General features: G+C 38.5%; 1 protein-coding gene, 3 long non-coding RNA genes and 1 pseudogene across 4 annotated transcripts in view; 3 read left to right on the top strand and 2 right to left on the bottom strand.

Annotated features, from left to right (window-relative positions):
* Positions 1-14112: 14112 nt before the first annotated feature.
* Positions 14113-14283, top strand: LOC120223103 (annotated as a pseudogene).
* A 5905-nt stretch (positions 14284-20188) lies between these two features.
* Positions 20189-26137, bottom strand: LOC120223099. Its single transcript, XR_005526194.1, has 3 exons — positions 26039-26137; positions 20942-21069; positions 20189-20435 (listed from the first exon to the last, which is right to left on the bottom strand). It is a non-coding gene; the product is annotated as an uncharacterized LOC120223099 (long non-coding RNA).
* A 27798-nt stretch (positions 26138-53935) lies between these two features.
* LOC120223097 lies at positions 53936-107571 on the top strand. The gene is made up of 3 exons (XR_005526192.1): positions 53936-54083; positions 104831-104958; positions 107486-107571. It is a non-coding gene; the product is annotated as an uncharacterized LOC120223097 (long non-coding RNA).
* A 5818-nt stretch (positions 107572-113389) lies between these two features.
* RAP2B (RAP2B, member of RAS oncogene family) lies at positions 113390-114727 on the bottom strand. The gene has a single exon (XM_039221145.1). It carries the CDS (start codon positions 114307-114309, stop codon positions 113758-113760), a length of 552 nt encoding a protein of 183 aa, XP_039077076.1. The 5' UTR covers positions 114310-114727; the 3' UTR covers positions 113390-113757.
* An 11685-nt stretch (positions 114728-126412) lies between these two features.
* The window catches only part of LOC120223098, a 48987-nt gene continuing 31220 nt past the window's right edge, over positions 126413-144179 (top strand). The window contains exon 1 of the long non-coding RNA XR_005526193.1: positions 126413-126473. This is a non-coding gene — a long non-coding RNA (uncharacterized LOC120223098). The remainder of the gene's footprint in view (positions 126474-144179) is intronic.

Below are 144179 nucleotides of genomic sequence, written 5' to 3'. Positions count from 1 at the left end.
TGTGAAACCCAGTGAAGAAATGGGCAGAGGATATGAACAGACACTTCTCCAAAGAGGACATCCAGATGGCCAACAGACACATGAAACAATGCTCAGCATCCCTCCTCATCGGGGAAATACAAATCAAAACCACACTGAGATACCACCTCACGCCACTCAGAGTGGCTAAAATGAGCAAATCAGAGGACTCTAGATGCTGGCGAGGATGTGGAGAAACGGGCACCCTCCTACACTGTTGGTGGGAATGTAAACTGGTACAGCCCCTCTGGAAAACAGTGTGGAGGTTCCTCAAAAAATTAACAATAGAACTCCCCTATGACCCAGCAATAGCACTGCTAGGAATTTACCCAAGGGATACAGAAATGCTGAGGCATAGGAGCACATGGACCCCAATGTTCATAGCAGCACTCTCCACAATAGCTAAAACATGGAAAGAGCCTAAGTGTCCATCAACAGATGAATGGATCAAGAAGATGTGGTTTATCTATACCATGGAATACTACATGGCAATGAGAAACAATGAAATCTGGCCATGTGTAGCAACATGGATGGACCTTGAGGGTGTTATGCTGAGCGAAATAAGTCAGGCAGAGAAGGACAAATATCATATGTTTGCACATATAGGAGGATTAGGAGGAACTTAACTGAGGACCATGGGGGAGAAGAAGGGGGGAAATGGTGGGGGAAAGGGAGAGAGGCAAACCATGAGAGACTCTTGAATGCTGACATAAACTGAGGACTGATGGATGTCGGGGGTATGGGGGATGGGCATGGAGGAGGGCACTTGTGGGGATGAGCACTGGGTGTTATGTGGAAACTAATTTGACAATAAACTATTTGTAAAAAAAAAAAAAAGAATTTAAGTTGTGATAATAACAATGACAATAAATGCAAGTAATAATAGGTTTAGTCCTTGGGAATAATTAGGAAGAGAAAATACTCCCTGTAGTGGTTGCTCTAGTACTTCTGGGTCCCTTAATTATAATTTTCACCCCCTAATAAGTTGATAACCTAACCTGAAGTATTTTCTTTTCACCAATGCATTCTGGCTTGCTACTATAAATCAGTACCCCCTCCCCAAGTGTGTTCTACATAACGCTAATCTTAGAATGTTAAAAGGTACTTTGCAGAGCGCCTGGGTGGCTCAGTTGGTTAAGCATCCAGCATCAGCTCAGGTCATGTTCTTGTGGTTTGTGGGCTTTAATCTCCTGTCAGGCTTTGTGCTGACAGCTCAGGGCCTGAACCTGCTTCAAATTCTGTGTCTCCCTCTCTCTGTCCCTCCCCTGTTCATGCTCACTCTCTCTCTGTCTCTCTCTCTCTCTTTTCTCTCAAAAATAAACATTAAAAATGTTTAAAAACAAGGTACTTTGCAAATGCTGCTGCTGATGGTAATAATGAGATTCTTTGGTCATGTTTGGGAAAGATTGAGCTAATCAAAAAATGTAGTGTCTTTGTGTCTGGACTTCTCAGATCCTTGAATATGCTAAAATGAATTTTATTTATTTTTAATGTCTTTATTTTATTTTGAGAGACAGAGACAAGCAGGGGAAGGTCAGAGAGACAAGGAGACACAGAATCTGAAGCAGGCTCCAGGCTCTGAGCCTTCAGCACAGAGCCCGATGCGGGGCTCAAACCCACGGACTGTGAGATCGTGATCTGAGCCGAAGTGAGACGCTTAACTGACTGAGCCACCCAGGCATCCCGCTAAAATGAATTTTAATTTCTAAAAGAAATTACGTATCAGTTTTCTAAATCATCTGACCACCGAACTGTTATTTTAAGGAATATCTTTTGGGTATATATTCTGGAAAATTCTGTAATTCATTATCAACAAACATCTGACACATTGTTATGACCTTTCTCTCATGGTAAGACTTGTAGAACTTTACTTTTGTTTTAAGTTGTATTGAGTTTTTATTCATTATTCATTTAACAAATTCTTAAGGAATCCATTCTCAGTGCTAAGGGTTTTCTCTATGTATGATAGGAGAATAATGAATTCAGGGTGCCTGGGTGGCTCAGACATTTAGACATCTAACTCTTGATTTCAGATCAGGTCTTTATCTCATAGTTCATGGGATTGAGCCCTGCACTGGGCTCTACTCTGACAGTACAGAACCTGCTTGGCATTCTCTCTCCCCTTCTCTCTGCCCCTCCCCAGCTTATGCTCTCTCTCTCTCTCTCTCTAAGTAAATAAATGAACATTTAAAAAATTAATAATGTAATAGAAAGAGAAATACAGACAATGGGAGACCCAGTTTACACAATTAGGGTGAAACATAGGTTTGAAATAAGAGATTTTGAATAATTACATCATTTTATAAATTTAATTTTTAAAATTTTTCTTTCAAGTTTTTATTAAAATTATAGTTAGTTTAACATTGGTATATGATTTCAAAAGTAGAATTTAGTAATTCATCACTTACATATAACACCCAATGCTCATCACAATTGTAGAGCTTTCCCATTGACGTAGTGGCCAGTAGAACTGTGGTGGGCATACATGGTCTCTTCTCCCTTTTGCTTGATCCCTGAAATTCCAATGCTTAATGTTTATTATTAACTACTAAAAAATTGTTCATTATTAAGTAATAACTCAGCTCTGTAGTCTTACCACCTTTTTAGTGAGAGATGCAATGGACCGTTCTTACTCCTTATCTCATGCAATGATGTTACTGATCACTATTGATACTTAAAATTCGAGTCTAGGTCTTTTTCTGTATGATCCCATTTTCTCTGTTTACTCTTACGTTGTGCCCAATTTTTTGGCCAGATTTCTTCTCTCTCTTTACATATTCTTCTTGTTGTATCCCATCCATGTTTATTGCTTCAAATGCCGGTATAGGCCTATGGCTCACAAAGCTGTATCTCAAAGATCTTCTTTCTAATCGGTTGATAGTGGAATGCTGTAGGAAAAACACTTAGCATGGAGATAGGTTTCTGGACTTTAGGTTGCATGGTTGCCTATGAACTTATATAACTCTGAGTAGGTCAGTTCACAATTCTGGACTTCAGATCCCTCATGTATAAAATAGTAGATAATCCTATACTTCTTTGTTGCCTTCTTTTACTGACCATATTATTTCCCTTCATTCTTGGAAGATTTTAGGTCCTAGCTCAACAGCACTGTATCCAACACTATCCCTTAGTGCTTTACTTTGTTTGTATTACCTTTCCAGCATCGTTAACACTTAGTTCTCAGAATTCCTCTGCTCCAGTGATCGTGTCCTCTACAATACCTCAGCCACTTGTTCCCATTGTTGAATTATAGACCTTGTCACTACAAATAAAGCAACCCCTCAAAAATCCTAATTCCAAGCACCCATTCAAGCATCTTACTCCCTCAGTCCTTCAACTGTACTGGAATCTACAATGCATTGATCCAAATATTTTTCCCCTGGCATTCTTCCCTCTTAAAATTATTTACTTTTGCCTGAAAAGATTCAATTATATGGGCAAGCCCTATGGTACTACCTGGCATACACCCTGAATTCTCCTACCTTCGGTCTTCTTTGTATTCATGTGGTAAAACTCCTATTCTGGTTACATTCAGTTACATTCTCTGCCTGACTCGTAACTCCTTTGATGCAGTTAACAATGGCTAGAAGAAAACATACAATTATCTAATATGTTAATCATTGATCTTCTCTTATTGGAATGGAAGCTCCATGTGCAGAGGATTTTTTTTTCTGTTTGGTTCACTAATATATTCTGAGGATATAGGGAAGTGCTTTGCATACAGTAATTACTTAATAAATATTTGTTGAATGTATAAATAAAATGTGCTCACAATTCATGCAATATTCCATTGACTCAACTTGTGAATATGTAATTCATTTTTTCCACTGTAAAGAGCCCATATTTTTTGGGAAAGGCACGTTTAGCTTTCTGAAGGATAGATTAGTAAATTCTTTGTGTTTATCTTCAAGGCAGCCATAAGCATATTTGCAAATTATTGAATCCAAAGTTAATATTTTACGTTTGACTGTAGATCTTTTATATCAAATATGTGATGATTGGCAGAAACTGTACCATTTTCCTACCTCAAAGCTTTTAACATAATTTTATCTTTAACTAATTTATTATTGTACCAGGAGAGGTTCAGACTTGAATCTTATAATATTGGTGGTTTAATGATGAGAGAAAGCCAGCAAGACTTTGGTATCCATAGCAACATGAAATTCTTTCCATCTTTCAAGTGACCAAAGGTGTTATTGTTTCTTTACATTGTCATATCAGAGTTTGTCACAGAGGTAAAGAGCATACACTAACATTCAAGTAAGGTGAGGTATTAAGGGCAGAAGTAGATACAGCTACCATTGTACCCCCCTCCCCCAGGATTCTTGCCCTCCCCCAAATGAAAGACTTTATAGCTCTATTAGGAGAAAAGGAGTTATAAACAAGACTTAAAATATTACTTGTCAATTAAAACTTGCAACCGGTTTGGAAGAAAAATAACTATGATATGCAATCTTAACCATTAAAATGATGTCATTAAACCTTAGGGAAGTGGAAGGGAGTATCAGTGAGATCCATACAAGTCCTAGGAAGTTCAGCCCATTGATATAAAACCAAAGTTCTTTAGGCAGCAGAATTCATAGGAGACAGAAAGAGAGAGACAATGATAGAGATAGAGACATAAAGACAGTATGGCAAAAGTTAATATGAGAATGAAATATTTTAAAAAGAGGGAAAGTATATTATTTTCACTATTTTATGGACATTTGATATATTTCATAATTAAAATAACTTTAGTGTTTAAAAGAGAAATCATGAGATGGATTTAAGGAAACAATAAATTATAGGATTAAAAGGCCTGAAAGCTAAGTGCCTCTTGAATCTGTCTATATGACTTGTTGGTTATGTTAATTGATGATTGGGGAAAAATTTATCACATAATCTATAAAACTATTTTCATCTATTTTTAAAGAATTGGCCAAACCAGGATACCAAATTCAAGAGAGTTAAGTATCTGACTTCAGCTCAGGTCATGATCTGATGTCTCATGGGTTCAAGTACTGCATTGGGCTCTGTGCTGACATTTCAGAGCCTGGAGCCATCTTTGATTCTGTGTCTCCCTCTCTTTCCGCTTCTCCCCTGCTTGTATTCTATCTCTCTTTCTCAAAAATAAATAAACATTAATTTTTTAATAAGTTAAAAGAAAGAATTGATTAAACCAATTTTTCCATGTGATCAGATGCCAAATACTTATGGACACCTGTCTCTTATTTTTCTAGGAACCAGTAGGAGATTAATTTTTTATGTCCATGATAAGACTCATCAAACTCACAGTTTCCATTTCCCCTTTTATTCTGCCAAAATGATGATTATAAGAGCAACAACATTAATAATAAGAGTAGCAATATCAGCACATATGCCACACACTGTCCTAAACAGCGTATTTAACTTATTTAGTCCTCACATCAACCTTTTGGAGTAGATACTGTTTAGTATCCTATTTTTACAGATCAGGAAACCTACTTACAGAGAGATAAGAAACTGCCCAGGATCATAGCAATGTTCTTAAACATTAGTCCATTCTGCCTCTTGAACCATGGCCCTAGAAAGTTAAGGAGTTTTTCTTAATCATACACTATAATTTATTCATGCTATAAATGGTTATTCTAGTTCACTCTCCTAGATCTTAGGGATTTTAGTGAACAAGGAAGATTCCATCCCTAATTCCAGGAAGAGAGAATTAAATAAACAGTAACATGAGATACAAATGATGGTGCTAGAAGTTATCAGGAGCTGTCAGTAATAGCCAGAACAGCTGAACCTGTGGAAGGAAAATGTGACTTCTTGCCAAAGAATTCATACAAATTAGAAAAGGCAACCAGAGCACCATTCCATGCGGGTGGCAGTGAGCTCTGAATGAGTGAAGCAAGTGTTCAAAGGGTGATTATGCACCAAGGTATATCCAAAGATAAATCACTAAGTTTACAAGGTCAGCTAAGACTGTGCCACTTTCCCAGGGTCCTTGCTAGACGATGGGGCAGGTTCAGCTTTCTTACTGCAGTAGACACACCGATGCACCACCCAGAATTACCTCCCTGGAAGGAGTTGCTGCTCAACTGTGTGAAGTCAGTAACAGACTCAGATGTTAACTCCAGGGTTTCCCCCACTGCAAAGAGTGACCTCCCCTAACCACCCCCCCCGCCCCCCGCCTTCCTAGGGTAGCCTACCAGTTAACGTCATGATAAAGGCATTCAGATATTTATTTCAAGATAAAAAGAAAATATGTGTGATGTTTATTTTATATTAAAAACATGCCTACTTATATAAGTTCCTTCACCTTCTAGGTTTTGATTTAGGCAAATTATTTGGATAAGATTACATTATGTTAGTGTCCATCCAAAAGTATTCAAATAGCAAGTGTATGTGAAACACATCAAGATCTGATGACCAATGATTATTTTGACATTTTTGTTTTTTAAAAAAATCTCGATATTGAGATTTTGTTTCTGTGCTTGCAAAATTGGAATTGGTTTGTGAACATCCACATACAATTTACCTGAGCACAAATGCCCAAGGCTCCCACTGAAAACAATTCAGATTTGTGTGTCACGCTTATCTTTTCTTCTAATCTGTTTAGAAGATCAAGGCCCCCTGCTTCCTTTGTGCCTCATTTTCAATAGCTTTCCCCAACCCATCTTATCCTCATTCTAAATTGTTCCCCTTGAATTCACTTTTATGAGCCAGCATTATATATATCTAAACTTGCCACAGAATGGGAAAAAAAAGAAAGAAGACGGAAAATAAATTAATAGAAAACCAGGAAATTGCTCCCCAAAGAACAGGTAAAATGGACTAGTAAAGAGTGAAAAGCACATAGATGTTAAATATGGCTAGTTGTTTTTGGAGCAGATCAAGAATAAGTCAAAACTCAGGAAAAATCTTCAGGATCTATTACAATTTACAATAATTATTTTCTGAATGCAAACATAAAGCAATCACTTATGTTTATGGCCAGACTTCTGGTTTCAATACATTTGGATTTTCCCCATTTCCCTCTCAGAAATCACCTAAAACCCACAAGAAGAACAAGAAACAAAAGCAAACGCCATGCTTGATGATTCTAGAAAATAAATAAACTATGAATCAGAACACAAGCAAAAGGCCTCCCAAAATCAGTGAAGATCCAGTAGGCAAAATGTGAGAAGAATGTTCCTGCAGCTATGCATTCTGAGAAAATGATGACAGTGTACTCTTCCAAAAAGGAAAGAAGGAAGAAAAAGAAGAGAGAGCACAGGGGAGGAGAAGGGGGTAGAGGGAAGGAGAGGGGAGGAGAAGACAGGAAGAAAAAAGATTTTGAAACAAACAGCCTCTCAATCATGACCCCGGGAAAAAGGGGAGAACTCGGTGGTGGGAGCTTGTCTACCCTCAGTCTACCCTCCGCTCTAAGGAGTGGAAAAAGCATGACTAAGGGATATGTCACATAGCACCAGGTGTGCAGGAAGGATCCCATCAGTGAGGCAAAGGTAACAGAGGTCCTCTGCCTTATTAGCAGCCCTGTAGTGCTAATCCTGGTTGGTCTTTGGGGAAAAAATGTTAAAATAATTCACATGTGCCAATCTTTTTTTAAAATAGTTTATTGTTAAGTTGGTTTCCATATAACACCCAGTGCTCATCCCCACAAATGCATCACCCCCTTCCTCCCCCCCCCACCCCATTAGCCCTAGTTTGTTCTCGGCATTCAAGAGCCTCTCATGGTTTGCCTCTCTCCCTCTCCCCCACTATTTTTCCCCTTCTTCTCCCCCATGGCCCTCCGTTAAGTTCCTCCTAATTCTCCTATACATGCAAACATATGGCATCTATCCTTCTCTGCCTGACTTATTTCGCTCAGCACAACACCCTCAAGTTCCATCCATGTTGCTACACATGGCCAGATTTCATTGTTTCTCATTGCCATGTAGTATTCCATGGTATAGATAAACCACATCTTCTTGATCTATTTGTCCTTTGATGGACACTTAGGCTCTTTCCATGTTTTTGCTATTGTTGAGAGTGCTGCTATGAACATTGGGGTACATGTGCTCCTATGCTTCAGCATTTCTGTATCCCTTGGGTAAATTCCTAGCAGTGCTATTGCTGGGTCATAGGGGAGTTCTACTGTTAGTTTCCTGAGGAACCTCCACCCTGTTTTCCAGAGGGGCTGCACCAGTTTACATTCCCAACAGTGTAGGAGTGTGCCCATTTCTCCACATCCTTGCCAGCATCTAGAGTCCTCTGATTTGCTCATTTTAGCCACTCTGGCTGGTGTGAGGTGGTATCTCAGTGTGGTTTTGATTTGTATTTCCCTGATGAGGAGGGATGCTGAGCATCGTTTCACATGTGCCAATCTTAAGACAACAGAAAATTTCTGCTTCCATAAAATAGTGGCCTGGCCCCTCTGTTTACATGAACTTCTAGCAATAATTCATCTAGAGAGAATGTACCTAATTTAAAGATGAATAAAAATTAAAAAGGAACCAACACAGACATTACATAGGATAAAGTTTAAAAACTGGCGCGGTGGGAGGAGGATAGGAATAGGAAATATAGAGAGTAGAGAAACTAGAAAGATAGTTGCCAGGAATCAGATTAAAATGCAATCAAATTCATTGGTGCAGTTTTTTTTTCAATTAAAAAGAGTAATAAAGTGATATATCAGAGATCAGGATGGTGAGACAACAAAATGAGATGAAACATAATAAGCTGGCAGGACTCAAGGAAATATAAAATGTTATAGAAATGAAGGCCAAGAAAAAATAGAAGGCAAGTAAAATACAGTAAGTCATATAAAGAACAGAACCAAGATCCCTCGCTGTCCCTACCCACAGGCTAATGCCCACACCCCTGTGGTGTGGCATGCCCTGCTGGGCATGGGGATAAGGACTGGCCTGGGGCCCGGCATGGAGAGCCCCTCATCCCCAGAAATGGGGCGTGGTTGGGTTCATGGGGAACCTGGTGCTAAACCATCACAGACGACCTACTTCTGGGTCGCAGTTTCATAGGTAGCGGAGCAGCTCTCTGGATGCGATTTATTGAAAGACCCAAGGGTTTGAGCAGGAAAAAGAAAGAATAGAACCAAGAAAAGAAAAGCAAATGACATGAAACGTGAATGAATAAAATGTTTTACAGGATTTTTAGAAGGAAAATAATCTGCAGGATGGGCAAAAGATGGGCAATATGTACATAATTGGTGTTCACAATAGAGAGGACTAAAATAATGAAGACAACAAATACTTGAGAGTTAACCTCAAAAAAATGTTCTGGAAAGAGAAGAAGAATTGAATCTATTGATTAAAAGAACATAGTGCATCCCAAACCAAAAATAACCCAAAACACAGAACGGTAAACTGAGATATATCCTAGTAAAATTTTGGGGGTTCTAATGTGAAGAGTCCTCTGAATCTACAGACATAGTAATCATATCTATAATGAGAACATAAGCAGGCTGGCCTCAGATATCTACAAAGAAATAGTCAACTCTAAATAACATTGGAGCAGTACCCTCAAAGGCTACAAAGAAAGTGTGACCCAAACACTGTATTCTTAGCCAAACCATTGTGCAAGTGTAAAGGTCACTGGAAACATTTCTGAATATGTGGGAATCCATCTCTTCTTCAAAACTGTTAGATCTCAGTACATGTGTATTAAATCATCACATCGTACACCTTAAACATACATAAAGTTACATATCTGTTATATTTCAATAAAGCTAAAAACAATTTTAAAAAAGACTGATAGAGGACAGACTTCTGTCAATGAAGAGATGACAGGAAACACCATGGCGAACTGGCTGGAAATGAGTATGAATTCCTTTTATCAGTAGATGGCAAAATAAAAAAAAAAAAAAAGTGGGGATTACAGAATATAATATAGAATTAAATAGAGAAATGATTTTAAAAAATAGAAATAGCCAAAAGTAAAACAGAAAAGCATAGAGTAAAAGTATGCTGATTTCATCTATAAGTATCATTGAAGGGTTTTAGTCTTTCATATACACAGATCATATACATTTATCACCAGTTCAAATGTAAATATCAAATATTCAGCTTAAAAATAATTTTATAGCTCCTGCAGTAAAATGGCCAAGTGGAATGCAGAGCAATGATTGTATTCAATTTATATTTGTCTAGTATTTACCAGGGTGCCATAATGATAGAGATTTTCACCTATAATATTCACCAAATTTCCTTGCAATAAGCTTTATTATGCCTCTTGTTTAGATTGGGAACTTGATATTCTAAATAAGTAAATAAATCAGGGTCAAGCAGGTAGTAAGTCATATATAAGCTGGTATATGAAGACAAGTGCTCTGATTACCAAACCCTGTTTGCTTGCTGGGTTGGATATTTTTTAGCACAGCACACACAGTACATAGCATGAGGGTAAAGCTCTGGTGGGGATCCCAGCTCTATCATTTACTTGCTGTGTGATCTTGGAAGTTACTTAACCTCTCTGGGGCTACCTTCATCATCTATTCATCTCTAAAATGAGTATACAAAAAGTAGCAATGTCATGGATCTGTTGTTATTGCTGTAGCTTCTTTTTTATAACAATTGAGGAAACATTTGAAAGTAGAATTCTGTGTTCATAGCTACATAAATATGGAACTAAGGACTTAAAAGTCATTGAGCTAATAAGGTATTTTCCATGGATTTTTATTATAAAAGGAATGCAGACATTGTATAGTTTAGAGAAATTATATAATTGCACTTTATGTAATTATCTAAATTATATAGTTTTCAAAGTATATCCCCCCAAAACGACTTCAAGGTAGCTATATTTAACAATTTGTATTTTTCTTTCTAAAACCTTTCTATGCTTTAATTTTTCATAGTCGCAATCAACTATGAAAACTATGACATTTTACATTATGTAAATTTTTCCACACTATTCCATATCTTAAATGTGATTTTAATGGCTATATAAAAGGGCATTTAAAAAATTTTAATGTTTATTTATTTTTGAGAGAGACACACACACCAAGTGCGAGCAAGGGACGGGTAGAGAGAGATGGAGACACAGAATCCGAAACAGACTCCAGGCTCTTGAGCTATTAGCACAGAGCCTGATATGGGGCTCAAACCCATGAACTACGAAATCATGACTTGAGCCAAAGTCAGATGCTTCCAGACTAAGCCACCTAGGCACCCCAAAGCTCATTCTTTAAATATGCTCTCATGTCTAACTATTCCTCTTTTGAGGGTAATATCATTTTACAATAAATGTTTTTCTTTATTTGTAATTATTAGAGCCTCAGAAATGTAATTACTTAGTTAAAAATTATTAATATTTTTAAGCCTTTTGGTATATATCTGCAAATAGCTATGTGATAAATGATTTAAAGTATTTAAAATAGTGCTGGAGGCATAGAAGAATGTAGTAAAGATATTTTTATCTGTTTATTTGTTTTAAACATTTCCCTGTTGGTGGTTTGTTTTTTAAATATACATGTGGTCTCTTTTTAAATGTAAACTTTTACATTTTAATTACATTCATTGATCCTTTTGTTTAAATTTCTTTTAATGCTTTTCATCTAATGAAATTCTCCCCAAGATAGATATTAATATTTTCTTCAATTTCCTCATTTAATAGCCTAAATCAAAGACCTAAGTTTATTTATAATCCCACTTGATTTAACTACATTTTCTTTAACATTCTACTTATGCTAATGAGTCTTATGATCTGAATGAAAATCAAAGTTATTAAAATTAGTTTAGACTTAATCAAAATTTGCTCTGTGTCCTGCTCAAAACAAAACATATTTTAGATGTAACTTAGAAAGCTGTATTTCAAGGTTACTCTGGCTTTGTTTTTATTTTCTTTTATTTTTTCTAATCAGCTAAAGTCCTCCAAAATTACAAGAGATGTGAAATCCTTGGGGGCACCTCAGTGGCTCAGTCAGTTAAGTGTCTGACTAGCTCAGATCATGATCTCTCTGTTTCCAAGTTCAAGCCAAACATCAGGCTCTGTGCTGACAGCTCAGAGCCTGGAGCCTGTTTCAGATTCAGTGTCTTCTTCTCTCTCTGCCTTCCCCAACTCATGCTCTGTCTCTGTCTCTGTCTCTGTCTCTCTCTCTCTCTAAAAAAAATTATTTTTCTTAAAAGAGAGATATGAAATCCTAGAAAAATAGTAAGAAGTTAAGTTGTTTTTAAATTATTAGTCTTTTAACTCTTGCATTTAAGAGGTAAGAAGTAGGGGCTTACTGTTTTGTAAAAAAATAAAAAATCTGACAGGTGTTAAGGTTCTTTAATTCCATTGGTTGGAGGAACATCTTGACAGAAATCATTGAAATTAAAATGGCTCTTCAGAGTTATCAACTCCAGCCACCAACTGTAATCATGTTGTGATACAGTTACACATTGGAATTCAGGGCCTGAACATGCCAAGAAACTTTATACAAAGAAAAATTTTCCTTATATCCTATCTAAGCAACCGGGTCAGACATTTCATAAACTAGCAATCAAATGAAATTGAGTAAACATCACTGTTGCCATAGAGTGAATCCACATAACAACAACCATAAAAATTAGTCAGACAATAATGATTAGAATATTGTCCCTGGGAAGAAACTTGGTCTGATTCCAAGTTTGCTATATTAATGAGTCCCCTCAAGAAAGAAGAGAAGGATAGTAAGTTAGCTTGTCAGTTCTACCATGACTCACACTCCTACCATTTTTGTGGTATATATTTGAAATATGGTTAGTTTATCAATAAAATTCCTGTTTTATTTCCCAAAAATATTACCTTAAAGTGAGAAGTTTATAAACCAAGAATATTAAATAATTTTCCAGAGCCCTTCAACAGCAATTGCCCTTAAGCAGCAATACTTTTAGGATTTATATTATATCACATTTCCAGCAACTGTATCATAATATCTAGCACTTCAGAAACAAGAGCTCAACATGTATGTATTCTAAAAGAATTATATTTATAAATAACATTTTAAATTAACAATAACCAAAAGAACCCCAAGTTGAGTATGGTTTTAAATTACTTGGTAACCCAATGCTGAAAACATTTTTATCTAAGTTCTTTTACAAAGAATGACTTATTAAACAAATATTTATTGAGCACTCACTCTATGTCAGACCATTGGAATACATCAATGAATTAAAGAAACAAAAATTCCTACCTGATTCTTGTGAGGGACCTATTCACTATCTTGATTGTGGTGATGCTCACACATCTACACACATAAAACAATTGTATGGAACTAAATACACAAGTGGATTCACATAGAATCATGAAACCTGAATAAGGTGCATGAAGTGTATCAGCGTCAATTTTCTGGTTGTGATATTGTACAATTTTCTGGTAAGACACTACCATTGAAGGAAACTGGGTGACTGGTATATAAGACCTCTTTGTACTGCATCTACCATTTCTCTGTGAATCCACAATCATCTGAAAATGAAAATTAAAAAAAAAATCTTGCCTTCAGAGCTTAAATTCTAGTGGCTGAAGACAGACAAAAAATAGCAAATGTAGTAAATAAATTGTTTAGTAGGTTAGCAAGTTATTAAATGGTATAGAAAAAATAGGGCATGAGGAGATGTATCGTGGAGTATCCTAGATGTATTATGAAGATGATTTTTGAGCAAAGACGTAGGAGGATGGAGTTTGCCTGTGGGAAAAGCTTTCTGTGGAAGGAATAGCCCCTGTAAAGCCTCTAGGATAGGAATGAACTTGAGCAATGCTTAAGGAGCTACAGGCGGCCAGCTGGCTAGAGCAGAAGAACAACAGATGATGAAGTCAGAGAATGAGGAAGCACCGAAGTATAGAGGACTTTGGAGGCCATAATAGGGACTTGGGCTTTTTCTTGGAGTCAAGGAATCCTACGAAGGAGTCTTTGAATAGAACGATTTATTTGTAAAGGATCACTCTGGCTCCCATATCTAAAACAGGCTCTAGAGCAGTAACATGAAGGCACAGAGACCTGTCAGGAGGCTAATGCAGGCATCCCGAAAAGAGAAAATAGTGGTGGCTGGGAAGCTTAATGAGAACGAGGACAAAATCTAGCAAGTTAGTAATTCTACACACTAACTCACACATCCGTGCCTACTATGGCGGCTACGGTTTCCACAAACCCACCACGTATTTCCAAAGAGAAGGGTATATATCGTTTTTCGGCCTCTTGGCCAAGATCAAGTGTAGTATCTGTTCTTATCAGTTTTACAACCGATACATCCTCTATCCAAGAAGAATGGCGTATGAGTAGATTATGTAAGGCCTAATTTGCATACATTACAGATTTTGCTTTTTATTTATGAGAAATCATAAATATCCTATTTGTAAATGGTGAGTCTTTTCTTTACAAAATAGAGATTTAATAAAAGTCTTGCCATATGTGATTCAGAAGACTTCGGCTATCCTCACTGCCCCTATACCACTTGTTGGGAACACAAAGGAAACTTTGGCTACAGTTGTCTTGCCTGATTGAAGCATGTTACATCAGGACCACTGGCTAGGCAACTTTGGCTCCCTCTGCTGACTGGAAAAGAGGGCCAACAAGAGACTAGATTCATCAGCCCCACATAAGAAAGCAAAATCAAAACAAGTTTTTTCTGTATGTTATCCAAGTACAGTGTCATCCAAGAGAAACATGTTTAAAGCTTTTGAAGAACACAGATGTCTGTGTTGCCTATTGTTTAGAAACTGAACACACCTATCAGCCGAGTACCATAGATACTGAGCCCCTTCTGTACCATGCAGCCTACTGTTTCTCTCTGTCATTGTACTCTGAGTATATTACAGGTGCTTTATTAACTGTTTCCATGGCCCATAAACAATATCTCTTTAAAATCATGAAAATATACACGCTTGCTAAATAACAGATGACATTTTGAAACATTTCAATCACTTCCGTATTCAGAAACAGATGTTCTTTTGAAAATGTGGTTTATCCTGAAGTTCTGCCAGCCAGGTGGAAAAGTTTTAATACAAATAAATGTGCCTAAGCTTGAAGAAAAAAAATGTACTCTGTGGTAGAATAAAATAAAGGTACATGCTACTTAAAGAACCCTTGAAAGTAACAAAAAAGGTGCATATTCATATATTGAAGATTGCCTTTTTTTTTTTTTTTTTTAAGCATCATGATATTGACAACGAAAGTTTTTACTTGTCCTGGACATAAAAAGGAGATAATATCAGCACCACTAATTCTATGAAAACCTCCACATTTTAACATCTGTCAACCATCGGCTCTGTTTTCCTGTTCCTATACATCACAGCAGGGGGAGTAGCCTCCTACATGAAGGTTTCCTGCAGCTAAAAGGTGTTTCATAGACTAGAATGTTTCTTTATGCTTTTCTAGATATCATAATCTTTAAGAGGTGAAGCTAAGTGAGGATTTTTGAATTCCTGTAACTTCCTATCCTGCTCACAAATTAATCTATATAAGTAGATCACAAATCTGACTTAAAAATATACGGAGGAGGAGAAAATGTTTATAACTCAAAAGTACAGATCCCACAAGCTCCATTTTTTATGTAGTGACAGATAAGCTAGGTTTTCATCATTTGTTCATTTGGACACAAACTTTGTAAATTATTTATTTATTTAAAACACGTCAGACACTTAACCGCCTAAGCCACCCAGGCGCTCCAATTATTTATTCATTTAAAACACCATCATACTACCACACATTAAGAGTGATATAGGCTGAGACTTTAAATTTGCATCAATAAAATATTGCGCCCTTTGGATACATTCATTATATTTGTCAATATTGACAATAGGTGTGCAAAACCTTTTAAACTTTCTGGAAATAATGCTTTATTTAAAAATGTTATAACGAGTTCTTTCCTTGGCTTATTCAGCACCTGATATTTATAGCATCATTAAGTCTTCAATTTTCAAATAATGAAAAAAAAAAGAAAGTCTCCTGTGCTTTTTCTATTTCTTCTCAGAGTAGGAAACATGCCTTATTTTATTATGTCTATATCTGAATAAAGCTTTTACAATTAAGTACCCCCAAACTCTGCCATTTAACTCCATTTCTGAAGAAATAATGCTTTGGTCTCTACAATTTAAAAATGTTATTTCCTCTCCGTCTTTGCTGACCTCCAAGGGAATGAGCACATCACAGCAACCTGATGCTAACTCCGCTCCCGTAACCACTGTATTCAGACTAAATGAATTCGCTGCACTTCCTGCTGCCAGTCACCCTTCTCTCGTGCAGTCAGCATCACATGACATCTTTCAGTAGTCTCTGAAATGACTCCGTTTTCCAGATCCACATTAGAAGTCTTCACCCACACGCTCTTCTCTCAGCCTCTTGTATCTGTCGGTGTGCCACCCCGCCCCCTGCTTCCTGCAGTCTTGCTGCAAACATTATCCTCACCAGCTGCAAATGAAACCTTGTTTCCCTTCAATTTCCCAGTAAACCAAATCCATATGCTGTACTTGAGAGCCCCTGTTCTTCCCATCCACCAATCTACCCTCTCACGCTGCTTCTCTAATAGATGTTCTGCTACTTCACATCTCTCAAACATGGAGGCGGGAGGTCAGGAACCCACGGGGCTCCAGTGGGGGACGGATACAGGACTGTGTGCAGAGCTGACCGAGGGCTTTAGTACTATCTAATCAGCAATATTTCCTCTCCCCCACAGTTCTCCCACATATTCTCAAATCACACTGGGAACCAAAGCAAAACATGAAGTATCAATAGCTGATGCGGTAAATTCCCATGACTGCCATACAAAGTAGTGACTCTGCACTACTGATGCGGGTAACAACTAGGGAAGCCACATGCGAATAGCAGTTGCATTACCCTTCTCAGAAATCAGCGGGGGTGAAGCAACAGTAAAGTTCAAGGGAGCACTGCCTCAAGAGTTGGTAGATATGAAAGTATGCTCAGTCAGATTCTCTCGTCCAATTTTAAACGAAGACATAATTGGAGAGGCCTCTTCTATGCCACAGGCTTGAGCAATGGAAACTTGAGCAAGGCGGAAGGGCCCAGAAGGACTAGGAGCTTAATGCAAACAAGCTCATTAAGTGACCCACCTCACAGTGGCCTTAGGCCCTAACTAGCCAAGGGGCTTACTTCACAACCAAGCATTGTTCTCAAAAACAGGGAAAATTCCATACGTTTCCATCCTTCCTCACTCCACCCTGTAACTATATAGCCCCTCACCACAGCCTCTTGGCAGACAGTCTCTCCTTTGCTGCCCTGCCCACGGCTCCCGTGCAGTATGTTCAGTAAATTTCTATCTCCTTTGTCCTGCCTTGGGTGAATTCTTTTGCCTCCTGCTCAACTAGCCCCCACCCGATCTGGATGCACCGCAATAATTTCTCAAGGAAAACTAAACTTAGGAATACTTTCATTTTTGTGTTAAGGCTCCTCGAAGAAGAGGAAGGAAAACTGTAGCCCCTCAGTTTATTCATACTCCCTTGACTCTTTTCAGCATTTATCCTGCCCTGAGAATTGGTAGCACTAACTCTTTAATCTCAGACTGCTTCTTAGTGTCACTTACTTTCTGGAGACACAATACTGACAATGAAAATGCCTATTCATTTGTTTGTCTTTGTCACTTAGAGTGTATTAGAGGTGTCTTAATGCTGTATTAAATATACTCATGCTGTTATAATAGAGATCATGTTCCATGTGTCAATACCATGCTAGGAAAGAGCTGTTGTTGACTTAACATCTTGCGAATCCCTCAACACAGTGTTCTGAACGTAATGAAACTTATGCTGAATGATAGTGTGCTGTGCACCTGCCCGTCATGTGATTTTGGTCCTCGAATCCATCAATTCATGTCTTCAAAGCAATACACACGCGCTTATACATGCGCACACATACACACTTTTTTTTTTTTTTTTGGTAATTTTTCTTAGGTTCAAGGTTCTCCACAGTCAGTTCTTTGTGGATTTCTCAGATCTCATCTCTGTAGATCTCTACACAAATAAGCAATCCCAGTAGCAGGTGCAAGGAGTAGGTCTTTTCACCTTTGCCCAGTCCAGAGTTTTAAAATTCTAGGACTTCTTTAAATATCAAAGCCAGAGGAGACTAGATAGGACAATATGGATAAAATTCTCCAATTTTCTATACCCAACAATGACACCAGCTAAAGTCAGCAACAGAAACAACAGGTCGACAGTGCCTGGGAATTCTCTCCTCTTGGCTCCAGGTTTTACTTGCTTTATTTGCTTTTAATGCCACTGCCACAAGGCAGAGATCCTTTTAATGGGGCAAAACGGAGAATGTGCAGAGCAGTGCTGGCAAAGACTTAACTAGACCTTGTCAAGAGCCCACTGTCTCTAGGCTATACTCGCTCTTAGAGTTCAAGGGATGCAAACTGGAATAGACTTCTGCACATTTACTCCATTGTTTTGTCTCTCCTTTCCCATAAAGTCTGGCTGGCCTGTGGGTAGTTTTTTGTTTGTTTGTTTCTGTTTTTTCCTAAATCTATTAGCTTAACTTCTACTGGCTAAACTGGACATCTTTCATCTCACCTTGTGCAATAGATTCATATTATGATAAAAATATTCTATTAACATATGTATTAGCCTGGGTTCTCCATAAAAACAGAATCAATAGGAAATATATATATAATTTATATATTTGTACTTATACATAACATATGTAATATGTACAATGTATAATAGAATTTTTATTTATGCATATAGTTATGTATAGAGAGACATTTATTATACTATACACAATTGGTTCACAAGCCAGCTATAAATGCTGCAGTAAGCAAGATGGAGACCTAGGAGAGGTGAAAGCCCTGAGACATCAGGAGAACCAGTGGTGTAAGTTCCAGCCCAAATCCAAGTCCAAAGGCCGAGACAGATGTCTCAGATTAAAGACAGGCAGAGAGTAATTTCTGCCTCACTCTGCCATTTTGTTCTATTCAGGCCTTCTGTAACTGAGGCCCAGCCACACTGGGGAGGGTTATCTACTTAGTCTATGAATGTATATGCTAATCTCATCAAGAATCACCCTCACCTACACACCCAGAATAATGTGTAACTAAATATCTGGGCATCCCGTGGCCCCATCAAGCTGACACATAAAATTAACCATCACAATACATGACATGTTTTCATCTCTGCACCTTTACTCAAATTCATATACACATGGAATGGTGTTTTCCATTATTTCTATTTCAGAGTCCTGCTTTCTTTGAGGTGAACCCTATGACTGTATTTCATGAAAGTCTTCTCAACCACACTCAACCCCTGGTCCTTCCTTTTTCTATTGAATTCTTACATCATTGATGTATAGAGGCATAGTATATACATATAAAATTTAAAAATTTGTATCATATAAGATGGCATGTGCTAAATCCCAATAGAACGTATATACTAAATAACTACCGTATGCTTAGTCTTCAGATTGAACTATTCTGAGGGCAATCAGGTTAGGGTCAGATCAAATGTACGTTGAACTCATAGCTCCTACAAAATACACTTGCATATTATTTCCTGGAATCAGACTTTCTTTCAAAGCTATAAACTTTCAATGCTACATAGCTAAATCAGTATTTCTATCCTCTGACTCACTATACCAGGGATTCTGAATGTGAGCATTACAGGCTCCAAACTCAATTGGCGTTAAGGTATCTGTAAGCTCCATGTAACTGTATACAAAATATTGTGTTTGTAATATATTTGTGAGAGTTCAGGCCTCTGCTCATATTCTCAAGAGTCCCTGACCCCAAGAGATTAAGAACCAGTATCAGTGGTTATTTCCTATGGTATCTGTTATGGACATCAAACTTTTTTATCCCAGTATTTTTAATGAATCTTTTTCCTTCTTGGTAGACTGTATGCACTTGTATTGAATTTTTTTTTTCTATTATAATGAAATCAGTTTGAATTAAAACCTATTGAGGGGCGCCTGGGTGGCTTAGTCGCTTAAGCATCCGACTTTTGCTCAGGTCATGATCTCGCGGTTTGTGGGTTCGAGCCCCGCGTCGGGCTCTGTGCTGACTGCCAGCTCAGTGCCTGGAGCCTGTTTCAGAGTCTGTGACTCCCTCTCTCTCTGACCCTCCCCTGCTCACACTGTCTCTCTCTCTCTCTCTCTCTCTCTCCTAGAAATAAATAAAAACATTTAAAAAAATAAATAAATAAAACCTATTGAAACATGGCTATTTATTACTATATCACGGTCATTGCTATATAATAACCACAAAATCTCAAAGGCTCAGAGTAACAGAGAGAATTTATTTTACTCAAGAGCCTGTGAGTCCCCTGGGGCAGCCCTGCTCAGCATGTCTCATATCCTCCTGGGACCAGCAGGAATGGGTTCTTCTTGGGGCAAGGGCAGAGTACAAGAGAGCAAACCTTACCATGTGAGCCCTCTTCAAGTTTCTGCTTGTGGGGAGTCTATTAGCAAACAATGGCCAAAATAAGTCATGTGGCCAAGTTCACAGTCAGAGGAGGTCGTGGGTGGTGCTGGAATATATCCACCTTTAGAGGGAGAAACTGCAGAGCTGTAGACAAAGGAGGTGAATACAGGAAACAATTCAGAATTGAGCCCAAGAACTTAACCACATTTTCTAACTCTAACTGTAAAGTAGAGCTACAATTAAACAAAGTATGCCACAGATAGTAATAAGAGCAGATACAATTTAGAGACTCAGAGTAATGCATTTTACATACAGCGTCTTATTTAACTCACACAGCCACCCATAAATAAATCATTGTGAATAAATCTTATCCTTATGACAGATGACAAACTGAAGTCTAGAGCATTTAAATAACTTAGCTAAGGACACACAGCTAGTAAGTGATGGAACAGGCATTCTAATCTATATCTACTTCTGTGTTAGAAATAAAGTATTGTGTAACTAAAGACATGATTGTTTAATTTGCAAATAACAAAAACTTAAACTGGCTCACACAAAAATGTGAGAGGGAAGCGATTACTGGCTACATGTTCAAAATGTGGGAAAGGAAGTGGGGAGAGTTGCCCGGTCAACGGCACGGGAGCTCTTACCCTGTTGGGCATTTCCCTCTTTAGGTTTCTTTTCCACCTCTCTCAGCAAGTGGACTGCATTTGTTCAGACAGGCTTTTCTGACGAGTAGATCTGGCTTCCAGAAGCTTCTGGTTTATACTTTACCTAGCTGTGTCCAAAGAAGAAACACACATTTATCCACAGGCCCAGCTACAGCCACTTCCTGGAAGGATTTTCCTAGCTAGACTAAGTCACAGGTCCATGCCTAGACCAATCAATGTGCTGGGGATGCGGGGTGCCATGATTAGACCAGCCTGATTTCCCACCAATCACCGTAGTCAAGGATGTCATTAGCGGGGTGCCTGGGTGGCTCAGTCATTGGGTGGCTGACTTCAGCTCAGGTCATGATCTCACAGTTCGTGGGTTCGAGCCCCACGTCGGGCTCTGTGCTCGCTCAGAGCCTGGAGCCTGTTTCAGATTCTGTGTCTCCCTCTCTCTCTGACCCTTCCCTTCTCATGCTGTCTCTCTCTCTCTCAGAAATAAATAAAACGTTAAAAAAATTAAAAAAAAAAAGCATGTCATTAGAATGAGGCTCTCATCACAATCACAGGGGCTTTGGGCAATGGTGAGAAGGTGGTAGGAATGCTATTCCCAAGAGAAGAAACAGACAAAACAAGTAATGATAATGATCAGTAAATTGCAAAAATTATTTAACATCTTAATTTCAAACTGTTCTCAAATGGTCAATTGTCCCTTCTCCAGTGTTAAAAAATTATGTTTTCTCCTTCATATAATAGCCATTTTCCAAGTGCTAATTTGATTAAGAGCAATCCTACTTTTGAGAAATATCATAATCTCAATTTGCACTGTTTCTGAGTGTTCCACTAATCAATTCTGAATTCATAATGTGAATCAAGCCTTCTGATGTTCATCAATAGTAATATAGTACAAAGCTGTCATTGAAACAGAAATAGTGAAATTAATTCTTTTAGGAATAAACTTTATCAATATAGTGGGAAGAGAAAAATAAGCAGGAAAGACTCCAAATTTTTAAAACTCAAATTGTATATCCTGTAGATACTTAAGAACATAATTTTACTCAGAGCTGAAAGAAGAGGATATCATATTGAACAAGAAATTCCTCTTAGGGGATCATTTTTCTGCAGGGGAAAAAAAGGTGTTTATTTGATTCAACCTTCTGACCCTGGTAATATTACTAGCCTAGCACTGTAAGCTGTGTCATAAAGCATGTGTGTGGATGATGAAAAACAAACAAAAATGTTTTGAGCATCAGCAGTCTCGTCAGATTAAAAATGTGGGGCACATTCTCATTTTTACCTTTCCTCTTTACCTAGGGGTCTGAAAGTTTGATCATACAGAATATGGATATCTTTGTAGATGAGAAATAATGGAAGGATTCATAGAAAACCAGTGTGATTAGATGAAATAGACCCAGAGTTTTTGGCAATTAATTCAGACATTATAGTTTCTTTTACCTCTCTGACCTATGACTCCTCTTCTTTAAAATGGAGATAAATCAGGGCACCTGGGTGGCTCAGGTGGTTAAGCGTCTGACTCCAGTTAGGTCATGGTCTCGTGGTCCATGGGTTCAAGCGCTCTTTGGGCTCTGTGCTGACAGCTCTAAGACTGCAGCCTGCTTCCGATTCTGTGTCTCCTTCTCTCTCTGACCCTTCCCTGCTTGCTCTCTCTCTCTCTCTCTCTCTCTCACTCTCTCTCTCAAAAATAAATAAACTTCAAAAAAATGGAGATAAATCTAATAATAACCGATTTGTAGAATTGTAAAGAACTAAAAGATCATTTTAAGAGTATTTTAGGTTGCAAAATACAAAATACCCCCAAGTTACAGAATGAAAGAATATTATCAGATGGCACTGCTAATATGAATTCTTTCCCCAACAAACTTGAGAAATACAGGGTGTCCTTTTTGCCCACTAGTAAGAAGAAAGGGTGTCTGGAGCAAATTAATACCATTCATGAGACCCTAGAAGGTTTCTTTAATCTTCTTAAAGGAATAGACTTTTATCATTTGTTTTTCTTGAATGATAAATTACCAATTTCAAATGATCCATCCCCTTATGAAAACAAGTCAAGATCTGCTATTCTAAATGAAAAATTAACTTCAGTAGTAAATTCTAGTTACTGAATAAAACTACAGGTCATAAAAGTAAATTTCACAAAAATAACGATAGGATTATTGTGGTCATATTTTTAAAAAGTCTTTATCTTAGACATAAAGAAACATTGAAGTCTAGGTTTTCCATAAAAATCTGAGGAGTAAGTGCGTGAGGATACAAGTAATGGAAGAATACCCATGAGTTGACAATCATTGAGGTACAAGGGTTCATTCTCTGCACATTTATATATGTTCGCAAATTTAAAAAATGTAATAAACTTCATAAAGCGATCACATTTTCTTAAATTTGAAATGGCTAATCAGTTTTTTATGTGTGTGTATTATTTTATACATATGAATGATTTAAGTTTTGATAGGCACTTTCCCAAGTAATTGACATCATAGATAATTTTATATAGGAAAGAGAGAAGAAGGGAGAAAAAGAGAGAAGGTGGAAAAATAGGAAGAAGGGAGGGAGAGAAAGGTAAGGGATGGGAGAGAACATTAAACAGGTAGCCTTCATGACACTCAGGCTTTAGGCCTTAGGTTTCCTAACATTTTGTAGCTCTATGGAACACATCTGTTTTGATCTCTAGAAAGATTTGTATTAGCTGTACCTCCACTGGGGTAGCTAACTCCTCCCTTCAAGCTGGTCTTGCAAACAGTAAACATTGTATATAGGGAAGAAAGTAGGCAGATGTCTTCAGACAGTCCAGCAGAATTGCCATCTGTCCACTCTGCCCCCAACCAGGGACATTTCTTCTTTCCATATTTTTATTCTCTCCTTCCACAGTCTACCCCAGCATACAAAAAGCTTCCTCACTGCAGATCTGCCATGTGTGATGCTCCTACTTTTAAGACAACTCCATACAGCAGACGTGTTGAACGCCCACAGCATGTCAGGCACTAAGCCATTTGCGTGGGATACGATGAAACACAAGATGGACGGATGCCATCCCTACCCTCAGAGAGTGCATTCTCTCGGGAAATGAGTCATTTTTGAGTATGCTGAGTTTTAAGAAGGTGAAGTACAGGAAACTATGGGGAGTACAAAGCAAAAGTTAAGCTCTGCCATGCATTAGACTACAGGTATTTGTTTGGGCCCACGGAATCCCATGACAAACCTCCTTGGTTTTAGATACTTAGTAAACATTAGTAAATCCGTGAGTCATAAAACTTCAAGTTGTGCGATTTCTGATGACATAAACTTTTCAAATCATTCACTAATTAAAATTTTAATTTTACTTAATGATCAAGTTAATGCAGTTGTTGAGTGCATAACAACATGAACTGGTATTTGGCGGGGGGGTGTTGGTACTTCTAGACATTACACACTGAGAGTCTCAGATTCTACCTAAAGAATGCAACTCCTTTCAGAAAAGCTTGGCTGACTCCATCCAGCCTAGCCTTCTCCTTCCAGGTTAGGCCTCTGAATCTGTGATTTCATAGTGCCCATAGGTGTTCTCTCCTGTCTGAGCTCCCAGAGGTTCAAGGAAGCAAGAGTAAGAATGCCTGGATATAAGTGATCAAATCACATCATAATGATTTAGTCTCTTTCCATGTGTTACTTACAGTTCCGTCTATTGTTCTCATCCTGAGGCTAGCCCTCTCTCTCAGGGAGGGTGCTGGTTGTCCCAGATTTGCAATCTAGGAAGAGAGCTAGCCTGATATTTATATATTATATTTTATAAAAGGTCCCTGACTGAAATTGGTCAGCTTACGCTTTTACCATTGGACCAGTCTACGAGTTTCATGAAATAAACGTGGAGTGATGGCAAACTTGTTTCTCAAAGGCACATTTACTGGCTCTGACAAAAATGTCATTTCATGTACTTTATGACTATTTGATTATGTGTCTGTCTCCCCTAATGGACTACATGCTAGAATAACGACTGTCTTATTAATCTTTATATACTCAGTAACTAGTACAGAACTTCAGCCATAAAAGGCATTCAATAAATGTGACTTGAATAAATATACTATAAAAGAATGTAAATAAGCATCTAAGAAGAGAAGAGAGAAAAGATAGACTGTGCTGAAATAAGTCCTTAAGCACATCAGAGTGTGTGAGTGCAGGGATTTCCAGTGCCAGGCAATGTGTAGAGGATCAGAACTATTAAGAATAAGTAGCTCTTAACCTTTAAATCACTTTGAAAATGTTTCTGAGAAGATGTACTTCCTTATTACTCAGCTGACATCAGTCACAGAGAGGCTTCATTTAAATCTTGTCTCTCTTTTTAATAACAGCAAGAACGCTCAGGGGATGATTAAAATTGTACCATGTCCCTATAGCTTTGTGCCAACTCTGCCACTGTATCATTGAATGTTCTAGTCTGTGATGCACTAGGGATTGGGGGCCCAAAGTACCATCTGCAAAGCCAGAAACCTTGCTGATTTCAACTGAACTTTTGGGAACTATGAAGTGAAAGCATTCAAAAGCAGAAAATCCTACATCATTTTTATTATACCCTGATATTTGTGTTCACACAACTAAATTATTAATTTTTCTAACTGATGAGCTAGAGTCTAGATGAATATGTCATCTTACATTGGAGGCAGTGGTGATGATTCAAAGTGGTCCAGCAATCATAAATAGGACCACAACATAACAGCCAAACAAAACAAAACAAAACAGAATTTCAGGAAATTCTAGTGTCTTTAGGAACTAGAAAGAGAAAAAAAAACAACTGAGCCAAAAGTTAGCAGAAGAAAGGAAATAATAAAAATTAGAGCATAAATAAATGAAATAGAGAACAGAAAAACCATAGAAAAGATTAAAGGAGTTGGTTCTTTTAAAGAATAAACAAAATTGGCAAACTCTTAGGTAGACTAACCAAGGAAAAAAGAGGTCCTAAATCAACAAAATTATAAATAAGAAGGGAGACATTACTACTGATACCACAGAAATTCAAAGGATCATAAGAGTATCCTATAAACAGTGATATACCAATAAACTGGAAAACCTACAAGAAATGGAATTAAATCTTAGAAATGTATGACTTACCAAGACTGAGACAGGAAGAAATAAAAGGGCTGAATAGACCAATAACTAGTTAGGAGGATTAATCAGTAATCAAAAATCTTCCAATGAAGAAAAGTCCAAGACCAGATGGCTTCACTGGTGAATTTTACCAAACATTTAGAGAAAAAATTGATACCAATCCTTCTCAAACTCTTCCAAAAAATTGAAGAGGAAATTGTACTCCCAAACTCATTTTACAAAGCCAGTAATGAGGTGCCTGGGTGGCTCCGTTGGTTAAGCATCTAACTTGATTTTTGACTAATGTCATGATCTCATGATGACAATGGGCTCTGTTGGACATGAAAGATGCTTAAGATTCTCTCTCTCTCTCTCTCTCTCTTGCACCTCCCCCATTCATACTGTCTCTTTCTTTCCAAAGAAGAAAAAATAAAGGCCAGCGTTATCTTGATACCAAAACCAGAAAAAAACATAACTAGAAAACTATAAACCAATATCCCTAATGAATATAGATGCAAAAATTTTTAGTAAAATACTAGCAAACTGAATTTGGCAGTCCTTTAAAAAGATCATTCACCACAATCAAATGGGATTGATTTCTGGAATGCAAAGATGGCTTAAAACACTCAAATCAGTCAATGTGATATATCACTTTAATAGAATTAAAGAAAAGAATCACATTTTCATCTCAATAGTTGCAGAAAAAGCACTTGATAAAATTCAACATTCATTGATAATAAAAACTCTTAACAAATTCGGCAGAGAAGGAACATATCTCAGCATAATAAAGGCCATATATGTATGACAAACCCATAGCTTACATTGTTCTCAATGGTGACAGGTTGAAAGTTTTTCCTTTAAGAACAGAAATAAGACAAGGGTGACACCCTTATCACTCCTATTGAACATATTAATGGAAGTTCTCAGTAGAGGAATCAGACAAGGAAAATAAATAAAATATCAGAATTGAAAAGAAATGAATAAAATTATCTCTATTTACAGCTGACATGTTCTTATATATAGAAAACCCTAAACACTTCACCAAAATAACTGTTAGATCTGATCCATGAATTCAGTAAAGTTGCAAGATACAAAATTAACATACAAAAATCAGCATTTCTATACACTAACAACAAAATTTCTGGAAAATAATCTCACAATAGCATCCAAAACCATCTAATACTTAGGAAGTAAAAGATCTCCACACTGAAAACTACAAGACACCGATGAGAGAAATTGAAGAATACACAAATAAATGGAAAAATATCACATGTTCATGGCTTAGAAGAATTAATATTGCTAAAATGTCAATAATACCAAAAGCTATCTATAGATTCAAAGCAATCCCTATCAAGTTCCAACAATATTTTTTATAGAAGTAGAAAAATTGCTTCTAAGCTTTTTAAAAAATATTTATTTATTTTGAGACAGAGCATGCACATGGGGGAGGGACAGGGAGAGAGAAGGAGAGAGAGAATCTCAACAGTCTCTGCATTCAGCACAGAGCCTGATGTGGGTTTGATCTCACAATGCCAATATCAAGAGTTGGACGTTTAATTGACTGAGCCACCCAGATGCCCACATGGAAAAAATACTCTTAAAATTTATATGAAACCACAAAAGACAACTGAGTAGCCAAAGAAGAACAAAGCAGGAGGAACCACACCCCCTGATTTCAGACAATAGTCATCGAAACAGTATGGCAGTGGCATAAAAACAGACAAATAGACCAATAGAATAGAACCAAGAACCCAGAAATAAACCCACACATATATGGTCAACTAATATTAGACATGGAAGCTAAGAAGCCTCAATGGAGAAAAGACAGTCTCTTGAATAAGGGATACTGGGATAACTGGATACTCACAGCTTAAAAAGAAAAGAAATATGACTCATTTTTATGCCACTTACAATAAATAACTCAAGGTGGATTAGAGTCTTGAATGCAAAACCAGAAACCATGGCACTCCTAGAAAAAAAAAACCACAAGAATAAAGCTCATTGATGTGGATCTTGATAAGGATTATTTGGATATGACACCTAAAGCACAAGCAACAACAACAAAAAAATAAACAAGTAGGACTACATCAAACAAAAAGCTTCTGTGCAGTAAGAGAAACCATCAACAAAGTGACAAGGCAATCTATAGAATGGGAAAAGTATTTGTAAACCACGTATCTGATAAAATGTTAATATCCAAAATACATGAAGAACCCATACCAATCAACAGCAGTAAAATAAATGATCCAATTAAGAATGGGCTTAAATACACATTTCTTTTAAAAAGACATATACATATAATTACATGGAAAGATGCTTAACATCACTAGTAATTAAGGAAATGCAAATTAAAGCCACAATGAGATATCACCTCACACCTGTTAGAATAGCCATCATCCAAAAAAATAAAACCACAAAAGAACAAAAAAACAAAAGATAGCAAATGCTGTTGAGGATGTGGAGAAAAGGGAACAGTTGTATACTCCTGAGCTTGTAAATTGGTATAGCCACTGTGGAAAATGGTATGGAGAATCCTCAAAAATTTAAAACTAGTACTACCATGTGATCCAGCAATTCTAGTTCTGGGGAATATATCCAAAGAAAGGTAAAACAGTAACTTGAAAAGATACCTGCATCCCCCATCATAGCACCATTATTTACAATGGCCAAGACATAGAACAACCTAAGTGTCCATTGATGGATACACGGACAAAGAATTTGTGATATACACATACACACACACACACACACACACATACACACACAGACATACAACACACACACATGCATATATAAAATGGAATATTCATCCATTAAAACTGAGAAAATTCTACCATTTGTGATGTGGATTGACTTTAAAGGCTTTGTGTTAAATAATCTCAGAAAAGAGAAATACTACATAATGTTACCTAATTATATGTGGACTCTAAAACAAAAGCAGAAACAAAAAACCTTATAGAAAAAGAGATCAAACTTGTGCTTATAAGAGTTGGAGGGTGGAAGGTAGGGGGATTAGAGGAAGGTGGTCAAAAGGTACAAACTTGCATGGTGCCTGGCTGGCTCAGTTAGTAAAGCATGCAACTCTTGATCTTGGGGTTGTAAGTTGAAGCCCATGTTGGGTGTAGAGATTACTTAAAAATAAAACCTTTTTTTAAAAAAGATAAAAATTTCAACATGGTGACTATAGCTAACACTGGTGGAGGATATACAGGAAAGTTGTTAAGAGAGTATATTGATCCTAAGAGTTCTTATCACAAGGAGGTTTTTTTTCTTTTTTCTTCTTTCTTTTTATTGTATGTATATGAGATGGTGGTAGTTAGCTGATGTACTCCTTTCACAATATATGTAAAACAGACCATCATGCTGTATGCCTTAAGCTTACACAGTGATGAGTGTCAATTATTTCTCAGTAAAACTTGGAGTGGGGGGGACTCACATTACAAAGTAAAAATTCAATAATAAACATAGTTTCTTCTAATTACGGCATAATGAAGTGAAAACGGTAATATAAACATAAAACGCACATATATGGAAAAATGAAACCTATTAAAACATTAGGAAAATTAAATAAGCAGATTCTTCAAAAGAATAATTCAGAATATTTAGTCATTGCCTTCAGAAATAAAAATACAATATAAAATGATATTAGTACAAAAGCCACTCATAGACATCTGTATTTGTTATTGTGCTGTGGGGAATAAAATATTTTTTTAAATATTTATTTTTGGAAGAGTGCAAGCGGGGCAGGGGCAGAAAGAGGGGGACAGAGGATCTGAAATGGGCTTTGCACTGACAGGCTGACAGTAGCAAGTGGGGGTCCAACTCATGAACCAGAAATCATGACCTGAGCTGAAGTTAGATGCTCAACTGACTGAGCTGCCCAGGTGCCCTGGGAATAACACATTTAAAAGAACTTAGTGACTTTGTTTAGGAGAGTGAATCCTATGCATGTACAGACACAGACACAGACACACACACAGACACACACACACACACACACACACGTAGAAAGGCAGAAGGAGAAAACTTCTATTAATGTTTTATAAGGGAACAGCCTGTCTATACCTATAACATGTAGAAGGATGGGGGAGAGGAAGAAATCCATCATTCACTCTGGGAGGGTGCATCAGATCTTTGCAATTAGTTGAGTTTTTCTATAAATTAATGTATTCAGGGTACTCATGCAAAGGTCCTTTTCAGTCCAAAGGTTAAATCACTGAAACAAAAAATGAAGGCAGTAATTTGTCTTTAACCCTTATGCTGAAATTTCTCTCAGAACCAACAAAATAGAAAGCAATCCGTAGAACAAATAATGCATAACTACTTATGGCAGTTCTTTCTATTTTTATTTCTGTGTTGGAAAAGGTTTTGGTTATATAACATAATAAAAATAAATCAGACAGACATGATAATATTAAAGTGAGAGCATGAGATAATCAGTCAAAAATGCACTCTAGTTATTTTCAAACTGGCTCCACACCTGGAAGCCAACTTAGTCATCACCCCCATCTTGTCATCGCTATGAGAATTTTTGAGTGACTGCCTAAGACAGAAGCCATAGGATTTCAAAAGACCAAGATTCAGCCTGATAAACTGCTAAACCCTACTATTTGATAAAGGGCTTGGCATTTTTTAGAATCATTTAACTTGGAGAAATGACTTAAGAGTAACTGTGACTGAATTTTACCCATTTCAAAAAGTTGCTGAGTCCATTAAACAAATAAATTCTTGGAATTAATATTATCGTGTTCCACGTGTAATTACTGCCACGTATTAAGTTCCTCCTGCCTCACCAGCCTAGAGATAAAGTGAGGTCACATAACAAAAATTCCCTCCTAACAGAGGTCTGTCTCTAGTATTCTGGGTAGTCCTCAGGACAACTCTCCATGTGCCTCCCCCCCTCCAAAAATCCACTCAAGTTCTTCCTCTGCAGCCTCTTGGTGACACTTGTCATTCAAGAAGCCATTTGGGGGACCCTGAGAGCCACTGCCTAGGCCTGCCATGAGGCACCCAAATGTCTCCTCAGCCTTCTGACCTCAGAAGTGCACGGTGCCCTCCTTGTTCACCAAGGAACGTTCACCAAGGAACGAATCTCTCCTACCCCACTTTACGTTGAGAGTGAATATGTCATTTCCCTTAACACGAGCCACTCCTTTAAGAGTGAAATGGGGCTCTAATGAATAGTGACCCCAAGACAGGAGACGAAGCTGGGCGTGTCCCAGGCAAAGCAGGACCAACAATCAACATCCATATGGCTCCTTTTTCATCCAGAGCTCACAGTTCCATGAGCCTGCTTCCTAGTTCCTCACCAGGTCTCGGGTTAAGACAGCACCTTTGGCTTCCTCTTTTTCTTCACAGGCCTCTGACTGAGTCCCCAGGATTCGATAGAGAGGAACACTATCCTGTCCTCTCCAATGTCCACCAGCCCCGCTCCAGCTGACCGCACGTCAGCCTCTGTTTCACAGGCTTCCCCTCCCCCAAGACACACCTCAGCTGAGATACCCAAAATACGTTTAAAAAGACACACAGGGTGTCAAGTCCAGTCTCAGCTCAGGGTTATCAACTTATTACCCTAATGGAAAAAACAAAACAGAAGGAAACAGAGAGGATAATTTTTTTTCTCTGCCAAGGCTAATTAATAAGTTTGCCTATAATGAATATATAGAAAGAAATCTTGATCATTACTCTTCACTTTGTCATTAAATATTGATAATTGCATCTGCTCTGTATCTGGAAAATTTTGCAGCAAAGCAATATTAGTAAAATAATGTCTATACAGCATTATTGAGCCCTGGGAAAAGGGAATTAGATTAATAGTAATAATCATGTTTCCAAAAAAGAAGTTGAGATGGTGAATAACATATTCCTACCAGAAAACTATCCATGAAATGTCTTTAGTATTGACTATTTAAAAAGAATATATCAGCCACATTTATTAACAATTAACTGACTGTGGGCAATCTGTAAAAAATCTAATGATCACAGTCTAATAGTCAAGTGTGTATGTTCAATAAAAGACTCATATCTTTGAAGAGTTTTTAATAATGGACTACACAACAATCTTCTGAAGCAGAAAGCTTTTAGGGACAGATCATGACACAATCATTCACACAACTAAAAAAGAAAATAGTTCTAGTGGAAAGCTTAACAAAGATCATACTTCGCTTTCTACATGCATTCAAAGTAATGCCACGATATTTGGTCAAACATTAAAGAATCAGACTATCAAGTTTAAGCTTGTTCCATTAATCTGGATTGCCCCTAAAGGAAAGAGAAAGTAATGACATTAACCAAACATTAGGCATGGGACTTTGCACATTTCGGTTGCTCAAAGGATATCTGTTGATTTGATAACCTTGAAGTATCCACAACCAGACAGGCAATGTCACATCTCTTGAGATAAGAGCCTGAATTTAGGCTAAAAACTCAGGATATCATTTCTGTGAATGGAGGAGTCCTGCAATTTCTGAGACTGCTTTTCTAGGCTCAACAAGAAGTTTCACAGGGAAGGAGCTCGGCTCTGAAGCAGGGCACAGGAGGAGCAAGTAATAACATGAAGTCCGTGGATAATAGAACAATTCAGCTTGAATCCAAATCAGAGCAGCATGCTGCAGATTGGAGCTCTTAATGTGGGCTTCCATGAGGTCAGTGAAAGGGTCAGTGTTATCAGGCAGGGCGGGCGCATCAGACTCTGGCCAAAACAGTCTCTCCTCCTCTTCCTAACTCTCCTGACTTTCTCAATTCCTGAAATTCCACCATCAGAGTGTCACCTGCGTAGGTCATAAGGCCTTTTTGGTCTTCTAGAATTTCACATCAAAATGAAAAGCACTCCTGGGAAGATTAGATATTTAATCCCACATTTCCAAAAATATATATTTTTCTAGTACCTCAAGATGCTTCATGATTAAAAACAAAAAAAAAGCTCTGCGACCAAAGAAATTTAATAAATGATTCATATTTTGGTAACTCTTTAAGATTCATAATGCCAGGGAGCATATTAAATAAAGGCTCTGAAATATATTGCAGAGAAAAAAAAATCATAGTGGTTTAAATTAGTATTTACCAAAATATTCTGTTGAGAAAATAATTTGGATTATTATTTAGCTTCCAGAATACCATGATATCAACTCACAGTGAATCACTAGGTTCTGAAAACATGGACAATGTGATCAGCAGTCTGGGAGCCAAGGATAGTTTCTGGTGACTGGACTCATTGTCATTGAAGGTATTTGTTGTTATTATTGAATAATCATCAGCATCAGCATGTTTTCTAAAATTTTTGGCTCCATAGAGTAGTACATATCATGGTCCATACATTTAAAAATTTATCATATCCAGGGGCACCTGGGTGGCTCAGTTGGTTAAAGTGTCTGACTTTGGCTCATGTTATGATCTCAGGGTTCGTGGGTTTGAGCCCCACATCGAGATCAGTGCTAACAACTCAGTCTGGAGCCTGCTTTGTATTCTGTCTCCTTCTTTCTTTCTCTCTCTCTCTCTCTCTCTCTCTCTCTCTCTCTCTGCCCCTCCCCCACTAGTGTGTTGTCTCTCTTTGTCCTTCAAAAATAAATAAAAGTTAAAAATATTGAAAAAACTTGGGGCGCCTGAGTGGCTCAGTTGGTTAAGCGTCTGACTTCGGCTCAGGTCATGATCTCATCATTTGTGGGTTCGAGCCCAGCGTCCGGCTCTGTGCTGACAGTTAGCTCAGAGCCTGGAGCCTGTCTTCGGATTCTGTATCTCCCTCTCTCTCTCTGACCCTCCCCTGTTCGCCGTGTCTCTCTCTGACTCTCAAAAATAAATTAAAAAACATTAAAAAATCATTTTTAATAAAAAATATTGAAAAAACTTACCATATCCCTTATTAGAAAAATAAGACTGGCCCCACATGAGAAATGAATGAACATCTACATATACATATACACAGAATTTTACATATAGTTTCAGAACTCCTGAGGAGTTAAGATACACCCTTTAAACTTAAACTCAGTTCAAATTTCTGTGAAGACTTTATGCTGAATTAAGCTGAGTGAATCACCCACTTGATATTTTGATAGCACTTAATTTATATCTCATCTTGGTTACTGTAATGATTACATTTCTCTCTTCTTTGTTAGGAAGCGACCTTTCTCTCTTTTTCTTTCCCTTGCATAACAAGCACAGAGCACAAAACTGAACCAATGTACTTTGTATTTAGGAATTGATTAAATAATTGAATGAATTAGACTGGACTAGAAAATTCCATGAGAATAAGGGTCATTTCTGTTTTTACTAGTTACTTTATGTCCAGCACTTAACACAATGCCTGCCCTGTAAGGATTTTGTAAATATCTGTCGCATAAACATTGGATGACTTGGTGCTGTTTATTGGAAGTACCTGATGTTTAGATCTCTCATGAAACTTCATGAACAGGTATGGTGTATTTTATGTCAACTTAATCTTGGATACAAAAATGTCAATAGATGCTCCTACCTATTCTAACCTTTTGTCACTGACCTGGCTGAATATTTCAGGAAGCTGTGCTAAAGCCCGAGACTCTTCCTATCCAACCCTTTCCTTTTCTTTCTCCGTCACAGGAGTCAGACCAGCATTGTGATCTGTGGGTCTTTGTTGCCTTCTCCAGATCTTTCTCTTTATCCTTCCCTTTATCTTTCTCAGACATTTCTCCTGATTGATTTTCTGCACATCTAATCCTGACTTGGTGTCTTCTCAGAGGACCCCAACTAACACAGATAGCTAACTGTGACACAATCCATTCTGACGTTCCATTCTTTTGAGTTTTTAGGTGAAGTCTTTCTCTTTCACAAGCTTCCAAACCCTCCACAATCACACAGAGATCGCTCTCTTGATATTGAATTTCAGGGTTAAATCTTCCCTTGCCCCTGAAGGAGATTGGATTTGTAATGGATCTTGCTTGATAAATGCAAAGGAAAGGAAATTAACTCTGGAAAATTGACTACTCAATAGAAGGGAAGAGGATTTACATGTAGAATAGAAGAACTTGTCCAAAATCATTTCTTGAAAAGCCTAATAAAAGGTACCACTGATTTTTCAGTCAGCAAATAGTTACTATTTTTCAGTATTTAGTGTATTTTCCATGCTTCATGTATATGAGGGTTGTGTGACAAAGCATCACGAATGAGCAGCACTGAATGACAACAAAGCATTCTGTCACAGTTCTGGAGGCTAGAAGTCTGGAATCAAGGTGTTGGCAGGGCCATGCCCTCTCTGAAGGCTCTAGGGCTGCATCTGCTTCATGCCTTCCTCTTAGCTTTTGGTGTTGCAGACAACCCTTGGTGTTTCTTAGCTTAACAATGCATTAATTCAATCCCTGCATTCGTAGTCACATGGTTTTCTCCTTACATGTGTCTGGGTCTCTTCTCATAGGGACACCAGTCATAAGAAGGGCACACCCTAATGACCTCACTCTTACTTGATTACATCTGCAAAGACCCTATTTCCAAATAAGGTCACTGGTACCTAGGATTAGGACTTCCATATGCCTTTTTGAGAGAGATAATTTAAGCCAAACACTTGGATAAGGGTGGATATCTTTGAATAGAAAACTGGAAAACTGCATAATTAAACAAAATTTCTTAGAGATGTGGTAAATAAGGAAACAGAGAGTTTTAGTTAGTGAATTATGCTACTTCTTGTTCTGTGTCCTTAATGTACATCTGATGTGTCCATGCCCTTTACCTCTTTAGACATGCCTAGCCCTTTGCATCATTGCTGAATATTGCTGGATGGGAAATGAAACCAACTAGAGTCTTCTAAATGTCAGCCTGTGAATGATATGAATTGATAGGCATATTTATTACCATTGGTAAAGCACTGCTGGTTTAAGTAGTGACCTTTCTAGCTGAAATTAATTGGGTCTTCTCAATGACACTACTTGTACATGAATATATTTTCCTGATTTAGAGAAAACAGAATAAAGACATCAGCAAATCAACTAGAAAGGATTTCATGAAGTACTTTCTAGATAATAAATCAAAGCACACTAAAACTTCACATATATATGAGAAAACTGTTTTAGCAGCTTCCAAATTCTTGCCCATCCCGTCTGCCACAAAAAAGTGGCTGAACTAGGATAGGAAATTTAGCCAATATAGTGAATGGGCTATTCAAAAACCATTCAAAATAACTCTTCTCCCTGACATTATTATAGAGACTGAAAGCTAAGTTAAGCCACCTTTTTTCACTAGAGGCAGCCATGTGCCACACTTGTGGCCAATAATATGTAGGTACAGTCCAGTTACTGAGGATGGCATTTCTTCTAAAAAAAGATAAAGATAACCTTTTTTTTTTTTTTTTTTTTTTTTTGAGGGAGAGAGAAAGTGCTTGCTAGGAGGGGGCAGGGCAGAGGGAGAGGAAGAGAGAGAATCTGAAGCAGGCTACATGCCCAACACGAAACCCCACGTGGGGCTTGGTCTCAGATCCCTGAGATCATGACCTAGGCCAAAATCAAGAGTCAGTGGCTTAACCGACTGAGCCACCCAGGCACCCCAAAGATAACCTCTTTAAAAGGAGTGTTCTTTCATGTTATTATTTGCTAGTTTCCCATAATCCTGCCAGGAATGTATATGTGATACCTGGGATGCAGCAACCATCTTACCACCATGAATTGAAAAGTCCTTATTGAAATGGTGGAGTAAGAGGCACCTGGGTAGCTCATAGGTTAAGCATACAAGTCTTTCTTTTTCTTAATGTTTATTTAGTTTTGAGAGAGAAAGAGACAGTGTGAGCAGAGGAGGGGCAGAGAAAGAGGGAGACAGAATCTGAAGCAGGCTCTGTGCTGACAGCTCAGAGCCTGAAGCGGGGCCTGAACTCACAAACCAAGAGACCATGACCTGAGCTGAAGTTGGATGCCTAACCGACTGAGCCACCCAGGTGTCCCAGCATCCAACTCTTGATATTGGCTCAGATGTGATCTCAGGTCATGAGATTGAGCCCCACATAGGGCTCTGCTGCATTGAGCACACAGCTTACTTGGGGGTTCTCTTTCTCCCTTTCTCTGTGCCCTTCCCCTGCTCTCTTACACTCTCTCTCTCTCTCTTTCTCTTACCCCCAAATAAATAAATAAACATTAAAAAAAAAAAAAGAAATGGTGGAGTAAGATAATTGAAGGTGGAATAAAAAGCACTGAACTTGAATTTTAATATTGGATTGTCCAATTATTGAACTTGAACTTAGCTTCTATTGCAGTGATTATCAAGAAGGACAGATTTTTCCTGCCAGGTGACATTTGGCAATGTCTGGAAACATTTTCGGTTGCCACAACTGTATGAGAGGGAAGCTACTAGTGTCTAGCTAGGTAGAAACCAAGGTTACTGCTAAATATTCTACAATGTACAAAAACAGCTCCCAACAACAGAGTATTACCCAGCCCAAAGACTCAATGGTGCTGAGATTCAGAAACTCCAGTTTATCAGTCTGAATAAGGAATTTTTTAAAAGATGACATCTATGGGCATCTTAAAAAAGAAAGTAGTCTGCATACTTCTGACAAGAGAATGCTTGTTATAGTTTACCCACTTGATAGTGATTTAAACTATCTTTTAAAGTAATACTTATAAAGACTAAAAATAAGGATGACAAATGTTGCACACTAAGTGAAAAAAATCAATATGTAAAAGTATAGGTGTTAAATGATTACTTCCTTTAAAAAGAAAGTGTAAGTGATTATGTCAAAGTGATGATAGCCATTGTATTGAGGATTTTGAGTTTGTTCTTTTCTGTTTTGCCAAAGTTATTCAATGTGATTATGCTGTTTTTATGATCTGAAAAATATTTTTAAGTGATGAATGGGAGGAAAAATTAAAATCCTTGAGTGGTGTTGATTTCTCTGACGTTCATGAAAGTTCCTTCTAGCCTTACAAAAACACTATGTAGGCAAATGAAATACTTTATGCAATTGAATACCATTTACATTGATTCTTCATGTCAGCAGCCTTCTTTTTAGTTCTTTATATCTCCCAAAAATGTGGAATTTAACTCATAGGACTATTCCCCTCCAGGGTTTTATGAAAGTTTCAGAAGCACCTTCAACGTTAAAATAATTGTGTGCAAAATTGTCACTGCAAAGGCTTGTATTTGTTTTAGATTTCAACGGCTGCTGAAACAAACTACCACATGTGGGGGACTTAAAACAACAGAAATGTATTTTCTTACAGTTCTGGAGGCCAGAAGTCCAAAGCAAACATCACTGAGCTGAAACTAAGGAGTCATCAGGACTATACCCTCTGGAGGCTGTGGGAGAAATCCTTGCCTCTTCTAACTTCAGGTGCCTGCAGGCATTCTTTGGCTTGTGGCCCCTTCACTCCAATCTCTGCCTCTGTCTTCATATATTTTTCTCCTTTGTGTTTCTCAAGCTTCCTCTGCATTTTTTCTATAAAGGTACATGTGGTGGCATTTAAATCCCATACAGACAATACAGGATAATCTCTTCATCTCAAAATTGTTAATATAATGACATGTTAAAGGTCTGTTTTCTAAATAAAAGTTCCAGAGATTAGGGCACAATATTTTTGGAATCCATTATCCAAGCAACTAGCATATTATATAAAGAAAAGATAAAGCTCATTGCTAATCTCATCTGAAAATCTGAATTTCTATTTATACCTAGCTAGGATTTAAAATCTGGCACAATCATCCAGGATCTTAATCCTAGGAAAGTAGAGTGGGCGTAAAGAAGCTGTTATTCCCTATTAAATGAAAGAAGCGTGAGATGATAAAGTTTATAGAAACTAATTTTTTAAACACATCAACATAAAATTTTTAATGTAAATTAACCAATAAAATTTGTTTCAGCCACATCAATATTTGAATACATAATGGTCTCTTATTCTAAAAATAGAATGCTTAACGTTATTTCACTGTATTTCAACAACCGTGCAGTGTTCTGAAAACTAATTTGAGGATTTAACCTTAACATCACAGTTCAGTAAATCTAAGACTGTGAAATTACTAAAAAGGCAGGACTGTACCTATTTAGCTTGAGTTGCCTAAGAAGCTGAAAATAGGTTTAACTCTCCAATTAAAAGATACTTTAGCAAAATTATGAGAGTACACAAATAATTAAAGCCTTAGAGCTTTCATTTCTTTTCCCCGTTTGGTCATTTTATTTCTTTAGATTTAAAGAATAATTCTGTCAAAGGTTTGAATTTGGAGATAATTACATGTGATCACTGTTTTTACATGTCCTGTTTTTGGCCAAGAATATTCCTAAATCTAAACATTAATTTCCATATTACTTGGAATCTTTTTGATCTTGGAGTTTAAGAGCCCGTCACTATACTCACTTAGGTGCAATTTATCAGTAAAACCTCCTTCAGTTATTTCCAAAGTCAATATTAAGGAAGCTACATCCTGAACTTTAAAGAAACCAATAGAATTATCCCGTAAGTTAGGCAAATCATGATCCAACTTTATTACAGTTTAGACTGTGAGTATGCCACCTTACAGGAAAATAATAGTCCCTTGGCACAAGAGGATCTTAGTGTAAAGCTAGGTTTATGTCTTTTATCTCTTTCAAGTAAAGACAAATGGTTTAAATGATGTATTTTTTAAAGATGTATTTAATATTTGCTCTCCATGAAATAAAGATTCAAGCACTGGAAATTTCAAAAACAATCTTTCATATCCCCTATGTGTCAAGAGGCTATAAAGGCTGTTATAGGTGTATACCCAAACTCCTCTGTGTTTCTAGACCCCTTCCTCAGAGGACTGCATCCTATATTCTGTCCCCTATATTTGCTGAGTGATAGATTTCAGTCACTGCTTTCTTTTCCATGTCTCCTATTTGTTCTTTAAACCCTCTGTAATCAACCTTACAGGAGATAATAGCTCCATAACACTGTTTTTTAAATCTTAGTTTAGTATGATTTTTTTACTCTGGTAAAATGTATATAACATGAAAGTTTATGATTTTAACCATTTTTAAGTGTACAGTTTTGTGGCATTCAGTACATTCATATTGCTGTGTGACCATCACTATCATCCATCCCAGAACTTTTTCATCTCCTTGAACTGAAACTGTATCCATTAAACAATAATTCCCCATCCCCTCTATTCCCCGCTCTCCCTCCACACACCCATCCAGCCCCTGGAAACCACTAATCTACTGCCTCTATGAATTTAACTCATCCTGGTACTTTCCATAAGGGAAATCATACAATATTTGTCTGATTGTGCCTGGCTTATTTTTCATTTAGCATAATGTTTTCAAAGTTTATCCATGTTGTAATATCTGTCAGAATCTCCTTGCATTTTAAGGCTGAATGATGTACCATTGTATGTGTGTACCACAGTTTATTTATCCAACTGTTGATGGACACTTGTGTTGCTTCTCCTCTTTGGCTATTGTAAACAATGCTACTTTGAACATGGGTGTACAAATATCTGTTCAAGTCTTTGTTTTCACTTCTTTTGGGTACATACCCAGAAGCAGAATTGCCAGATCATATGGTATTCCTATTTTTCACTTTTCTTTTTTCATTTCTTTTAATTTTAATGTTTATTTATTTTATTTATTTTTTAATTTTTTTTTTTTTGAGAGAGAGGGAGTACAGGTGAGGTAGGGGCAGAGAGAGGGGGAGACACAGAATATAAAGCAGGCTCTAAGCTCTGAGCTGTCAGCACAGAGCCTGAGGTGGGGCTTGAACCCACAAACAGAGATCATGACCTGAACCAAAGTTGGAAGCTCAAATGACTGAGCCACCCAGGCACACCTGTGTTTATTTTTCAGTGAGAGAGAGACAGAATGTGAGCAGGGGGCAGGCAGAAAAAGAGGGAGACACCAAATCTGAAGCAGGCTCCAGGCTCTGATGGGTCGGCACAGAACCTGACACAGGGCTCGAACTCAAGAACCAGGAGATCATAACATGAGCCAAAGTTGGACATTCAACCAACTGAGCCACCCAGGTGCCCCCATTTTGCACTTTTTTTTTTTTTTTTGAATAATTGCCATACTGTTTTCACCAGCAGCTGCTCATTTTACATTCCCACCACCAATATGCAAGGATTCCAATTTCTCCACATCTTCACTAAAACTTGTTATTAGTTTAGATCCTCTGCCCATTTTTAATCAACTGTTTGTTTTTTCTATTGAGTTGTAGGAGTTCTTTATATATTTTGGATATTAAACCACATATTTGGANGAATAATTGCCATACTGTTTTCACCAGCAGCTGCTCATTTTACATTCCCACCACCAATATGCAAGGATTCCAATTTCTCCACATCTTCCCTAACACTTGTTATTAGTGTTTTATAATAGCCACCCTAATGAGCATGAAGTGGTATTTTATTATGTTTTCGGTTTAGTGATATTTAGCATCTTTTTATGTGCTTATTGGAAATTCATTTGTCTTCTTTGAGGAAATGTCTATTCAAGCCCTTTGTCCATCTTTTAATAGAGTTGTTTAATCAAGTCATTCAGTCAAGTTGATGTTGACTCATAGAAGTTCTTTTTCTATTCTGTGTTCTTTATGTGTGTTCTCACCAGATATATGATTTGTCAATATTTTCTCCCATTCCATGTGTTGTCTTTCAGTCTGTTGATAGTGTTTTTGATATATAAAAATAACATGGCACTATTTTATGCACAGTGTATTTAATATTCATACCCCTATGCAGTAGGTACTGTTATTATTATCCTCATTTTACTTATAAGGATATTGAAACATAGAGAGGTTAAGTATTGTACCAACATCCCATGATAATGACTAAATTTAGGCTTGAGTCTGTGATGGACTGAATATTGTTGTCCCCACTAAATTCCTATGTTTCAAAGTCCATCCCTCCATATAATGGTTTTAGGAGGGGGACCTGTGGGGAGTAACGAGAATTAGATAAGACATTGAGAGTGGTCCCTCGTGAGTGGGATTAATGCCCTTATAAGACTTAGGAGAGAGAGCTTGCAACCCCTCTCTGTTCTCCACAAGAAGAGGCTATAATGTGAATTTAGCCACCTATAAAATGGAAGCAGCCTCTCAGCAGAACCCTATCATGCTGACACACTGATCTCGAACCTCCAGCTTCCAGACCTGGAGAAATAAACTCCTGTTGTTTACAAGCGGGTCCAGGGCACTTTGTTCTAGCAGCTCACACTGACTAAAATAGATTCCATGGGGGTTGTCTCAGAAACACTAGGTCATAGATGCGTCTTAAAATGGACATCAGTGGCCTTCTGATTACCAGATCCAGTTGTCTTTTCTCAGTCCTCATTCTATGTTTCCTCTTTCTCTAACACTTAAATTCATTATTCTTCCTCTGAGGAGCTCTCCTTCCCTTGGCTACTGCACTTGTCTTGTTTCTCCTCCTATTTCCAAGAGATGGTTGCATCTCCTTCTTCTGTGCCTTTCCTCATGCTCACAACCGCAAAAGTCTTACTCCAGCTTCTGTCTTGGCTTGTTCTACAGACTTTAAAAGCCATATTTCTTATCTCTTTGGGCTGAATTGTGTCCCGCAAAAAAAGATGTTGAAGTCTTAACCCCCAGTATCTGTGAATGTAATCTTATGTGAAAATAGAGTCTTTGCAAATAATCAAGTTAAGGTGAGGTCATTTGGGCAGGTTTCTAATTCAATATAACTATGTCCTTATAAAAGGGAGAAATTTGCACACAGACACAGACATGAATAGAGGGGAAACTATGATGATATACAAAGAGAATGAAATCTACAAGCCAAAGAACACCTGAGGTTACCAGAAGCTAGGAAAGAGGAATGTAATAGATTCTCCCTTAAAGCTCTCAGAAAGGAACCTACTGTGCTGATACCTTGATTTCAGACTTCTAGGCTCCACAACTTGGAGACAATACATTTCTGTTGTCTAAGCTACCCTGTTTTTGGTACTTTGTTGCAGCAGCCCCAAAATGAAAGACTTTCCAAGGACTTAGAGGCAAGGATTCTGTGAACGCTTTCTCAAACTCATACCTCTGGTCCTAATCTTCCTTCTGGGTTCTAGGCCTCCAATATCAATTGCATCTCATGACTACCCAACCATGATCTTGCCTTTTCAGAATATCTTCCATGCCCCTTCTTTCTTACCTTTGGCCCCAATCCTGCAACCTTTGCAAATGAGATATCTGGGGCCCCAGCCACTCTGGCTGGAAACCACAAAGTCACCTTTGAGTCCTCATTTTCCACCCCCGCGAAGCTGTCTCCATTTTTGTAATCCAAGAATCACGTGTGGTCCATTAGTTTCAGAGACTAATATCAGGTTCCCAGGTTTGGCCGCCCATATGTCATATGTTCAGGGCCTATCTGGAGACTAAACTGTACCTCGTTAGTCAACAAAAGATTTAAAGTTCTGTAGCCCAAATATGGGGAATTCTTGCTGTTCCCCCAGATAATATTATGACCCGGTATCTGGGCACTGGCCTTGTTTCTCCTTGTTTAAATAACAAAGGTTTTGCCTAGCCTCTTAACATTTAAAACTGGGGTTTTCTGCCTGAACCCAACCCAATGGCTAGAGTTCTGGAAACTGCTCACAGATGTTGTCCAGATCTAAGATCCCACCTCTTGCTTGGATCTGGATTACACATCACGAATTTTGGCTGCTGACTAGGACACCACACAGGGATTCCGGGATCCATTCACATCAGGGATTCAGACAGATTGTTTGCCTAATTTAGTGTCCACCATCCATCTTTTTTTTTTAAATTAGCTCACATATATTTAATAATTTATAGTTTACAGAGTCTATTTACATCTATTCTCTTATTTAATCCTAGGAGCCTCAAATAAATCCAGAAATCTGAGAAGTTAAATAACTCACATGAGCTCATAGAGTTAGCGTTTGTAGCAGCAGTGCTTAGACCCTGGCCTCCTGTCTCTGAGTCCCATGCTCTTTTCACTTCACAGCACTGCATGCTCCTGGGTTAGACAAAACTTTGTTCCAGCCCGTATCAGCTCCATGGGACCCTCTAGCTCCAGATCCTTCTCTTGCTTCGTCTGCCTTCCTCTGCTCTAGATATCTGATCCATATTCTGTCATACCCCAAGATTTGACAGATGGCTGCTTTTGAAGTGAACTTAAGACTAATGATCCCCCTTCTTAAAAGGCTGGAAGTAGTTTAGGGATTGCAAAACTACATAGTACTATAAACATGTATGTTAGCTTCCAAGTAGAAGATAACTATAATATCCCTAACATCAAGAAGGCATATTTTCTTTCCTTTTTTTTTTTTTTTTTTTTATGTTTTGTTTATTCTTGAGAGAGAGAGAGACAGCTGGAGCAGGGGAGGGTCAGAGAGAGGGAGACGCAGAATCTGAAACAGGCTCCAGGCTCTCAGCGGTCAGCACAGAGCCCAACGCAGGGCTCGAACCCACGAACCATCAGATCATGACCTGAGCCGAAGTCGGACGCTTAACCGACAGAGGCACCCAGGCACCCCTCTTTTTTTTTTTTTTTTTTTTTTAAGAAGGCATATTTTCTAAGAAGTGTTTTAAGATGAGATAATGAGGTTCCATACAGTGCTAGCATAAGCTTTGTAACTACAAGAGGAAAGAGCACAAATAATGACTCTTGAAGAAATAAGTGACCACACAGGACTAATTTTTTTCCCCCAGTTTTCGTCCACTTTTCCATTTCAAGAAAGATGATGACTCTTCCATTAATCCTCTCTCCTACTTCATATGAAAAACAGCATGTTGCATTGTGTATTATCACTTCCTGCCTTGGCCTCGAAGGTGCCTGACATGTAGGAAAAAGCACAGTGGTGGAGACCACGGGCTCTGGAGCAGGACTGCCCCAATGGGAATCCTGGCCTCACCATTATCAGCAGTAACCTTGACCAAGTTATTTAACCTCTCTACACCTCATTTTCCTGACTATAAAATGGAGCTATTAATAGTACACTTGCCTCAGTGTTGTTGGAAAGATTAAATTATTAATATAAGTAAAGTGCCTAGAACAGCACTTTGCCCTGGAACTTGGTATTTAACTGTTTGTTATTCTGCATGTACAGGAATGAGAAAGTAGTATGCCCAAATCCCGGGAGGAATCTTTACTGCTGGATTGTCAGAGGAGATTTAAAAATGTAACTTCAGAAAACTCTATTAGTTGCTAAGGAATGTCTCTGTACTTCTTCCTCTCGTACAACAAATGTAAATAATTAGTTTTTTTATATGAGACAATCCTTTCAACCTAATAAATATGTATGACCCTCAGAGTAGTAGTTAGAAGATGCCAGCCACCTGACTTGATAAAGAGTGAGCAAACACTATTGCAGAATAGTTTTTGGTCATTAGGAAAAAACGTTGGCAAAGGGTATAGGGTCAGAGCAACTTACCAAATACAGTTTCTCCAAAAAGGGGAGGTGAGGGTCCATCATAATTTGTCTCCAGTGTCTACTTACAATTGTTAACAAATTAAAGATCTGCGATGAGTTATATCTTCCTGTGTGTTCTTTGTATACTCTTAAAATTTACAACCTGAGTTAATTAGTGCACAAGTAAAGAAAACTAATCAAACCACAATAGCATAATTGCACCATATCTTGTGCTTCTCGGTTACTTCTTTGCAAAGAAAAAATATTTTCTATGACTGTGCCAGGCTGTACAGACTCCTTAATAATATACACAGAATTATCCTTATTGCTATATCTACTCATTTCTGCAATCAGAAACATCTTAACAAACTATATTATATTATCTCTCTGGATTACGATACACCTTTAAAAAATTAAAATATGTGGGTGCCTGGGTGGCTCAGTCACTTAAGCTTCCAACTTCAGCTCAGGTCATGATCTTTCAGTTCCTAGGTTCGAGCCCTGTGTTGAGCTCTGTACTGACAGTTTAGAGCCTAGAGCCTACTTCAGATTTGGTTTTTCCCTCTCTATCTCTCCCTCTCTCATGCTCTGTCTCTCTCTCTCTCTCTCTCAAAAATAAATAAACATTAAAACAAATTTTAACTTAAAATATGAACACTTTAGATATATAGATATATGAAGTAATCTTCTATAATAAATAAGAATAAAACTGACATAGCAATTATAATGGAAAAATTCTATAAGAAATTGTTAAGGAAAAGAAAGAGCAAAGGAAATAGATTAAATCATCTATATTTCTAGGCATAGAGGATCTATAGTTTTTTATAATACTCTTTATGTATTTACTTCTTAAAAAAATTATGACTGAAAATGGGTGTGCCACTTCTTCAAACTCTGTGTAGAATTATATTACAAGAGAAGCAATCACTGTAATATAAAGACCAGAAATAAGAATTTATTTAAAGAGAGAAACAGGAGATATTGCTTGTATGAAATGTCCTTGTCTTAATGAATCAGTTTCAAAGTTTTCCTTTTGATCTTGACCTACAGACTATTGCAGGACATCATTACCACATGAAGTGCCCTATACAGACCTGGTAGTAATCCCGGGAAAGACCAATTAAACTGGTTCTTTTGGATTTTTAAAAGCTAGGTTGACTATCCAATAGTAAGACTCCCATCCTGATAAATGCTTCTTTATCTAAATACTTGCCTTTCTCCTAATCTCCATGGACTCCACCAGCCCTGAAGATAGCAACCATGCCATCTGATAGAAGATAAACCCTTGTGCTTGTTTTTCACTCTCATTGAAGAAACTTTGAATTTTGTAACTTGGGCTGAAGATACTTATCACACAATCTTCAGTTGCCAGGAATTCAAAAGTGGGCCATGGCGCTAATGCTGGAATCTGGCCTCTCTGCTTCTATTTGTTTAAAAAAAAAAGGCTCAGCACAGAATACTTAACTGAATTTTAGTGCACTTAACCAGAAAGATCTTGCAATACCTTCTGAAGGAGTTTATTTAAACTCTGGCAGGTCTGCTGAAGGAAAGCTATTCAAATGTTACTGATAATGCCCTAGATCCTATTACAGTTCTGATTTCATTCAGGCTCTGGATTCTTTTTAAAATACTAGGTGTTAACACAGTTTCTAACCCAACATGACACAAAGTAGATTTGGCTTTTGAGAAGTCAACTCAGAGGAGAACCAAGACAGAAGCTAAACTGACATTCTAAAGTTAAACTAATTAAAATCAGGTTAGGATTTCACCTCTCTCCCCCAGTTTTTAAAAAGCAGAATAAGTCAATCAGAGAAAGACAAATACCATATGATTTCACTTATATGTGGAATGTAAGCAACAAAACAGAGGAACATACAGGAAGGGAGAGAAACAAACCACAAGAACCTCAAAGATAGAGAACAAACTGAAGGCTGATGCAGGGAGGTGGGTGGGGGATGGGCTAGATGGGGGATGGGCATTAAGGACGACACTGGCAAATGAGCACTGGGTGTCCTGTGTATGTGATGAATCATTGAATTCTACTCCTGAAACCAGTATTTCACTGTCTGTTAACTAAAATTTAAATAATCAAAAAGTCCAACTCATAAAAAAAGTAAATAAAATGTGTTGCATATCACAAGAAGTATTTTCAAAGATTTTCTTAGCTTAGTAGCATTTATTTCTATTGAAAAAAGTTAGTAAAAAAAAAAGAAAGGTTTTGTTTCCATGTCCCAAAGACCCAAAAATGCTGGAATTTGAGTGTGTGTATCTTCTGGCAAATTCATCCAGTGCAGAATTATTTTCAGCAACTTTTCTTCTCCATAGTTTGCTCTTACCTGCTACTTATTCCCCCTACGTTTCTGTCTGCTCTCTCTTCCTTCGTCGTATCTAGGCTCCCTTGGCTTGGGACACCAACCTAACCTAATAAATAAATCCATGCTGATATGTGAAGGGGGACCTCAAGAAATAAGAATGGGCCTAACTTTTTCTAAACATAATACTTCTCCCCTGTACTATCGAATCCAACTCTTTCCCCAAACAAGAACTACCCATACTGGCATTAGACAGGAACTAACATGTTCATTGGCTTTTTTTTTAGTTCACTGGTGACCACCTACATTTATGATTTACTTTTCTACCCAGCGTTTTAAAATGCTTGTTTTTCTTTATTTAATATTCAACCAATGTTTATTGAAAACCAAACTTAATACAAAGTGTTGAGAGCTGAATAATAGAGAAATGATATCCAAATAGATCAACAGTATAAATAATGCAGAGAAATAAATGGGAACCACATCTGGTCGTCTTTTTGGCTTCTTCATCATGGAAGGATGGTTCTCATCATACAATCCCCTGTTTTAGACCCATTTAAAAATGAATTTATAGTACCTGCAATGAGAAGATGAAATGAGTCCACAATGTTCTGTTTAGTAAATTAAAATAAAACCAGATTTGGAAAGTTGTTATAATCCATAGATAATCAAATCTTTATTTCTCAATTTCAAGGACTTCTGTCAAAATGAAAATAGTAATCAAAATGAAACTATTTTTGCTAACCATAATTAAAACAAATACCAATTCATGAATTATCCACCATCAAATAACCTTTTTAAAAATACCTAACAAAATTTGCATTTGTTATTTTTAGTTTTACTTTTATTTTTCCTTGAAACTCAGATTGAATGCATCTAATGGGTTGAGGGGTTTCCAAGGACAAATCAGAGAAGTTTTAAAATTGTATCTTTCTGGTAGGACCTTGGCTGAACCATTGGCATTTATTTTGTGCTAAGAGCTATTTATCTTTACAAGTCTTTTACGTTCAGTGAAAGTTTCAGTTTAATTCTAAGTGACACATTTCAGAGTCCATGTCACTCTCATTGAAACCCTTCTCTGCTCCCCACATGTAGTAGATAAGGAAACAAGGTTGGACCGGGTACTACCTCTTAATCATTAGCTTTCAAACAACTTACAATTGGCTTGTAGTTTGAATGGCAGTTTCTCTTGCACCTGCTCCCCTCCTAAGACCTGAAGCCTTACTGATGGTGGCCACAAAAATGTTGGATGTGATAGTGAGCCTATGGGTCCAGAAAGAAGCAAGAGCTGTAAACCATGGGATCCCCTTGGCGAAGCTGACCCTGAGGACAAATGGGGGGGGGGTGGCGGAGACAGCTGCTCTGTTGTGATGATGGCCCCCGTACCCTAAAATAGCATCTATTTATTTTTTCTTCCCAAATGTATTCACTTTATTTTACTAGAGCCTGAAACTGTGTCAATTAGAAACTTACATGTGTTCACAAACATAACTTCTAAAAGTGAAAATACCTCTGGGATGATTACATTTAATACCATTTATAGGAACACACTGCAGTGTAGCCTCTGTGTGAAGGTCTTCTGGTAGAATGAAGATGTCTGTGAAGAAGAAAACATAATCTCTGCCCACCTAAAACCACAATCTGTTAGGAAGAAAAGGTGCATAAACAGATAACTCTACAAGACCATCTTGTATGCTAGAATAAAAGTATGTTCTAGAGGGGTTTTTTATATTTATTTATTTTTGAGAGAGAGAGAGAGAGAGAGAGAGAGAGACAGAGCATGAGCAGTGGAGGGGTAGAGAAAGAGAAGGAAACACAGAATCCGAAGCAGGCTCCAGTCTCTGAGCTGTCAGCACAGAGCCGTACACGGGGCTCGAACTCACAAACTGTGAGATCATGACCTGAGCCGAAGTCTGACAATTAACGGATCAAGCCATCTAGGCGTCCCTGTTCTAGGATTTTTTTTAAGTGATTTTCCGAGATATTCACAAAGGAGTCCCCGTGAATGTGACTGTGCACACGGGGAATCAGAACTTATCAGGAACAAGATCTGATGAGTAGATGACAGCCAGGTTGCAAAGGACCTAATGAGCTAAATTGAAAACATCAAATGCTTTCTTTTAGTGAAAGGAAAGATGAAAATGCTGGAACTTGGGTGATGGATCCAGATTTCTATTTTCAAAACATAATTGTAGTAGCAGCCCTTCTGCCGCTGCTGAATTTTTCTTGAGATCTAGCTGGAAAGCTACACCCAGGAAACGAGAAAGTCATGAAGGAAATGTTAGACACATCCAAGCATGAGATAATTCGGCATAACGTCCTCCTGCAGGGGATTTAAAGCAAAATAAGAGTAGAGGGCACATAAGGGAGACGGACTGGTAGGCAGACAGAGATTCAGCAAATGTGAAGTGAGTATGAGTTGTTTCACAGCAGCGTTGGCACACTGTGGTAATGCACCAGCTCCAGCCTTCGGTCTGTTTTTATACCACACAGCTAAGAATGCTCCTCCATTTTTAAATGGTTGAGAAAAATCGAAAGACAGATAATGTTTTTGACATGTGAAAATTCCATAAAACTCAGATTCTACTATTTGTTAATAAAGTTTTATTGTAACACGATTCTGCTCATTTACCTATGCATTGCCTATGGCTGCTTTCACGCTATACCAGCAGAGTGGAGGACTTGTGACAGAGACTGTATGGCCTGAAAAACCTAAAATATTTACTCTCTAGCTCTCTGGAGAAAAAGTTGGCAGGGATGTCCAGAACAAGCCGTAAGTCTAGAAATAAGAAAAACAATTCCTTCATCCTACCATTGGGTGGACAAAGGCCTATGTGACTGAGGAGCAGTACAAATGTCTGTGCTCTACATGGCGTTACACAGAATTTGCTACGCCGGTCTACTCATGCTCTCAGGGGTACATGTCCTTCTCTGACAGCCCTATCGCTACTCCCCAGTTTCCTGCACCAAGGCCCGTAGCCCACAGTCCATAATTTTGAATGTTAACTATTAGCATTATGACTCAGCTATGTTTTATTAAAGTTTTAAAAATGACTTGGCGGACTGATTTGGGAACTTATGAAAATGCTCTCCAAATTGCAGACACTGATGTGAAAATAGACTTTTAAATATACATAGCCTCTTTGTAAATTGTGGACCTGCATATAGTGGCGGAAAGGACTGTAGAATTTTCATTCATGTGGTTGAGCCTAAGTCATTGTGACTTAACAGTGTTAAGACTCATAAAAGATGACTAGGGCTTGGAAACGTGCCAGCAAAGGTTTCCTGATTACTACACGCTGACTACTTCAGATTATTGTTGGAAAGCTAGTGAATGAAGCAGACAGGATGTAACACTAGAGATTAGTTTTATGAATTGGAATTTATCACTGACTTCAAATTATGTCTGGAAGAAAAGATACTGGGGTGGGGATTCAAGAAGGTACAGATTAGCTCATAGGGCTTAAATTAAAATGTCTTTGTTGATAAAATTCATATATAACCACTCTATAAAATCCCTTCTCATTGTTTACATTCAAAGCACTATATTAAATGTTTTATAGGAATTTTTCTTCATCCATTGCAGAAACATGGAGTGCTAACAAGCTGCACGGAGCTATGTCAGGTTTCAGTGATACAAAAATAGATAAGATATAGTTCCTTTCCTCAAAACACATACTCTTACAGAGAGAAAATCGTAAGAGTAAATAAAATCTAATAATAATAAGGCAATAAAGAATTCATACATGAATGTATTGTTTAGCTCAGTTTTGACACAAAGGGAAGAGTCATTTCAACAGAAATACATTAATATCTATAAATCATCTGGAGTTTCTTACCAGAAAAACTCTAAACAAAGACAAAATTATCAAAGATCAAGTCAGTCTCTATTTTTAATTCCGGACACAGTAGAAGGAAAAAGACTTAGATGGTACATGTTGGCCCATCCTAAAGTTGCAAAGGCAATTGTTATTCAAGATATGATGCCACTGATTAGAATCCTGACTTACTTAAATCTCAATCCCCAGAAGCTAACACCATGCAGTATATACAGAAAGGACTCCGTATGGGTTTGTTGAGTAAATGAATTTCACTACTTTTTGCTGAACCCAAATTTTGAATGTGTTCAAAAGAATATAACTTGGAACAGGTCTTAGGAAATCTAGCCTATAGTCAAAATAATAGTATTTTGGCTACACTGAGTTACAAAACAGTGTGAGGCAAGAAGCTTGCCCCTAGCAATTATTAACTCTCTGTATTGAGCAGGGCAAGAGAAGGGGAGTTTCCAAGCCAACCTATCATTTGACTATATTCTGCACCTTCTTGATAAGCTTAATGGAACCTTCTGAGGCTCTCAGGCTTGTGAAGAAAACCTGTTTTAAAATTTCCAGCAGGACCATTATTTATCTGTAAATAGAAATAAAATAACAAAAGTCACAATAGTAATAAACTCTACCTAATATGATAATAGGTATAATGCAATACAACATATCATAGCATCATATATAATAGGAAGATTAGTGTATAAGGTTTTTCATGTGCTTACACAATGTCAGAGACATAACAATTACTCATTTTGTGTTTTATTATTATTGTTATCCATGCTTACTGGGAAGAACAATAGTATAAATAGACCAAAACAATTTGGGATTAATTGCATACATTTTCACTCAGCAATAGATTTTCACTTCTCAAATTAAATCTGCCCTGGATGGTTTTTTACTTGCTCGTTCATTCATGAATTTGTTCAATGGAAACCATTCATTCAAACAAACAGTTAGTGAGCTTAGTCAATGCTGTCTTCCTTCATATTTTGAGGGCTGGACTGAACATTTAAATATATTCTGGTCCCTACCCTCAAGATCACAGTCTACTAGAGAGTCAGACCAACAAATCAAGGCATGTCTTGACACGTCATGACATAGGTATGCTTGAGTACAGTGAGATAGAACTTCCAGTCCACAGTTCAGTGTTAACAAAAGAGGTTCTTAAATACAGAGAACAAACTGAGGTTTGCAGAAGGGGAGGCAGATGAGGGGAATGGTTAAATGGGTGATGGGCACTACAGAGGGCACTTATTGGGATGAGCACTGGGGGTTATATGTAGGTGATGAATCACTAAATTCTACCTCTGAAACCAATACTACACTATACATGGACTAAACTTCAATGAATTTAAATATATAAATGGAAGGAAGGAAGGAAGGTAGGAAGGGAGGGAGGGAGGGAGGGAAGGGAAGAATGAAGGCTTCCCTTAAAGATGCAGAGCTTGGGCATAATTTTAAGAATTAAGTAAAATTTAGCCAGGTAAGGAAAATGGAAGCCAGAATCATCCCATGTAGAGGAAACATGAGAAAACACAATGCTTTAAAAAAACAAATAAAGTCTATTATTTTCTGGGCCAAAACAAAGAATTGGGTGTCTTACTTAGCTTCCTCAAATCAGATGCAGGGCCATGGATTCAATGCATGGGTGAGGTGTCCCCGGGAAATACGGAGCGGACTGTGGAAAAGTAAGCTGGTAAAGGAAAGGTAGTCACCAAGACTACTTTATCAAGCATGTTACCACGGTGTGGAAATGGAAATCAGCTACCCTGGGGAACCCTAGGGAGGTTATCCAAGACAGAGTCCTCAGAGCTATCCACGGGGAGGTAAGAAAGTTGGAATATTCATTTGTGCAGCAACTTTTGAAATGTGTTAACGGAGCACTTCTACTCAGGCAGTAGGAAGTCAGCCTCACTGCCCTGGTAAGGCTCCAGTGAGGGGTGGTGAGGGGGTGGAGGCATCAACAGTACTTCCTGTTCTTGGCATACCCGGAAGCTAGACTCTGATGGGTAAAGGGGAGATTTTATGTTGTGTGAAGGAACTTGAACTTTATCCTTAATATTGCAGAAACTTTTGAAAAAATGTTTTAAAGAGGTGAGAGAAGCAGGTTGTTTTACAAAGTCAACTCCCACATCTCTCTGGAAGCTAGATCTCTCTGTATCTGAAGGGGCTGGACTAGGGGTAGGTAAGTGGCTCTGGTCTAGAAGCTGCTGCAGTCCTCCTGACAAAAATCATGCTGGCCTGAGGTAAGGCAGTGTCAGGGGGAAGGTAGAAGAGCAAGCAGGCAGAGTAGAAAAAAATTAAAGGAAAAAGAAGAACAAAGCTTGAATTCCGAATTTATACGGGAGGAGGAGACGGGCCAGGAGATTGCAGGTTTCTATCTTGGAAAACTAGGTAGAAGGCAGAACCTTTCACCCAGACTGAGAATTCCAATAGGAGGAAACAAGTGAAGGAGTCATCAGTGAGATCAGATTTGGAAATTCTTTGTTGGCTGCAGGGTGTATAAATCCAGAAATCAACAGACATTTCTGAGGTGGAGACATAGCTTGGAGCATTCTCAGAATATAAATAGTGGTCGAAGCCACGTGTAAGAGACTAAGAAGGTCTAGGTTCTTAGAAGATAAAAAAGAAAGGTGGTGAAAGCCTAATGAGGAGCAAGGCAGGTAAGCAACTACGGGATGGATGTATTGGCATAAAATGTCATGGGAAAGTTTTACGTTTCCAGGGGAAGCCAAAGAAAACTCTACTCTGAGTCCTGGATCTCAAACAGGAAGGATGAGTTGATGTGTTTTAGGTGGACAAATGGGGGATGGAACATTGCTGGCAAGACACCTTGTGAAAAGTCAAGTAGAAAAGGGCAAATCGTGGAAGTTGTGATAAGTTAATATAAAGCTAGACTGAAGTTTGTCTCCATGATCTCTGAAGAAAAGAACTCCCTGAAAATGAATGTGAGCTCCCTGAAAGCAGGGATAATTTTTTTTCTCCCCAGTGTCTATCACATATTAGGTGCTCAATAAAAGTGGGTTGAAATGATAGGGTCTATTCAAATAAATAATGTAATATAACAATTTCAGAGACACTACTTGCCTACTTGAGAGAAAACCTTGTAATCAGGTAATTTTATTTACTTAATAACTGTTTAATTACTATATTAATTGCAAGCCTCCATATGTATTCCTCAAGGAAGGTCCCATAGGAACCCCAGCAGGCAAAGTGATGTTTACCATACTGTCCTTAGTTAACAAACAATAGTCCATTTAACACAGGCTCTTCCCTACTTAGTCCTGATTAGAGAAGTTCTGTTATAAACATATTCTGTCTCAACTATCCACTTACCAATTGCTTAATTTGTTGCCTTTGATCTCTAGTAACTTCATTATTATTACCCTATAACCCAACATGGCACCAGACACAGAATACTAGGTGCTATGTTGGGCTGATGTATTTTGGGGATGCTAAGTATTTGTTGATTAACTCCCAGGAATTCATTGACTTCTGAATAAAATGAGGACTTTGTATCCAGCCTTCTAAAGTTTTATGTTATATGGTGAACCTGCTACTTCTGACTACACAGATATCTTCCTCTACTCTTCTTGTAATGGTACTGCTATTTTGTTTTAGAGATCTATGCCTTGGTCTAGAACTTGCCCTATCCTCTGGAACTAGAAGTCACACACCCTCCTCTGGCCAAGGTATGGTCAGATGGCCATGCTAGGCAAAGCTTGTGCTTTCCCATTGTAATTTGAAATTTGAATAAAATGACATAGGAATTGAATACAACCAGACCTTCCTACTCTACGTACATATCTGGGGATATTCTGGGTCTTATCTGTTCCTAACAGTGAATCTTTAGATTTATGAGTTACTTCCAGAAAGTGCAGTTAACTTTGTTTTAGCCAAACTCATTCAGAATTAGATTCTGTTGCTTATAACCAAAGAATTCCAATCACTCATAGTTCAAAACTTCTATGTGACGTAGCAAGAGGAAAGAGAAGACAAAGAGAGCAGGAAATGACACAGAAGTATACTGAGTGGAGAGGCCTAATGAAATACAATTTATTTTCCAAAATATGAGTTGTATATTTTTAAGTTGGTATGTATGAACCTACGTGGTTTGAAAATTTGGCGAGCATAATAATCACCTGGGATACTATTTTAAATGTAGAAGTCCAGGTCCTGCAGCAGAAGCTCTGGTTCTATTGTTCTGGAGGGGGGGGTGGGAGGGGGAGGGACTTGGGTATCTGCCTGACTGACACATTTCCTAGATGCTTCTCAGACCATGTTTTGGGTCACTGCTTTAGGTTCTACTATATATGAAAAATGGCAGGTAATCAGATCTGTGGACACAAAGAAATGTGCCTGCTCCCTGCTCAGTTTTGCTAAACAGTCCTAAACTTCTAGTCATGACTGTCTTTTAAAATATTCTAGTTTTGCCAGTGACAATGGTGGCCTTTGGAATACAGGTTAAAAATTCATTATTAAAGACTATCCCTTGGGGCGCCTGGGTAGCTCAGTCCGCTGGGCGTCTGACTTTGGCTCAGGTCATGATCTCATGGTTCATGGGTTTGAGACCCCCTTCAGGCTCTGTGCTGACAACTCAGAGCCTGGAGCCTGCTTCAAATTTTGTGTCTCCCTCTCTCTCTGCCCCTCCCCCTCTCGCTCTTACGCGGTCGCTCTGTCTCTCTCTGTCAAAAATAAGCACTAATTTTTTTTAAGACTACTCTTTAAAATGAAGGGGGGGTGTTGCCAAGACATGAATATGTTACTAGACCAATTCCACAAGTAAGATCACACAACAGACACTGTTAAGTTCATCTCTACGGCCAGTATACAGCACATACCAGGTAGTTTCCATAAAATTATTTAAAGAATTGAATTTATTTTTCAAAAGCTAAGGGAATAGAAATAAAGGATCTTATATGGTTCTACCTAAGCATTTTTACACAACAAAAAAATTCCAAATACTTTTTTAAAATGTAGTTAATGCTTTACAGATATATCTTTATATAAAAGGTATGGCAAATATGTTACAGGAAACAGCCAAGACCTGACTGTATGTATGCAAGGCCCACTTTTGGTTAAACTGCTAGTTTTCCTAACAATTTTATGATATTTTATAATATTTATTTTATAATACTTATTCAGTTATAGTATTGTTCCATAGATACCCTGCAAAACTTTCATCCTAGAAACAAAATATAGTAGTTTAAAATTTCTTTTAAATTTTAGGGGTGGCTCAGTTGGTTAAGTATCTGACTCTTGATTTAGGTTCAAATCATGATCTCAGAGATCATGAAATGGAGCCCTGTATTGGGCTCTGCACTGACTATGGAAAGCCTGCTCAGGATTATCTCTCTCCTACACTCTCTGCCCCTCCCGCACTCTCTCTTTCTCTCTCTCTCACAAAAATAAATAAACATTTAAAAAATAAATTTTAGGGGCACCTGGGTGACTCAGTTGGTCGAGTGTCCGACTTCGGCTCAGGTCATGATCTCACAGTCCCTGGGTTCGAGCCCCGCATCGGGCTCTGTGCTGACAGCTCAGAGCCTGGAACCTGCTTCAGATTCTGTGTCTCCCTCTCTCTCTACCCCTTCCCCACTCGTTCTGTCTCTGTCTCTCAAAATAAAATAAAGACATTAAAAAAATTAAAAATAAATAAATTTTAAATTCAGTTTATAGAATTTCAATTCTATATTGAAAATCCACAATTTGCTCACTGTTCCACTAGACCCTGTGAGAGATGGGGTAAAATGAATAAAATGAAGGATTCAAAACAAGCTTTTAAAAACCAGCAGCTAGTCCGGGCATCATATAGAGGGATATGAGGTCATGGTTGTAGCATCTGGAGCCCAAGCACACAGTACTGTAGGAAGCCCATGGGATAGTTCTAAAGTTAACAGAAAACCTCTGTGTGCTGTCTGCATGTCTTACTTCCTGCACATGACACTCACGAGGTTTACAATAGAGGAAGAATGTGCATAAAAACTAGTGTCTGAGTTAAGTAGGAATTAGTCATGGGCTTGGAGAAATCTTTTTCATTATTTCTATACAAGCTTACTAATCCGAAAGTCAAAGAAATACTACGAAATAAACATGGAACTTTTTCTCATAACTTCAAGCTTAACCCCCACCCCACCCCCACCCCAAAAAATCTGTCTTGCTTCATTCTGCTGGTACATGTGACAATCATATCATACCATGTTTGTTGTAACTTTTATCGGACATTTACCAAATGACCCCTGTCTGCAGCAGAGAGAGGACCAGGTTAAAAAGAAATTATTTTTCTTCTAACCCTTTTGTGTACTATTTTGCATTGGTCTTTGGCTTTTTCTTCCTAGTCATCCTTGTTTATCTTCCTTTTGAGGACACTTCTCAGACTGTGGAGAGCAGGGCACATTCAGCTACATCTTTCATTAGCACCAGAAATATGCAGATGTTTAATTCACTTCATCATGACACGACAATTGCTTATTGAATGCCCACGTGCTGCTTCACTACTCTAGTTAGACACTAGAAGAATGCAAAAGATGCGTAACAGGATCCCTGACCTGTAAGAGCTGAAGATCCTGGTGACAGGTGGATGGACACGAGTAGATGGAATTCTAGGACATTGTAGGTAAAGCTCTGGGGATGAGGGTGCTGATGGTGGTACTGTGCCCTTAGCACAGAGGGGTCTTGTGTATGTTACACTTGTTTTTAATACTCAAGAGAATAACACTAGGAATACTCTTAAGAAAATGAGTATCTGCAGAGTATAAATTTACAAATTATGAGTTAATGGTTGTCTCCTAGTGCTAGGAGAAGGCCAGCTTACATAAAGCAGATGTGTATAATAAAGGAAAGGAATTCCAGATCTGTTGGAAAGTGCATCTGGAAGATTCTCCTGTCAAAGAACAGTGATCTCTTTGAAGCCTGAAGCAATTAAAAAAAATTTTTTTTAATGTTTTATTTATTTCTAGGAGAGAGGGAGAGAGAGACAGCATGAGCAGGGGAGGGTCAGAGAGAGAGGGAGTCACAGACTGAAACAGGCTCCAGGCTCTGAGCTGGCAGTCAGCACAGAGCCCAACGCGGGGCTCGAACCCACAAACCACGAGACCATGACCTAAGTGAAAGTCGGATGCTTAACCAACGAAGCCACCCAGGCGCCCCAGCCTGAAGCAATTTTAAATAAAAATAATACATGCTTGGCCATTTCAAAATCTTTCCCAACCAGTGTCCAACATAGAATTATCAGCAATGAGTAATAAACTGAGAAATGAAATTTGAAGGACAAGTATAAAATGGAATTGAGTTCCAGGGAAGTGAAATTTTTTGCTTCAGCTCATAGCTAAAGCAGCCTTTAGTCACTTCTGTATTTTGTCTATTTTTTTGCAAAGACTAGGCATAATGTTGTCACCTACTTTTCCTCTGCTAAATGTGATTGATCGACTAACTGGAAATGAAAATCAGTTTGGTGCTACCAGGAAAATGGCAAATTTTTATGAATTAATTTTGACTCATTTTGACTCTATTAAAATACAGAGCTTTACCATAGTTTCTCATGATGCGGGAGGCAATTGGTCTTGGAGAATAGCTCTCTAGGGAGCTCATGGGTCAGCTTAAACTATTTTGTAAGCAATAAATTAGACAACATTTTAGTGAGCAGAAAGGCTGTGGAAATCTATATAAAAGGAGGGTGACAGACATGTGAAGACTAATTAGCAATCAAGATAACAGAATACAGCTTTCTAAAAACAATCAGGAAGTAAACCACCTAGAAAACGAGTTGTTACAAATTGACGAGGTAGAACTGGTTAGAATAATAAGTTGGCTCAGTTTGTGGAGTAAAATACTTCCTTCTATTCTATGCTCTTTCCCATTTTAGGGCTCCTTCTATGTGCTGTGTAAATAATACAGGTTCCCAGACAGTAAAGGTTCTTCATCAAGCCTTTCAAATTAATGTTCTGAGCACCCATCTTGCTCCTAGAAGTATCCTAGCCTCTGAGGATATGGTGGGATATCATATAATCTATGAGGTTTTCAGAGTTCTATGAGATTTTCAGTGAAGATGCAGATCCAAGTGGTAGATTTGCCTACATTTGCAGGAAATACGAAAGACCTACCCAAGGCCTTCACCATTCCTCCATCCTCTCCAGCCTTTAACTGGAGCCATAGCATGTGCACACACTTGTACAGGGGCCTCCACTTCTTGTTAATCGTGGTGTTTTGATTCTCTGTTATCCACCGGTGTGCAGCTGGAGGATAACAAAAAAGGTGCAGTACCAGACTGGAGAGCTCGAGTGCAGGTGGCTTTAGGGAAATCAAATCATCTCTTCCATACCCTGTCAACTCTCTGCATCAAAGTAAAATGTATCAATAATGATGGCAGTGTTCCAGCTAACATTTTTAAAAAAGTAGCATACCACAATCAGACTTTTTTTTTTCACATAGCTGCCCTAATTCCCTCATTAATGTGATACGAAGAATGTCAGATCTACAGATCAGATAAAGGAAGAAAGCGATTTTTAAGAAAAAAAATTTAATGTTTATTTTTGAGAGAGAAATAGACAGGGGGCAAGTGGTGGAGGGGGCAGAGAGAGAGGGAGACACAGATTCCAAAGCAGGCTCCCGGCTCTGAGCTGTCAGCACAGAGCTGGACACAGGGCTCAAAGTCACAAACGGCAAGGTCATGCATTACCTGAGCTGAAGACAGACAACCTACTGAGCCACAAGGCACCCCGCGATTTTACCTAACCTAACAGTGCTTCCCAAATTCTATCATACCACGGTACACAAAAAATCACAATATTTGATTGGCAAACTAGGGTAAAGGAATACCTTTGCAGATGGACTGCTGGGGGGCTCTGATGCCTCAAGTCCAAGGTCCAAAGGAACCAATATCTCAGTATACCTTTAACCCTTTATGCACATTATTTGGGAAGCTCTAGATCTAAGAATTTAATCGTGAAGTATCTTATTTCATATTCAGAAATAACTGAGGTGCTTTTTCTTTTTCTTTTTTTTAAGTTTATTTATTTTGAGAGAGAGACAGAGAGAGTGAGGGGGAGTGGGTGAGGAACAGAGAGAGGGAGAGCCAGAATCCCAAGCAGGCTCCACGCTGTCAGCACAGAGCCCAATATGAACCACGAGATCATGATTTGAGCCGAGATCAAGAGTCAGATGCCTAACCAACTGAGCCACCCAGGTGCCCCCGGAGGTCCTTTTTCTAACCTCTCCCTCCACCCAACACTTTCAATAGAACTAGGATACGTCGTCAGAGAAGAGGTTCACCGTTTGAAATGGCTGTTGGAATGAGTCTTTGATACTGACGGGACTGTGCCATAAATTTTCAGGTGAGGTGGATAGAAAAATTGAGAAGTACTGAGCAAGGATTTGCCAACTCAACACGTTTTATTTTACCAATGAAGAAACAAGGCACAGAAGCCACACATCAGTGTTTTAGTGGAGGGAAGATATGAAATGAGATGAAGGTAAAATTTCATAGCTTTCGACTCCAGGCTCTTTGCTCCACAGCAGTGGCTCCGAAGGGCGCTCTCCAGGCTAGCAGCGTCAGCATCACCTGAGAACTTGTTACAGAGGCCACTTGTCAGGCACCACCCCAGACCTGATGGATCAGAAGCTCCAGGGGTGAGGCCCAGTGGGCTGTCTCTACACACCCACTAGGTGGTTTCCAGGTCCAGTGAAGTGTGAGAACCGCTGCCCTGCAATGTGGCCCTGTCATACATGGCTGATTGGAACCAAGATTATCCCTATGTGGTCAAAAAGCCAAGCACGCAGCTGGAGCGTTTGCATGTGGCGTGCAGGCTCACTGTGACAGGGGAGATGGACTTTTGGATTAAATGGTGGAAGTAAAAGATTAATAGTAGAAGAGAGATCCCACGTTCAGGATCAAAGTGGGATCTCTAAATGCTACCAGGTCTCTTATGGCCCAGGCCTTGCTGCCATCTTAACTCCTTCAGGAAAAGTGTCAACTCTGCATATCTGGGAAACTTACCAGGAAAACCAGTAGAGGAAAACAATTTTACTTTTCATAATTGCTCTTTGTGACTTCTTGTGTTAAACGTAATTATTTTGAAAATGACAAACCTCTCTAGATTTAGTTTTTAAGTGTTCATTTATTTTAAGAGAGGAGAGGGAGGAAAGGAGGGAATCCCAAGCAGGCTCTGTGCTGTCAGCAAAGAGCCCAATGCGGGGCTCAAGCTCACAAACGGTGAGATCATGACCTGAACTGAAATAAAATATCGGATGCTTAGCTGACTGAGCCACACAGGTGCCCCTAGATTTAGTTTTTATAACATGTGGAGGATTAAGAGGAAGAGAGGAAACAGAGTATTTCTTTGATGTGAGGCCAAGTTGAGTTTGCCTATTTTACATCACCACTCTTAAATTCCTTTGCCCTTAAAAACATTCAAGTGTCTTTTTCCATGTGACTCGCTACCAGATCTCTCTATTCCTTAGATGTGGGTCCTACATTGTGTAGATCAGGTATATCAAATAACTAAAATTTTTAAAAAATGCATGACTTATTTTTTAGTCTAAGAATAATTCTATCACAAGGAACTAACAAGTAGGAAATCCCCTTTTCATGATTGAAAAACTCATGTTAAGCTCAGCAATATTAGCAGCATTAAAATACTTTCATGTTGTATCCCCAGGACATTCATGAATAATCAAAGCTACATCCAACACTGTTGTCATTAGTTAAGATCTTATAAACTGCTCCTTAAAAAGGAAGACACTACATTTCATTCTTTTGCCCTCCATTTCTAAGGATATGGACCCATACTTCTGGAGAATGCCTTTTAAACTCTGTAACAAATGCTACTCAGTAAATGTCAACTACTGTAAAAAGAAATACAACTCTCACAGCCCCTGAAACCATAATATACAAGATAATTATCGGGATTGTGTCCTGAATTTGTCAAATAGTTTTTTATCCACTCATCATTGGAGCTATTTCAGAGGAAGAGGTTATAGGTACAGATAGAGTAAGAATTTTTTGGGGAGATGCAATGAAATTAAAAAAAAAATAACCTTGTAGTAAAAAGTTTCTTATTTAAGAATATTTATGCTGGTTTTTTGTGTCTTTCCTTTGCAAAGTATATGTTATTTTTAGTCATGCATATATAATTAGAACCTAATTATATCTAGGGATAATAGAACCTTAGACAGTTTTGAATGTTTGAGGCTTCCAAAACGGTAGAAAAGAATGCTACGTGTTTACTAGGTCCTTAGGCCAACACAACAGCCCAGCGCTCCAGTCTGTACAAAGCTCACTGAACGGAAACTGTAATGCTTCACCGGAGGCCAGGAGGTGCAATGTGTTTGCTGAGATGCTCTTAAGATTGTTTGATGAGCACAAGCAGCCTTTTCCATGCACTAATAAATTCTACATTCATAAAATTTTCCATGAAAAAAGTAGACAATGACATGACATTTATTGGAAGTGCATTGATATTAAAAAAAAAAAAAAAGGCACTACTAACATTTGCTGCACTCAAATGTAAAGTGAGGGAGAGACTGAGAAAATGGGCTGTTTTTACCAAAATAATGATTTTGCAAGTGGCCCTGGGTTTATGGATAAAAGAAATAGTTTGATTTTGTGACCGAGTAAAAGATGGCAAGTATCTAATTCTCTAATGCACTGTAGTGACCACTATACAATTTCATTTCTGTCATCTAATGAATAACCTGAGAAATGAGGCCGGATTTCTGGTTTTCTGAGGCGGCCACTTAATGGCATGCAATTCAAATTCATTCATGCTACCACTGAATTCCTTGCAACCTCTCTACCAAAGCCCTAGAATCCAGAATGTTGTGATCAGATGATGAAAAGGAAAGAATATGCATTTTTGATGCTTGATCTTCTATTACTGCTTTTTGTGAAGTCCCTAACACAAACACTTTATGAGAACAGCCAGACTATTTTCCAAAGGGGCAGCGGACTACTTCATCCATGATATTCTGTGACTCCTCATTCTTATACCTGCTCTTCTTCCTCCTCAGTATTTCTGCAGGCACCTAGAAAAAATGATCAAATACCTAACTAATGATCCTAAAGATCTTTGTCTAAGGTTCTATTATCTCTAGGAAAGATGGAAAAGAGAAGGGAGTCCATATTTGTGGTGAGCCTACTATGTGTCAAAGGCAGAGTTGCAGAATTTTTAAACACAATCCTTGGGGGGCTTTTGGGTTTCTTTTGTTTGTTTTAAATGTTTATTTATTTATTTATTTTGAGAGAGAGAGGGAGAGGGAGAGAGAGTGCATGCACAAGCAGGGGGAGGGGCAGAAGAAAAAGACAGAGAGAATCCTAAGCAGGCTCTATGCTGTCAGCACAAACCCCGACGCAGGGCTCCATCTCACAAACCATGAGATCATGACCTGATCCGAAATCAAGTGTCGGACACTTGACCAGCTGAGCCACCAAGGTGCCCCTAAACACAATCCTTATGAATGCTATAATCCTAAGAGGTAGATGTTATGGCACCCATTTTACAGGGCAGGAAATTGAGGCTCAGATAGACTTAGCAATAGTCCTACAGATACTATGGGGCAAACATGTTATTTGAACCTTGTTGTGCATAACTCCAAAGCTCATGCTCTTTGTAAATTAGATAAAAATAATATTCCCGGATTTTTTATTAATGTAAATTATAGTTATACCTTTACATAAAATTAACTTTCTTTGATGAAATTTTTAATGTTAATTATAGTTATACCTTTATCTAAATTTAACTTTAAGGAAAGCTTTAATGAAAACTTCTTTTCAAAGCACTGTCACATACATGATCCCATTTCAAGACAGCTGGTAGAATGCAGGACGTGTGAAGGTTGTGAGGATTAGTAATAATTTCTAATATATAATATCAGTGTAAACCAAGTGCTCAATAGCTATTATTTATTATTGTTGTTGTTGTTATTGTTATTATTCCTCGCAGCAGGCGTAGATGTTGTGTAGCACAACTGTAATCACTCCTTCCTGACAGACTTTCTCTACAAAGGTTAATCCCTGTAACATTGTGCTTCACAAGCAAAAATTATTTTTAAATTTTTATTTACAAGGCATTTACTTACAGGAATTTCAAAACTCCATATTCAACTTCAGTTTGTTTGCAGTGCTGGCAGGCAGGGGATGGAAGGGGAGTAGGCATGAGAAGGGCTTACAGTCTCTGCTAGCCCAGACAGAATTGGAAATTCTGCCTACTGCCTACGGTCTCCAAAGTGAGTGTCCTTTTTCATTGCACCTAAGTGCTCCGTAAGGATGTTCTTTATCATAGACTTCATTATCTTTTCCTTACAAGGCGCAATGAAGAGCCCTTGTTTCGGTTTCTTGCCTCCACGGTGAGGGGAGCGCCCCTGAAGCCGTGCATGCAGACTCTGCTTGCGCTTGTTCGTGGGGGGAGGGCAGTTACCAATCACAAAGCGGAGATGGCTGGGTTTTGACTCCGCAGCACATTCCTGCTCTCTCTTGCAATAAAGTGCAAGAAGTGCTCGGTATTGGTGACTCACATCGAGACAGGAAATCTCATGCGGGTCCGCCCTTCCTTCCTGCGCTCCCGACCAGCTGGGCTGCAGACCCACAGGCCAGAGCTAACCCTAGAGCGCTGGTGAGGGCAGGAGGGGGCAGACGCTGGGCCAGTGCAGTGGGCTTCCTTAATGGATCAAAAGCAGGACCCCGCCACAGCCACACCGCTGCAGGGAAGGTACACCCTCTTTATCCTCGAGGATGCTTTTTCTGTTGAGATTTCTCTTTTCCCTTTGACCCCACATCTCCCTGGCATATTCTCGCCTTTGTATTGTTTTTAAATATAAAAACAAAGTTTGGCCCAAGTCAGTTGAGTGGTTTTCATTTGCACCATGTTTTATAAGCATGCAAGAAACGACATTAATCATCATTACAAGCAATGTGTCCACAAGGGCAAAATGATAGAATGTGTCTCTCCAGCAAGATGTAAGGACATTTACAGTAGACTTTAGAAGCCAGTGTAACATTCTTTCAGTAAAGTTATACCATGTTTCCCATCATGAGAGCAGCACATAATCGTAACGATGACAAAGGCTAACAGGTATGCCAAGGACTGCTCTGAGCACCTTATTCCTTTTGAGTCATGAAACGGTTACCACTACCCTTTGAGATTTGTATTGTCGTTGTTCTCAATTTCCACATGAGGAGGCTGTCACAGCAAATGAAAGCCTTTCCCCTGCCTCCCAAAATTGCTTTTAAACCTCACAAATAATGAACAAATGAATCTCAAACGTACAATACCATAAATGCATAAAAAATATCCTAAATATCATTAACAAAGCTGCCTCTTGCAGGGATTTGTTCTAAGAGTCCAATGAATAAATGACTTGAAACGATGACATACATGTTTTCCACATTTGGCCAAGTTTGGAAATATATTTCCAACTCATTCGTTAAACTGTAAAAACGTTATCCTACAAGACGTCTAAAGTCAGAACTCTGAAATGAGTTGTTACAGCAGACCAAATCTGGCAGTTATCTTTTTCAAGACCACTTCCCTCTCTTCCTGTAGAGCAGCAATGTCAGAAAGTGTCAGAAGTATGCATTCCTATGTGTCCATGAAGAAACTAGGTCTCAGGTGGAAAAACCATTTATTGGGGTGTGAATATATATATATATATATATATATACACACACATATACGTATATATATGTATATATATATACACACATATACGTATATATGTACATATATAAAACCTTTCAGTTCACCTCCTTTTTTTTTTTACCTGCTCTCTCCAAGCTCAGTTCACACTCTGTGTTCCAGCCTTGCCAAAATACTTCTAATGAATTATTCATTGTTTTATGCCTTTGAATAAGGTGCTGCTTTCTCTGTCTGAAAAGCCATTGCTCCCCCATTCCACCCAGTGAATCTTCCAACATTCAGAAATCTGTCCATCTTTTCATACATTCAAAGAGTATTTTCTGAACAGCTATTATGAGGCAAGCACCAGGTGTGGTGGGAAGGAGGTTCTGATTGAGTTTTTTATTCTAGTGCATAGAGACAGAGTTGAAAGATAGAGAGGGAGGGAGGGAGGGAGTAAGGAAGGAAGGAAGGAAGGAAAGAAATGCAAAGGAAGGAAAGAAGGAGAGGAGAAAGGGAAGGCAGAGGGAAGGAGGAAGGTGCCTACCTACTTTGGTTGGTGTTATGCAGAGTCATATGACATCAGGTGACGGGGTGATTACTTATAACAGGTGTGAGGGATCCAGCCACGAACTCTGAATGACAAGAAGGAGCCAGTCAGACAGAGGTAGACACTGCTAGTTCAAAGGGGCTAAGCTCTTGAGAATAAGCCTGGTTGCCTAACCAATGGAAAGGAGCTGGCATGACTGAGTGCAGTCACAGAGAAAGGCAGCCACCAGATAGATGCCATTGGTTTTGTAATACCTGACAGTAGTTCAAAGTGAAAATTCAAAGCAGAGAATTGATATGATTTAATACACTCTAATAAATCCCTCTGGCCGTTGAGAGCACACTGGATTTTAGGAGGTCAATTGTAGAAGCAGGAAGACAAGGGAGGGTCAGGTAAATGAGTCAAAGCAATACTTTCTTCTCTTTCTTTGTGCTCACACACAGCATTTTGTAAATACTCAATGTTGTATGTATTCTAAAAAAATGATGTATTTTTTTCTCCCCTACTTAGACAATAGGACCCTTAAAAGTAGGGATGAACTGGGGCACCTGGGTGGCTTAGTCAGTTAAGCGTCCGACTTGCACTTAGGTCATGATCTCGCAGTTCGTGGGTTCAGGCCCCGCGTCGGGCTCTGTGCTGACTGCCAGCTCGGAGCCTGGAACCTGTTTCAGTCTGTGACTCCCTCTCTCTCTGACCCTCCCCTGCTCACGCTGTCTCTCTCTCTCTCTCCTAGAAATAAATAAAAATATTTTTTAAAAATGTAGGGATGAACCAACATTACACAAAAATAATAAATTAGACAATAAATCAATAAATAAGCCTCTGAAGCTTAAAGTTTCTGAAGACAGCGATCCATTCAAATGACCAGACTGCAAAGTAGATTATTTACATTGAAATAGAAAGTATTATATACAAGGGCAGAGGAGGGGAAAAGCATATTATCCAACTGAGGGTGTAAGACTGAATCAGAACTTCAGGCTCTGGTGTTCTTTAACATAGTAGTATGTTAAAACAAGGCAACAGAAGTTTGACAGAAAACAAATCAAGTCGGCTTTCCCTTCTGATGTTTCACAGTTTCAGATAATGGCTGTATTTAGACTCAGAGTTCTGGGTCAAGATGAAACTCAATGAATCCATTGAGAAATTATTTATCTGTGCTGGACAATTAAATTAAGAAGTAAACAAAAGTGTCCAATTACTTTTGGATTGTTCAAATTACAGCAAAACCCTAACCCTGAGAAAAAGTGCTGACATTCTAAATGTTTCTTTTTAGAACAATAAAAAGATCAATCATGAGGAAGGGTGACATTTGTTTTTAATGTATTCCCTTCCTCGTTTTCCATATGTCACTCTCCTCAAGGGGTCCTCTGCCTGTACCCATTTAGAGCCCTCAGGGGTGCACAAATATAATCAAGACCTTTTTCCTTCAGTCTTTCCCCTGCTGTTTCACCCGAACCTACTTCAACTCTATGTCTATCTATATCTATCTATATCTATAATCTATCTATAAAACATATATAACTACATATAATATATAACTATATGTAATATAGTATATATAACTGTCTTTATACATACAGTCAGTTAACAGTTGCCTCATAATAAAACACCACAGAACTTAGTGACTTCAAACAACCACCATTTATGTGTCACAATCCTGTAAATGATCTAGCTAGTTCTTTTGCATTAAGCCAGTTCATTTGGGGCTCAGTGATCTAAAACGGTCTCCTCCCCACGTCAGAGGCTACAGCAAGAACAGCTGGGATACTGAAGGCCTTTTTTCACACAGTCTCTCATCCTCAAGGGGGCTTGTTCACACAGTAGCAGAAGGACTCCCTGCAGCAGGAGGCAAACCCTAATTACAAGCACTTTTCTGTCCTCTGCACCACATTTTTCTAATGTCCTGCTGGCCAAAGTAAAGTACCTGGCCAAGTTCAGTTTCAAGGGAAAGAGAAATAAACTCAGCCTTTTGATTAGAGGTGTGGTAAAAGTTCCCCCATAAAGGGATGTGCCTATGGGAATATAAGTAATTTGTGACCATTTTGTAATACACTGCACTATCATTTTGAAGAAATCCCATCATTTAATTCACAGTAAGGTGATAAGGGCTCCTGACAAGGTCATGTGCTTCTAAATTTGGCAAAACACCTCACCTCAAGAGTATGAACCTTGAGTCAGAATTACAGACCTAGTAGCAGAAGAGGAGTTCTTCTGCAAAGGACTCTTCTCTAGCACGTCCAGGCCTGATCCACAGGCAGCCACCCACGAAAGCATAGATCCTGTGCCTGGCCCCCATATCCCTTAGGCAGTTACATCATGGTGTGCTTGACAGGCATGATTTGACACCTGGAAGGGAGTATACCAATCGTGCGACTGTACCAAATACCAAATACCTAGTACATAACTGCTCAATAAGTATTGGTTGAATTAACTAATTGGTGTATGCATGTTTAAGTGTGTGAGTGTATCAAGAGGTAAGGAGGGAGAGTGAGCAAACACAAACACCAGTTCCGTTCCAAATACTCAGGAGTCCAGAGAAGACATGACAAATCGAATTGGCATAGACTTTATTTTTTATTTTTTTATTGTTTATTTATTTTGAGGGGGGGAGAGAGAGACAGAGTGCAAGCAGGGGAGGGGCAGAGAGAGAGAGGGAGACACAGAATCTGAAGCAGGCTCCAGGTTCCCAGCTGTCAGCACAGAGCCTGACACAGGGCTCAAACTCAGGAACAGTGAGATCATGACCTGAGCCAAAGTGGGTCACTTAACTGACTGAGCCACTCAGGCGCCCTGACATAGACTTTAAAGCTAGATGAACAGACTGTCTGTGTCATCTTAGGCAAATGTCTTAATCTCTCTAAGCCTTAGTGTCCTAATCTATAAAACTGCCATAATAATACCTTTGCTGCAGGGTTATTATAAAAATTAGATAGAATGATAGATGTAGAATACCTAGAGCAACACATGACATATTAGGGGCATTCAGTAATTACGGAGCAGGAGCCAAGCCTAGCTTCCCACACAAATCCCACTTCTCACCTGGCCTTCCTTCAGCACTAGTGCCACTTTCCTTTGGTAGTCGGCCTCCTTCCACCTGCTGGGCCTAGACCAGCCCAATCAGAGAAATGAGCGGGGCCCGGAGTCAGGAAATTCATCCACATCTTTAGTTTCTATCGACGCGAGCTTGTTCTAGTCACGGCGGTAGAGGGTAGTTACAGCAGTGGGAAAGAGTGACTATAGCAGTGTTCCTCTAGAAGTAAGCCTCTGGTGACTCCTTCCTTGTCCGCCATTGTGGTGCTACATAAACTTGCCGCCGGAGCGACTACATAGACCCAGATTGGCCAGCAGTGTTTGTATAGTTAGCATTTCAGGAAGTATGGATAGATTTCAATTAAAGGTTGCAGACAGAACACATGCCTTCCCTTCAAGCCCTTCACATCTCGCATTCCACTGAAATGCCTATTTTTAAAACTATGTGAAAGGAAAGAAGTTCATAATAAATCCCAGGATCAGGGACTCAAAGATTTCTATATATTTCTCCAAGATGTGTGGAGGATGGGATCACAGAATGTCTGGATTCAAATGTCAGCTCGGCCAGTCATAATCTGTATGACTCTGAACAAGTCTGTTTCCTCATTATAAAATGTAGATAATTATAGGACCTGCCTTATATGGTTGTTATGTGGATTGGCCAAGTCATGTGATGCGCCTACAACACTTCGAGAAACACAGCTCAATAACAGTTAAATTGTTGTAAACCGAAGCCAAGGAATTTATAACTAAGAAATTGCACTGAAGAAAGTTGGAAGTTCAAGCTGGGAATTGGCATGAATCCAGAGGAAAGTGAAGCAGAAATCAAGGGTGTTGGTTTAATATCTACAGAAAAACTAATTAGTCCATCTTCACACCATTCTCTACTCCCTCATCCACATTCAGGGATGATGTGTACCCTAAGTTAACGCAGACCAAAGCTGTTTTCTCTAAAGAAGTTGAATAGCTCACCTGTGAGGGGCTAGGGCCCCTTTATTGTGGCTGCTTGGTACATAATAGTCTCTCTACTTTGCTGACTGAATGGTTTAACTTAAAAGGATCACCAAGTGATGAAAAATCAGAGATCCCCACACAGGCACCATTTCTGAAACTTAACCATGTCAAAAAATAAGAGCCAAAAACTTTCTGAGAGAAGAAATAGGTTATCTATAAAGAAATGAGAATGAGACTGGTATCCATCTCCTCCCCAGCAAAATCAGTTGCTAGAAGATAATGGAAAATGCTTTAAGAGTTCTGAGGGAAAATTCTTTTGAAACTAGAATTATATTCCTATCTAAATTATTTTTCCAGTCCAAAGACATTTTCAAACATGCAAGAGCTTAGAAAATTTTATCTCCCGTGCATACTTTCTGGGGTAAAAAATATTGGGAGATGTATACTAGAGCAAAAGAAAAAGTAACCCAAGAAAAAATTAAGGTCATGGCAGCCAAGAAAAAAGTGAACTTGACTTAGAAATTTATGAAAAATAATTATCGGATGAAAGCTGTTCAGCAAGCTTAGAAAATCAACATACCAAATAGTAACAGGAAATCTGAAGGTTCTGACGATTAAGTCATCAAGTAGAAAATATTACTGTAGGAAATATTCTTACGGATAAACTGGATGATCTGTGACAAGATGAAACATATTCTAATTCTATCCACAAGAAAACGAAAACTAATTAGAAATTTTAAATAACTGACATGATGCATGAAGAAATCATGGTCTAAATATAAAACAAACTATAATATTGTATGATATTTAGTAAATTGAAAAAGAAGAATCAATTTGACCTTAATACCTGGAATATTCTTCTTCAAAGAATACAGATTTATTAACACAGGGTTAGATCTCCATCTATTCTTTTAATTTCAAAATGTAAATTTATTGAAAAATAAGAATGCATTTGAAAGACAAACTGAAGACTTATTCAATAAATATTGAGCATCCTCTATCTGCTAGATATATCCACCATGCTTGTGATTGTTTTTTTTTTAATTCTTTATTTGAAATGATCATTGCTTGTATTCCCAAATGTGATTTATTTTGTATATTGGCCTTGTTTCCCACCGTCCCATACTATATTAGACAGGAATGTTTATTTGACAATATATAAACTACTAGTCCTTGTGGGTTGCTCTAAAGGGGGAAAAATATAAATGTTCCAGAAACAAATGAGACGAATTGTGCCCTAGCGTATTAATGGATCTTAGAATTCCTATACTGAAATCATTTATTTACTTTATTCTAATTCACTGCTTACCAAATATAAGCATAACCCCCCCAACACACACACACACACACACACACACACACACACGCACACACACACACACACACAAACTACCTGTTAATATTCTATAGAATATATTTTTGGAATTGGAGATTTATGCTAAGGGATTTTACAAAGTATAAATAATATAAAGTGCTGGATAATTTGGGATAGTTTTTTCAAAGTGGCATTTGCAGATATTTAGGGGGCATGAATATATTCTCAGTAGTCCCCAATTTCTCTGGAGAGTTTTAAAGTAATGTGATTTTAATTAAATAACTCAAATGTTAATATAAACGCATTCCTAACCTTGTTGATGAAAATATTCAAACAGAGTAATGCTACATGACTTCTCTTAAGATTGGCTTGTAATTGTTATATACTGATTTTTTTTAATAAACCCATTTATTGAAACAACAAAAAAAAAAGATCACCCATTTCTCCAAGTCTCTTTCTTTATAGGCCAAAGCACATTCTTTCTGCCTTACGTGATAATATTCACATTATTATAGCATTCCAAAAGCTTTTTACTTAAAAAAATCGTTGTTGACTGAACCTGTTGGCAAAGCATAGAGTAATCAACCATGTAGAAGAACACAAGTGTTACAAACATTGACAACGTAAAAAGATGGGGCATGTAAACTGGGGCAGAGATGGAGGGAAGCATATGGGGGCGTTAATTGTCTCATTTTATGTGGTTGTGAATCTAGATTTCTAAGGTTGATAGACCAAGAAAGAAATATTAATGGGTTTTTTTTTAATGTTTTATTTATTTCTAGGAGAGAGAGAGAGAGAGAAAGCGTGAGCAGGGGAGGGTCAGAGAGAAAGAGAGTCACAGACTGAAACAGGCTCCAGGCTCTGAGCTGGCAGTCAGCACAGAGCCCGACGCGGGGCTCGAACCCACGAACCGCGAGATCATGACCTAAGCAAAAGTCGGACACTTAACCGACTAAGCCACCCAGGCACCCCTAGACCAAGAAAGAAATATTATTTACAGATAGAAAGGTCACCTCTCAGGGTCTGTTTGTTTCCTAACAAATTGGATTGATTGAAATATGCCCTATGTATCTCACAGCAGCTTTGCCATGAATGGCATATTAAATTAAAGGTATGGGAGCACTTGGGAAAATAAAAGTGCTTTTATCATCAAAATCTGTAGCTTGTACAGAAGTCTGACCATTTGCTTATGCATTCTAACTGCAGATTATCAAAGTATATTTAATATATCCAGTTACTTTCATCAGCTCTCATAGTTTCCACTCTATGTAGTATCAGAGGCCTTTAAAGGTGAAAGGGCTTTCAGCAATCCTAAAGTTCACCTTCCTCCTTTCACAGGTGAGGAAATGGAGGCCCCACACAGTTAACTGACAGAACTGGTCCAAAAATTATGTGTCACAAGCTCCAGGGCAATGTTTCCCTGCTATATATATATAGATAATGGCCTAGTAATAAGTCCAGATAATAAATTTGATTCTGCAAGACTTTAGGAAAAACTTAAAACCCTGTAGTTTCATATGATGAGAGAATGTCCATAGTATAAATAAATGTGCCTTCCTATCTTTTCAAGGTTTATTCTATAACTCTAGTACAGTCCTTACTATATTATTATATTAGATTACTTGATTAATAGTTTTATGTGCTAAGGTAGTATACTTTACTACCGTTTGATTTAAAACTTCTAATGGAGAGTTTGATGTTTCTTAGTTCCTCTGTTTTTTAGAGTGTTGGGCCTATAGTAAACATTCTATAAAAATGAGTTGGTTTATTGTTTCTCTGCTGGTTTTCTTCCTTTTGTTTTTTAAATCATTTCAGAATCACAGAAAATGTTTTAAAAACACTAAAAAAAAAAAAAAAAACCACCTGATTACTTATTACTGAGATTCACCAATTTTTAACAGTTTATCTCTCTCATCTATCTATAATATATACCTTTAAAAATATCCATACTTTTTCTGACTCGTGTGAGAGTAGGTCACATGTCATGCTCCTTTATTCTTAATACTTGAGTTTATATTTCCTAAAAGCATATATTTCCTCTATATATCTCTTTTACCTAATCACAGTACAATTATCATATTTAAGACTCATGATAGAAGATTTTCAGGCCCACATTTCAATTTTATCAGTGGATTCAATATCCTTTATACATTGTTTTTTGATTCAGTATATTGTCTAAGATAACATATGGTGTTTAGGTGTCATGTCTCTTTGTTCTCATATAATTTAGAATTATTCCTCAGCTTCTTTTTGTCTTCATGCAATTGGAATTTCTGATGAATATAGGCCAGTTATTTCATTTAACATACTGATTAAGGATTTGGTTTCCTGATGACTGAATTCAGATTAGCCACTTTTGGTTGGATTTCTTCATGAGTGATGTGTCTTTCTCATGGTTTCACATTTGGAGGCACTAGATATAACTTTGCCTCCCATTGGTGATGTTAATGTCAATCCACTTGCTAAGATGTTATCCTGTTTTTTCACTATACACCGTTTTATTCTTTTATAATTATTAAGCAATTTGTGGAGAGATATTTTGAGACTATGTAAATATCTTGTTCTTCATTAAACTTCCTTCCCTTAGGGGTCCCTGTGTGGCTCAGTCGGTTAAGTGTCCGACTTCAGCTCAGGTCATGATCTCGCAGTTTGTGAGTTCGAGCCTCATGTTGGGCTCTGTGCTAACAGCTCAGAGCCTGGAGGCTGCTTCGGATTCTGTGTCTCCCTCTCTCTCTGCTCCTCCCCTATTCATGCTGTCTTTTTCTCTTTCAAAAATAAAGAAATGTTTTTAAAAATTTTTAAATAATTTTTCCTTCTGTTAAATTTAATCTATTGATTATCCTAGCACGAATCAATTTTACTGGGAATGTTGCAAAATGGCAAGTTTTTAACTTCATTTTATGCATTAGTCTTCTCTGTTTACCAGGCAGTAAGGAACAGCATTTTATTTTTCCTTATTTATTTATTACCAGTTTGGAACCATGAATTCTTGTTTTATTCAATTATATTTAATGCGCCTGTTTTTTTTTTAAGTTTACTTATTTTTGAGAGAGAGGGAGAAAGAGACAGAGAGAGAGAGAGAGAGAGAGCATGAGCAGGGGAAGGGCAGAGAGAGAGAGACACAGAATCTGAAGCAGGTTCCAGGCTCTGAGCTGTCAGCACAGAGCCTGGTGTGGGGCTCGAACTTGTGAACCGGGAGATCATGACCTGAGCCGAAATCCAAAATCGGACACTTAACTGACTGAGCCACCCTGGTGCCCTTCTTTCTTTATCATGCCCCAATTGTCCTACATGTGGCTTGTGGGAACTCATTCACTTGTCTTTGTGTACCTTTGACATAATCTCGTTTTTTGAAAATTTCCCTATTTCTGGCCAAAGAAAACCCAAACAAACCCACAATCTCCTGTTCATTGTGGACCTTTACTAAAGGCTGCTACCGTTAAGGAATCAGCCATTCTCAAGAAGTCCTTGTTCCTTTTAGTGGGGACTGGTATTGGGCCTGATTGATTTTTGAAGCTGACATCATGGAGGTCAGCCATGTCCTTTAACGACTCATCTCCTTCGTTAAGTAGAAAAAGAATCAAAACTGAAAAAGTATTAGGTTTCATCCAGAATGAAAATAGTCTGGGCTTAATTTTTTTAATTTTTTCTTTTCTTTCTTTTCTTTCTTTTCTTTTCTTTTCTTTTCTTTTCTTTTCTTTTCTTTTCTTTTCTTTTCTTTTCTTTCTTTTCTTTCTTTCTTTCTTTCTTTCTTTCTTTCTTTCTTTCTTTCTTTCTTTCGGTTTAGGAAGTAAATGTGAGAAATGAATCCATAGCAAAAATGTTCTGAAGTGCATATCAAAGAAACATTTTAACTAAAATTCTATATAACATAAAATTCTATATAACAAATCAATTTGATTAGAAAATGTAAGTATTTTAAGTGAGTTGAAGTCATTGATTCCATTGAATACTGCAAACAAAAATGTAAGCTGTATTTTGGAATTCTTCAAGAAAATCAAAACTGCTCACCATGAAAATAGTACATAAACACAAACTCAAAATAGGATTTTAAACACATAATATGAAATATTCAATAAGAGAAAAAACAATTATGAGATATGAAATTTAAAACTCTAGAATCTGGTGTATTATAGCTGCCAAAATTTTTATTGAATGAATTAAGGAGATTTAAGAAAAAGATAGCCACTCATAAGAATTCAAATAAAACCTTGCAAATGAAATGTATAAAACTGTATCAGTATATGTAGTAGAATGCTACGATATGCCTTCCTTACCCGAATACTGTGTGGTTAATTTCCAACTTAAATACCACTTCTTTTAAGTTTTGAGGGGTGTATGTGTGAGTGTGTGTGTGTGTGTGTGTGTGTGTGTGTGTGTGTGTGTGTTTTAAGAGGCAGCAGAGAAAGGAAGGATACAGATGATATCAAACATGGTATTGCAAAGGCAGGCTGGACTTCATGTTGTCTTTGCTCAAGAAAAGCAGGCCAGTCTAAAGCAGAGCGTCCAGTGGCCTTTCATTGTGAAACCAGCTTGTGGCAATACCTATTCTCCATCCGTGAGGCAATTAAATATCTAAGAATGGACCATCCTTCAATTGCTTTGCAAGTGTGAAATCAGCGCTGAGCATGTTGTAATTCACCATATGTGGTAATTAAATGTAGGAACTCACACTTCTGTGTGGCCATAAAACCTCTATTTGGGGAGGGAGGCCGCAAGATCTGCAGTTGTAACCCAGCCGGCCTGAGATCAGATGGAGACATGGGAGACAGACATACCTGGCTTCACGCACTTAACACACACACGGCCTCATACACTCCCTTGGTTTATTTCAGTCCCCAGGCCTCTCGGCTACTGCATGCGATCGTGAGAAAGAAATTTAGATCAAAAGAGACCACAGGGCAAGAGAGGAGTCCAAGAGCCTGACTGGACTGGAGTTTCCAGGTCCTGCTATTTTCTTTTAAGCAATGAAATAAGTGAACATAAAAGAAGAGACCGGGTTAAGAAACAGAAAGGAGGCTGGGCCAGAAGCAGCGATAAGACACCAGCTAGGAAGGACCAAGGTTAGCTGTGCCAGACTTGCTGAGTCTTGCTCATTTAGAGGGAGGCTTCCTCCTATTGGTAAAAACTACAGAGCTTTAAAAAAAAATTTTTTTTTTCTAGTGCTCAGGGAGACCGTAGCATACTACAGGGAAATATTTCAGGATCCAATTGTAACTGATGGAAATATCCCTGAGACAAATGGTCTCAGCTGGAGGAGCTATTTATTAACTGGACTCACTGTGAGCAGCACCTCTCATCAGGCATTCAGCAGGAAATGAGGCCTTCCAGGAGGACTCAACCCAGTAGGAAGCTGCAGCTTGTGCGAAGAAACACCTGATTTACCTGCTCAAAAAAGTGGTAATTCTGGCAAGGCAGCAGATAAATCCTAACTACATTTCGAAACAGAATGGGGAGGAATTAACCCAGAGCAAAGCAGGCCCAGGAGCTACAGAGCTAGCTCTCCCCTCTATACCTGGGGATCTAGAGAAGGGAAACCTTGCCACACTGGCTCATCGCCTACCATGTTCCCAAGAGAATCAGCGAGGCTGACGCTGGCAATGACTCAAGATGACCCGACGCCCTGCACCATAGCCCTGCAGTGTGTCTATCTTTCCATAGTCTAGCAGGCACGGAATCCCCAGGGAGGCAGGGAATCCCTGTGGGTGGAAGGAAGTGACAGGACAGATCAAGTTGACCGTCAAGTCATGACCTGGTGACTAAGCTGGAGAGCCTTCCACTTATTGTTTGACTTGAACTCCCTAGGAAAGAATAGAACAAGTTGGCATTGTCTCATCACTGAGACCATATAACACGACTCAGTGTCACACTCTCTGCCCCTGCTTCTGATGACATTTATGGTGGATGCTTGCAGAGGCTGGCTCATGTCGCTATTTCTTATATACTCGTAATAGATTTACAAAATAAAAAGCTACATCCCCCCTCGCACTCATCACCCTCAGCTCATTATCTCCCAATTCCTCACTCCCTTACTGTCTTCCCCTATATATGAGACAAGTAAACAAGTCAGAGAAGCGTTCCATTTTTCAAACAACTTGCGGAGAATTAAAGGATGAAGGCTGTTTCAGTCCATTTCCTATATTTTTTATAGCTACAACATAATTATCATTGATGTTCATAATGGAGGTCTGCACAACTGCAAATTCTACATCGTGAAGGACTATATTATATTCATTGTAGATGTATTGCTATTCATTTTATTGCATTCAGATTTTTGACAATCCATGTGTAACATATTCGGTAGTAGTGATAATAGAGTGGAAAACCCCATTCTTCAAGTAGCCTTCCTGAATCAATTACTAAAGAAACAGGGGAGAACAATAATGGTCTGGAGTACCTCTGGGGAGGGCTATTTTACACACAGGATGAATACAGAGCAGCTCTTCTTAATATCTTTGTGTAGATGAGCTGGAGAGCAAGGCCAGGATTCTCATTCTTTACTTGAATCTTTAATCTTAGAAGAAAACTAAAGACTGATCATTTTAAAAATGCTGTTCCAAGGGTCAGTACTCTCCCTAATTATAAACCTCAATTCTTTCTGCCATTATTAACTTTTGTATATATTCCCATGAGACAGGGACAGGGATGGAATGAGAATCAGTCGGAGCATTTGAAAATAATTGAGCAAACTGAGGGATCACCAAATATGCTTTTCAAAATAAGGGAAGAGAAGGCTAAAGTTGCCTGGCTTGATTGCCTGGCTTGGGTGGGAAGTGAAAACTGGATTTGATTACAAAATTGGTAAATACTGGCATCAGAAAGTAATGAAAATTTAATGTTAAGCTTAGTGCATACACTTATAGGCCTGTGCCTTCTTTAAATGGCTACCAATTGTATGAAAGCTTTTAAGAGAACCTCCAAGCACATTTTAAACCTCAGAATTAGTTCAGTAAGGGCTAGTCACGCCTTTACCTCTTCTTTGAATCTCATATATCCATACGCACTTAATACCAACAAGCATTCAAGCTCTTCTGGAAGTCAGTATGTGAAGAGCTGCAAGCTTTTAGCTGTTTCAACCAAGCAAGCTTTACCAGGGTGGAATTGAATTTAGAATTTTAATGGTAAATATATGTTGTTGAAAAGTCAAAGGCAAGATTTTCCTTCTCATAATTTACTATTAGAAAAACTACAGGTGATATTTAAATTTTGACAACAGGATTTAAAAGAATGGTTACAAATGCTAATTGAGAGGGCTGGGGTCACAGCTCAGACTCTCATTGTCCTGGGAAGTCTTCATAAACTTTCAAAGCAAGGCTCTCAAGCTCAACCTGTTACTGGCCACAAAGTGCCTTAGAGCAAGATTTCACACATCCCTGAGACAGTTGGTGCATCCAAATCATCTTTGAAGTGAGATGCCCGAAACCAATAACCACGTTGACCTGGTGTGGTCCTGTCTGTCTTCACATTTGCAAGCAGTTGAAAGGCAAAGTTGACACCACTTGTGCCGACAGAGATTTTGTGCTAAAAGCTGGGAGCTGAACAAGTGAAGGCTTGCTTGCTGTCCGCTCTATTGCCTTCTCTTTCCTTTCCGTGGTAGAGGGATTCTAGACTTCAAGTTTACAACTGATTGCAAACTGAAACCCGTCCTTCAGGTAAATAGGCTCAAAGTATCAGGCAACATCGTAATTCATAAAAATAATAGTAAATAGTATTAATATGGATTTGAAGAAATTATTAAGATACTGTTACATGTTACTGTTTATTAAAAACAGTAGTCAATCTTTTGAAAACTTAGGGTTCTCAAGAATTCTGTTTGCCTTAAAACTGCCCAAATTGTCATTTTGAATTTTCTGTTAAACTTCATTTTGTCTCACTAATGCTAAAACGTGATTTCCAAAATGTGGATTTAATGTAGCTAGCTCTCATATGTTTGTCCTAAAATTAGTCAGGTAGGGGGGATATGATGTTAAACTTCAGGTCTTGCTTTTTGCTTAAAAAATATGTCTGTGTTAAAGTAGTTACAATACTGAGAGCTGTGACTGTAGGTTATTTTCAAACTCTTATTTGTTCTCACTTGTGCTTTATCATTATACGTTTATAATTTGTATAGTCACATAAAAATATGTTAATAAAAAATGTCCAATGCTGAGCCAAACACTAAAAAGAGACTTTCCCCTGCTCATGAGCACACTCAGAGATGCCTGTGCAAAGAACAGCAGAGATGGGATATACACATTGTTTAGCAAGTATTTCCTAAGAGTCCTGGTGTACGTCAGATGCTGCTTGAAGTCCTAGATAGTTACAGAGCCGCCTTAACTACACCTCCTCTTGAGAAAACACTCTCTATCCACAGCTTTTCCCCTTCAGAAGAGGAACAATATCAGTAGTTATTACCTAGACCCAAACTTCAAATCTATAAAAGTCTCTACCAAAATTTAAAATAAAATCTCAAAAGGAATTGAAACCTAGAACAAAACTAGGGTGAAGCAAAGTAAAAATAATAAAAAATAAGTACGTATCCATAGTGTTGTGTTTATTAGCTTTATGTTTTTAAGGAAGAACTTAAGAAAGGAGAACAGTTTTTATTAAGTATCAACTTTCTGCCAGGCATTAAGCTGTGTAATTTATAAGTCGAAAATAATTTAATCCTGGGGTGCCTGGGTGGCTCAGTCGGTTAAGCATCTGACCGGCTCGGGTCATGATCTCACAGTTTGTGGGTTAAAGCCCTGTGTCGGGCTCTGTGGTGACAGCTAGCTCAGAGCCTGGAGCCTGCTTCAGATTCTGTGTCTCCCTCTTTCTCTGCCCCTCCCCTACTCATGCTCTGTTTCTCTCTGTCTCAATAATAAATAAACATAAAAGAATGTTTAAAAAAAGAAGAAAATAATCCTCACAATAATCATGTAATATACATCATTACTTATTTTTATAATGAAAAAACGAAGTCCCAGAGAGCTTAAGAAACTTGCCCACATCGGTGAGCTGATGAAAACAGAGCTAGGATTATAATCTACTTGTTCTGATTTCAAAAACAAACTGAACTGGTCAGTTTCTTATAAGTAATAAAATGAGGAGGAGTAAGAGGGGCATGATCTAAAGTACTTAATACTAGATAAGTAGAAACGATAATCATTAGGCAAATGTTTCTGGTTTAAAACTTTTTCCTCAATCACTTATTTTACCAATGTAACCAAAGAAACAAAATAAGTGGGTAGGTAGCTGTGGCCTTTCTCTATCCATTGGTAAATAATGTCTTCGGCCTGTTGAACCCAAAGTACTAGAGCAGAAAAGAGGCTGAAGTTTAAGCTGACAGCTAACTCACAAAAAAAAATAAAAGAAAAAAAAAAGTAAAGAAAAAAGAAGGAAAAAAAGAAAAAAGGAAAGGAAAGATAAAGTGTTGCATGATAAAATTGCATGAAATATTAACACCTCTTGCTTTAATTAATAATTCCTTCTGATGTCACTTCAGCTTAAGAAGCTGGGCTTTGGGGCGCCTGGGTGGCTTAGTCGGTTAAGCATCCGACTTTCTCTTTGGTCATGATGTCGCGGTTGGTGGGTTCGAGCCCCGCGTCAGGCTCTGTGCTGACTGCCAGCTCAGAGCCTGGAGCCTGTTTCAGTCTGTGACTCCCTCTCTCTCTGACCCTCCCCTGCTCACGCTGTCTCTCTCTCTCTCTCCTAGAAATAAATTAAAAAAAAAAAAAAAGCTGGGCTGTATGACACTGAAACTAAAACAACAGCAACAAAACTTGAGCTTCACTCATATAAGTTCTCAATAACTAAAACGTATTTTGTGACTCAATGTTAAAATGCAGATAAATTGCAAAATATCTGGTCCAGCCATACTCTTTTAAACGTTATCTGCTTTTATTGGGAGGCAATTTCTTTTGGCCACTAAGTATGTGATTTTAGCTAAATCTGTTCTCTTTTTGGAATATAGTAATTAACTTGGATGTAGATTTTTAAAAAATTTTTAAAAAAGAAACTTTTCCAATTTCAAAACAATGGGGATTGTTTTGAGACAAATAAGTAAATAAATAAAATTCAATGAATCTGAAAACAGTAAACCTATCTCTTTTATTCTGATGATCTATGTCAGTGTATAAAAACAACAAGACTTTTATGTGTTCCAGAACTTTGTTCACACTGCATTCTATTGCATGATAAAGAAACATAAGCACAATATCTTTTGGAACATTTAATATCATTATATTGTCATATTATAAATAAAAATTTCAAAATAGACATTGTCCTATTGATATGCTACCCAGAGCTTGGGGTATGAGGTAGGGAAGATAAGAGACAAGGAAGGTCTGATGTTCTCAGAAATGCCATAAGTCTCACCTCCCTCCATCCTCAACTCTTCTACCATCAAGGACAGAGAGCTCAGGCTCATCTCCCTCTCGCAGTTTGTTGTCACTTCCTTTCTCCTTTGCCACAGCACTACTGTTCCTTGAAATGTATTCCTCCTGGAGGAAGAAGGCATTTGCCATCTGACTGCAGAAAGCTACAGTGTTGCTCTCAAACATGGTATTATTGTTACTGGCATTTGGGACTTGTTTAAGCAGGACTTACTGGCTGGGAAGTCGTTTAGCAACCCTGACCCTGGGGTGCTGAATGCCAGCGATCCCCCTTCCCAACTGCAACAACAAATTCAGTAGAACAAAATGTCACAATCCGTATTTGCACAGCCCCCAAGGAGACAGTATTTCCCTGACTGTCAATCACTAATTTAAGCCAACTGCCTCATAAGCCACAGAGTAATGAGCAACTTGCTCAAGATCATATAGATAATGAAGATTTTTAAAAATGTACTCTTCTTCATATCAAAAAAGATTTCCAGGGTATAACTGGACAGTTGTTTGAAGTACTTCTTCCAGAGATGCATATGATTTTGAATGTAGATGCTAACTTCTATGACAATAAATGAAAGGCAGAAAAGTAGTCACTATTGTAATGTCTACTTACAGTAATTAATATCAACTATCTGTGATGTGTACTATATAAACAATATTCCATTAAATCAATGATTCTCAAAGTGAGATCTACAAAGCCTTGGAGGTCTCTGAGACCCTTTCGGGGCTTCCATGAAGCCAAAACTATTTTTATAATAATGCTAAAACATTATTTGCCTACATTTAAACTGAAGATACAAAAAAAAAATTGGGAGAAATTGTATGCTAGTACCTTAGCACAAATCAAGACAATGACACCAAATTGGGCTTACTAGTAGTCACCGTATTTCATGCCACCAGAGAGAAAGAATGAGAGACAGAGAAAAATTGATAACATCTGTGTGATTCTTCAACACAGTAAGAACCATGCTAGAAGAAATTTTTGAAGGCTTTTGTAAGATTTGCTATCGTTGAGTCAATTAAATAACTAAAATTAATTTTGATATTGGCTTTTAGAAAGACACAGTCATTGACACATTTCTAAGGTTTTCGTGTTTTATGGGAAAAATTATTCAAAACTTCACTACTTCCTGGCATCTCCTTCAAAGCTCACTGATTGCTGTCCTAGAAAAAAGCTTCAGGGCCCCTTGGGTGGCTCAGTCGATTAAGCGTCTGACTTCAGCTCACGTCATGATCTCACGGTTCACGGGTTCGAGCCCTGTGTCGGGCTCTGTGCTGGCAGCTAACTCAGAGCCTGGAGCCTGTCTTCAAATTCTGTGTCTCCCTCTCTCTCTGACCCACCCCTGCTCATACTGTCTCTCTCTCTCTCTCTCTCTCTCTCTCTCTCTCTCTCTCTCAAAAATAAATAAAGCATTTTTAAAAATTAAAAAAGAAAAGAAAAGAAAAAAAGCTTCAGCTACTTCGAGGGCTCTTTTACCACTCAGTGACATCATTGTAGGTGAACACTTTAACTCTTACGAAGGAGAGAGAAATTCTACTCTTCAGGTTACATTAGGCTTCATGAGAGGTCATATAGTGTTGCATCCGTAGCCAGAATGCCTTTACTTTTGACCTGTGTGTTTGTAAGCAAGACACTTAACCTCCTTTGACTTGGCTTACTTATTTATGAAGTAGTGCCAACATCCAGGTAAATTGTTTGGAAGAATAGTGGCATATAGAAATACTCAGTAAGTACTAGCTCTTATTTTAAGAATAAATTAAGGAAAACACAATTTGCAAGAATGAACCCATATTAGAATTAAAGAAATGTAGAAATCATCTATAAATATTATGTCCACTACAGGACGTGTGGCTCATTTGCAAGGACAGATTGTGCAGAAAGGCCCAATGATCTAGAAATTAACATGCAGTGAGAAGTTTGTATCTAATCATTAGTTGCAAAAACATTTTTACAAATGCTAAATGTGAAGAATGTCTTCATTCTTAGGGAAATGAATACCAACATTATTTGTATACCTCCTGGTCTCTGGACTACTTTTAATGTATAATGAATTAAAAGTAAACTTTATGAGTTAAAGTTAAAAGCCAAATTACTATGAACATCAATTTTTAAGAATATCAATCTATACATTTGATTGTATGTTTATCTGTAGCAGATATATTTCATCAGGTATTTTCGGCCTATATGAAAAATTAATACAGATTCATCATCTCAAAATATTATACACTGTCATAAATGTTTTCTACCTTACTCTGTTTCCACTTTTTGTCTTATGCAATGACTGCAATTTGTCAACAGTAAAGAAAAACATAAAAAGAAAAACAACCTTCCTAGGCAGTATTCTTGTTAATATAGCACATTAAAATGTATCATAGGAACATTAAAAGGTGCTAACCTGTATCATAGGAACACGGTATGCTGCGATTAGAGATCACATAAATTTTAATAGATGAAAACAGAAAGAAGCAAATATAAAACTTGGCATACAATACTTTTTATGTAACCAAATGTTTAGATATTACTATAGATAAAATTTGATATAATCTTGACTTTATCACATTTTAGATTACAACATGTATGCGCTGCTTTCAGAAATGAACGTAAACTCCATCTTTCTGCTTCTGTACCTTGTATGCATCATATAAATGATAAGCTGGTTCTGGGGGGAAATTATTATATTGCTTTCTCATCCTTCCTTCAGAGAAGCATATTTTAGGCCTGAGTGGTACACCCTTGAATAAATGATTAATAATTTTCACCATTATTGAAACAACTTCAATTATACATGACAACTGGTTTGGTTTACAAACTTTAAAATTATGATGGTGAACTGTGTAACATTATGGCTCATCTTTGTAATAAACCACTAACAAATTAGGAAGCAACATTCTTGGGAGCTGCCGAATATTCCCTTCTCCTACAATTCAACAGAGACATGACACGTGAAAGCACAATATGTTCCAAAGAACTATCACGTGGAAGAGTAGGACAGTCACCATTTCAGATTTCACAGATAAGTATTTGAGCCAAAGCCTGACCTGCAGATACCAAACAAAAGAGTATCTATATATTTCTTAAAAAGCAAAGTCTGAATCTTAAAATCATTTCTTTTTCTTTCTGTAAGTATTCTATGGTACTCTAGTTACATAAATGGATTTTCAAAAATAATGACATATGTCTTTCTATATCAACACCCTAACCATTGTGTGAAAACAATAGAACATTAACATGAATGCATGTTTAAAGAGAATTTAAATATTAAATCTATGTTGCAGACCTGTTTTTCGATAGCCTGGCATGTCTCCAGAGCTCCTTTCCCCTGCCATTCTGAATCTTTGTCCTGCGGATGTGATAACCTCAAACCTGAATCCAGAAGAGGTATGGGAGAATTCCAAATTCTAGTAGCAAAAGCCACACTGATGCATTCAGCTGGAGCCAATCAGAATGAATCCCAGTCATTGGCTGGGATTGTAAAAAAAAAAAAACTACAGTAGCAGGATAAATGACCCTGCTCAAGAATAAAGCCAATCAAGAAGCCTGCAATGATGACCTCTGGAGAATGAGAAATCGAATTCTGTACCATTCTTTGAGGACCTAGATTTATCACTGCCCAAATTCAAATAACTTCTGAACTTCTTTAGTCACACAAGAAAAGAATGATCTTTTGTGTTTTAAGGGGCTTTAAGTTGGTTTCTACTGTTTGCAAGGCAAAGCACTCTCATTAACACCCTCTGTTACTCTAGCTATTTAAAGGAAAAAAAAATATCTTGGGGCACCCGGGAGGCTCAGTTGGTTAAGAGTCAGACTTTGACTCAGGTCATGATATCATGGTTTGTGAGTTTGAGCCTCATGTTGGGCTCTGTGCTGACAGCTAAGAGCCTGGAGCCAGCTTTGATTCTGTGTCTCCCTCCCTCTCTGCCCCTTCCCCCTGTATGCTCTCTCTATCAAGTAAACATGAAAAAATTAAAAATATATATAAATAAATTAATAAACATTAAAAATTTTAAAGAAAAAATTTTTATACTCCATATAGATGAGTTTGTGATGACCCTGATTCCCCAAATACTCCAGGGGATTGTAAATCATTTTAAAGTTTTGGAAAGCAATATGAATATAATGACCTATATACATATGATGTTCTAGTATTTTGCTTAAGAATACGATATGGCAGGTGAATAATTATTAACTGCAGTATTATATGCCTCAAAGTATTAAATGCAACAACCTAAGTCTTAACTATAGGACAATAAATAAGCATATGTTAGTATATTAATACTGTTTTGTACAAATCTTAAATTATAAAGATTATGCAAAAAAGAAATATTTATGATATAACATTAAGTAAAAAGGATAAAAAGCATTGTACTTATTATAATAATTACAGCTATATAAAGTGATATATGGATGGAGACCGTGATTCTCAATCCCAGTTGCAGATTAGAACCTCCTGGGGATTGTTGTTAAAAATGTAAAAAGTGTCGATGTCTCAGAAATTCTGATTTAATTGGTTTGGGGTGGCCATTGGTATTTTTCTGAAGCTCTCTAGGTGATTCTGATGTGCAACCATTAATAAAAGTTTTAGAATAAGAAAAAAAATGAATAGTAAGCTCCTCCCTATAAGTCAAGACATATTTCACTTTTATACATTCACTTATTCACAACTTGTCATATTCACATATTCATAAATTCTTCTTTGTGTTGGCATTTCTCATCCATGGTTAAACCTCAAAATGGTTCAGGTTTTGATAGTTTGTCCAGTATCTGAAAAAAAAAAATGGCACCTTAATTGTGTCCTGGAATAGAATAGGGGGAAAAAAAAGGAAGGTTCAAGAGCATATTTTCAGGTATAAATTAATTGCTGGATACACCTAAACCTGACATATCCCAGTCTCTTGTTTTAATAATTTTATTGGTTTTCCAATCATATTTGCAACTTGAACTTTTTTGTGTGTTTAAGTAGGTGAACTGCTGTGTGATTTGTACATGTATTGTATACGTGGGTTTCCTCTGACCTCCTGGTGTCTCTGTCCTGAGTCTCATTTGTTAGACCATTCTCCCCTAAATGTTGGAGAACCCCAAATTTCAGCCTCAGCTCTTCATACCCATAACCAGCCTGGGTGATGGATGCAAATATGACTCTCAACTATCTATCTCCAGGCCCAACCTCTTTCCTAAACTCCCATATAGGCAACTGCCTCCTCACCATCTCCATTTGAATGTCTAACAAGTATCTTGACCTCAAGCAGAATCAACCTCTTAATTTTTGCACCCAGACTTGATTGTCCCTGAGTGTTCCCCATGTCACCAGTCACCTAGTTGAACCAACCCTCAGTATCATCTTTGATTCTTTGTCTCAGTATGTTTCCAGTTCATCAGCAAATTCCTTTAGCTCTGCCTTAAAAGTGCAACTTGGGCTCAACTAACTTCCCATCAATTTCAATTCATTCCAAGCCATCAGGATCTAATAGCAAGCCCGCTTTTACTCTTATCCCTCATTGTATAAATTAGGTCAGATCATTTTCTTTTTTTCCTAGCTCATAACCCTCCAGTGGTTTCCTATCACAATCAAAATAAAATCAATATCTTCACCCCTGATGACCAGGCTCTGCATGATCTGGACTTCCTCTCCCATGCTCTCCCATGACCCACAGAGCTGCAGGCTTCATAAGCCTCCATTCTCTTCCTCAGAGGCACCAAGCCTTTCCTAGCCTCAGAGTGTTTTCTCTCCTGCCTAAATATCTCTGTCCTCAGACCTCTGTGTGCCTGAGCCTCTCATACTTCTCCCTAATGTCATCAAAGTTCACCTCCTCAGAGAGGCCTTCACTGAAAACCTATCAAAAAAATATCAAAAAGAAAAGATATCTGAAAACCATCCAAAAGATTCCTCACCACCCACATTGCCCTCCATCCCTTTAAGATGCTTTATTCTTCTTCATGGAACTTAGTACTATCAGTGTCATATATGTGTCTGCTGTTGTCTGTCTTCCTCATAATCTCCATGAAAATGGGGATTTGATGACTTTTATTTGTTGCTTTATCCTCCAGCTTTAAAACAGTATCTAGCACAGAGTAGGCAGCAAATGTGGAACTACTGAATCAATACAAAAACAATGAATCAATGAGATCTATATACCTATATACATATGTAATTTTATATATATATATATATATACACATACATACACACATACATACATATAATTTTTTAGAGCAGTTTTAGATTTACAGCAAAATTGATCAGGTTTTTGATTTACAGAGAGTTCCCATATATTCCCTGCCCTGTATACATATATATATCTCCCCACACATGCAGTCTCCCCTACTATGAACATCTGGAACCTAAGTGGTACATTTTTTATAATCTATGAATGTACATTGGTCCATCATTATCATCCAAAGTCCATAATTTACATTAGGGTCCACTCTTGATTTTGACATTCCATGGCAGGACTGGGAAGGATTAAATCACTGCTTTTCTCTGGCCAACTTGAAAGCCATCTTCAGCAGCTCTCGGCATCATTGCTTCTAGTTTTGGTGACTCAGTCACTAGTTCAGGCCACATTTAACAATGTGTAATTCATCTCCCTACCTCTAGTGTGACCTTCTCAAACTTACTCTCGACACTGAGAAGTAAGTGTGACTATATTATCCCTAAATGAAACCTTTCTCAAGGGCCCCATAGCACAGGACACTGTTCTTGCCCCACCTCTCCCTCGCTCCATTCCTTGGGAGTCAGGTGTCCCCCTTTGCAGTTGCTTTGCCTCGGTCACGGGACTTCATTACAGCTCGCAGAGACTGCTGCAAGACGAATCAACAGAAACGCAAGACACTAAACAGAGCATGGATCCTGGAACTAGATTTTTGGGGTTCAAATCCTGTTTGCTCTTTAGTATTTGTATGGCCTTGGCAAGCCATTTACCCTTTGTTGGCTTCACTTTCCTCATCTGTATAAGGAAGATAACTGTCATATTTAGGTCTCATAGACTCGTGATGATTAAAAGACCTGATACATGTGAACTATTCCGAAAGGTACATGGCACATGGCAACAATGATACACATTAGTGATTATTTTATTATCATACATCAGTCTCTGCTTTCAACTTATATATGTGTTTTGACTGGATTACACTGTACATTTTCGCAAGTTCGTATTCCTCCTCAATGCTTCTTATACAAATCGGAGTTTCAAATTCTTTGACAGGTAAAAGCAACAAAGAAGGAAATGATGTTGTTGAAACTTTTTAATATCTGTTCTCACTGTGACTCATCTTTTATTTTTTGGTCTTAAAGATAGTCTTAAAATTCTGTATTAGTTTGCTAAGGCTGCCACAACAAAATGCCATGGGTTGGGTGGCTTATGCAACAGAAATTTCTCTTCTCATAGCTCCAGAGGCTGGAAGTCTCACATCAAGGAGTCCACAATATTGGTTTCTTCTGAGACCTCTCTCCTTGGCTTGTCGATGTTCATCTCTCGGTGTCGGTGTCTTCACATCTCTGTGTCCTAATTTCCTCTTTTCATAAGGACACCAGTCACATATGTTAAGGCCCATCCTAATGACCTCATTTGAACTGAATTACATTTCTAAAGACTTTATCTCCAAATACAGTCACATTCTGAGGTACTGGGAGTTAGGACTTCAACATAACAAATTTTGGAGGATACAGTTCAACTCAGAACAATGCCACATCACTTATTGATAGCCACTTTTCTGCAGAGCTGACATAATTATTGATACTTAAATATATGAACTCTATCATAAGTCATAGTCAAATGAATTAAAAATTTTGGAAAAAACAGTTATTAATACTTAAATCCATGTGAAAAAAATACTTTTTCATATTAAATATAATAGAACACCAAGTCACAGCTTAAATGTTAAGGTGAAAAATAGTATAGATAAATGAATCCTCCATAATTATTTCTTTATTCCATATTGATAAAATTATGTATTTTAAAAAAAGAGGCCATTTGCCAACTATCAGCAATGATATAGTCAAAGACAATCAAATAACCAACAAAAATTATGAAGTTAAATTATTTTCTCAAGTCTAATTTAAAAAGCAGTGACCTAAAAATTAACTTGAAAATGCAATACATAAGGTTAGGGCACCACAGCCACGAATTCAATTTTTAAAATTATGTTAGTTTAATAAATATTTTTGTTTTTTTTAAATTAATATCATTGCTTTATAAGCCCTAAATCAACTTTTCTTCTTGCTACTCTCATCTGCCAATTCACCATTGGATCGGCTCCTGAATCTATGTCTGTGTCAATGAAGACCTGGGAAATAACACAACACAAGTAATTAGTAAAATGTTAAGGGTTATATATTTCAGTCCTTGATTCTAACCAGATTTATTCATGTATTATTTAAAATTTTTAAAAGGGAAATATTTGGAGGAAAAAAATCAAAGTAGGTATGATAAACTTTAGGGTAGGATTTATCTGAGGTTAAAGAAATTTGCTTAGGACCTCTGCTCAAATAAATTATTAGGTAGGAAACCATTTTAAAACAAAAACAGACTGTAGTGCCACCTGCTCTCCTTATAAATCTTTTGTTTCATAAAGCTGAAAGATAAAGATCATCTTTTATGTGTTTTCTTGCTTTTAGTGATGAATACAAGATATAGATAACAAATCAGATATCCTAAGCCCTTTACCCTCAGCCACTACAAAAATAAGACATATTGATAAAATTCCATAATTAGTAAAGCACAAGTGACTTTGCTATGAAGTGAACCTTTAAGAATTTTTGAGTGAAAATTATAAATGCTGTAGGAGTTACTGGTGTAGGGTTTAATATATTTGCAACTAATAGCCAAAGAGATGAATTCTGAAGTGCCAGGCCTGAGGTATTCACCACAAAATGCCTTGTTTAATGTTTCCTTAATGAAATCAAATCGTTAAGATAATGAAAATAAAGAGAAAGGTCAAGTCACTGAGGATAAGCCACTTAACCTTATATCTTATTGCACATAACAGCACTGAGTAAGAAACCAATCTTCATAAATTGAATTTATTTCATATTCCTAATGCTTATGAATAAATCATCTTCTGTAATTAAATAATGTGTGCTTCTTTTCTGAAAACCCTACTACCAGCTGTTAGGATTGGTTTGGGTTTTCCCAACGTGATATAGTCTGCTGCGGCACTTCCTCTGGAGTCAAGGTGAGGGCTGTACCCTTCTGCACTTACTGAATCTGAGTATTTGAGAAACGATAGAAGGAGAACTTTATTAATAAAGATTCCAGCAGTAAAAACGCTCAAGATAATGCTCTAAGTTCCCTAAATTATCCTGGAATTACACGTCATTTCTCATAAAAGAAAGCAACAGGTCATGTTCCTGTTCTGTTACAACGCCTTCCTACACAGTCCATTTTTTCCAGAAATCTAATTCAGATGCTGTCGTGCTGGGTTCATGGACACACACCCTCATAAGCACACAATAAAAAGCCCTTTTCTTTGTCTTTCGCTCCAGATAATTTTTTTCTATTTCTGTAATACAATTCTCCCCCAATTTTTAAATTTTAAAATATATTTAAAGGTAAGGAATTCAGAGCTAAGGATGATATTTCTTGTTATCTTTAGCAGCATGCTTAAGGCACATCTAAAAATCCCCTTCATCCTTCTGAAATTTTGTTGATTTTCACCTAAAGTAAATAAAAATTTGAGGTCTTTCTTTTATTCAAGGCCTATTCTTTTTTTTTTTTGTTGTTGTTGTAATTTTTATTTTTATTTTTTTATTTTTTATTTTTATTATTATTATTTTTTTTTACAAATAGTTTATTGTCAAATTAGTTTCTACATAACACTCAGTGCTCATCCCCAAAGTGCCCTCCTTCATGCCCATCCCCCCTCCCCCCCCCTTCCTTCAGTCCTCAGTTTTTGTCAGCATTCAAGTGTCTCTCATGGTTTGCCTCTCTCCCTTTCCCCCACCATTTCCACCCTTCTTCTCCCCCTTGGTCCTCCATCAAGTTCCTCCTAATCCTCCTATACGTGCAAACATATGGTATTTGTCCTTCTCTGCCTGACTTATTTCGCTCAGCATAACACCCTCAAGGTCCATCCATGTTGTTACACATGGCCAGATTTCATTGTTCCTCATTGTCAAGGCCTATTCTTTATTCATCTGAGCCAAATGGGGATAGTTCAAGCCCACTTTTGGTAATCAAATCAAAAGGAAAGGTAAGCATTTACTTTTACCATGTAGAATGTATCTCACTTCCCATTGTTTTCTGCACAACAGGACATTTTGATTTAAAAAGCCACTTTCACAGTGACCATAGTTCTCTACCCTTTTCCTGCCGAAACTCTGAGGAGTAATGATGCTTCCACAGCAGACACACTCCCAAGCTCAGTTCCCGGAATGCTTATTCTAACTCTATTCCTATGTTCTCCTCTCAAGAGAGTCCATCAAAATGCAAATAAGTGAGAATAAGCATGGCCAGTCTTGAGTATCACCCCCGCCCCTTACCCCCCATCACCCCCCCCCCTCTGTATCTTTGTAAGGAAAACAAAGTAACCATTCCTCAAACTTTTACAACCACAGCTACTAATGGTAAATAATTAGGTTGGATGCACTGATCTATTACAATGCTTCAGGGGAGAATCATATTTTAGATTTTGTAAAATAAGATTTTCCTGTGAATATTCAATTCCAAAAGACCCCAGTATTCCTATTAAATGTATTTCTATTTTAAAGCTTCTATTTTAAAGCTTTTAAAGCTTTAATAGACTTCTATTTTAAAGCTATTAAAAACAATTTCTCCATGCAGACTAAGAAAAACCATTCAGTTGTGCTTCCCAGTATTTGGGACTGCAGTGTTCATCTTACTGTCTTATTTCAGGTTATGGTCGCCATTTGCACAGCAATCTTTCAGAATTATCTGACTTTGACAGCAATTACTTAAAAATCTGAAATGCTTGCATGGATTGAGTTCTTAATATTTTATAAGCTACTTCCTGTTACTCTTTTAAACCTGAAGTATAACTGATGCTAAGCTCTAATTAAAATATGCACATTACAGTTTGATTCAACAGTAGACTAAATGAAAAGCTTCCTGTAAGAAAATTTAAAAATCCCAGTCACATTTACAAATCTCTACCTATGTATTTAATTAAAAACTTGGACTTTTATTTTTTGACTCTGGCCAAGGAAGCACTTTTGTTAATGATGGTTAGGCGCCCACAATTTTATTTTTAGAAAAGGTTTGTGCTTGAAGCATTTGCAACTGGACACTAGGGTTGCATTGGAATAATTATTGCAAACTAACAGTGACTCCATTGATTATATAGGTCAAAAAGTTCTAGGGGCACCTGGGTGGCTCAGTTCTAAGGGTCACATCTGACTTCGCTCAGGTCATGATCTCACAGTTCCTGAGTTCAAGCCCCACGTCAGGCTCTGTGCTGACAGCTCAGAGCCTAGAGCCTGCTTTAGACTGTGTGTCTCCCTCTCTCTCTCTGTTCCTGTCCCCCCCCCACTCTCTCTTTCAAATGAATAAACATTAAAAAATTTAAAAAAAGAAAAGTTCTAAAAAATAAAAAGCCCCACTAATAAATGCAAAAGAAATCCCTAAGCAGTGAAGTAAATTTAAACTCAGAGCCAGAATTGGGGCATCTTGCCTAAGTAACGTAGGGCAAAAATTGTTTTCCTTCAATCTTTCCTTCAATCAGTGTGGTGACACCAATTGTTTAACAAACTAATGGGGGAATAAAGAATAAAAGCATATCAGATTAATGTGTTTGATAGTAAAATGTAATTTGCTGAACAGTGTTTTCTAGATTGCATTCCCCTTTGTCTCCTTCACATCCATGTCAGGATAGGTGGTTGTTTTACTTCTGTAAAGCAGACATAAGTCGTGGGGAAATATTCTAGTTATGCTTTAAGCCACAATTACTTGAGTAAGAGTAGTAGAAGTACATGGAAAACTTTCTTGGAAAAAAATAATTATAGAGATGCCTTCCTGGACAAGTGATTTGTTTGCTTCAAAAAACTCTATGTTAGAGTTAAAAACTCATTTATTAAGAAATTAATCTATTGGTAAATTGATTCACCATTTTTCAACCGTTACCCAAACATGGTGGCAGGGTTTTACAAAAGACTTTGTTCACTGGGGTATTGTGTAACAAGTTAGAGTTAGATTTTAAATGGAGATGAACAGAATGGAGGGATCAACACGAAAATATAAGCAGCTTCATCAGCTATAATCTGTATTCTTTCTTCTTGCTACTCTGTGCTCACCCTTGGTTTTATGAATGAACAAAACACTCTATCCTTAGAAAGTATTAAAGAGGAGGGGTGTCTGGGTAGCTTACTTGGTTAAGTGTAGGACCCTAGATTTCAGCTGGGGTCATGATCTCAGGGTCAGAGAGTTCGAGCCCCAAATCCGGCTCTGTGCTGATAACTCGGAGACTTCTTGGGATACTCTCTCTCTCCCTCTCACTGCCTCTCTCCCACTCATGCTGTTTCTCTCTCTCTCTCAAATAAACTTAAAAAAAGCCTGAAGAGGAAACTATAGAAACAATTATAAAAAGGTTAGTTGTAACATAGTGATTTCATTTGAGAAATTATACTTCAAATGAGTCTATTTGCTTATAAATTAATTTTAGAATTATTTTTACAGTGAACATTTTTTACTCTTACAATTAAAAAAAAAACAAAAAACAACCTAGACAGGGGCACCTGGGTGGCTCAGCTGGTTAAGCGCAGGACTTTGGCTCAGTTCATGATCTCATGATTCGTGGGTTCCAGCCCCATGTCAGGCGCTGTGCTGACAGCTCAGAGCCTGGAGCCTGCTTCCACTCGGTCTCCCTCTGTCTGCCCCTCCCCCGCTCACACTCTGTCTCTCTCTTTCTCAAAAATAAACATGAAATTAAAAAAAAAATTTAAAAACTAGGTAATAAATTCTTGAAGAAATGCTAGTAACTATATCCAAGACAGGGACTCAGAGGCAGTATTCATGCTGCCTCTAATGCACTACCAACATTGGATTAGAATTTCTCATACAACTATTATGACGATCGCGTAACCGGGAAAAAATAAAAAGTATCCTTAATTAACAGAATAAAACAATAGAATGGGAAAATCAAAAGTACAATAATCACAACATACCTACGAAGTGATATTAGAAGGCAATGTAACTTTTTTTTCCCCCTGCAACAGTAGTTACATGAATCACACTTGTGTTCTTTGTAGGTAAATATTTAAAATTAGTTGGCATTTCAGGAGCAGCCGTATGGGAGGCACCTGAGAGTAAGAACATAATCTTGGAAGACAGAGAACAGATACATTAGAAAACCAGCTCAGTGTCTTTTTATCCAGACAGCTCATAAATTACTTAACTTCTCTGCGTTTGGAAAAAGAAGAATGTTACGTACAAGTAGAATTACTCTGACGCTTATGGGAGATTATATATGTAAAGTACTTGGCACAGAGGGTGTGCTAGATACACCATTGCAGTTGGTCATTGCAGTTGATAAATATGTCTGTAACTCAGCCAAAAATCCAGCAGAAGACCACCCAGATGTTAGGAAAAGTAGCACAGGGGCCAAAAATTTAAATAACTCACAAAATGACTTCTCATTCAATAAAAAGCTGAGACATGTATATAGGGAGAAATGAAGACAGATTTTCATAACTCATTGAAAAGTATATATATATATATTAAGAGAGATTTTATTTAATCATGAACATTCAAATAGACTCGAAACAAAACAATTAAAATCTTTTAAAATGTATCTTCACATTGTATGCAAAACCTGTTATACATTAACGAGATTATTTTTAGTATTCTATCACAACGTAAACATCTTCCAATGAGAATGTAAGGAGCAGTGTATTACTTATGTATTACCATGCAAGACTGAACTGTTATGGAAGATAGTTATTTTTGAATAAAACTTCCTTAATTACAAAGCATGTTAAATTTAGTTTCAAAATTTAAAGTTTATGTAAATTATTAATGAAAACCAACATAGCTCTACTGGCTTAAACTTTTGTGTTCTGTCAGGAATGCTCAAAATTCTAGATCCAATTCTAAAAGAACTGTAAAGTTTCATTGATGCTTATTACCTTTACGTAAATCACCACATGTAGATATGAACAGTATAACCTAAATGACTTGATTTCATCTGTAAGATTTCTAGCCAACAACTTTATTATAAGTTGGATGCTGAATATGCCATTCTTTCACTGGTGTGCCAAATTTCCTGAGTGTCTAATATTTCTTCAGATGGATATATTTTTGTATTTGTTAAAATATTTAAAAAATTTTTAATGTTTATTTATTTTTGAAAGAGTGTGAGCAGGGGAGAGGCAGAGAGAGAGGGAGACACAGAATCTGAAGCAGGCTCCAGGCTCTGAGCTGTCTGCACAGAGCCCAAGGGGGCTCGAACTCATGAACCAGGAGATCATGACCTAAGCCTAAATTGGATGCTCAACCAACTGAGCCACCCAGGTGTCCCTCAAATGTATATTTTATTAAGAGGAAAAAAAGAACATTATAACAATTCAACTGGCATTGAATTTTGGCATATTTGGTTGATATCCAGACATTTAAAACATAGCATTCTAAAATTAAATTTAGTCTGAAAATCACTCACTAATATTTATAAAATGGAACCTGCTTTTGAGTGACACTAAATTTCTAAGTACTGACATTTATTTCTAAATGAGAACTGAAGAATTCAGTCAAAATGAATCATTAGGAATTAGACACATTTTCAAACTTCTTAATTTAAAAGAGATGCAGGTTTTCAATTTTAGTATCTTCTTCCCATTGTTGAAAATAATTATATCCCCTTCTAAGTCCAAATTTTTTACTGTGAAAAACAATTTTCTTTCATGCTTTTTCTCATAATCTTTTTTACTACAAGCAAACTCGTGAACTCCAGAGACATTATCTTATCTTGTGAAGTTGTCTGCATGTAAATCAAAAAAGACAGGAAAAAGAACAAGATGCCTAGTTACAAAACTCACTTGTGTGTTGCTCTGTACACACTCCGAGATGTCTGTGAGGGCCATGGTCAGGAGCATTAGCATCATCACAGAACTTGTCAGCATCACAGAATTTCAGACCTACTCACTCAGAACCTGCTTGTTTGTAAGATCCAAGGGTGGTAAGAGTGATTTATGTGCATAGTAAAGTTTGAGCCACAACGGTGAAACAATTTGGTATACTGATATTAGAAACACCTGATTCTTAGGATTATAAGTAATGAAATTAAGTTGGCCCAGTGATGAAGTTTATACTTAAATGCTAGGAAGTCAAGGTGGAAAGGCACTTTAAAACTATAATTTCCCCTGACCCTCCACCCTTAGAAGAAATAGGAAGAAGAAGAAAAATCCTACTAGAGATCTGTTATATCCATAGTTTAAACTATCTCTTCTCTCAACTCTATCATCGCTTTTCTTTCTTTCTTTCTTTTTTTCCTTTTTCTTTTCCTTGTTTTGTTTTGTTTTGGAGCCCAAGAAACCAATTTCAGGAAACCGAGTCAATTGCACCAGAAAACAGCTAGCATTCTACTGAGTAGGCTTATTGAAGGCATTAAAACTCTATTTTAAGAAAGAGATCCCGCAATTATTTGGTTTTATTTCACAGAGGGAGAAACAACTTTGTGCTATTTCTGACAACACAAGGTAGGCACACTGAACCAACTTTTCCAGGTAAATGTAAGAATGCTGTATTTAGGAGCAAAATAAACAGTTGTTCTCCTCAGCCTGAAAGCAATAAATGGTCATCCAACTTACTCAAGAAAAGTAATACTGAGTTTTTGTCTTCTTTTAAAGAGTGGATGATTACTTTAAGTTCTAGAGAATCAGAAATAGTTCAAACTGAGCTCCACAGGAAGTAGGAAATAAGGCTCATCATGTCCTACCCAAGAGAATCAGAACAGCTGTTCTTTAATTTGGGGGACTGGATGATGACTGTGACAAGTGAAAGTGCCTAAGATTTAACTGCATTGGAGTCTGAATATTTTCTATACCCGATTTGACAAAATGGGAGATAGGAGATATTAACTACAGGGAGGAAGAGACATGGAGACAGAGAGATTTCCTCTCTCCTTTATGTGTAACATCGATTCAGTGGTAGGAAATTAGTGTGTGTGTGTGTGTGTGTGTGTGTGAAACAAGTGTCTAAAACGAGCTCTCATCCGTTGATAGGCCACTAATCACAATGGGATTAAGCAAATTATCCCTCTAATATCCACAAGGATTCATCCATTGAGGCTGAAATACCATCTGGCTGCTATTTCTCTTCCTCATTTCCAGTCCTTCCATGGTGCTAACCTTCAGGTAATCATAATAGTTTTCCTACAAGACTTCATTTAAAGTGAAGACAATTAAAAATAGATTTTGAAATTTACAGAGGAAGTCATATTACAATTCAAAATAGATTATCTTCATCCATGCTCAATTTTTCCACATTATCACTTAAAATGCAATTACATGATTTATGCTGAGGGGTCTGAGTTTTTCATGTAATCATTCAAGAATGCACAGTAGATTAGCTAAATTTGGGGGAAACCTATCCTTATCACCATTCAAAAGGAGATTAATATATTTGCTCTAATTTACAGAATTAGAGAACTTAATCGTGGATTTATGGATAAAGCACTCACACTTCTGAAATAGAAGTGAATTATCAGCAGTCCAAGAACTCACAGCCAGTGACCTCCATTAATTGCCTCCCAGTTCATATATTAATTCTTTACTCCTAGCCAACATGGTAAGTTTTGTTAGCACCACAACTGGTCATCTATTAAAGAGACAGTAACAGAGAAAAGTGCTTTTATAATATAAGGTCTTTGTTTTGGAGGACATCCTGTTATCAGGAAGATAATATTAGTAAGTTTAGAATTGCCTTTTAAAAATGTTATTGTGTCTGAAATATTGATTTTATATACAGATCAGATCTTTATACACAAACTATAATGCTTGGTGGTTCAAAATTGGGATTGTAGGTGTAAATAACATGCCTGATTTTGGATAAGAAGTCAAAATACAGTATACAAGAGGTGGATGAAATATCACCATATCAGTTCTTTACTCCTGTAGTTTTTCTTAGAATCACTACGAGGTCATGCAGGCACCCTCTTTCAGGGTGTTGGCAGAGTCAGTCTGCAGTGGAGGTTTTAATGAACTGAGAGTTGATAACCTGGTTTTATTTTTATTTTAGACATTGGCTAATTTCACTGGTTATTTTATATTATAGGGCATTAGTATTGCCATCTTTAACTCGAAGGGATAGATTTTATCAGTGATTCGCAAGTTGAGAAATTGGACAAACAGCATCAGAATCTCCTGGGAATTTGTTAGAAATACTATTTCCCAGGCCCTCTATCCTGACTACATTAGAAAGTCTAGGTGTGGGCTTTAACAAGATGCTGGACAAATGCTTCTGATGTACTCAAATTTGGAGAGCATTGGATTCTGTGATTTCAAAAGTTTTCTTAGTTGTGAATTAGCAAGTAGAATGACCTATTTATGAGTTTAAGTCAAAGACTTAATGAGTTAGGTCGAAGATTTTGCTTTTCTTAGCCCCAGAACCTAGAATGCTCCAATGACTGAATGAATGATTGGAGATATCATCTCCATAGTAAAGTAATCTGCTTTCCCCGGAAATCCCAATTATGCTATTTTATGGCAAAAGTCATCATTTTATTATTGCTGTCTTTTCTAAAAAAAATTTTAAAATATTTGTTTATTTTAGAGCGCTAGCGGGGGAGGGGCAGAGAGAGAGGAAGTCACAGAATCCAAAGCAGGCTCCAGGCTCTGAGCTGTCAGCACCAAGCCCACATGGGGCTTGAACCCACGAACCACAAGGTCATGACCTGAACTGAAGTTGAACACTTAACCTACTGAGCCACCCAATGCCCCAATGTCTTATCTTTGCTATAAAGAAGGCACCATTAGTAGCAGGTTTTCCTTTCCACAGAGCACTAGTGCTGGAACTTCACCATGAATGAAAGCATATGGAGGGTACATTAAAACACAGACTGTTTAGAGTCTGTGATGGAGGTGGGACCTGCATTTGTAAGAAGGGAATGCTGAGGCTGCTGGTCTGGGGATCATACTTTGAGAATCAGTGTCACAGAGCAAAGCCTACTGGGCACATGGATGACCTCTTGTGAAGCTAACAGAAAGCTGATAGTATTTGCTGGGAGTAAGGAATTAAATCAGTTAAGTTATAAGATATTTTAAAAATTTAACAAGAAGCCTAAAACAAGTATAGAGTAGATACATCTGTATGTTTATAATATTTACAATATTTAGATGTAACCATTTTTCTTAATAGGAACACTTACTACGAACAGTCTTTGATAGACACAACATAGCATATCCTTTTTATTATTCTTTTTCTTTAAAAAATTTTTTTAAACTTTTATTTATTTTTGAGAGACAGAGAGAGACAGAACATGAATGGGGGAGGAGCAGAGAGAAGGAGACACAGAATCTGAAGCAGGCTGCAGGCTCTGAGCTGTCAGAACAGAGCCCGACGCAGGACTCAAACCCATGGATCATGAGATCATGCAGGGCTCAAACCCACAGGACCTGGGTCTCAAACCCACTGACCATGAGATCATGACCTGAGCTGAAGTCAGATGCTTAACCAACTGAGCCACCCAGGTGGCCCTATTATTCTTTTTCTAAATGGCATATTTCTCCCCACAAAGAAATGTTTTTTGGGGGAAGGGGACTCAAACCATTTTATTGAGGGGTTTCAGGGGAGGGTCAAAGGGCTGGAAGAACAATGAGATGTGAAGTCTTCAACCTGGCTAGGATCTCCCTAGCTTCACTGACACCAAAAAACAAAGAAACATCTTAAAAATCTTAAGGGTAATAAATGAAATTATTTTTAACATGTTGTAATAAGAAAATTCTATTTGCTTCTATGTGCATATTCCTAGATTCTCTCTCAAGTGAATTACTTTATAGGTTTCTTGAAAAGTTTTGAAACTGTTGCTTAGAAATTAATACCATTCAGTATCGGCTATTCAAAAATAAGTCCAAATAGACCTGAGTTTCAGCAAATAGGTTTAGGAAGACACAGAGATGATTAGAGAAAATCCAGGCAAACATGACTGGGGTGAACTCTGCTAAGTTTAATAATAAGAGTCTGCCATTCTGAAAAATAAAATTCCAGATGTTCAAATTAAAAAGATAAAGTAATTTAAGAAACAAATGTCTAACATAAGAAAAATCCAGTGTAGGATAACAGAAATTCAAATTGTTAGCTAGTGGTTATTCGTACTATAGAATAATTAATCTGTTTTCAAATGATTCAGAGGTTGGTCCACTAAAAAGTAAGTTTCTTAATTTTCCTTAAATATGATTAAATTTACATATAGTTCTTTTGTAATCATATCCACTACATAAACCAAGGCATACCTGCACGTGGAAAATCAATGCAAAGCAGGGCACAGGTTTGTAACAAAACACACTAATTTCCCAAAAGTTCTGCCTGGAACTCTTTTGACTTTGCTCCTGACAACTTTACAGGCAATTTAAGTCCCATTAACACTATAATAGCATTGCTATTCCATGTTATAAATTTTCAGGGTTAATCAACAAAAGAACAGGCCACAAGTTTTCATTCTATATTTTCCGACAGTTGATGCAGAACTTTTTTTTTTAATTTTTTTTTTTTACTGTTTTTATTTTATTTTTTTATTTATTTCTAGGAGAGAGAGAGAGAGAGACAGTGTGAGCAGGGGAGGGTCAGAGAGAGAGGGAGTCACAGACTGAAACAGGCTCCAGGCTCTGAGCTGGCAGTCAGCACAGAGCCCGACGCGGGGCTCGAACTCACAAACCGCGAGATCATGACCTAAGCGAAAGTCGGATGCTTAACCGACCAAGCCACCCAGGCGCCCCAGAACTTTTAAATATTCTACCTTTTCTGGTAATTGTAACTTATTTTTAGTGTTCTAATCTAACTTGCTTCCTTTCCCCTTGTGACTATTTATTCCTTCATTCCTTCCTTCCTTCATTCAACTAATAATGAGTGTTGAGGCATGCCAACCTCTCTTCTAGGCAATGGCAATAAAAGAATGAGTCTTTGCCCTTATAGACTTAACTTCTAGTGGAGGAGATCAGCAATAAAATTCAGTGTATAAACCTATTTCATATATTAAAGGCATAGATGGATTCTTATTCTTGGTACAGTGCTTATTTCGTGCTCCATATGTAATTGACTGCATGACTGCATTCTTAATGGTTTACAGATAGCGAAAATAAAATAACTACTTAAATATTATATCTCACCTTATCAACTTATATAATACAGTATTCTAACTGAATTTTCTGATAATGATTTTTTGAGACTCTACTTCAAGATCTATAGTATCAGGTAAGAAACTTCATTCATGCGCACTATACGTCATGAATTTAAATGTGCACTTTAATATAATTTTTTTTCACGATTCAAAATGTAAAATATTATGGTTGAAATCCTAAGTAAATCCTTCTTCTATTACTTAGCAATCTTCCTGTTCTCAATCTGCAGATTCTACAAACACGGCATCAATCTCCACCTTCCTCCACCTTCTATTCCTGGAAACCACACACTTAATCTAAAGAAAGATGAAAGTTAATTAAGAGTTATATTGCATATATTAACCATGGCATGAAGCAGGGAGTTATATAAGAGAGTAAATTATGGTTGCTATAGGAACTATGATTTAGTATTTTGTGCAAAAGCTTTAACTCTAATCAGGTCAACTGTATTTTAAAGAATAATACCAAGAGAAAAATACTCTGAAAGATCAATTTTTAAAATAACAAGCTGACAGATATTTTATTTTTGTTCTAAAATGTGTATAAAGAATAGCCAAGAAAGTATCTGTTTCACAAACTGAATAAGGAAATGAAATTTCAGTGGCACTGGTATGGACAATAATCATAAAATTCACTCACTTTCTCTACTCTATTCCTTATTTGATTATTTTGATAGAATGACCTACTGCTTAGTGAAGCCAGACTCTACAAAGTTTGTATTCTGATAGTAGAAATGTAAACATCAGGTTCCGGATATGTAATACTTTAAACTACATTTGGAATTAATTGCAGACAACAACATCTGTTCATTATCTCTGGCAAATGAAAGACTGTGTTTTTAATAGGCAAATGGGCCACACTTTGGAAATAAAGGAAAAAAATAATTTGGATGGTTGGAAAATTTTTGTAATGTAAAAATTGGCAATTCTCACTGTTTGGCACTATGATATCATGCTGATAAATTTTCATCATAGAGTTTTTTCAATTGCATTTTAAAATGACTAAACAGAAATACTTTCTAGGAGGCCAACATTTGGTTTATTTATTTCTAGTGTGCTATTACTCTATACAGTATCCAAAATTGTTAACAGCAAAACGGCAGTATAGTCCTACTGTGCATGCATTTTTGATGCTTCCCTATAGGCTAGTACAAATCAATTATATTCCTTATAATTAAGAGGGCAAATATTTTGCCAAAATCACCACCACCATGATAAATCCAAACAACTACTGTATGCTTTTGGGTAATTCACATGCATGCTTTTCTTCTATTCATAAATGCTACTTCTCTGAGGAAAAGGTTAAACGAAAAATTGTTAGTAATTTGCTCTAAAATGTAAACCAGAGAGCCTTCATGATGGTACTTTAAGAAAATAATTACTACTGTTTTTCAAACAATAGTCAAATGGTAATTAATCAAAGAAAAGGCTGAATTTCATTTCCATTGAATGCATTGCATTGAAAAATCATTCTAAGCTATAAAAGGTAAACACAAGTAATGACACTGCAAAAAGATCCTATACATTAATTTATGTGTTTAAATTTATGAATACATATATTTTCTTGGCTACTGGCTATAATGATTCATATTTCTCTCATTATAAACTTTTTAATTGGAAAGGAAACATAACACTCCCCAAAGCCAATAAAAGCTAGAGATAAGAAAAAAAAAAATGTTGCAGAACAGCACAGATGATTAGAAAAGAGGAAAACCAAGTATAAGAAAAACAGGAAATTTAGATAAACCAAATCTGTTTTCTCTATCTTAATTGTGATCACATTGGCAATTAAATCTGATGTTTCCATTTTCAACTTAATACAAAGATACTACAGAGAATAAAGTATTTCTATTAATAGCATTCATTCTAATATAAGATTATTCCTAAATTTGGGAAGCAAGTTTGAGAAACCTCCAAATCACTCATCCGCTTGCACCAAACAGTGCTTTTTTATTCTATAGAATTATTTCCTTTACTGTCTACCTTTCTTACGGAGGCCCTTCTGGCTGCTTAGAGCCTTTTGGTGGGCTCAGAGATCGTTCTCGCTCAGTTACAAAACTGTTAAATCTCCTACCTACTAGGAATGTTTCCTAATGTGCCAGCTATGAAATGGAAAATCACAACTGTCCCACCAGGTAGGGTGTCTAACTGTCTGGCTGCTTAAACTTTTAGGGGTATATTGCACAGGTTTAAAAATACGTATTTCATTTACAACTTAAGAACGAAAACAACCATTTCTGGTTCAGAATTAATCAAATATCCATGGTCACTGCGTTGAGTCCACATTAATGAAATGCTGACAGGATACTTAATGCTGTGTTTCAGGGGTTGGCAGCCACAGCATCTGTGCTGGCTTGAGACTCCAGATTCCAGAGGCGCTTCATTACCAAGCAATCCCCACTGCCTTTGCTGTGTCCCCTTCCTGACAGCCTGGCTAAGGGGTTTGGACACAGGTAGGTGTGTGCAGTTAACCAGCAGGAGTCCACTCTGGACACACTCAGTCATTTGTTGTGAAGGTAGCTAAGAAAAAGGAAGGAAGGAAAGGGAGGGAGGGAGGGAAGAATTATAAAAGGCAAAATAAAGAGGGACAGGATGCATAAAACACATCCTTTCTCCCCCAAAGTGAGGAGTCCAGATGTTGAATAGGGGCCTGGATAAACAGGGAAGAGATTGTGAGGTGAAGTGGAGGAAGCTGAGTAAGGCTGGAAACCTCCTAGATGTGTCCCAGTGGAGGCTTAAGGGACCCCAAGCAAAAGTAAAACACTGATCTCCCTTTCAGGATTCCTCCTATACATCTAGGTTCCTCTACTTAGTTAACGGCAGGCCCTAGGGTGCTCTCTGACCATCCAAGCTTATCACCCCACCCAAAGCACACCTTCCTTATAAATCATATTCCTTCTTCCAGGTAAGTAAACTCCCCAGTACATCTTAATCCCTGAACACTGTGCTTTTCTCTTCCTATGGATTTAATGAGCTGATCAAAGTGATGATTTCCCAAGCACAATAGAGAACACTGATATTTTAATAGAAAAGCATTCACTGCAATGCTCTGGAGTAAGGGAAGTCTTTTTTTTTTTTTTTTTTTTTTTAAATAATCTCAGATTTTGCAATAGTTTCTCGGAGTAAGTAAAGTCTTTTAAGTTTACTATAGGTCTAACATTTCTCTCCTCTGATTTATGCCTCACTCCTCCATTTCTACATGGCCAAGTCCAGAGCGATGGTTCTCAACCAGGGGCCTTTATGCCCCTGGCTCCAGGGAATGATGTGGCAATGTTTGCAGATATTTTTGATTGTCACAGCTGGGTTGCAGGGGTTCTACTGGCATCTAGTGGGTAGAGGCCAGGGATGCTGCTCAGCATTCTAAGATGCACAGGATAGCAGCCCTCCACGGAAAGAGTTATCGAGCCCTAAGTCCTGAGGTTGAGAAAACCCTGAGTTAGAGTCAAATTTATTATAGTAGCATTATCACGCCATCCCATAGACTTCTTCACCCTTGGCTAGTAGCAGAACTAAGCCTCAGTAAATCCTGAGTCACACATTCGAACAGGAGGAAATGCTCTGTACTGGAGGCAGGCAGGAGTGCGGGTGTGGGCTGAAGAACACTTCCACATCAGCCTGCCCTGCGGTTGATCCCCATGATTCCCCACTCAGCTCCATCACACTCCTCTGCCTTAGCAACAAGAGTACCAAACTGCCTGCTGCACGCTACCAAAATGACTACAGAGAATATTTTATCGCCCTTCCCACTATTTATGCTTCCTCAATTATAAGAGAAGTGCAGGTTTGTACAAAAATGCAGGAAAATGTCTTGTTCTTAGGATTAGGTTTTTGTTTATTGTTGTCCCTGCCTTTCAAGGTAAACGAGTCTCTTAAAAAAAGAATGTGTTCGGGTTATTTCTCATCTTTTGACCTCTGCTCAAAATCAGTGAAGAAGAAAAGACAGTCTTATTTTTAGGCAGTCCCAAGTACCTTAAAATGAACACTCCCATGATTGAATTTGTTTTTTAAAAGCCTTCCTTCATTAGTTTTTAAAATGAAACACAGAGACTATACCCAAACCTGAAGGTAATGGCTGTTTCGTGGGCAGTTTTCTCTAACTAGTTGGATCTGTTTCAAGTCTGGACTTCAAACATAGTGTGAAAAAGACTTCTCTCTTTATGCTATTACACAGAAAACACATTAATATAGCCATTAGGTAATGAGTTCTTAGATATTTTTATCAATTAATACAGATTACGTTTGTGACAGAGAAAGCCATTTGCATGAATCACATGTGGTTGAATGGAATGGTATACAAAAAGAAAAATAACAGGTACTACGATGAAATAAAGCGAAGATAGCCAGAGTAAAGAACTCCAAACTCAAGCCTTTTTCTACTAGATGGTAAATGATGTTGAAATCAAACTTAGAAATATACTTCTGCACTTCCCTTACCCACTTAAAATGCAGAATGAAAAACTATCTAAAATATATTTTGTTGACATATATGTTCATATAGAAATATGCTAGTACAGATTTCTATGGGTGCTCTTTTCTTGAATGAGATAGAATTCAATATAAGGATCGTCTTTGAAGAGAATTTTTAAAAATATTGTATTAATATGTATAATACTAAATAACATTAAAATATTCTGAGTTCATGACTAAAACCAAATTTTGAAACTTTTTATAAATGGTCCAATGTAAAATATTAAGACCTTTGCTTTAGCTATAAAACTCTAAGTAATAAATTTGCATCTCATAAATGATCCTATAATCAGATTAAAAAAATAAGCAGTGAAGTACCTTGAGATAAATTATTCTGCTATCTCTGGAATTCTCTAACTTTTCATATTTAAAAACGTATGTTGCTAATTCAGGAGACAGTCGACATAAAACAGTCACTAGAAATCATCTTGCAAACTGCAGGTGGTTAATAGTTACATCTCCCTTCAATTTATATGGTTTTACAATAATTGCTATTATTGTTACCTCTTACAGCTTGTTTCCCAACACTTCCTTCTCAGAGTTGATTGCCTTCTTCCAATAAGTACCAAAGGCATGAGAACAAGAGCTTTTGTATAAAATTCCTATTGGCGTCACAAACTTAAAGAAAGCATCAGCTTAACTCTTTGGCACACATTTTTAGATTATCTCCTACGAAAGAGATACCCTACCCTGAATCTTCTTCACATGAAGAACCCCAAAAGACTCTATGTCAATTTCTTCTTTTCAAAAAGAAAATAATTTTAATTATATTTTCTGTTTTTGTTTGCTCTTTTTTTGAAAAAGCTAATCTCGTGTATTTTCTTCCATGGTTTTTTCTTCCCTTTGACATAAAAATGTGGAAGCAAACTGATCTCCTATTTCTAACTGTTCAAATTTAGCTAACCTAGAAACGGAAGTTGGAAGCGATGCACAAAATTACAGAGTTCCACATGCAACAAAAGAGCTATTAGTTACTCGAACCTCATGGGCTCCACTTTTATTTGCAATATCCACATACCTTTCAAGGTAAAGTTCCAAGTCTCAACAAATGTACCTATTCTATTGCCTGCCAGACGAACCCACAGTATCATATTATAGTTGATGGCACATGGAGCTGCACTTTTCCATTTACTCCTATTGTTTAACATGTGCTATTTTCACAGCTTAGAGTGATAAAAGGACAATGTTTTCCCTCTTTTGCCTGGCTTCCTTCTATTTAAGCATTAGTCCTTATACCACAGCTAATAGTATGTGCTCAATAAATACTTATGGAATAATGAATAAATCAGTTGCAGCTATGTTTGCAAACTTCCACTGCAAGGATATTTTTAACAGTCAAGAAATAATCTCAGGCCTTTTTTGGTCACCAGTATTCTGAAGGCATCAATAATGTTTCTCTTATCTATGAAAAAAAAACATTGTTTTTGTTACATTTGCACCATTGCCACAAATAAATCAACTAAACATATTCAAACCCCTGATCAACTTAGCCACACATAGTTTTGTCAGAGAATACATTTAAAAAATGTAAGTTTAGTTAGGTGGGGCAAAAAAGCACACACTTTCTATTCTCCTATTCTAAGAAAACATTTCCTCAAAGATGTCTGTTTAAAACCAAAAGAATACTACAAATAGCCCCCTCCAATTTACAACATAGACAAACAAACAGGTCAGGGTCCAAAAGATTAGGATACACAAGAAAACAAGATGCGTGGCAGTTTTTGGGTATGCATTGTCCCAGAATGAAGAACTGTGGAACTCCAAGACACTGGACCAACAGATTCCTTGAGAGTCTGTCTAAGAAACTGAGTGTATGTATTTAGGTACAGACATACAGACACATATGTGGGCTCACCACGACCTGAAAACTTAAATTCTCTTGTTTTTCTTTTTTTTTTTTTTTGTTTTCTTTTTCGAATCCTTGCTGGGATATGTGAAAAGTTAAAAGCCTTGCTTTTGAATCTTGAAGCAAAAAGAAAACAAATACTAAGATATTCTTTTCAAAATTTTCAAGGGGAAGAAAAATGGATTCAGATGACTTAGGCCACGCCCTATTCTTATCATCTTCTTGTTTTAGTCACCTTCTGAAGTTAACACTGAAAACCACAGCCAAACTGTTCACATAATGTGAAAATGGTCACACACTCTGCCTGCATTGTGGCTAGACCATCCCACACTCCACAGTTCAACAGTCTGATGTAAGTGGTCTATGCCCTCTTCAGCTATCAATTTCAATCAAGATTATTCTGTGATTTTATGGTAGGCAGCACTCTAAAATGTATGGCATGGGTCTGTGTCCCTAAATATCTAGATGGCTCTTGATGTAGCACTCGTTTAGAGTTTTGACTGGTTAGTTGGTTTTCAAAGTGTGGTCCCTGAAACAGCAATATTAGCATCAAGTGGAAACTTGTTAGAAATGAAAATTACGATATCATATTGAAACATACCAAATAAGAAACTAGAAAAAAAAGCCCAGCAGAACCTGTTTAACCTCCAGGTGATTCTAATAACAGTCAAGTTTAAGAACCTCTGGACTGGATGGATAGTCCTAGAGCCTTCTCAAACCATCATAATCCATTGTTATTAAATATAATTTCTGGACTAGCACCATGTTCAATCAAATGCACTCAATTACTCCTAGTAGTCTGAGTTCAATAGCATAATAAAAACTACCACATTCTGTTAGTATTTAAAAATTTGCTACATTTTCACAAGGACTACTTTCATATTATCAAGCTTTTCCCAATTAAGTAGACAGTGTGATAAATGTCAAGTATCATTTTAACCGACAGTGGTGATCTCTAAATTAAATCTTTGTTTTCTAAGTGCGTGGCTTATTCCAGCTATTGTAAAAATGAATAAACGCTTTTGTGATAGTGAAGGTCCAGGCATTTTGCCTCTATTTCTCAAGACCAGCTACTACAAGCAGTTTTCTCTCACTTTCCCAATCTACCTGTGAGGAATACTGAACTGTAACTCAAAAGGCAAACTGATATGCTGGTGAAAACACTTATGAAACTATCAGAGCAGGTCAAAGAAAAGAAGCAATTTAAGGTCCCCTCCTACAGGAAAGGATAAAAGTACAAAGCCTCATAGATGTAAAGAATTCTAACCCCAAACTGATCTGATCCTAAAATGCTGATTCAGTGAAGTCTCTTTCTACAGTTAACAACATGGAAAATTGTTTTACTTAAGAACTGTTAACTCCCAAACATGACAACGTTAGAGTTCGATGTTACCTTCAGTTTGTCTGAGGCTATTACCAATGAAGGGCAAAAATGATACTTTGAAATGACATAAAGCTTGGATGAAAGGGACCAAAAGGAAACGCTGCTAAAAAAACAGCAGGGGTCAAGTTTAAAAAGTTAACTTTGGCTCTTCAAGATAAAGATCCCTTTCTCACCCAGTTTCTCTTGGGCAGGTGATGATGGCCTTACAGCAAACTCCCTCATTTCCTTGAACACTCTCAAGGCAACCCAACTTTTTCATGGAAACAAATGATCTTCTCTTTTCACACCATACTACTACATGAGGTTCTTGGTAGCCAAATAAACCTACGTATTTTTTAAAGCAATGCCCCCGACGTCTCCCAATTTTGTCAAGAAAATAATGGAAGAAGCTACAAAAATCAGAACTACTTTTCTGCTCCAGGCACACACAAAATTGCTTCCATTGAGATTCCAAAAAGCATTTATTTTACAGTACTCAGTAAAAGCATACGAAAATCTTCTGCCCTGGCATTTCAGACCTAAAAAGAATTTAGTCATGTAAGTGACTAAATCCTGAGTGAAGATGATTAATGCACCCAGCAAACTAATTCATTTCCAAACTTCCATGTTCAAATGTTCCCTTTCAGGAGTACATACCTGTCTTAGTTAGTTAGATATTTGGTGGCACTTTAAGTCAAAAGGCTAAAAATGAAACAAAACAAAAAAACAACAAAAAAGCCCAAACATAAGAAACAGTCACCAAATACCTTTTTAAAAAATCCTTCACACAGTACTTGGTATATGTCTTCTGAATTTTCAACACTTTAGATTTACCGAAGAACCAAATTTACTCAAATGCAAGACTTAATATGTGCAATACATAAATTTGAGTTGTTTCCCTTAATTTCTCTATTTACAGTATACATACTGCCTTCAAACTGAGTTTGATTCTAAATTTATGGGAGATCAACAATGAAAAAAAAAAAAAAAAAAGGCCATAGGACCATCACAGGCACTCTCTATTCCTCTTCCACTCTGGAAGAGTGAGTGAGAGGTCCCCTAGGCAACGGACACATTTTAAGGCAAGATGTAATACAGCTTTATAAATGCCTGTGGCCTGGAACTTCTTTTGGCTTCCCCAACAATATAAATTTCCTTGTTGAAAGACCCTTCAGAAGACTTCAGCTACACTTCACACACTGAAGGTGTGTCACGTGCTCTTGATATATATATAGTCCTATATCTTTTATTCTTTAGAAGTTATATTAGTAAAGCAGCTCGTAAGTAAAACAAAATCGAGAAAGCAGCTCACACTGCCTCCTACTGTTAGAAAGAAAATTTCACCAGGTCAAAATGGTCCACAAATTGCAGTTTAATGAGTAAGGGGTTTGTCTTAGTTCTTTTCTTTCTCTTCTTTTTTAATCTACTGATCTACTTTCAAATCAAAACCTTAAGTGTTGAGATACTGTCTACAACCCATACAAATGTACTACAGAAAACACTACTGGGTATGGCTTCAGAATTGGAAGTCCTCATCCTCAAACATGTTTTTGACTTGGTATCTTGATACCATCATACAAAACATTTAAAAAATGGAGAAGCAGCAGCAGCAGCAGCTGCAGAGGAGAAGAAAGAAAGAAAAGTTAAAAGTGCCACCCTGCCTGGTCAGGTGGATGGTGACTTCACCAAATCAAAGGCAGTATTCTCCCCTTCCCTACTACAGTGAGGTAAACTGCACCATGTCAGCAGAACAGATTCAATATCCTGCTTAGATTGTAGTACATGGTAATGGCCCTACCCCCAAGGGTTCCTAGACCTTCATGATTTTTTCCCTATTTAAGGAGCTAGGAATAATGTCACCCAACTTGTCACTGAGATACTCCCGTGGGGGGGCATCATGCACCTGCCCCTATCCACCTCGGCCACAATCCTCTATTCAACCACTGAATGTGAAACACAGAAACACAAACAATAGTTTTGGATTTGTTTCTTTAGAAATGACATTTGTATTAAAAGTCTTAAAACGAAGAGACAATGATTAAACGCCGTGTCTGGAATTAAAAATTACAATTAGAATTCTCTTGGTACATCACAACAGTAAAATTTTGCTCTTTGCTTCTGGAGGAACACCCTTACAGATAACCAAAAAAAAAAATTTTTTTTTAAATAATATAAAAGGGGAGCTAAATACCTGAACATTTGAACAAAATGAAGCAAAATTAAGAAAGAAAGAAAGAAAGAAAGAAAGAAAGAAAGAAAGAAAGAAAGAAAGAAAGAAAGAAAAAGAAAGAAAGAAAGAAAGAAAGAAAGAAAGAAAGAAAGAAAGAAAGAAAGAAAGAAAGCCATTGCAAGACATGGAAATTACATTTTAAAGGCTGGAAATAATAAAATTCACCAAACAACAGGCCCTATTGTCCTGGCTCCTTCAGGAAGATTACAGAAAGGAAACTGGGAAGTGGTTTGGGGAATAGCAGATTCTGGGACATGGTGGGGAGTTCACAGGTTGGCACCGGCTGGAACAGCTGAGTTTTGAAGGCACTCTGCAGACACAGGGGTGCTGGGGGCCCTGAATCACATTTTTGAAGTCTTTGTACTGTATTTTAAAGAGCTAGTCATCAAAACCTGTCACTGCCAACCAAAAAGAACAAAAGGCTAAACTTAAACACACACACGCGCGCGCGCGCGCGCACACACACACACACACACACACTAGTACACACAAAAATGTGCAGATCTGTAACATTTTTTTTTCACAGCTGATTAAAAAAAAAAATACTACCGTTCTCCCCCAGACTCCCCTTTGATACAGTAGGTAAACAAAATAGATTTTTTTTTTCCCACAAATATCAGCAGACACTTTCTGGCACCCCACACTGTATTGGCATCAGTGTTTACAGTCCCAGTTCAGATGTGCATACTTCAGATTGGATACACTGTAACAAGAATCCAACTTTGCATAGACATCCTTAGAATCACAATCAGTCACAGGGCTGCCCTTCCAAGCTGGCAGAAAAGGAATCCGATCTTAATTTCCAGCTACTCCTGGAAAACAAGGAAAAAACCCCAAAAGTTTCTTCCCTTCCTCCTGCTCCTTCATTTGGTTCTCCCGGACTTCCTTCCATGAATTTAAAACTTGGAACTAGAAAAGGGTTGTTGGGGGGGGAGAAAAATCCCCCCCCTTCCACCTTCTCTCCGTTCTCTTCCTCCCTTCCTCCCCACCCCATTTTTTTTTTTTTCCAGGCTGAAACTTTCGCTCGCCGGTGTCAAGCTGCCAATACAGCGCCCTAACGGCTATTTAAACGGGGGAAATATGCGTCAACCAAAATCAATGAGAAACGTACATGCTGCCAAGAGCCACATTTCCACCGGGTCTCGGAGGGTGAGGACGGGCCGCCCCTTCGGACGCGGGGCGGAGGCAGGGGACGCCGGCCGTAGAGGCCAGCCGGGCTCGCGGGACACCCCGGCCGATGCAAAGTCGTCTCCAATCTCAAAGCAAGAAGAGGAATCACATTTAGAGTCGGGTGCGTCGGGCTTTTGTGCGCAGAGCGCGGCCGGCGCGCGGCAGCCGCGGGCGCCTCAGAGGATCACGCAGGCCGAGCAGCAGCCCTCGTCGCCGTTGGGCTGCGCCGCGTAGTTCATCTGCCGCACGATCTCGGCGAACAGCTCGTCCACCGAGGCTTTGTTTTTGGCCGACGTCTCCATGAAGGGGCAGCTCCACTCCTCGGCCAGGGCCTTGCCCTCGCCGTACGACACCTCCCGCTCGCCCTCCAGGTCCACCTTGTTGCCCACCAGGATCATGGGCACACGCTCGTACCGCTTCACGCGGATGATCTGGTCCCGCATGGGCTTGATGTCCTGGAAGCTCTGCTGGTTGACGAGGCTGTAGACGAGGATGAAGCCCTGGCCATTCTTGATGTACAGGTCCCGCATGGACGCGAACTGCTCCGTGCCCGCCGTGTCCAGGATCTCCAGCACCGACGGCGACGAGTCCACCTCAATCTCCTTGCGGTAGAAGTCCTCGATGGTGGGGTCGTACTTCTCGATGAAGGAGCCCGTCACGAACTGCACGGTGAGCGCGGACTTGCCCACGCCGCCCGAGCCCAGCACCACCACTTTGTACTCTCTCATGGCTCCGTCGGCGCTCGCGCCGCGCCTGCCGCGGCCCCGTCGGGGCTGCGCGCCGGGGGGCAGCCTGGGCTTGGCGGCGGGACGTCTCCTCTTCCTCAGCTCCGCAGGAAAGACCTCGGAGAGAGTGGCTTGGGAGCGCAGGGCTCACAGTTCAGCACACGGGGGGCCGGCGGCGCGTCCCTGGGGCGCGGGTCCGGGGCCCCGCAGCAGCCCGCGGCGGCGGACCGGGAGGACAATGCCGGCAGCCCGTGCGAGGCGCCGGTTGCAGTTCCTCGCCGCGGTCCGCCCGGGAGGGCGAAGCGGCGGCGGCAGCGGGCTGCGGAGGTGGCTGCTAGTCGCGCGCCGGCCCGGGACGCGCGTGGCATGAGTCCCCGCGGAGCGTGCGCCCACCGCCGCGGCCCATCGCGCTCTCTCCCGCAGCCTCCGCGGGGCGACGGCTTCCTACTCGCCGCGCGCACCCGGCCCTCCCCTCCGCGGCGAGCATGCCCAGTGCGCCGCCGGCCGCGCCAGCCCGATCCGCCCCGCCTGGTTTTCCTGGGGGCCGGGCGGGGGCGGGGCCGTGGGTGGGGCCAACGATTCGAGCCCCGTGGAGCGGAGGGCGAGGCTCGGGTCCGGGAGCTGGATGAGAAATGTGCGGGGAGTGTGTGGGCGTTGGAGGGGGTGCTGGGGAAGCTCAGGTGAGAAGACGAAAGCGTGGGAGGGTAGGTGCGTGCGTAAGGGCGGCGGCTCTGCAAGAGGCGTGTGGGCGCGGGGGTCCGCTCCGGGACCAGGGTGCTCTGCGCTCTTCCGCACTCCCGTTATCAGAAGCTCATGGACTGCACGCTCCGAGGCCCCAGAGGGTGTGCGTCTCCGGGCCGGAAACCCAAAGGGCATTTGGGTGCGAGAGCGAAGGGCGGAGCACCTTCCCCCACCCAAGGCGCAGCTTTTTCTAAACCCTTCGCTCCCGAAGCGCCACTCGGCCTTCATCTGGCCACCCCTCCTGAGCTTCATCTCCCGGACAAGGAAAACAGGAACTCTCCGCTGGAAGCACTGTCCCGACTGGGAAGGGATACGCCTCCCGCCACCCGAGTCCCTGCCGGCCGGGACTGGGCGGGTCCCACCCACGTTCTCCCTCGGCTGGGGCGGAAACCCGGAGGTCGGACCGAAGCCCGATCCCCAAAGCCGTGGCGGCGCCCGCAGCCAGTCAGGGCATGCTCAGTGGGCAGAACAGGTTTTCGGGCTTAGAAATAGGAAGCTTTTGCACCACACACCCACACTCCAGCTCAAATTACCTCTCCCAGACTCGGGACCCGCTGGTTCCGGGGCGCAAATCTCACGCCCCTAGCTGTTTCTCCATTGGCTACCGCCAAGGTTTTACCAGTTTGGGTTGCTTCATTGGCTAAAAAGTAGTCTAGGCTAGTGATTGGTTATTTATAGAGATCGAGTTGAGAGGCGGAGGCACAGCTGTTCTTTCTCTGCTGCTCCCCCGCCCCCTTCCTCCCACTTCCCCAACCTAGTCGTTTTGAAGCTCCGAGTGAAAAAATAAGAGGAATTTAGGCGGAGAGCTCAGAGCTAAATATAGTTCTTTGTTGGTGTTTTCGGGAGTCTGACTTCTCGATGCCCAGTCACGACTGGCCCTTAAAGGGAACAGAGAGGTCTGGTTACAGTTCTCGGTCCACAAGCAGCAGCAAAGTTTGCATGGGTTTTGCAGGGAGGGATGTGGGGGGCCTCGGGTGTGGAAACGGGCCACGTTGAGTTCGTGTCACCGGGAGCGGTGGGGCAGTGCCCGGGCTTGCCCGTGTAAAACATCTTCGTTTGGGGCGGGCGGTCTGTAAACCTGGCTGCGCTCGCACTCACGGGAGGTGCGACGGAGATGTCTCCACTTGCTCTGAGTCTCCCTGTTTCCTCGCGGAGGAGAGATGTCAAGACCTGTCAAAAGACTCGGCGAAGTTTGCGTGAGCGCCAAAGTGAGGCGGGGAGGAGGGGACTGAGCTGCGTCAACCCCCGCTCCGTGTCCTGCTTTTTTTTTTTTTTTTTTTTTTTTTTAATCCGCTGCTACTTCTTACTGGTTGAACCCTGCGCATCAGACGGACGGAGAGGCTGTGTGCTAAGGTTTGGGATCAGTTCCTTAGTCCGCCGTGACTCACGGCCACGTTTCCGAGTTAACCTTCCCCGAGCTCCTTGGCTGTAGCTCACAACGGGCAGCGTCTGCAGCGTGAAGTCCCCCGCCTCCCCACCCAGCGGGACGTGGGCGGCAGCCTAGGCTTTGGGTGGGGTGGGTGGTGCCCGCACCGCCCCCTGGCCCCACTGTTTAATTTAGTGGAGAGCACGGTTTAACCTTGATAATCAAAGAGCCTGGATGCAACTCTGCTTAGAGAATTCCCCAGAAAAACCTCTCGGAGGCGCATTCACCTAATGCAGCCGAAGAGAACCCCCGCAACGTTTACCTAGCATTTAACGTCTGCCCAAGGTTTTACAGGTCTGGTATACTCCACATGATAATAATAATTAGGTTTATTGTAAAGACAGGAAACTGAGGTCGTAGGATGTTCGGTAACTTGCCTGCGATTTCATGGCTAGTGAGTGGCCAAGCTAGATTCCCAAGCCAGGTGTGCAGCTGCAGAACCCTGGTTTGTAACTACCAGGCCTTACGACCTTCTCACAAGAGAGATCTCGGAGTTTACCCTTTCTTAGGTTCAGTCTTCAGGTAGTGGGATCAGACTGTCCTGTAAACTCAAGCAAGAGGGACCTCTGCCCAAAGCCCTGTGGTTCTCTGGGAATAGGCCCCCCCCGGGGTCAAGGAGTCTAAACCCTCCTCTAGACCATGCTCCAGGGAGTCTGAATTCTGGAATCCTCTGGCCAAATAGTACCAAACCCTCCTCTATGACTTGCTTGGGCCTTGGAACCCAGCCTTGTATCCAGGAATGGCTCCTTGTTTGGGTGTGGACAAGGTTGGCCCTGTGGGCGGAGGTGTGCACTCCCAGGCACTTTGAGCCCTTACCAGGTGCAGGAAGAGAGCTCAGTGGAGTCAGCTTGCCTTCCCTGGCACTTTCCGGCCTCTTCTGGAAGGGTTCAGGAGTTCCTGATTCACACCTGGCCATCCAGGTCCTTGTGAGGAGGTGTTTGTCACGGTGAGAGGAGAGATTAGATTTTGTTCACAGTTCATTATCTTGATTTATAACTTAAATGCGTAGATCAAATGCTATGTGGGCCTCTCTTTGCCCTCTTGCCCACAAACACTAGGAGTGGTTCTGAGTATGATACAGTAGAAAATGCTTTCTCCACAGCTCTGAGGTCTAATCTCAAGAATTGGTTATCAATTATTACCTGAGATTTTGGGCAGATCCCTTGAGCTCTACTGACTTTAGTTTCCCTATCTATAAAATGATGATAATAAAATTTGCCCTACTCACCTAGCTACACACAGAACCTTGGAGAGAACAAATGACCAGCTCCTTCGTTTTGCGTCAGAGAGAACTGGGTAGAATGAGAACACTGGTGTCCTGGCAGCTCTTTACATGGTACCAGGCTGTCCTCAGGGAGAATAATTAACAGATAATGGATGGAAACACGTTTTTAAAGCTGCAGTGTCCCAGAAATCCATGGCAATTACTACCCTGCCCCAGGTAGCCTGACAGCCGCATCTAGAAGAATCCAGAAGACACCATCCTCAGGACTTCGGGTAGTGTTGTGGATGGGTATTATTGAATCTTGGAGGCCCCTGCAGTACCAGAAAAGTGCCGCAATTAGAATACTTTCTGTTACAGATTCCTCAGTGGTGATTTCTATTACATTCACATCATCTCCACAGAAAGATTTGCACTAGGGCTTTGGGATTCAAAATGAAGTAAGGAAATTGCTGATGCACAAATTTTTAAGGCTGGTCACTTCCTCCTAGGAAATCTGTTCAGTGTCTTGACCTCACTTATGGCATGAATCATTATCTGTCTTGTACCATAGTTATTTACATGTTTGTGTCTTGTCACCCAGCACCATGTGAATTCCTTGAGGCAGAGTCCGTATCTGGCTTATCTTTGGAGCCACCTCTGTCTGTCGTAACACCTAATACAGTGCCTCTTTAGGAGGCCCTTAGTAAATATTTATTGATGAATATATGAATTACATTTTATTCCTTTTCCCAACTCCACTTGTAGTAAAAGATGATATTAATCTTTGGTGAGATGTAATGCTTCCTGGATCCTTAGAAAAATGTAATGTTTCAGTCTCTCTGAGTCATAACAATGACTTTTTAAAATTTTTAAAGTGTTTATTTATTTTTGAGAGAGACAGAGTGTGAATGTAGGAGGGGCAGAGAGAAAGGGAGACACAGAATCTGAAGCAGGCTCCAGACGCTGAGCTGTTAGCACAGAGCCCAATGTGGGGCTCGAACTCACCACTGCAAGATCACGACCTGAGCCAAAGTTGGATGCTCAACCAATTGAGTCACCCAGGAGCTGCTCACAGTGAGTTTTAAGATGTGCAGAGTCTAACCTTATCTGGATGCACTAAGCCAGTGCTGTCTTGGAGAAGGATACCAAGTGTCCAATGGATAAACTCTTTCTCTGAAGAAGACTTGATTTTGCACATAATGTGAAAAGGCATTTCTAGAAAAAAAATCTAATGTAAAAGTTGCTAGGTAAGGACTGCTTAACCATTGATACCATATGTTGCATAAACAAGGGTACCATTCCTTGGCCTTTGCTCACACAGCGGGACTGCTCAGCTTCTGTGACACTGAGGTTGGGCCTTCAAAGAATTAGATGGTTTCTTAGAATATGAATCTTCTAAGTCCTCAAGAACATAAGTGCATACCTGACCTCTACGTAGAAAGTAGAGGTTTATTTCATCATGTTTGTAGTTTTAGCTGATGCCATCTATAGGTAAGCATTTTAACTAGTGTTTTTTTTTCCCCCTGGAGTTTTTAAGGTTTCGTTTTGTATGGTCACCTTTCAGTTTTTCATTCGAAAGGAGACCACCAGTAAAGATGGAGAGCTTGAAATGCAAGCAGTAGGATGTCCACTGAATGGAAGTTTCTGAGGAGAGAACAGAGGAGGAGTCTGAGGACCCTAGTGGGAATTCTGGACCCTTCCTTTCTCTCCAACAGGCAGGAAAAACCAAGAGACCTGAACTGGAGTTGAGAGGGTGAACAGTTGAGATAGTTCAAGCTACAAACAACCTTCACTCCATAAATAAAAATGGCAAGGCACCTGCTGAAAGGAGGTAGGTCAGGTGTGGGTTTGGGAATCAGAGTAGAAACGAAACTGTTTTTAACAGTGACTGTGCAGCACACAGCATGAAGTTGCTAAGCTGCTAAATTTGGGTTACATGAATTTGTGAAGATGCCACTTGGGCTTTTTTTTTTTTTTTTTTAAGAACTTAATAACTCCTCTTAATTCTGTCTAATCGGGTTCTGTTAAAATTCCTGAGGGCTTTGTATGAACACATACAAATAAATAATTATAAAATCAGCTGTGTATCTCCCATATGCCAACCTCAGTTAAAATACACCAACCACTGACTTATGTGATTAAAAGTTTGATTACTAATGGGAAATTAAATGAACTCAATAAAACTGTCTTACCTATGTAGTCTCTTGAGTTTTTCTTTCTACTGCATGCTAAATTAAAATCAAACCTTGAGTACCTAAGCTCAGAGAATGAGCCATTTTGAGTAGTGGAATATTTGTATAGAAAGTATTATACTTGTATAGGCTGTTCTGTCACATAAGAAAAAGTTATATTATTTTCATAGATAAGTAGTATGTACATATATATTCACATGCAATGATTTTGGAATCTATAAAAGAGCAAAAGGAATACAGTAAAAATAACAAATTACTGCCCCCCAACCCCTCATGTTTTATTATAGTTTTCTTGTCTTTTATTAGAGAATTATTTAAAATGTGGAAAACGAGTTCTAGTTTTCTCATGGCTATTTTAACTTACAGCTCAATGTAGGCTTCAGATGTTCTATAGACAAGAAATAAAAAGTTGAATGAGACAAATATCGTAAGTACTTATTTATCAAAGAATTCTCTTTTACTTATTGAGTTTTGATGGAAGTTTTGTGTCTCCTCTGTTGAAGTTGTCTAGGAAGTCGTTTTCTTAAGCAAGTCCCTGAGGACAGCCTGGATTGGGGTTATATGCCTATTTGTCCAGAAGGTGGGATGAAGCATGTTCAGATTCATGACCTCTGGGCAGCAGAACACAGCAGCCTGTGTGCACAATTAACTAGTGAATCAAGGGCTTCAGCTGTATTCTCCCAAATGGTTTTGTCCCTATCCAGAAATGATCTTCCTCTTTGTGGCAAACAGTGCCCTTTGATGTGTCAGCACCATTCAAAGCCTGCAGTGACTTCTGCATCATTAACACATTTATGCTTTCTTTGTCACTTTGCACCCAGGCTCCCATCTTGCCCTAAGTTTTCCCTGGGGCTTGTTAAGAAATCTGCCCCTCACTTTCCATATCCCCAACTGTGTTTGGGAACGGAATTATTGTCAAGGCTGCAAACTCTTTATCAGGATAAAGAAAAAAAAAAAAGATACTTTTGCTGACATGATTTTGGGCTGAAATTTTCTCTAAACTGTTCTCAGTGTTTGATTTGAATAGAATACCAGGCATAAGCAACATTTAAAATTGTGTATTCATTGTAATAATGGAATGGGAATTTCTGAAAATTACATGTCTGATAAATCGACTTTCTCATTAAACCTCCTATGTGGTAAAATGCCCTGTCTTGAATGAGACATTTTGTATAGGCTGACCCAGAGACTTAATATTGGGTGGCTGAAAGATAGAAATAACGTTCACAGATACCACTGTATTTCCTCTGGGTAAGCTGCATAATTTTGTAAAAGAGAATAGTTTTCTTATCCTTGGTAAGCCTGTGGTTCTGCAAAGATCCTTCATTACATGTAAATTAAAATGGTGTGAAGAGGTTGGGTTGGGCAAGCAAGACTCTCTTTGACTTTCCAAGTGTTACTTGTGCTCTGTAGGCAACGGGTGACCTCTAGGATGCTTTGGGAGGGTGCTATGTAACTTCCCAAATATTAAATAGTCTATTTTTATTCTGGTTAATTCAGACACACTTTTATTAGTGTACAAAGCTACAAGTTAAATTAGACCAACTATATGTGACTTTAATGTTTCAAGAATTACAGCTTGAGCCTAAAGTGTGTGCAAGCCAGGGGAGGAAGGTCCAGGAGAGAAAATCAAGCCGGTGAACACACTATTCTGAAAAGGAGCAAGGTGCCATTTAAGAAGTAAGAGAAGAGATGGTTGAAGCTCATAAATACGATTCAAGGACAGCAGACATCACCAGAGAGAAAGGGAGATGTCTGGGCAGTATAATGGCTACGTCTCAGATTACCTTTTGGGATTCCCTGATGAAACTCCCTAGGGGAAGGTGACTGCAATGGAGTAGCAAAGTCTCTGGACCACTGAGGTAATAAGGTGTCAGCAGCATTTGGCCCACAGCTTCTGCAAAATTCGATGCCAGGGCCTGTAGCTGGGGTGGCTGCAGCAGCTGCAGAGGGTCCTGGGATGGACCTCTATAGCAGTACATATCCTCAGTGGACACCAGCAGAACAAACAGTCACTTTGGGCATTGGCAGCTTTAGCAAAGACCGCAATATAGTGATCTGACACAGAAGCAAAGGAAATGATCCAACCCATAGAGCAATCAGAGAAAGGGCATGAGAGACACCCCTAGAAGGTTATAGGCCTAACTGCAAAGAATTAACTTCCCACACTGTTGTTAGAATCTGAGGAAAAATAATAATTATAAGATACATCATTGTGGTTGTCTTACCCCTCGGCTGATATAATGTAGGAATTTAGGTTACATGGCAAATTGTTTAGAACTAAGTTTTCTTAACAAGCCACAAAACTTTTCTAACACCCCGTCCTTCCCCCAGGATTTGCTGATCTTATTTTTAATGTCTTCTAAAGTTGCTTCACACTGAAAGAATTAGAAATACTTATGACTGCACTTAACTGGAAACCCAACGAAGGGATGAGGAGGCTAAACAAATAAAAGTTTATTTCTCACATAACAAGAAGTCTGGAATTGGAGTTCTTCTGGATTTAGTTCAACAGTGCAGTAAGGAGAAATAAGACACAGAGATCAAGTCTGCTTTTGTGGCCGGAAGAAGGTGGAGCTGGGAGGGCGGAGCCAAGGATGCACGAGGAAGACCTATTTTTTTCAAGAAACAAAAGCACCAAGAGATTTCCATTTAAATTTCCTGGGCCAGTACTGCACTGAATGCTCTTTTAGCTACAAAGGGGCCTGGGAAAATTCCCATATAACGTTTCTACCTTTTACAGTGAAAGGAGACAAGAGAGAAATAGAGAATGGTGTTGGGTAGGTCTGCCCACAGTGTTTACCTCAAACATTAGACTGCTCTTCAGAAACTCAGGATTTTTCAGGCAATTGAATTTGCACATCATTTCTTCATGCCTGTTCAGTAAATTTGGGGTGAGAGATAAATACAATCCCTTATCTTTTCATTGAAAACCACATTTACAAAGCCTGTGGTTTTCAAATCTGGTTGTGTGTATGATATAACATTTTGGGTAACTCAACTTTACACAAAAATCTGAAAAAAAAATTTAGAGCCCTGATGTTCAACAACTCCTGTAATAGAAAGAGCGTTCGAATTTTAGCCTGACGGACATATTTTCACAGTTTGGCCCAAGTCACTTTCTAGATGTGAAATTGGATGGTTAATATCTACTGTGGCTGGTGGCCCACTATCCCCGCCTCCTGGCGTTCATACCCTTGAATAGTCCCCTGGCCCAGTGTTTCAGTGTTGATCCGTATGACCCAGAGACCATGATAAAAGTTCAAAGATCAAGTTATCTTCCAAGATTGAGTTATGAAAGACTGCAGTTTCTGTCTTGGGTTCTGTCTCTTTCAAATTTCCCAATCTAGAAGAAGTCAGCTGGCACATCTTCAGGACATCCAGGCAACCCTGTGGAGAGGCCTCTGTGACTAGGAACTGAGGTCTTTACTGCAACACCTGTGAGTAACTGAGGCCTGCCAGTAACCCAGAGAGTGAACTTGGAAATTAACATCCTCTTGCATTCAGATGACAGCTACCCCAGCCAGCACCTTGACTCCAACCTCAGGAGAGACCATGAGCCAGAACCATTCAGCTAACATGCCCCCTTAGTCCAGACCTTCAGAAACTGTGAGATGAAAGTTCCTGATTTTAAGCTGCTAAATTTGGGGGTAATCTGTGGTACAGCTCAAGGTAACTAATGTAACTTTTTAAAATGTTAGTGTCATCATCTATAAACTGGAGATATATCTGCCCAGTGCAGTTCCTGCAACATAGAATAATTAAGTTAACAAATATTTATTTGTAGCCATTTTCACATGGTCGCTCTTTCAGAACTCCTTTCTGTTTTTAGATTAGCACAATTTTTAAAACCGCTTCTACCCTTTGCTTCTCCCTACTGCTAGCGTGGAATATATGTTGTGGAACACAGCTGGCTCTGTGGCAGTGTCCTAGCACTCTACTGCACCGCAGAGGGTTTTGTTAGTTAGGTCACTTGTGTTTAATAATAAATGTCTTTTCCAGAATGCTAACCTGTAGGATCTGATAAATCTTCAGTGGGCCACCAACTAAATAAAATATTGCTGTAAATAGATCCTGCCTTCTAGTGATTTTAATATCATTCCGAGAATGCAGGGATATAAGGAATACATGATAAAAGTGCCCACTCACCACACACTCTGCGGAGTCGTCCAGCCTTACTTCATTTTGTCCCCTGTCCTTGCCCCTTTGCACTGCTCCATCCATTTCTAATTATGGATGCCAGGATTGTGACTGCTGCCAACTTTGCTACGCAGCCTCAGGTCATCTCTGCTATTTTTCCTCTTCCTCTTAAAAAATTACTTTCTTGGGGTGCCTGAGTGTCTCGGTTGCTCAGGCTGCAAACTTGATTTCGGCTCAGGTCATGGTCTCCTGGTTTGTGAGATGGAGCCCCGCATAGGGCTCCATGCTGGCAGTGCGTGGAACCTGGTTCTGATTCTCTCCCTCTCTGCCCCTCCCACGATTATGCTTACTCTCTCTCAAAATAAGTAAACTTTAAAAAAAATTCTAAAAAATTACTTTTTTATTTCTTGTCTATGCTAAGTTTATACTTGAGTTCATTTATGTCCTATAAAGTGTACATGGGAATTATAAAAATGTATATATCACATATATGCATGTGTATACGTATAAATGTGTGTGTGTATATGTGTATGTGTGTGTGTAATTAGAATACTCTCTTTTTGGCCAGCATAGCATGCGGGGAATAATTTTTAGTTTGATGAACTAACTTCATTATCATCTGTTGCTAGATGCTCAGGACCTGCCTCTTTGTGCCAAAGGAGGGTTTTGTTGTTGTTGCTGTTGCTCTGTTTTTAAGTTTTCTCTGCCTCTGCAGTGTTTCTAAAAGTCTGAGGGTTCGGGGTGCCTGAGTGGCTCAGTTGAGCGTCCGACTTCCGCTAAGGTCATGCTCTCACAGTTCGTGGTTTTGAGACCCCCCATCAGGCTTTGTACTGACAGTTCAGAGCCTTGACCCTGCTTCAGATTCTGTGTCTCCCTCTCTCTCTGCCCCTCCCCTGCTTGCTCTCTGTCTCTTTCTCTCTCAAAAATAAACAACATTTAAATAAATAAAATAATAAAGTAAAATAAAATAAATAAAAGTCTGAAGGTTCTGGAGCACCTGGGTGGCTCAGTTGGTTAATCATTTGACTTTGGCTCAGGTCATGATCTTATGGCTCATGAGTTCAAACCCTGTGTCAGGCTCTACAATGACAGCTCAGAGCCTAGAGCCTGATTCAAATTTTGTTCTCCTTCTCTCTCTACCGCTCCCCTGCTTGCTCTCTGCCTCTTTCTCTCTCTCAAAAATAAGCAAACATTTAAATAAAATAAAATAAAATAAAATAAAATAAAATAAAATAAAATAAAATAAAGAATAAAATAAAATTCTGAGGGTTCTGGGGCACCTGGGTGGCTCAGTTGGTTAATCATCTGACTTCGGCTCAGGTCATGAGTTCAAACCCTGAGTCAGGTTCTATGATGACAGCTCAGAGCCTGGAGTCTGCATCAGATTTTGTGTCTCCCTCTCTCTCTGCCCTTCCCCTGTTAGTGCTCTGTCTCTCTCTCAAAAATAAAATAAAATAAACATTTTTAAAAAATAAAAAAAAGTCTGAGGGTTCTGAAATACTGGTTTCTAGAGAGCAGAGATTTTCCTGTGGTATTATTTATAGGTCCCAGGCTCTCACCCTGTAATTACCGATAAGCCCAGCCTCTCATTTGATGGTCGCTTTGCTCCATGTCTTGCTCTTCCCCTCATGACCAACAATCTTGTGTAATCTAGTAGATAGAGCTCATTACAAATGCAACTGAGAAAATGAATGAATCACAATATGACTGTTCTTTACCACAAAATGTTGAGTCAAAAATACCAGACACAACCACATACACAACTATTTACATAATGTTCATAAAAAAATAATTTAAACTATTTTGTTCATTCTTGTGTATCCAGGAAATCTATGTGTATAAAAAGAAAATAAAAACTAGGGGTGCCTGAGTGGCTCAGCCGGTTGGGCCTCTGACTTCAGCTCAGGTCATGACCTCACTTTCCTGGCTGGGTTTGAGCCCCGCAGGGGGCTCTGTGCTGACAGATCAGAGCCAGAGCTTGCGTTGGATTCTATGTCTCCCTCTCTCTCTGCCCCTCCCCTTCTCATTCTCTGTCTTTTTCTGTCTCAAAAAGAAATAAAACATTTAAAAACATTTTTAAAAAGAAAAGAAAAGAAAAACTAATGATTAGCCCTGGGAGGAAGGGGAGGAAACTGTAGATATGAATGCGTTGTGGAATGAGGGTTGGGGACAGGAAAGGCTACTTAAGTTGTGGGACCAAATGCAAAGACAGATGTGGGGTATTTTGTTCAAAATTATTAAGAATTTCAAGACACAGCAGTAGGGCATTCAGGCAGCGAGGGACCCTGCTCAGCGCCAAGCCTGATGCCACCACTCATTCACGTTATACCCCCATGAAGACAGCCCTGCCTCAGGAACTTCCGGGTTCTGCACTAATGATTTATTTTTTTTTCCCCCTGGTAGGAGAAGAGTCACTTATACAGGAATTCGTTTCAGAAAAAGCCAGATGCCAAACATCTATGAGGTATGTACTTTTCTGGAAGTTTATTCCATTTTACAACTTTTTAAAACTGAAAAACAAAAACAAATCAAAACTGATCTGAGCACTTCCCGCTCTAAAACCTATATAGTGGGTTCCCATGGATGAGAACGGCTGTGGCCGGATGCTTTCCCCTGTATCCTCATTGTTGCAAGCCCAGCTCACATGCCAGCTCATCTATGAAACATCCTCGATTTTTTTCTTCAAAATTAACCGTTTCCTTCCTTCTGCTCCCTATATACTTTCTCCCTTTATTATAGTATTTAATTTCTCTGCTTCGAGGTTGAGTTCTTCGAGACTGTTTTTTTTTTGGGTTTTTTTTTTTTTGTTTTTTTTCCCCAATGGACCTGACATCTTGGGAAGATATTTCATTCTTCCTCCTCTTCATAGTTGGGACCCTACAGGGAGTAAGATTCATGACTGTTGAATTTAATTAAAATTATATTTAAAGATTGTCATAACCTATTGTAAAACCTAAAACACTCAAATTCCTACACGATGCCACATCCTTAAACTATGCAATGATGCAGCTTAACAAAGGTAAAGGCTCTTAAGATATGTTTATTCACCTGGTGAAAATTTGAAATAGGTATACCAAGCGTTTAATGATCTCATCCAACATTTTTCTGTTTCACATCTGAGATGAATCTCTTAGACATCTTTTTTAACACTGTTTTAACATCGTAAATTTAATATTGTGAGGTACTTTGTATGTAACAGACACCCTAGATACCATTTTCACCAGGAACACATAACACATTTTAAAAACTACTGCCTACTATTTTCTTTGATTTTTGTTGTTGTTGTTCTTGGCGTATTTTAGCTTTCACAAACCCTTTGGGCTCTCTTGATAAACATGTGACTTGGACATTTTCTTACAACAGACAGATGGGTGTGTTCTCTGGGTATTATTTCTAAAATGAAGAAAATGTTCCCCTTTACCAGCATCTGGGTAAGATTTGAAGTTCTGTCACGGATTTAAAATATAGACAGAAATAATCATCTCTCTTCCACATAAGGTGTCTCTGCAAGTAATTTTTTATCTCTTTTCTTTTCCTATGCCAGCTTTGAAATCACAAATGAAATATGGGTTCAGAAAAAAAACACTATATAAAACACTATTTGGACATTTCTTTTCATCATTCACTTTAATGGATGTTCTCCAATCGTACTATCCAGATGGCCAGGTTACAAGTCTGTGGTAACATAAAAGCTTTTTATATAATATGTAAAACACTGATGAATAGACTTCTAAATGTATATACAACTAAGTATATTTTATTCATCTTTGCACATAATCTCATTGTACAAAGCCTACCAAAGTGAATTATAACATTTGGCTGGCAAACATATGGTTACGAACTCAGTGACATAGACATGCAGTAAAAACATTCAGTGAAAAATGTCTACCGTTTCTACAGGATAATTCAATTTAATTGACACAGAGATTTTAAATGACTCTCCTTTTGCTCTGCCAAGTAATCAGACACAAAAGAAAAAAATCAACTCCTTAGTCTTTGCCAAAGACGATCACAGAGAATGTGAAATTTCATTAAAGGATTATTTATGCCATGTTTATGCCATCCTCTTGACAACATTTATCAACAAGTGACTGGAGATCAATACCCACAGGTGTAATAAGACATCTATTTTTAGGTGTTTTTTTTGCTTAAATGTTTCATTCCTTAATAAACCCCAAAGTACAACATTGGGATCCTGGGCTTTCACTGCTTGGGATTTTTCTTTGCTATTTCCTTTGCCTGGGATACTCTCCTTCTAGCTCTTCCCACAGCTGGTTTCCTCTCATCCACTGAGATGTCACCTTTTCAGAGAAGCCATACCAAGCCCTACCTAAGTTAACTGTTTCCCTTCTCCCTGAATCACGTAGCCAGGAGTTAACGCAAAGGGCATGTCAATCCATTCAGGCAACTCTAACAAAGTACCACAGACTGGGTGGCTTCTAAACCACAGGAATTTATCTCTCACATTCTGGAGGCTGGAAGTCCAAGATCAGGGTGCTAATATGGTTGGGTTCTAGAGAAGATCCTCTTCCAGTTTGTTGACTGCTGACTTGTCTCTGTGTCCACACACGTCTGAACGGGCTAGGGAGTCCCATGTGGGCTAGGGAGCTGTCTTTAATAAGGCACTAATCCCATTCGTGAGGGAGGACCTAAGTACCCCCTAAAGGTCCTACTTCCTAATACCATCACATTGGGCATTAGGATTTCAATGAATGAATTTTGGATGGAAACAAACATTCAGACCATAACAAGGCATGTCTACAGGCCAAATCTGACCCTCTACTTGATTTTGTATAGTTCATCAAGCTAAGAATGGTTTTAACCTTTTTTTAATAGTTAATAGTCAAACGTGCTATTTTACGATATGTGAAAATTGTAGGAAGTTCACATTTCAGGCTCCATAAATAAAGTTTTATTGGAACACAACCAAGCTGGTCATGTATAGGGTATATGGCTATGTTTAGGTTGTAAGGGCAGAGTAGAATAGGTGCCACAGAGACCATATCATCCGCCCACTGTCTATATGGCTCTTCACAGGAATATTTTGTCACTTCTTCAGGTAGGTTATTTCAATACCCAGCTTGTTAATTTAATCAGCTGTTTATTCAATCTGTAATTATGATTTTTAATTTATTAATTCACTTGTTTATTTATAAGCCTAATGAGGGCAAGGACATTGTCTAGCTCCATTATGCCCGGATCACTAAGCAAGTAGATATACTAAGAGAAGTATAATAAATATTTGTTGACTATAAAATAAATACATAGGACGATAGCCTCTAAGATGAGGCACCTTACTTTATTTCCATATTGTTCTATATAGGTGAGCCAGAATGGGGTGGGGGGGGGCATTTCTTTTTATAATCAAGAGAAACCATTTATAATGTTTTAAACCACATACAAAGGTATGTTCATAGAATAGGAACAGCACTATCTATGGACATTAAGTTTTACTTTGAGTTCTCTAATTTCTGGAAGGCTTCCAGAGTATGATACATGCTAGAACCATATAGAAATTGGGTGATTCCACTGTGGTTTCACTTGTGGGTCAGATGCAAGCTCCCAGAGAATAGAGATCTTCTTCTCAGGTCCTATGTCCAAGAAGATTCCTTCCCCACTAGCAGTGCCCTTTACTGAGTATATCCTTTTGCTCATTTAGAGGCCTGACTCCTACACCTTCTCTTTTATTTGGAGCTGATCTGTTTCTTAGCAATGCCAGAGGTCTTGAGTTCTTACTCATTAGCAATTTAACCTTAGAAATTAGCTAGAGTCAGTAGCAGAGACATATGCCTTTTAACTTGGATTAAGATTTAGGAGATTTCCTGCATGGATCTAAGTTTCCAGAATCCTTCGCCCCCCCCCCCCCCCGCATGTTAAGTGGAGAATATACTGTCCCATGTGCTAAGGAGAGTGTGCTCAGATGTCTTTCCATGATCCAGACTCAGGCTCCACACTACCCTGCCCTTTATTAAACCATAGAGTCTAGAGAGTAGAGTGACCTTGACACCAAGGGAACCTTGCTATTTAGGAATCACAGAACAGTGTCTCAGCATCACAGTTGGCAGTCACTATTTTGGGAGGTCATTTCATGAAGAGAAAAACTATCATTTAACTAACACTTTACTCTCACTTAAATAGTGGCATGAATATGGAGTTGGTCTTGTTCTACGAAATCTGGCTCATGGGTTGTACGCTGCTGTGGAGCTGTGTTGGGGAGCAGGTCATGCTAAAGTAAGGCAAGAGCCTCATAAACCTAAGTGATTTTTATTTATATTCACTTAAACGTATGGAATATTAGCTGGTCTACTTGGTGCTGTTAGGTGACTCACCAGCCAGAGTTTAATAAAATGTACTCCTGCAGCTTCTGTTGAGCTTTGCTGCATGTTCATAAAACCATGGGTTGTTTTGTCTGTGCATAGTAGCATTTTAATGCAAAGAGCATGTCTATCTCTCGTGTTCAGGGGGGAAGCAGTGGGGGAAGCTTCACTGATAGCCTTCACAAGAAGGTGACTGGCTATAAATTTGAATAATTCTTAGGACACCTAAAGTGAATTTCATGTATGCGTATAATAGAAACCAGACCATCCCAAATATACTCTCCAAATTTCATAAAAGCAATCTGGCCAGTCATGTTTGAATGATGGGTAACTGAGAAAAATCTTTGATTTGTTTATAAATATTACATAGCCTTAGAATTTTATAAGCTAAAATGCATAAGAAAGACATATATGTGCACTCAGGGGTAGGGTGATTTTCTGTACCCTCACTTCAGATGTTCACATTTCAGCTGAGTGTACAGTGTGTGAGATGTACAGTACTGAGAAGTCTGGGATTGATTTTAGGGAGGAAAGGAGTGCAGGCGACCTTATACACGGGAACTTCCCCTTGAGCAGTTGGTACCTTTTCTCCTGGTGGACAGTGTGAATCATGTTTCCCCTTTTTCTTTGGCCTCAAGGAGATAAATTCAAAACTCATCTTTCATTCTGAAGTTTCAAATTGTTTAAAACCTGAAGGGCTGTCTCTCTGGGCTCTGACTTTTCTGCTTGAATATCCTGGAGAGGGAGCATATCATGCTGCCCTATTAGATCTCTGAGTTCTCTCCATTAGTAGAATAAAAGCATCAGGAAACGTTAGTGGTTTTCAAATCCTTTTGGAGCAGTGTTCCCATGGCCTTCTCCAAAGGGAGGAAGGACCCAGGATGGACCTCAGGCTCTTCCTCTTCAGTTCAAAAGCAATCACCACGCCACGTTAGCTCATTTACACTGTAATAAGACAAGACTTTCTTAAAATAAAAAAATAAAATATGACACGACTTTCTTGGGACAAAACATAAGTAGAATTTGAGCAGTCTTGTGTCTCGTAATTTTTGAGGCCTCTTTCTGCTTTAAAAACTTTTAGACTGAGATTAGGAATCAAAAGACTGGAAATCTAATTCAGGATCTTCCACTAACTTCCTGTGTCATTTAGGCAAGTCACTCTTCCTCTGTGGGCCCTTGATGTTTCTCATCTAGAAATGTAGTGAACTGAATACAAGGATTTTGAAGGTTGCTTCAGCTTTAAAGTGCTTTAACAATTCTCCCTTATTTCACTGCCCCAAGTAACTGTTCCTGGAGAAAGTGGTCTCAGGTGGAGGGATCAGTGGACATCAACAGAGGAAGACTACACAATTTCTTCCCTTGTTTTCTTTTCTGTCATTTCTGTATTATGACTGGACCCATCTCAAAGAAAGTAAATAAAGGAAAGGATAAGTAGAGGAGGAGATGAGCAGAAATTTAACATTTAAGTATGGCATTATTGTGAAACTGTTTTATTTGCTCAACGGAAGACTCATGAAAATGGCCTGTGAGGACTGAGTCAGACCAGGATTACCTCAGAACATTACAATCTTACTTGTTTATAGCCAAACTGACTGCTGACCTGACAGAACACGTTGGGGTTTTCCTCCCTGCCGGCTTCCGCCTTGGTAATGCTTGGTCATGCTTTCCCTAGCCATCCCGGGTTTCTGTCACACACCATGCTGTGTGTCACAGGGAGTGGACAGGGCAGTTTCACCTAAGCTCTTTGCAAGAGTTTCCTCTAATGAGCTTTGTACACTGTATCCTTGGGGCAACATTCTTGTAACTTATGAATGTAATGGTATCAAAAGGTTATCCCAAATTGTATGCCTCCCTTCCCTCACTTGCCCCTTCATCAGCACAGGAAGGAGGGAAATATTTTGGCCCTGGATGTAGAACTCATGAAGGAAAAGCTATTACTTCAGGGGATCTCAAGAGAGCCCTAGAAGTGCCCCCAAAATAGGTACTGGCTCAGGAAAGGAAGGAAGACCTTTACCAGTTGCTATTATTGGTTATGATCTAGTCTGCTCACATGCCCACACCCATTGGCTGTTGGGGTTAGATCTCAGGGCCTCTGAGGTTCTCTCCAAAGGTGTCTAACCCTGACTTTCTCTAAAGAAAGGGAAGATTCCTTTAAGGGAATCTGTCTCTTAAAAATTTTTCTCTTAAGAGTTAGCTTTGTCTATATTTCCTCTCTCTCCTTTAGTACCTTCTATACTTTCTCTTTTGCCTGTGACTTTGACCTCCACCCCCTTGCCACCTATGATATATCAGATCTCGCCACTCTTCTGTTAGTTCTGTGATAATACAAGAGAATCCCTTCCTGATATTAATGGAAGTTAGATTACTATGGTCAGATTCATCCCATGGCAAATGGGGAGGGGATGCTTTTCATAAACATCAGGTATTTACAGGCTGGGCAGTAATTACAGTGGCAAGCACTGGAAGAGAAGTCGTTCAATAGAGCTTGTAAACATTAATCACCAAGTCAAAGAAATAGAATAATTTCTTCTCCTTCTACACATGTGCAGGCTCTGGATGATCATGTTAAGTTTTTGTGACCTTTCTTTCCTTTCAGGTTGTTCTTGAAGATGCTGATTTAATGTACTTGTTCGACCAAGTTCAACCTAGCTGTTTAACTAAGTTGTTCATTGAACCTAGCTTTAACTTAAAAAGAGGAAGCTATCAAATTGATTTGCTTGCAAACCCTTACTTCATTAAAATTAGTGTGGGCTACTCATGACTTACTAAAAATATATATATGTATAGATATTGCATCTTCTTTATGGCATCAATTTACGTGCAGTATTTCTAGACTATCCCAAGAATAAATTTGGAAGTTAGAGAGTTCTGTGTAAAACAATTACAAAGAATCAAGTCTGCCTTCATTTTTTTTAATAGGGACAAATTTTCTACTGAAAAAGTAGAGTTTAGGAGAAATGTTAGCACCGTAAAGAAGAAGCCATACAGGGGAAAACCAAAAAATACTTCGAGCTTTTATTTATAAAATATTTTCCCTTAACTATTTATACAAATATGCTAATAGTCTGATAGAATACTCTTTTTTTAATGTTCGTTTATTTATTTTGAGAGAGAGAGAGCATGTGGGTGTGTGATTGGGAGAGGGACAGAGAGAGAGAGAGAGAGAGAGGGAGAGAGAATCCCAAGCAGATTATGTGCAGTCAGAGACCATGAGCCAAAATCAGGAGTTGGATGCTTAACCAGCTGAGCCACCCAGGTGCCCCAGTTTGCTGGACTACTCTAATCGATATATATTCAATATGAAAACCACTTAAGGCATTATTTTGAAATGGGCCATTGTATTTTTCCATTAGCTTACAAGAAAGGTGCCCTAAAGTTTCCTTATTAGGATATCTTTGTTTATAGTAGACCAATCGACATTAACCAATCCTGCTTCAGCTAGCAGGTTAGTCAGAGAACAGTTTCTAGTAGTTCTTCCAAATAGTATGTTCCAGATTGAAAGGCAAAGCTTGTTTAGACAACAAACATGGAAGACAATTCTGAGGAGATAAGATGTTAAATCAATACAATACTACGTCACTTAAGCAATCCTATGATGCAGTGAACAAAAATTTATTAAGCAGATACTGACCAATGCTCAATCAATTGGCTCATTGAGACTGGTGAGCTCTATGGATCTTTGAATCATTAAGTTCTGCCCACAATCGTTCCCTTTTTACTAATTTGTCTCTCCAATAGATCTCAACTCCTCTGTCTTCCTAATCCATATTATCACCAATTCCTTCCCTAAACTGGTTTCTCCCCCACATTTCTCTCAACTGTTCTTGATTTTCATCTCTCTCTCTAGATTTACCTACCAGGCCCAATTCTTCCCTCCTGAGATTTTATTGTAGCTACAAGGTAAGGGGGTGGGCAAGCAGGTAAATGGGCATTAAAACCGGGGAGAGATACAGCATAAAAAAAGTTATAAAGGCACTTTTTAAACACATTCATTTTTTTTCTACTTAGGTAGAATCCAAATAATCTGGTCAGGGTTATCTTTTATAGGAAAACTTCCCAAAATGAATTTATTCTACAATAAAATTGAGATTTAAATGAGATTAAAACACTTTTCCAGATGAGATCAAGACAAACCAACTAAAAGGTGATCATCTCAACTATGGGAATACAGTTCAGGATAGAGGTTCCCTTTTGGAGATGGGATTGCCTGAGAGAGGACCGAGGAAATTTTCTGAGTGCTGGAGGTGTCCTGTATCTTGATCTGGGTGATAGTTACATGTGTATATAGCTGTGTAAAATCCACTACACTTTACATTTAAGACCAGGGGCTTTGCCATAAAATGGCTATATCACAATAAAAACATAAACAAGAATATAATCAATGTAAAATAAGCTATGAAACCGAATCCTAACCAGTTGTGACAGTCCTCGGACAGAGCAATGATTGGTATAGTAATGGCACCAATAAGAGAAGTATACACCTTAGAATCTTGGAAAACCAGCCTGAGATCCATAATTTGGTAGCATGTCCCAGGCAGTTTCTAAGATGGAGCAATAGTCTCTGAGAGTCCCTGATATCCAGAAGTAGAAAAGAGAGAGGCAGTCTGCCACACTCTGTTCAGAGATCTTTTTTTTTTTTTTTTGATTGCACACTCAACATTTTAGCTTCTTATTCTAAACTAATAAGTTACTTTCCTAGTAGATATGGGTCTTTTGAGTCTGAAAGGCTTCATGACCAGATTTTTCTGAGTCTGCTTCTTACTTCAGGAAGCAGCCTTCAAAGATGTGGCATAACTGGGATAAGTATATTTCCTGGACCCATAATGGTCCCACCAACCTGAGGGCTCCGTTGTCCTGTTAGGCTTCCTATATTAAATGCAACAGGTAGAAATCCTCTAGCTGAGGATCTGAGCAACACCAGAAGGGGAAGTAGACTATATGGAATGTCATGTCTTTTAATCTTACAGGGCAGCAAAAAGGGCACAAGTAACTAAATTGGTGTTAAAAATGCAGTTTTCCATATTCACCTTTTCCCCTTGTAAAATAATATTGCTAAAGACACTAAATATGTTTCAAAACATGTATTGTGCAACAGTTAGGTTGGTGTTGCCCATTAAAAGGAATATAAAGAGAAGCATCTGGAAACATGTAAGGATGGACTTGAATATGTTTAAAATGGAATGATTACCAGATGTCAGTTTCAAGGGAATTTTGAAAGTAGTGTCCTTTATGGGATTGTGATTCATTCAATATTTTCTTTTCTAAAATGTCTTCTGACCAATTTTCTGTAATTATTTCATTTAGGGAGGTAATAAAGAAATACATTTTAAGTGTATGTCTAATGCCAAAAAGAATACAAAACCTCGTACAACAAAACAAAACAAAATAAGAAGTCTCCAACAGAAGGCATCAAAAAATAATTTAAAGTACAGGATGAGGGAAACCTGGGTGGCTCAGTTGGTTAAGCGCCCAACTCTTAACTTTGGCTCAGGTCATGATCTCACTGGTCTGTGGGTCCCTGTTGTACTCTGTGCACTGACCAGCTGGGAGCCTGCTATGGATTCTTTCTCTCTCTCTGACCCTCCCCTGCTCACACTCTGTCTCTCTCAAAATAAATAAATAAACTTAAAAAAAATTAAAGTACAGATTTACATTTACTCCAAATCCCAGTAGACCAAACCTAAACAGAAAGAGAGTAGAAATTACCCGAAGTCCTTCTGCTTAACCATCCCTATATTTTAATTTATTCAATGTGGTAAAATCAGTGCAACGTTACATTCTCTCCTGCTGACATGTTTTGTTCATTGCCAGACATGCTTTTTATTAGCAATGACAATATTTTAGACCTCTTCCGTCTGTGTCTCATAAAATTGCCCCAATTTCATTCATTTTGTTAGCCAGTACAGACCTGTAACATTTTTAAGAAAATGTCAGGAAAAAATGTTCTAGTCATTTACTTCCTAGGAAATAGTTTATGTATAGATACTCCTTACACATTTGCTGACTGGCTGAAAGGGAAATTCATTTCTGAATGATATGCTGACATGCCCAGGAAATGGAAAACATTCAGCCATACGTGGTCAAGGCAGTCATTTATGTGTAAGGAGGTGAGAGATTTGAGAGAATCACTCTCTCAAATTTCATAGCCTCTAGAGAAGGCCGTATGCCACAATTGTGAAAAACAGATACTTGTCATTTAAACTGTCTCCTTTGCTGTTCTCTTTTGGGAAAAAAAACATAATTCTGAAAAATATATGAGAAGCTAATAAAAACTGAGCAAAAAGAAAATAATTTATATTTTATAACTTGCATCTCAAATGTAAAAAAGAAACAAAAGTTATCATAAAATAGCCTTTCCAGAACATTTCAATAACTTTGTTACACCTTAATAACGCAGATGTCTTTGATATGGTGCAATCGCAGGAAATTATGAGGCAGAAAAAAAATAGTAAAGAGAACTTTTCAGTGCTGCCTGAAATCACAGGCAAACCAGAGCTCGGGTAAAACTGAAATAAAAGGGTATGCTCCTTTTTAACTATGTTACAGCTTTATGTCTACTAAAATTCACCAGTGATGTCACAATAGAAACACAGGCTGGGCCAGCCCAGAGGCTTTCTGCATTTCTCCGAGGACTGCACCTTGGGCCAAGAGGTCTCTCTCAGCTCCCTCTCTCATCAGTGTAGGGGACCAATGAATCTTGCAAGCATTTATTCAGCTGCAGTTTGGTGGCCCCCGGGACTGTGCAATGGGAACTGCTAACAAGGAAGTCAAAGCAATGTGAGTCACGACCCCAAGAAGCTTACAGGCAAGGCGAAGAGCCCAGATGCCAAACTGGAAACCTGGCTTCTTGTAACTTTCTTGTAATTGAGGTTTGGGGGAAGCCTCCCCAAAATTTAATAATATAATAATGTAATGTATACTAATAAACATTACATTGAGGGGCATAGCTGTTCCTTATCAAAGAGGCAGAATATATTGTGCCTCCTTTTACAGCACACTCCCATTGAAGGTACTAATAGAGAGCTAGGTCATAAGAAGGTTGTGAAATCATCGACTGATACTCATGGACCGACAAGAGGAGAGCAAACCTTGCCATTCCCAATGCTTTCTTCACAAAGCAACAGTTTTGCATGTGTCAAAAGAGTCCAAACGTTTCTGCAGAAAACAAAACATCTAGAGATCTTCTAAATGAATTGACTGCATTTCAGTTGGGCCTGAGGAAGTATTCATTTTAAGACTTAAAGAACAGGCAATTGTTTTAGAGTTGTTTCCACCCAAACTTCCCAGTGGGAAAATAAAATCGAATCTACAGTTCCTTATAAACAGACATTTAACTTCATATAAATGTTTTAAAGGAAGTTTATGACCTCAACTAAATTTTTAGCTAAGACATTTCAATAACTTGTTTAAAAACTTTCCATCTTTCAACAACATGTCATTTCTTGACACAAGATCCTTGAAAGAATGCTCTGTTGGCTGGGTGATCTTATTGTTTTGATACAAACACATGAATATCATATTTATTTATGATTTACACATTGGATTTATATAATAAGCATTACATTGATATGCTAAATATTATATCTACATAAGAAATATATTTATATATTATATAAACATATATAATTTATTTATAACATAACTATAATTTTTAAAAACTTGTGCCTTCAGAGTTCCATAGAGACTGAAGCTGACCAGTCAGAAGGTTGAAGTGACTTGGTGTAGCTTTTTTCATTCAATTTTTTTAGATTCTCTTTGGGAACTGAGCACACTGTCTCCTAGCTAGCAGGATATTTCAGTTGGAATCTCCTTTACTGTATTTCTAAGATTTGAAAGAAAGATGTCTCATTCACAGGAATTCAATGTTGAAGACCATACCAAATAAATACTGTGAAAATGGAAATGGTATTCTGGTTCAGAAAGAAAAAAGATAGTAAGTTCCTTGACTAAATCCAGAGTAATGGGGCTTCACCTATCGTACTGGTGGATTGTTACTCTGAACCAGGGTGTGACCACATAGTGTTGCCAATGAAAAGTCAATATTTGACCAACATTTTGGCTCAGTGCCCTGGTAAATTAGCATGAGTCCCACTTCAGGGAAGGAGCATGACAGAAGACAGGCTGCTGAAAACATTTCCTCTAGCTCCTTTTCTTTATCCACTTCCGGCTTCACCCTGTACCACTCCTTAATTATCAATTTGGGTTCACCAACTACCTGCCCTTTATTTCCTCTGGACATGTTTTCTAGTATTGATTTTCAAATAGGGCTACTGATTAAAATAGTCAAGAAGCTAATCCCTTTAATGTAAAAACCCTGGCTGAAACTGGAAACAATCAACAGCAAAGGAAGAAAGCTGATGAACTGAGTAATTACTCACATCCTGTGGTTAAAAAGTTACAGCTCTTGGAAATGACAGCATCCTATCAATAGATATTACAACATCATGGTGTGTTTTGAGGGAGTCAAGGTGCATAGTAAATTGATCTTCTCAGTTTGGTGTGGACAAATGAGATGTAGTACACATCCTATCTCCCATTGGTTTTGATTAGAACTACCCATATTATTTATACTCAAAGTCTGTGGTCTTTTCTGGGCACTTCTTTAACTGATTTTCATGTTTCCTGGACAGAAGTAAAGTAAATTAAACACTAAGATGGGCCGTTGTTGCCTAGAGAAAAGAACCTGGGGGCGATAACTTTAAAAGCCAGATTCCTGTAGTTTTGACTTTGCAACCAACTATCTCTCGGGCAAGTTACAACCTCTCAGTATCTCATTTTCTTTATCAGTCAAATGAGAATAATATTGCCTACACTTCCCACTGCCTCACAGAGTGATGATGAAAACCAAGAGAGATAATAGATATGAAATGATTTTGAAGTTAAAAGTGCCGTGTAAATGCAAGTGATTATTATGAAAAAAAAAGAAGTTGTGGCAACTCAGCTGGAAAAACTGTAGGCTGGTGAGGCTGTGAGGAGCCTGAGAAATTGAGTCCAGCCCCCTAATTTTGCAAATGGAAAAACTCTGACCCAAAGAGTAGTGAAATACACAGAAAATTTCCATTATTTTTTTTATTCTACTTTAGTATTTATCTATTGGTTTGAGAGAGAGCAAGCAGGGGAGGGGCAGAGAGAGGGGGACCAAGGATTGAAGCAGGCTCTGTGCTGACAGGCTGATGCAGTGAGTTGGATGTGTGGCTCGAACTCATGAACCATGAGATCATGACCTGAGCTGAAGTTTGATGCTCAACCAGCTGAGCCACCCAGGTGCCCCTCCATAATTTTATATAATAGAAATAATAATTAGAGGGCTTACTCTGGACCAGAGAGTGTGCCAAGTGCGTTACATACATTATCTCATTTCATCTTTTCAATTTCCCCATTAGGGAGGTACATGATTAGTAACTGGTAGAGGCTGTGATTCCAAGTTTCTGTTGCCAAAGCCAATGCTCTTAACCAACTTGCCATGTTGTCTTATAGTTATGAACTTTTTCTTCCTGCTAGCTAATAAGCATTATAAAGGAACTTCTCTTAAGAGGCTATTCAGCCAATAGATAGAAAGCTAGGAGAACAGCAAAGCCCATGTATGGTAAGTTACACATATAGGACAAGGGATACATTCTATTAATTAAGCACTAGCTATCCTTCCTTTTGGTATTCTAAAACTACTGCCTAGTTATCATTAACAGATACTGTAGTACACAAGCAATACTAGTTTACTTAGTTACAATCTAGAAGTCTCTTAACATAAAACATAAGCAATTGATAATGGGAAGCTTTCATAACATAAGAGTTTTCTATGCTTTGCCATTTGCAGAGGTAGCAGCCAGCATCCCACACCAAATAGATCTAACCTCTGTAACCAATAGGATATGGCAGAAATAATGAAGTGTTCAATATATATGGAAATTTCCAGTTCCAATATTAGCCTTTTTTCAGAACTATAATGGACCAGCGACCCCTTTTGTGCCTCCAGTTTCCCCCCTTTTCCAAGGTGAGTGTTCCTTGTCCCTCCTATCATTGTTTGCTAGCTATGGGAGGGAGGAGGCAGATAGCTTGTTGTTGGGCCTTCAGATCATGGAGCAAGTGTTTTCAGTGGGCTGTACTCAAGGGTATACACCTGTGAGGCTATATTAGCACTGGGCTTGACTTACAAGGTGACATTCTGGACTTTGAACTTCTACTAGGATGAGAATTTTGGAGACCTTGGAAAAAAGCGAATTTTGCTTATTTGTGGGATATGAATCATTAGGAACCAGGGAGAACTGTGGTAGCCAGTCTCCATGTTGATTCTGTGAATGGTTCTCACTTCTATTATTCATGACCTTCTGTATTCTGCTTCTACAATGAATAACACTGTCCTCTAAACTCAAAACCTTATTGTGTAAATCATAGACTTTAACTTTTGAGACTAGATCATGAAAGTCATTGCTTCCTATTGGATCACTTTGCTTGGAGGGAAGCCAGCAGCCATGTCAGGAGAACACTTCATCAACTCTATGCGGAGCTCCATTTGGGGAGGAACTAAGGCTTCCCACCAACAATAAGTCTTTAATTTGCCAGTAGCCATCTTTGAGAAAGATACTGGTGGACCAGGCAAACTTTCAGATAACCACAGCCTCAGCCAGCATCTTATTACAACCTTATAAGAAACATAAGGTTGAGCCAGAAGCATCCAGTTAAACCATTCCTGAATTCCTGACTCTATATGAGATAACAATTATTTATTGTTGTTTTAAGCAGCTGAGGTTTGGAGATTATAGAGAAATAAGACAGAATATTAAAACATGCTCACCTTAACTGTTTAACTGATCTTAAAGATTATTTTTCAGCCATGGTTTTAGGAGTGAGGAAGTTGAAAGGGCAGGTTGGAGTATTCATTTCATACATAGCAGTGTGTGTGTATATGTGTGTTAAACTATTATAAATCATTATGAACCTTGATGTCCTTAGGTTTGCCTTTATTTTATTCTTACCAATTTTTGCTGAGGTGGCCTTGAGGATGAACAGTTACCCAACTATAAATCACCAATGGTAACTGTAACAAATAGCACCATAACAGTGATGAGATTAAAAGTGATTTCTGTAACTAAATTCATTCAGAGGTTTCTGAGCAAAAATACCTCTTTTTACTCTTCTTCATGGAGGTGATTAAGGGAATACCATCTTCCCTCAGAATTTTTATTGGAAAAATCAAATGCATGAAGGTATAGCCAATAATTAAAATGTAGCATGGGCTTTTTCTCAGTGCTTGCCTCTCTCCTGTCCCTCCATTTTATAAAACTTTGGAGCATTATCCTCTCCCTAGAAATCACAAATTTAAAAAATCTCACGTTTTTGTTTTTTACTCTTCCTTTTAAAAAAGGACTTATTGCCTCTGTGATCAAGATTCTAAAATCTCTTAGAGAAGATTGTTGACATTGGCATGGCAGGATTCATTTTATTTTGGGGTAAAAGGTCACTCAATTCATAAAATATGCTCAACATATTTCAAAAACTGTAAATTCCCCATATCCATATGGAAAAAAAGAAGTTCCATGAATCAAAATAAGAGCTTATGAGATTTTTCTTTTTTAACAACCAGAAATACTTAAAGGGGATTTATGATGATCTTTCTTCTCAGACATTTCAAAAAATTTTCCATAAGTGATAACTTTTTTCCTAGCTGATGCCTAATTTACTTTCTGTATTTAAAAAAAAACCCAGAAAAACAGAAATAAAACAACAACTCGTGGGGCTCTTTCTAAGCCCTAGCCCTTTTGATTTACTGTGCTTAAAAATACACACAACCTAGATTCTCCTAATACTCCTAGCTCAGAAAGCGGAGTTAGAGTCCTAAAGGTTTTGCTCTGTGGTTCAGCTCCAGCTTTGTCCTTTTTAAAGAAAGGGCAAATGGCTGCCCTTACTGACAAAGAGAATAGCTTTTCTGTTGCTGACGATTGTGGACAACAAAAAGGTGGATAGAAAGGGCTAAGAAATGTAGGCTATATTGTACAGAATAAATGTCTAATTTGTCCCAAAATGAGAGTTGAATGGAAAAAGAAAATTGATTTCACTTTAACAGATACTACTTTACTATCAGTTAATAAATTTCTATCCAAACATAGCATAAACTTTCCATCAAGTATTATTTATTGGTATTAAGTAAGAACTGACCATTGAATCAGAATAATATATCCCCGTAATACAACTGTGTCTGATTTTCATCAAAGCCTAAAGTTTTTTTTGTTACATTTTGACCATCCTACATTATGGCTCACACACATACACACACACACACACACACACACACAGGCTTAGGCGAAACACTAGGCCCTTACTGAGTATTTTATTTTTAACTTTTCTCATCCCTGGGAATAATATAAAATGGACCTCTTTTGGAAATGTGATAAGGATAGAGCTGGTGCATTTCTCTTCTGCAGTATTCAAAATTAGATTTCCTGCATCAGCGAGGACAGTGTTCTCCCCACCAAGCAAGTATATATACAAAGTATATATATATATATATATATATATATAAAAGGCACTGGCCCTACCTGTATAGCTAGATGAATTGTACATAGGATTCCACCTATGCAACTACCACCCTGAAGATAATGAAAAGGTCCCTTAGCTTCTTTCTGGTCAGGAACTAGCTGCCTTCACCCCAAGGTAATAACTATTCTTGCTATAATCACCAAAGATTGGGTTTTCATGGCCACTTTTTAAGATACAATAAATATTGAAACCTCATAAATAATATATTTGTTTTTCGATGGCTTATATTAATTGAAAGTGATCATTATAAAGCTTGTGAAAAAACATTTACCATAACATCTCCTTGTGGGATGCTGCTTCCTTGTTATTCTGAGGATACAGGGAGTACAATGGAGACTATTAAAAGTCTATACTTATTTATGGAGAGAAATGAAAATGCACATTTTGTATGGTGTCAAAGAAAGTTTACCCTTGTCTCATGGGTGATACTTGGACCTTGTAAGTAGGTGGAATCATGCTGTGGTTGTAGAATCACACTGCACAGTACCAAGTGGTCACGCATTTCTTTTTAACAGCAGCAAGAAATCAGAAACTCAGACATGCAAACTTCCCAAACAGTCAGAGACAGAGAGACACCAACATTTTTCAAAAAATCTAAACACTATAAGGAATTTGTTGTTGTTGTTGTTTTGAAATCACTTCACTTGGCTTAACCTTTATATATTGAGGTTGATTAACCCTGAGTACTTTATGTTCAGAATGTACTTCAGCTGATACTTGCTTGGTTGAGAGAATGCTGTCATTGCTGATGCAGGAAATCTATTTTGAATATTGCAGAAGAGAAATGCACCTTATCACATTTCCAAAAGCGGTCCATTTTGTGTTATTCCTAGGGAAGAGAAAAGTTAAAAATAAAATACTCAGTAAAAGCTTAGTGTTTCACCTAAGCCTTTGTAAATAGCCTGCAATTTAGAGACAGTGAATTAAGAATTCCATGTTGAATTAGAAATTAAAAATAGATGCAGTAGTGAGAAATGTATTTAAGGCCCTGCCTACACTGCAGCAAAAATCGTGTTTGCAAAAATTAGGATGATTCTTGCTAGCATGCTGTTAACACAATTTCTCTGGCCAGGGAAGATAAAAATATGAGAGATTTTTTTGGTACATTATTTTAAAAGTCGTTGATTTTCTCACTGTTATAAATGCTAATGCTTGTATTTTTCTTTCCGCATGCACTTATCTTTTTGTTTTATAATGAGTTACACTGACGGAAGTATGAATTAGTGACATTTTACATACATGTGATATTTCATAGAGTATAACCTTATGTCAGTGGGTTTGAGTTCGATTTTCATGATCAGTTTTACATCTAGAGTCCT

Source organism: Hyaena hyaena, unplaced genomic scaffold, assembly GCF_003009895.1.
Source record: "Hyaena hyaena isolate Hyena2069 unplaced genomic scaffold, ASM300989v1 scaffold_950, whole genome shotgun sequence".
In the NCBI taxonomy this organism is placed as follows: domain Eukaryota; kingdom Metazoa; phylum Chordata; class Mammalia; order Carnivora; family Hyaenidae; genus Hyaena; species Hyaena hyaena.
This window is presented reverse-complemented; position numbering and strand designations above follow the sequence as displayed.

Bases quoted from the DNA above. Each gene is read 5' to 3' on its own strand.
- RAP2B (XM_039221145.1), bottom strand. From the start codon at position 114,309: ATGAGAGAGTACAAAGTGGTGGTGCTGGGCTCGGGCGGCGTGGGCAAG.